Raw genomic sequence first — 126,642 nt, 5'->3', positions numbered from 1 at the left:
CAGGAGGCAGGGGGCCTTGTGCAGGGTTCTGAACGTGCAGAGGTCCTATGATACCCGGTCAGACTAACTCAGCAGCTTCTCTCCATTAGAGGTCACAGACTCCTCATTCTACTGGAACAGCCCTGTTACATACTACTCAGAGTCCTGTGGCCCCAGCAGCCTGGCAGGACCAGGGAGGCCCATGATGCTCCCTAGGAAGCTCTAAGGATGCTGGGAAAGAGCCTTTGGAATCTCCAGTCAGATTGGGAGATTCCTTCTGGCTCCTGGCCCCCTCAGTGCCTCCCATTCATATGCGTTGGTAGGGTGGGATATAAATGGAAGCGGGGGTTGGGGCAGTGAGGGGCTGTGGTGCAGGCTGGCAAAGTCAGGTAGCTGTGGCTTCCTGTGCCTACGGGCTGTGTAGTCCCAGGGCTGGCCAAATACAGGGAGGGAGGGGGTTAACAGTCACTAAGGCTTTATGGGGGAACAGCTGCTGTCTCCATACATGTGGGAGAGGAACATGTGGATCAAGCTGCCAAGGCTGCTCACAGTCTGCCCCCACCCTCATTCAGTCTGTAACGGCAGCACAGCAGCAGGGGAAGGCGCCCAGGGCAGACCTGTCTGGGTCCTGTCATAGAAACTGGGTGAGCCTAGGGGAAGTGGTGGGAAGGGACAGGAACTGGGCAGAGTGAGCAGAGTGACACTGAGCTCTGAGCTGCTATCTACGGTGTTGACCTCTGGGCAGCTGTCCCACAACCCACCTCCCTTCCTGCTCTGCCCTCAAGGTAGTAACACTCATTCCTGTCCCCCTTGAAGGGCAAATGTGGGGACTCCACTTGGCCTCGATGGCCTGTCTGCATAGCTTAAGGTCATGTGAGAAGCCCGTAAGGGACACTGTGGCACCCAGTAAGATCAAGGCAAGCTTTGGGAAATAACAGTCATAGCCACCAAAGGTCTAGGAAGGGGATTTCTCTCCATTTTCTGTTTGAGACATCTCACCCTCCCACCTCTCTCTATCCAATCACCTACTGTCAACTCCCACCCCAGAACCTTCCTAAATGCCTGCCCCAGACCTGATGATGCTGGGGCATAGACCCAGACCACATACCTATCCTTCTCTGGAACCTCAGGGTGGCCACCAAAGCATACCAGGCAGGCAGACAGGGCAGCAGGGAACTAGCTTGTGCAGACTGGATCTCTCCTGGCATGCATACATAGGCTACTGGAGGATGAAGTCGGTAGCGGGTCCTGAGGCTGGGCAGGAGCCATCACAGGACAAGGCAGAACATTTCTAGAGTGGAGTCTACAGAGTGCTCTCGGTGCCCTAGAAGGAACGAGAGGGTATAGTGGGTCTAGGTAGACAGAGATGAAGACAGACAAGACAGGTAGAGTGAGGGACAGAGACAAGGAGACATAGAAAGAGTCAGTGGGACACAGATCAGGAGGGAGGGATGGGTGGGGAAAGTAAAGTGTATCCGAGTCTGGTCCTCAGGGTAGGGGCCTCGATGATAAGGGCTGGAGTAGAGGGGTCCCCTTTGCTCCATCTCTCTATCTCTCTATATCTATCTATCTATCTATCTATCTATCTATCTATCTATCTATCTATCTATCTATCTATCTATCTATCAAGATAGTGTTTCTCTGTGTAGCCCTGGCTGTCCTGGAATTCACTCTGTAGACCAAGTTGGCCTCGAACTCAGAAATCCACCTGCCTCTGCCTCCCAAGTGCTGGGATTAAAGACGTGTGCTACCACTGCTCCGCTTTTTTGTAGGCCTTTTCCCCATCAAATTATCTTTGGTCCAGAGCCAGGGAAATAGATATCCTCCACAAGATGCCCTGTGGCACCCTACCAAGGATCTTCAAGGATCCTTTCCTGGATCCTGTCTTAGAGTCCAAGGCTGGCACATGCCCTGAGCTCACAATAGGAACAGGGAATCATACTCACTCCTGAAGCAGGCAAGTGTTGTATTGTTGATGGGTTAGGACAATACTCACAGTCTTATAGAGGCTGATGTCAGGCACAGGGGTTGCTCATTGTGCCTCAGTTTCCCCTCTAAGAACGTCTCTGAACAGGATGGCGGCTACAGAGAAAATTATTGGTTCCCTGGGTATGTGTGTCTATAGTCAAGAAAGGAGGCATGAGGAGAGGGCTGAATAAAGAGATGAGGAGCTTCAGTCTACCCTGTCTCCTCCCACATCCCCCATAACTCTCTGAATCTTTCCATTCAGCATCCTGTCTACATGATTGAACAGAGAGAGACAGGCAATGGATGGACAGAAGGATGGATGGATGGATGGATGGATGGATGGATAATTGGATGGTCAGAGGAATGGATTAATGGAAGGATAAATGAACAGATATATGGTCAGAGGGATGGATGGATGGATGGATGGATAAGTGGATAGATGTATGGACACCTGCAGTCATAGATTGGGTGATGATAGACCACAGAGGTGGGTGGGTGGGTGGGTGGAGGGATGCATGGAAGGATGAGTGGGTGGAAAGATGGTGTGATAACTAATTTTGGCTTGTCAACTATCAAGATCTGGGAAGAGGGACCCTCAGTTGAAGAATGCCTCCATCAGATTGGTCTGTGGACATGTCTGGCATTTTCTTGATTGCTGATCAATGTAGGAGGGCCCAGGCCACCATGAGTGGTACCTGGTAACAAAGGTAGCTGAGCGTGGCCCTGGAAGTAAGTAATCCACTCAGCATCTCTTCCCCATCGGCTCTGTTTCAAGCTTTGCCTTGAGTTCCTGCCTTGGTTTTCCTCGCAGGTTGACTGTAGCCTGAACTCTGATATTAAACTCTTTCCTATCTACCTTTGGTCATGTTTTTTTTTTTCTTGAAGATTTGTTTATTATTATATGTAAGTACACTGTAACTTTCTTCAGACACACCAGAAGAAGGTGTCAGATGCCATTATGGTTGTGAGCCACCATGTGGCTGCTGGGATGTGAACTCAGGACCTTTGGAAGAGCAGTCAGTTCTCTTAACTGTTGAGCCATCTCTCCAGTCCCATGGTCATGTGTTTATCACAGCCACAGAATGCAAATGAGAACAGATGAGTGGATGGACAGACGGATGGCCCCTGGGCTTACTCCTTGTCAGTCCATTCAGAAGAGGCTGGGTGTTACACTCTGGGTTATAGCACCCAGCTATAGATATAGATAGATAGATAGATAGATAGATAGATAGATAGATAGATAGATAGATAGATAGATAGATTGATAGATCATAGATAGATACATACATACATACATACATGTATACATACATACATACATACATATAGATGATCTAGCAGAGGTCAGGACTTAGACTCCTCAAACGTCTAAGAAACCTCAGTCTCTAGGAGTGTCAAGCTGTGTGACCCAGAACATGAACATTGAACTCGTTGATATGGAAATATCAGGATAGGGATCTGGAGAGATGGCTCAGTGGTTAAGCGCACCTTCTGCTCTTGCAGAGGACCAGGGTTCAATTCCCAGCACCCACATAGTGGCTGGCTCACAATTGTCTGTAACTCTTGTTCCAGAGGCTATGATGCCCTCTTCTGGCCTCCACAGGCATCAAGCATGTGTAGTACACAGGAATACAGGCAGGTAAAACATTTGTGCACATAAAAATAAATAAATCTAAAAAAAAAAAAAAAAAAAAAAAGGCTACTAAGACTTCCTCCAAGCCACAGAGAACCCAGAAAGCTGAAAGGTGGTTGGGGGAGGGGAAGGGGGGCGTCTCTGAGCTGAAAACAGTCCTCAAACCTCTTCGTGCTGTGCCCCTGTCAGAGGGTGGAGGCCTGACTAGCTAGCCATGTGAGGAAGCCAAGCCTTCAGGCTCACCTCCAGATAAATAAGCCCTGCAGAGCCCAGGGTCTCCTCGCCTGTCTGTCCCCTGCCTGCCTGGCACAGATACAAGGACACACAAGTGCAGATGTCTTTCTCTGAACACAGACTCTTGCTGGCTGTAGATATCTCTCCACTCTGCTCCACCTCTGACCTGTGACCTCGGCCATACACTGCCCCTTCCTGGACTCTGTGTCCTGCTATGGCGTTGAGAGCTTGAATCCCTCATCGACCAAAGATGGAGGAACTGGGTTGGTTGTGCGAGGGCTGTGGGGTTGGGTGTGGACCAGGTCCTCCTGAGCCAATTTGGCCCCTGCTCCTGTGTCTGACCCCCACACTTCCTCCCTGTACCCCCTCTGGGGAGGGACCTTAATTAACATCTTCCTGTTCAGTTTCCAAAAACATATTTGGGAGGATTATTTTGCAAAGGAAATGTTTTTGAAAGAATCTTGTGTCCCGTTGTTCCAACCCAGGGAAGTGGGGGCAACGGTCAGAGCAGGGACACTGAGTGAGGCTTTGGGGGACCCTGATGTTTAGGTGAGCAAATCTGATAGACTCCAGCCTTGAGCCCCTCTCAGAGCAACCATCCACCTCCCAAGAGAACCTGGGGTGACAGTGAGAAGGCTGGAAGCCAAAGATGGGAGGCAGACCGTGTGTGTGTGTGTGTGTGTGTGTGTGTGTGTGTGTGTGTGTGTGTATGTGAGTGTGTGTATGTGTGAGTGTGTGTGTTTGTGTGTGTGTGTGAGTGTGTGTATGTGTATGTGGAGTGAGTGTGTGTGAGAGTGTGTGTATGTGAGTGTGTGTATGTGTATGTGGAGTGAGTGTGTGTGAGAGTATGTGTGTTGTGTGTATGTGTATGTGTGAGTAAGTGTATGTATGGGACACACCCTTCACAATCAACCACGGCAAGCCCCAGGTGCATCTCAGGCCCTGTGTCTAAACCACTTATTTTCTTTCTCCTAGGCAAATACTTGAACACTCTCCCACCGTGGCTCTCAGACCTATCTTCCTCTTCTCTCTCCTGCCCCTAGAAAATGCCTTTGGGATCTGGGTCCAACCCGCTTTAACCATGACCTCTGACCTCTGACAGATGTCCTCCGGGACCTTGGGGACTTTTTCCTGTGTGAAACCTGTGTCTGTCTCTTCAGCAGCGGGGACACCTTAAGTTCATGTTATCTTGCCCTTGAACTTGGTCCTTGGAAGATCCTTTGTTTACTGTTTAAATTTCTTATACATTTCCATCCTTCCTGCCTCCTCCCTCCCTTCTTTCCTCTTTTCCTCCTTTGCTTTCTCTCTATACATACGTGCACATGTGTACATGTGGATACTTGCAGAAGCCAGAGGAGGGCCCTGCAGCTGCAGTTGCCCACCTGATGGGGGTGCTGGGCACAGAACTTAGGTCCTTTGCAAGAGCCACAAGAGTTGAGAACCACTGAGCCATCTCTCCAGCCTGCCTTCTTTTCTTCCTTTTCATGGGGGTCTCATGTATGTGGTTCTGAGGATCGAACTCAGGGCCTTGTGTGTGCTGGACCAGCACGCTACCCACTGAGCTGCATCCCCAGCTCCTCCCCTCTCACCTGCTACTTGCTTTGCCCTGCTCCTTCTTATCCTGCTTCCTTTTAATTATTTCTATCAAGGGCTGGAATTACAGACACAAGCTGACTACTTCTTCCCTTCCTCTTCCTCCTCCTCTTCTTCCTCCTCTTCCTCTTCCTCCTCCTCCTCTTCCTCTTCCTCCTCCTCCTCTTCCTCTTCCTCCTCCTCCTCTTCCTCTTCCTCCTCCTCCTTCTTCCCCCTTCTCCTTCCTTTATTTTTGTTTTTTTCAAGACAGGGTTTCTCTGTGTAGCCCTGGCTGTCCTGGAACTCACTCTGTAGACCAGGCTGGCCTCGAACTCACAAAGACCACCAGCCTCTGCCTCCCAAATGCTGGAATTAAGGGTATGAGCCACCACCGCCCAGCTACCCCCTCCCCTCATGTAGCCCAGGCTGGCCTCAAGAAAGATCACCTCCACCTCCCAGATACTGGGGTTTTAAGCATGTACCACCATACTTGGTGTTGTGTGTTATTGGGGGTTGACCTTGGGCCCTGGTGTGTGTTAAGCTAGCACTCTCCCCACTGAGCCCCAACCCCAGTACCCTGTGCTCTTAGTTCCTATCCTGAGAATCATTCACACTGAACCATGCCTGCTGCCACAAACATAGCAGGCTGTTGGCATGTGGGAGGCACCTGCCAAAAACATGAAAGAAATGACTGTCTCCCTTGTGAGAGGGTTCAGGAGACCCCGTGGACCCCGCTGGGACACTGATCCATGAAGTCTGCAGACCATCCCTTGGCTGTCACCTTTCAGTTCTACACCCTCACCCCCACCCCATGATTGTGTGTAGTTTTTTGCTCACTTAAAGCTTCCATCTCAACCTGTCACCTACAGGCCCTTCTTGTCCACTGTGAACCCTCCCACCAGGTCCCGGTCCAAAAGGTGTGTTCCATAAATAAAGAATGTTTCATAAATGTTTGTTGAATGATTAAATGTTGACTCTGTCATGGACCTAGTAGGGTCTAGGAGTAGGGTCTCTTAACAAAAATCCTTTAGCTCAAAATGCATCCCTCATTTCCCGGGAACTTGGCTTAAGTTGGTGAAGTGTTTGCCTAGCATGCCTGAAGCCCTGAGTTCCATCCCAGAGCCTCAGAAACAGAATATGGTGGCCAGTGTCTATGATCCCAGCACTTGGGATGTGGCGACAGGAGGAACAGAAGCTCAAGGGAATCCTTAGCTACGTGGTGAGTTCCAGGCCAGCCTTGACTACATCAGACCTTCTCTCAACAAGAAGCACCCTTCAGTCCCTGATTCCTGTATACCCATGCTCCTTTGCTCCAGCTTCTCCCTAAGCCTCAGTTTCTACCCCATCCTGCCTTCTGAGCCGTAAGCCAGTCTCAGCTCTCCTCTGGCCTCTGGCCCCCTCGAGCTGGGGGAAATTCCACAAGCTTCATCCAGTGCTGGCTACGAAGAGGACATTTCTCAACCCCCTAGGGATTCTCTGAGGCAGGGGTGGGACAGTGGGTCAGAGTCTGCAGCCAGCTGGGGTAGACAAGTGTGAAGGGCATGAGGCTGGAGTTCTTCTGGCAACTTCCCGGGCCTATCTGGGCCTCAGTTTCCCCTTTGAGAACGGAGAGGGGCGGGGGTTGCCCAGCCTGAGGCATGCGCTTCCTGGTCTTTTCTCTTCTGTTCTCTTTTATTTTTGCCTGACTTTGCTTCTTCAAGAGTTTCTAGCTGGGCTGGAGAGATGGCTCAGTGTGGTTAAGAGCACTGACTGCTCTTCTGGAGGTCCTGAGTTCAAATCCCAGCAGCCACTTGGTGACTCACAACCATCTGTAATGAGACCGGATGCCCTCTTGTGTGTCTGAAGACAGCGACAGTGTACTCATATACATGAGATAAATAAATAAATCTTTTATAAAAAAAGGAGTTTCTACCTATCTTTGTTAGTATTGTTTTCTGCTACTTCCCCACCCCCACCCTGCACCCTCCCTCACCCCCATTCCTAGGATTGATCCTAAGGGCGCATGCGCACCACAAAGGCACATTCACAGTGCTTCATCCTCAGCCTTCTGTTTACTCTGTTTACAGAGTCTCACCATAAGTTCCCCAGGCTGGTATCGAACTCACGATCCTCCTGCTTCAGCCTCCCATTACGCTGGGATGACTGGCTACTAACATCAGGCCCTGCCATGTCTACTTTTCTCTGTTGCCTCCTCTTTGTCTCTGCTCGGCCCGCCGGTCCCCATTTCCAGCCCTAGCCATCTCTTCAGTGTTCCTTGGGGCTCACAACTCCTCCCCATCCCACAGATGTCCTGGAACTGGTGTGAGGTTATTTTAGGAGCTGGTGGCTCCCCTGGGTCTTTCCCAAGCGCCTTGGCAGGGATGGAACACATTGGAAGCCAGTCGGCTCTGTCGGGGCAGGCGGCCTGTGCTGCCTGAGGCTGATGGGAGTGTGGTTCAGGGACGCAGCACAGACTTCCTGGTGACAGAGGCTTAGGCAGTGGCCACAGCCTGTCCCTAAGGATTCCCGGGAAGGGCTCATTCCCAACCACAGGGACAATATAAAATGTCTCTCTCTTTATCTCTTTGTTATGTTTTATTTTTGAGTCGGGATCTTACGCATCCTCGAGTAGCCTCCAATTTGCCATGTAACCAAGGATGATCTTGAATTTCAAATTTTCTTCTTCTACCTCTCTGGTGCAGAGACGATGGGTGACCACCAATCATGTCCAGTTTATGCATTTTCGTGCATGTTGGGCAAGCAATCTACCAACAAAGCCGCAGCCCCAACCCCCTTCCCCCCCTTTTTTTTGACAAAAAAATGACCGTACCCTAGGGAGCCATGGAACTCACAGTCCCTCCTGCCTCCGTCTCCTGCCTGCTGAGACTACAGATGTGAACTATCTCAACTGTCACAGAGATTTTTCTATTGCTTATCTTTAAAAAAAATAAAAAGAGCCAGGTTATAGTGGCCATGCCTTTAATCCCAGCACTTGAAGGCAGAGGCAGGTGGAGTTTGAGGCCAGTCCAGTCTCAGAGTGAGTTCTAGGACAGCCAGGGCTACTCAGTGAAACTCTGTCTTGAAAAGAATATTAATAAAGATCGGTGGGGTGCTGGGAAGACGGCTCTGTGGGTGAAGGGCTTGCTGTGCAAGCCTGTGGACCTGGGTTCAATTCCCTAGTGATTATATAGAATCTCAGTGTGGCATGCCTATAACCCCAGAGCTGGGGGGTGAGGGGTGCTGACAGGTTCATGGAGCTTGCCTGCTAACCATTCTAGCCAGATTGGCGAGCTCCAGGTTCCGTAAGAGACCCTGCCTCAAATACAAGACAAAAGCAAGTAGAAGCACTAGTAAGGTAGAGAGTGACAAAAAAAGACAGCTGATATTGGCAACATATCATATGTATATGGGCACACACACATGCATATACCACACACACGTGGACACACACACACTTTTTAATTTTTTTTTTTTTAATTTTATTTTGAGTGCATAAGTGTTTTGCCTGTGCATCACATGCATGACTGGTCCCTGATCAGAAGAGGGCGTCAGATTCCCTGGAACTGCAGTCATAGATGGTGGGAGGTGCCACGTGGGTGCTGGGAATTGCACTGGTCTTCTCTGGAAAAGGCGCCTGGTGCTCTAAACTGCTGAGCCATCTCCACAGCTCTCTGCTCTGACATTTTCTGAGTGCGCAGGGTAAAACTTAATTATATGCTTCACCTAACTCAGCGCGTCAAAACTTATCATTTAAACATGGAATCAATATGAAAATCATTACAGGGATAATTACCAGCAGATAGTAAGTGCAGAAACCAGTGGGCGTTGCTGGGTCATTGCGGCTCATGTATGTGTCATGGGTCGATCTCACCTACCCCCTTTCCTACCCACTTCCTGTCCCCACCCCAGCTCCCACCATCTCTAATGCACCCCCTCCATCTTTATGCTTTTTGGTCTTTATGTTTTTTGAGGTTTCCATATTTGAAAAAAAAAACACGTAACACTTTTTTTTTTTTTTTTTAGTTTTTCAAGACAGGGTTTCTCTGTGTAGCCCTGGCTGTCCTGGAACTCACTCTGTAGACCAGGCTGGCCTCGAACTCAGAAATCTACCTGCCTCTGCCTCCCAAGTGCTGGGATTAAAGGCATGTGCCACCACTGCCCGGCTAACACTTTTTTTTTTAATTTAAATATTTTTTTACACAAGGTTTCATATAGCTGAGGCTGCCCTTGAACTTCTGATTCTCAGGTCTTATATAATAATAAATAGGCATAGTGATGCAGGATTGTAGGCTCAGCACTTGAGAGGCTAAGGCACCCAGGTCTCAGGGAACTCAAGGCTACCTTGGACTAAAGAATGAGACCAACCATGTCTCAAAAAGGGAGGAGAGGGCTGGCCATGTAGCACAGGGGAGAAAGCACTTGTCTAGCATGCATGAAGTCCTGGGTGCCATCCCCAGTACCCCATAACCATGTGCAGTGGTGCTCACCTGAAATCTCACATTCTGGAGGTGGAGGAATGGGGATCAAGAGAGCAAGAGTATCCTTGGGCTACATAGTGAGTTTGAGGGCAGCCTGGGCTACATAAGACTCAGTCTTTGAAGGAAGAAAGGAAGGGATTATGAGCATGCCTTTTGTCCTGATTGGGGAATCTAGTCTGTGTTATAGACTCATATCTCCATGGAATATTCCAGAAGCTCAGTGGGTGCATTCTGTCAGTCTCTCTGTCTACAAGACAAACTACATGAATACAGCCTTCCCAGTGTCTGCTGTGCATGACTGCACTGGTGGTCTATAAATGCCCCTGAAAGGCTGAGTGAGGTAGTGCACATGTGCCACTCAAAAGTGTGAATCTCAGCCGGGCGTGGTGGCACACACCTTTAATCCCAGCACTTGGGAGGCAGAGGCAGGTGGATTTCTGAGTTCGAGGCCAGCCTGGTCTACAGAGTGAGTTCCAAGACAGCCAGGGCTACACAGAGAAACCCTGTCTCGAAAAATCAAAAAAAAAAAAAAGCAGGGCTTGGCTGTGCCCACCTGTCACTCAGGAGCTGGGGGATGGGGTATAGATAGGAATGTCACTGGGGCTTAGGGTTAGCATCTTAGCTCCAGGCTCAGTTAGAGATCCTGTCTCAAAGGATAAGGCAGAGAGAGACAGAGCAGGATACCTGATTCCTCTTCTGGCCTACCTAAGCATGCGCGCGCACACACACACACACACACACACACACACACACACACACACACACATCTTTAAAATAGCCGGGCAGTGGTGGCGCACGCCTTTAATCCCAGCACTTGGGAGGCAGAGGCAGGTGGATTTCTGAGTTCAAGGCCAGCCTGGTCTACAGAGTGAGTTCCAGGACAGCCAGGGCTACACAGAGAAACCCTGTCTCGAAAAACCAAAGCCAAAAATAAATAAATAAATAAATAAATAAATAAATAAATAAATAAATAAATAAATAAATAAAATAATGCTCTTGTTTGGTGAGCTGTGTCCCCTCCCTGGTTCTGGGGCTCAGAATTTCTGCACCTACACCTTCAGCACAGCGTGAAGGGGATCCTCCAGACACTTTATTGTCTGATTGTGTTTACAGCTCTTCCTTCCTCCAATCCAGTCCCAGGGTCTGTTTATAGTGCTGGCGCTTCGGCAGTGTCCCTGGAGCCCAGCATGCATCTGGAGAAAATATCTGGCTCCGTCAAGGTCAGATGTGAGTGGGCAGGCATGCTCTTGCCTGCACAGCTGGCCCTAACCCTGTCTGCCTCAGTGGCCTCCTCAAATTGTTGTTTCTGTGTGCCATACTTCAAAGATGGCTTCACATTGGCTCCTTTCCTATTGGCATTGAGTCAGTTTGGATGGTTGGGAGGGAATCCCTTCAACACCCTCCCCACCCCCCACCTGCCACACACCTCCCAGCACTATCCTCTCTTACAATGTGCCACAACTATCCGGGCATTTTTTTCTTTGACTTGGCTCCTTACTGCCCCCTGGAGGCTGCTCACAGCAATGCACCACCAGGGAAACAGCCCAAAAGGGAAAAGGAAGGTTCTTGTCCAACAGGGTTGTGAACAGATAGGAACACTCTTGATGGTTGCAAAATTAATGGGATACTGGGAAATACTGACTGAGGAGTTTGGCCCAGAAACTGACAGATGTAACCGAGAAAAGATGATTCCCCTTCATCCTGACCAGGAGCCTCCAACTTTCAATCCTCCTGCCTCAGTGCTGAGATTATGGTTCTGTGCCACCACACCCAGATTGTTGTTGGTTTGGGTACCTCCCCATAACCTAACTCCTGTTCATTCTACAACACCCACCCGTAGTGCCTCCTCCTCCCGAAAGCCAACCCAGATGGACCTCCATCCCATGCTTCCAAGGGATGTTTTTAGAGTGGGGACTCGGGCAGGCATACTGCTGGCTTCAAACCTTGGCTCTGTGATGATCTAGCTGTGTGTGTCTGTGCTCCTACATCCTTTTCCAGAATATGGATCTCAGAACCAATCCCAAAGGCTGTCAGCTTCAGAGATGCATGTAAACTGGCCAGTAGGTATCTGACAGGGAGCAAGCCTGGGCTACGCGTAGTGACCACTTCTTAAAAGCAGCCTGGGTGTAGTGGCACAGGTCTATAATCTCAGCACTGAGGAGGCTGGGATAAAACTTGAAAGTCAGAGGCAAGCCTGGGCTAAGTAAGGACATTCTTAGAAACACATGAACAGGGGGGAAAATGGATGAGAGAAAAGGATGAGGTGGGGAGGAAGAAGAGAAGTGGAGGAGCCAGGGAAGAGGAGAGGGGGAGGAGAGTTGGCACTCAGCACTGGCCAGGGTCTGGCCAAGATGTCCGCCTACACCGCCCCCTCCCCCATCCCCATCCTGGTGTAGCTCCTCTCCTAAGCTGGGTGGAGACCAGCTCCTGCTTCAGAACCTTCAAAGTCAACAGCTCCAGGCAAAACCACACATCCGGGTGGAGGTAGGAGGTGTGGGTGCTGCCTAAACGGCAGGTCTGTTAGTCTCAGCCCTGAGTCACCTCACCTGGCAGCTGGCCCACCGGACAGCACAGCATAGAGGACTGCTGCCCGCCACACCATCGAATCTCACAAAGTCCAACCAGGCCAGGGCAGAGGCAGCCAAGGAAGGATCTGGGCTCCCTGACATTGGTGTGGGGGCAAAGTGCATCTTGGGTCTCTCCTTGGCTCATTCTGTCCCCTGGGCTGTAGCTGCCTGGGTCATTGGGAGTTGTCACGGCCTCCTGCTCCAACCCTACCAGACCCAAGTCCCAGCCACTTAGAGGGATGCAAGCACAGGTCTGTGCGACACCATGGGGCAGAGTCCAGTTGTGGGAGCACGTCCAGCCTCCATCAGAATGGCCTGGGGTTCCAACACTTCCCAGAGCTGTAGAGACTAGGCTGGGTAGGGGACGGCCTCCAGCTTTCCTACCACACAGACCTCATAAGCCAGAAGGGGGAGGTTAAGGCTCACAGGGGATGGAGACCGTTAGAAGCAGGCATCTTTGACCTCTCTGCCCCTGGCAGCAAAATCTGGGCCTCATGTCTCAACAGGTATGGGGCTCCCCCGCCATCCCCAGGCTCCCAATTCCAAGCTATGGCCTCTAGGCTGCAAGAGCCCGAGAACAAGGTGCCCACGTCGATGCTCCTCTCATCCTAGGAAAGATGGAGGTGGAGTGGGCTGACCCAGTTCCCCTGCTCAGCCACATCTGTCTTGTTTACCTTCCTTTATCAAGGAGACAGGCGCGCTGGGGGGTGGTGGGGGTGCACTAGGGGGAGGAGGTGGCAGAGGTCAGCATTAGCAACTCCAGCATGTGGCTGCGAAGCACAGAAGGCCACTGGTTCAAGGTAGCCAGGGGGTTAGTACCTGTTCACACTCCTGACTTGTGGGCTTTGACCCCAGCCCTGAGTTCTGGCACCAACCAGCACTGTATTGCACATCCAGAAAATTTAATATGGACATCTCGTCCCAGCAGCATCCCTACATAGGGGAAAGGAGAAGGGGGAAGCCATGAAGCCAGCCTGCACTCTCCTAGTGGGCCCTGCAGCCCAGGGCTTTAGTGTGTGTGGTTTTGAGAGTCTCTCACAGGGACCTGGGACTTGCCAGGGTCTCCTGACTGGCTGGAGACCCCAGCACAGACCACTATGTTCTGTGCCTTGCACAAGTGCTGGGCATCAAACTCAGATCCCCCTACAAAATCAGATCCCCCTACATACTGATGGTACTTCCCACAGGGAGCTTCCCCATGGCCCTCCAGGGAGGTGAGTGTGTGGGGTCTGCACACTCTGCACCCCTAGCAGCCAGCCAGGCAGGTCCAGCAGGCTCACCCCAGGAAATCTCTGTTGCTCTGGGCTGCCCCCTGCAGGCACAGCCAACCCTGCCATGCTAGTGAGCCATCTCTGTGTCCTGCTTGACCTTGGTACCCATCTCTCCCTGCCAGACTGCATCCGTGCAGCGGTACCTGGGAATAGGCAAAGCAGGCCAGAGGCTCAGCCCTGCCAGGGCCTGGAGAGAAAAACGGTGGCAGAGGGGACCCACGGGGACAGGAGAAAAAGAGACGCATGCTTGTTACACACTCATCTACAGGCTTTACCCCAAGGCTCTGGGCTCCCACCACAGCTACACTGTGACCCAACTTCCCCCTTCAGAGAGTCCCAGAGGCCCCCATAACCGCCCCCACAGACTTGGGCTTCTCTCCTCCATCCTTGAGGTGGCCTCGAGGGCCCCAGTGGATCCTTCTCATTGGCTCAGCCCAAGAGGCAGCCGGCCAGGAGAGGCGTGGGGGTGTGGGAAAGGCCCTCCCCATCTGTAGACTGGACACTGGAATGTGCTGAGCAGAGCCAGGCCTAATCCCCATTCATCCCCTTGAGGCCACTGAGCCACTGCAGCGGGGCAGCCCTGGGATGGAAGGGGACTGGATCAGGGACACATTCCCAGTATGGTAGACAGTTGATGGATGGTCAGACAGAGATCATAAGGTCAGCCAGGGTTCCATAGGAGGACACACCTTCTTCACTCTTTGAGACCGATGGGGTCAGTGTGAGGCTCTGGAGTATGGGAGTTGGGGGGGGGACCCTGGTTACACCCTCCCTACAAAGATGGGTGATGTATCCCCAGATGTGCGCAAGACCCTGAATAGTGCTGGTGGCAGAGCCAGATAGACCTGGGGAAGTATGTTGAAAGGACCAGTGTATTCACTGATGAACCCAGGGCAAGAGCGCTGCCACTAAGCCATGTACCCAGCCCCCTCTCCAGCAGGGTTAGCCTGAGGGGGGAGGAAAAATGGGGCACAGAGGTCCATGTGACCCAGACAAGGCCCCTAGAGGTGGGGCCCCTGTGCCCCGCCCCAGCGGGCTCTGCTATATCTCCAGCTGCCTCATCCCCACACCCAGTGGCTGAGGGCAATGACACTGCAGGTGGGTAAGATCCACAGCCCAGGGAGGTTGCAAATGCTGGAGAAGGAAGTGGAGTGGGGGTCGCCTGGTGGGCCACCTACTCCACTATAGAGCTGGGAATGTTTATAGCTTCTCTTCAGCCCCCAAGCAGAGAGGCTGTGGGGGTAAGGTTGGACCACCACACCCAGAGCAACATGGAAGTAGAGGCTTGGGCTTGGTGGGAGCGGGTGTCCCTGAATAAACAGCACACTTGATGGGGAGGAAGGAGGTTGCAGCCCTCTGGGGCTCTGTCCCCTGTGTTTTGCCTTCAGTTTGAAGCCTTCTGTGCAGGGGGTCTGGCCCCTGGCTGGAGCCTGACTGTACAGGGACATGCAGATGCTGGAGAAGACAAGTAAGAGCCTCCCTCACTGGGGTCGGGACCCTCCAGCCACGCTCCTGACCCTAATCACACTCTCCACCCATAGGTTCGAGATCAACTTCTTAACAGACGCAGGAGACATCGCCTTCCACGTCAAACCTCGATTCTCCAGCGCCACGGTGGTGGGCAATGCTTTCCAGGGAGGACGGTGGGGGCAGGAGGAGGTGTCCAGTGTATTCCCGCTGACTCTGGGAGAGCCCTTTGAGGTGATGGGGTCTGCGGGAGGAAGGAGAGGTGGGGTGGGACACCTAGGACCCGTGAAGACAGGGACTGCGGAGGATAAATGCATGGACTGGTGCACCCTGGGAGTTTGTTCACAGGGTGTCTCTCTCTCTCTCTCTCTGGCTACTAACCACCCTCTCTTGGTGAAAAGAGGAATCCCCAGCTAGGAACTCAGGATCAGGTGGCCCACACCATGCTTTGCCAAGTAGCCAGTGTTGTGTTTTATAAAACCTGGCAGGAGGGAGCACCTTGGTGGGCCCGGCCAATGTGTTACCCTGAGGAATCACCACCATGCAACAGGCCTAGCACAAAATGAAGTTTATTGGAGGGAAAGGAAGGCAACGTGGAAAGGGGGCAGAGAAGGACAGAAAGACAGAGGAGAGAAGACAGAAAGACAGAGGAGAGAAGACAGAAAGAGGAAGAAAGGTAGAGGCTGGCTGAGAACCCGTGGAGAAGAGAGAGAGGAGAGGGAGAGAGGGGGAGACAGAGACAGAGACAGAGACAGAGACAGTGACAGAGACAGAGACAGAGACAGAGACAGAGACAGAGACAGAGACAGAGACAGAGACAGAGACAGAGAGACAGAGAGGAGCCAAGCGGAATGAATAGTCCTGGCTCACACTTGGCAGACAGAGCGAAGCTGCTGCTGTTGGGTGGAGCCTGGAGAGATTGCTGACAGCCAAGAAGGCCTCTGTGGTTGGGGCCCAGAGACACCCCCACACACACTTTCCCTTCCCCTCAGATGGAGGTGAGTGCAGACGCAGAACACTTCCACATTTACGCCCAGGAACAAAAGGTGCTCCAGTTCCCACATCGGCACCGACCGCTGGCCACCATCACCAGAGTGCGAGTGCTCAGTGAGCATCGGCTGGCCCAGGTGGAGCTGGCCAAGCGGAGCCTGAGCTGGGGGTAAGGTGCCCGCCATGTCCTCACACAACTAGCCCAGGTGGAACTGGCCAAGTGGAGCCTGAGCTGAGGGTAAGGTGCCCGCCATGTCCTCACACACCGCATTCGGGATTCCTATCTGCCCGATCCCTGGTTGGCTGCCGTATGTCACTTTCTTCTGGCCTTGCACAGCTGTTTCCCTCCCTCACCCACCAGTTGTCCACATCTGGTTAGAACAAGCAGAGCTAAAACCAGAACCTTGGATTCTTGCAGGGATGGGGGCTACTGAGCAGACTGGACCACACAGCCTACAAGAGCCAGCCTTGGCCATCCTGCATCCCCTGCCACCTGGAGCCACGCGACACACCCATGCGACACACACTACACACGTTATAGATGCTGGGAAGCTGAGGCTCTGTGTGAACCCCGAGTTTTACCTTCAATAAAATATGAGCAGGTTACAGTCTTGGCTGCTGTGGAGGTGGGGCTGTTCTGTGGGTCTGTGACAGCCACAGATGTGCCTGCCAGGGAAAGGGGCTTCCTGAGACCAATGCCCCAGGCGCTGGGCAGTCCCTCCCCTTGTCCCCAAGACCCTGGCTGGAGTCTGAGGCTCTATTTCAAAGGGTACTCACTCACTCTCTTACACTCACATGACCCTATCATGGGGTGGAACACGGTGGACAGGAGACTTCAGTCCCTTTTGGCACAGGGTTCAGTCTGGTCCCGTCTAAGACATTCAGAAGCACCGAGCGCTTCCTAGAAGCTTCCTCCTCCCCCTGCTTCCCATTGGAGTCCTTCCTGTTTCCTCTGGCCCCACCTGGACGGGAGACGTGCTCCTGTCCCTGTAGTCTTCTATGTGTGTGCGTGTGTGTATACAGACAGGCACAGGGCAGTGGGAGAGAGGGAGGGAGGACCCTGAGGACCACTGACAGGAACTGGGCTCAGTCTTCAGCTTCCTGGCTCTACTTCCACAAATCCTCCCTCCAGGCGACCAGGGAGGAAAGCTCTCCTGCCCTGGAAGAGCCAAGCCTTCCAACCACCGCCCAGGTGCTCCCTGGGTCAGGCCAGGCAGCCACAGAGGCTCACGGATAGTTAGTTTCCTATGAGCGCAGGTGCATGCACCAGGACAGGACCTAGGTCTTCCTCAAGCACTCTCTGACTTACTGCTCTAAGAAAGGATTTCTCACTGAACTGGAAGCTTGCTGTTTTGGCTAAGCTCCCTTATCAGTGAGCTCTGGGGGTCCATCTGTCTCTGCCCTGCTGCACTGGGATTATAGTCATGGACAGCTTTTTATGTTGGTGCTGGGATTTGAACTCAGGTCTTCATGCTTGCAGAGCAATCACTCTTAACCACAGAGTCATCCCGCAGATTATGTGTCTTTGTTCTTTTTAAGTGTCTGTCTGTCTGTCATCTACCCATTTAATCATCTAGCTGTCATCTCTGTGTATATAACAGCTATTATCTCTGTCTTTCTCTTTTTTCTTTTTCTTTTCTTCCTTTCTTCCTTCCTTTCTTTCTTTCTTTTTTTTAAGATTTTGTTTGTTTGTTTATTTATTTATTTATTCATTATATGTAAGTACACTGTCGCTGTCTTCAGACACTCCAGAAGAGGGAGTCAGATTTCATTACAGATGGTTGTGAGCCACCATGTGGTTGCTGGGATTTGAACTTTGGACCTTTGGAAGAGTAGTCGGGTGCTCTTACCCACTGAGCCATCTCACCAGCCCCCTCTTTTTTCTTTTTTGAGACAGGGTTTCTCTGTGTAGTCCCTGCTGTCCTGGAAGACCAGGCTGGTCTTGAACTCACAGAGAGATCCTCCTGCCTCTGGCTCCCAAGTGCTGCATGCCACCCCTGCCTGGCTTATTTATCTAGCATGTTTTTATCTCCGATTATTTATCATCTATATCTATTGTCTATATCTGTCATCTTCCTATAAGTCTATAGTCTATTTTATGTTTATCTATCGACCTGTCTGTCTGTCTACCTATCTACATATTTAGCTATACTTCCTTTCCATCAGGGAACACACTGAGCCCCGCTTTGCCCCAGGGCCTCCTCACAGCCTCAGGGAACACTGGGTTGGAATGTGACCTTTGCAGGTGAGTTCATGTGAAGAAAGTACTTGGTCAGTACTGACCCAGGCAGGGAGCAGAGAGTGAAGCCACTTTGGAATGGTAGTCCAGGTTGAGTCCGAGCCCTGGTTCATTCTACAGGCAACTCCGGGCCTCTGTCAGAGTGAGACTGCAGAGCCCAAGACCCACAGAGTGCTGTAAACCTGAACTGGGTCAATTCAGGTCCTGAGAGGGACAGCTACCCCCAAGTTCTCTCTAAGGCAGTGGTTCTCAAGCTGTGAGTGGAGACCGTACTAGGGGGCTGAAAGACCCTTTCGCAGGGGTCACATATCTGATACTTACATTACGGCTCATAACAGTAGCAAAATTACAGTTATGAAGTAATATGAACAAAATAATTTTGTGGTTGGGGGGTCAGCACAACATGAAGAACTGTATTAAAGGGTTGCAGCCTTAGGAAGGTTGGGAACCACTGCTCTAAGTTCATAGAGGGGAAACTGAGGCTGAGACAGGAAGCCAGCAGGAGCAAGGAGGGACCATGCCTCTGGAGCCAGGGAGGCACCTGGAGTCCACAGCTGGGCAGGGTTTAGAGAGCTGCTGGCGCCAACCCCCAGGTGGGACAATGGCAGCCCAGAGCCCAGCTGTGCAGCTTCCTGTCTCTGCTCACTTCCCTCCCCTATGTCCTGGCCCAGCTGGCCTGGGGCCCCTTCCTGCCTCCCTTTAGGAGTCCTGGCCTTTGTGTCAGCCACAAGGGGTTGGGGGCTGTCTACAATGTGTCCCGGACAGTCTTTGGCTTTGGTAGCTATGGGGAGGGTGGAGGAGCTAGCTCCTATAGGGGGAGGTATGTGAGGTCGTCAGGCTGCCTGGCTCCTGAAGCTCTGACTGCCCCACTCATTTCAAGAGACAGAGCTGGCTGCTTGCTCAATGTCCCTGGTTCTCAGTTTCCCCACAATGTAAAGCACTGCCACTTCAACAACATGATGCGGTGTGAGCATGGAAAAGCATCAGCAGAAACTTGCATCTTACAAGGTGGAGAAGCCTGGGAACAGGCTCACAGTAGGACAGCACTGATCCCCCCAAAACCCAAGTAAAAGTTGGGTGCTTGACACATATCTTTCATCATGGCACTAGTGAGGTGGAAACAGACCTTTAATGCTCGATGGCTGGCCAGATTAGCCTGTCTGGTGAGTTATTCCCAGAACTCTAAAAGAAGGTAGAAGATATCCCACAGCACAGCACCTGAAGCTTTGGTCTCCATGTGTATGTGAACACATATGTGCATACCTGCACACGCATGTGCACTGTATACACATGATGAGGTGGAGATGCCAAAATCCACATTTAGATATGCATCTTCTTGCTTGTGGGACAGATCCACGAGGGGTTCCAAAGACTCAGTAACATATCCAGAGGTTAGTTCATGTGCTCAAGGTTGCTCAGAAGTGAGAAGAAATCCAGACCCGATACACATACCTGTGCAAACGCTCACACACATCTTTGCTCAATGGAGTGTGAATACACGCATCTATGTGCACCCATATGCACGCGCACACACCTGAGTGTACATGCGTAAACATATTCACGCACACATGACTATGTGCATGCATATCCCTCCCTGGGCCTCCACCCTGGGCCTCAGTTATAGGCAGCTGTGCATGGAAGAGTTCAGAAGGGTTAATCCCACTACAAGGGAGGGAGGCCACTGAGTGTCTCTGCCTTTAGAATGAAGTGCAGGGAGCTAGGATCCCAAAGCACCCCCCCCAAACACACACACACCCCGCTACATGCCCTTGCTCTCACATCTACTATGGATGCCTTCAGCACACAGCATGAACTCAGCATGCAGCCAGGCCAGCTGAGTAACCCATTTCCTTGGCTGGAATGACACCTCATCCAGGAAGCCTCCCCTGATTTCCAGCCAGCTCCTGCAGCCCGAGCTTTCTCCAAGTTTCATCCTCATCCCCATCCCAGCACCGCGTCTACAGGCAGAGGCCAGGTCTACAGGCAGAGGCCAGGTCTACAGGCAGAGGCCAGGTCTACAGGCAGAGGCCAGATCTACAGGCAGAGGCCAGGTCTACAGGCAGAGGCCAGATCTACAGGCAGAGGCCAGGTCTTAGTCCAGCCACAGCCCAACTGCACTGAACTCTGGAAATGTTTGATCAATGAGAAAGTCAATAAACTGAAGACTTCCCTGGAGGAAATCATTTTCTTTTCTTTTATTTTTTTAAGATGTATTTATTTATTTAATGTATATGCATACACTGTGGGTGTGTTCAGACACAACAGAAGAGGGCGTCAGATCCCATTACAAATGGTTGTGAGCCACCATGTTGTTGCTGGGAATTGAACTTAGGACCTCTGGAAGAGCAGTCAGTACTCTTAACCATTGAGCCATCTCTCCAGCCACCTCTGGAGGAAATCATTAAGCTTTGAACAATCTATAATCCTCTACTGCCCAGTTTCTAGGTCACAGGTCTAGAAATGTCTATTGCAGACAACAGGAAGGTATCTGGTGTCTTTCCCCTGTGGCTCTGTGGCCCTGTGGCTCTGTGGCCCTGTGGCTCTGTGGCTCTGTGGCCTTGTGGCTCTGTGGCTCTAGGGCTCTGGGGCTCTGGGGCTCTGGGACTCTGGGACTCTGGGGCTCTGGCTGTCTCTTTCCCCAGCTGTGCCCCAGGACCTTTGCACCAGCTATTCCCTGCACTTTCCTTTGTATCTCAGTCTGGCTGGCTTCCCTCACACCATCACAACCTTTTTAGAGACACATCTAGGATAGTGCAAGCCCTCCTGAGCCCTCTCCCTGTATTTCAGCCCCTTTCTCAAGCCCTGAGGCAAATGAGTAACAGACTGACCAGCAGAGAAGATGCAAACTGGGGCCTGTCTCACCTTCTAAGTCAGGTTGCAAAGATGCATGTTTGGCTTCCAGCCGGGTGAGACAGTGGTGGCACACTCACTGATTCCAGCTCTCAGGGAGGATAGAGGTGAACAAATCTCTGAGTTGGAGGCCAGCCTGCTCTACAGAGTGAGTTCCAGGACTCTCAGGGCTACAACAGAGAAACCCTGTCTCAAAACACCAAAACCAACTAAAAAAAAAAAAAAAAAGATGGCCTTCCAATACTAGGACAGAGCCGAGCTGAGTTCCTGGGCCCATGGGATTTGTTCCCACAAAAAGTGACCTGGGCCCTAGGCCTGTGGTGCAGATAGCACAGACTAGTGAAGCTGAAGGGGGAGGCTGACCCCACCTGTTCTAACCACCATTAGGACACACCTGGCGGGAGCCTCAGCTTCCGTATTTATTTGCCTACTTGGAGCCACAGTCTCATTCCATAGTCCAAGCTGGCCCTAAACTCAGAGCCATCCTCCTGCTGCTGCTTCTTGAGTTGTGGGAGGATTTCCAAGTAGCACCACTCCTGGCTCAGTTCTTTAAAACACGCTGCTTGCAAGGACGGGCGTGGACAGTGCCCAGCAAGTGCAGGGGGCACAGACTGCATGCATCCTCTGCCTCCACCCACCATGACAGCCAGAGGTTAGGCCAGCTGTGCCCTTTCAGGTCTGAGGTCACCAGACCCCCACAGGGCCTGGAGTTCCCATTTCAGGCTCTGTAGTAGTTAGTTGTCCTGCCTCTGCTTACAGCTCCCTGTGGAACTTCGCCTCTGTCTGCATTTAACTGGATCAGCAGGCACTGCAGGAATAAGCTTGAGGACCGCTTAAAGACCATGGGGAGCCTCCCAGCATGGAGCGGAAAGAAGACCAGAGCTGTGGCCTAGGTCAATGCCATGCAGTGGCCCTCCTTGCCTGTCCTCTCTGGTGGCCTTGGATGCCTCCCTGGAGCTTGGTGAGTGATCAGAGCCTGGGGAAGGTATAGCAAATCAAACACGCAAGACGGACAGGCGAGATGGCTCAGCAGCTAAAGATAAGTGCTGCCTAGCCTAACAACAACGACCCGAGTTCAGTCCTGGAGTCCCGCATGGTAGAAGAACCACTTCTCACAGATTGTCCTCTGACCTCCATACATTATGGAATGAGCCCCTCAGACATTTACAATACATGAGCACACAAAAAATAAAGGTTAAGGTTAATATGAAGAAAGGCAGTTGTCAGAGAAAGAAGGGAAACACTTCCCCCTCTTAGATTCATCTAACAGCATGAGTGAGAAAAGCCCCTATATGTGTAAAAAACAAATAAAAGTGGAGGATGCCTTACACGGATCACACATGCACCTGGGACCCAGCGTTTTGGGGGCTTTTTGCTCAGCTCAGTAGCCCACTCCTGTTCTCAGGAGCTCTCTCTCTCTTCTCTCTCTCTCTCTCTCTCTCTCTCTCTCTCTCTCTCTCTCTCTCTCTCTCTCGTGATACACAGAGATCCACCTGTCTCTGTCTCCTAAGTTCTGGGATTAAAGGTACGTGCTGCCACCACCTTTTTTCTTTTTTCTTTTTTCTTTTTTTTTTTTTAAGATTTATTTATTTTATATGAGTACACTGTAGCTGTCTTTAGACACCCCAAAAGAGGGCATTGGATCCCATTACAGATGGTTGTGAGCCACCATGTGGTTGCTGGGATTTGAACTCGAGACCTCTGAAAGGGCAGTCAGTACTCTTAACCACTGAGCCACCTCTCTAGCTCCCTTTTTTTCTTAATAAACTCTTTATTTTTACTTCTAACCATGAGTCCTTGGTACAATTCATTGCCCTTGGTCACAAAAATCTGGTTATCTCCTTTTTTCTTCTATTTATTTATCTGTTTATTTAGTAGTGAGGTGGAACAGGATGCATGCATGGTGCTGCATATGGAGGTCAGAGGACATCTTGTAGGAGTGGTTCCCTCTCTCCACCCTGTGGGTGCCAGGGATATTTATTAAAACAAAAAAAAAAAAGTTTGGGTATGTGGTATATGTCTTTAATCCCAGCACTCTGGAGGCAGAGCACCCGAATATCTGAGTTCAAGCCCAGCCTGGTCTACATAGTAAGTTCCAGGAATACACAGAGAAACCTGGTCTCAAAACAAAGTAATATTTAGGACAGGCCACCATAGCTTGTCAGGGTTTCTGGAGCTGGGGCAGACAGCTTCAAAAGCAGAAGGTCTCATGTGGGAAACTCAACACTGGAGTAAAGTCCAAGCATAGCTCCTGTTTTGGGAGGAATGTGAGTCCTGACAGAGCCTGTAGGAGTGTTCCACATATGGAATGTTCTGCAGAAGGGACAAAGAAGCTGGCAAGCAAAGCCTGAAATAACCTTAATATCCATGAAGAGGGGATCTAATAAATAAGCCACCTCTGTGGGGTGTGGCTCAGTGGTAGAGCCCCTGCCTAGAATCCCCCAGTGAGGGGCTGGGGGCATGGCTCAGTGGTAGAGCCCCTGCCTAGAATCCCCCAATGAGGGGCTGGGAGTGTGGCTCAGTGGTAGAGCCCCTGCCTAGGATTCCCCAGTGAGGGCCTGGAGGCGTGGCTCAGTGATAGAGCCCCTGCATAGAATCCCCCAGTGAGGGGCTGGGGGCATGGCTCAGTGGTAGAGCCCCTGCCTAGAATCCCCAAGTGAAGGGCTGGGCGTGGCTCAGTGGTAGAGCTCCTGCCTAGAATCCCCTAGTGAGGGGCTGGGAGTGTGGCTCAATGGTAGAGCCCCTGCCTAGAATCCCCCAGTGAGGGGCTGGGAGTGTGGCTCAGTGGTAGAGCCCCTGCCTAGAATCCCCCAGTGAGGGACTGGGGCATGGCTCAGTGGTAGAGTTCCTGCCTAGAATCCCCCAACAAGGACATGGTACAGCCTGTAATCTCCACACAGTTCAAAATAATCCCTGGCTACAAACAGGGAGTCAAAGGCCAGCTCCACCTACTTAAAACTGTCTCAAAAAAAAATAGAGAACTGGCCGGGCGTGGTGGCGCACGCCTTTAATCCCAGCACTCAGGAGGCAGAGGCAGGCGGATTACTGAGTTCGAGGCCAGCCTGGTCTACAAAGTGAGTGCCAGGACAGCCAGGGCTACACAGAGAAACCCTGTCTCGAAAAACCAAAAAAAAAAAAAAAAAAAAAAAAAGAGAGAAAATAAAGTAAATATACTCATTAGGACAACAGTTGCCAGGGTTCCAGGAGGGAGCACCAGTGGACGGACGATGAGGAGCCCCAATGGCTCCTCTGCAGCTCTGAGGCCGGAAGCAGTGCTCCTGACAGTTGCCAAAACCATTGAACTCCACAGCACAAAGGGGCACCTTCACTGTATGCAAATTTTTAAAAACATTAGCCAGGAAGCCAGGGGAGCCGGAATGGAATGCAGCCTGCACAAGGGATGCTAATTGAATTACAAACGTGTGACATCATTCTTGAACAGGGACAGGGTGACAAAGGGGCTGATCTAAGCAATTTGGGACACTATTCTGTCCAAAGACTGTAAGACTGGGGAGGGAACTAACCGTGTACCAACACTGGGTTTGGGCGGGTGTAGGGGTTTTTCTCACAGGAGTATTGTGGCTTGGCAGTTCTAAAACCTATGGTCTAGGATGGAACGAAGAGAAAAATAGATTGGAGATGGGGGGGGGGAGCACTCCACTTCCCATGCCAGAGAAAGAAACAAGGCTCAGACAGATTAACAAGGAATGCTGGGACAACAGGACAGCCGCAGGCAGAGGCTGGACTCCTGCCTTACTCCGTAGGCAGAAATTAATGCAAGCGCCATCAGAACACTGAATAGCCAGGAGTGGCTAAAACTGTTAAATTCTTTGGGGGGAAAATGTGGGATAGAGGGCGAACTTCCTGGGTTTGGATTAAACAATGGCTTGATGAATAGAATCCCAAAAGTCCGGGCAACACAGGAAACACTAGAAGGTGGACCTGATCGCTATTTAAATGGATGGGTCAGGAATTCTAGCAGGAGCATGATGAGGCAGTCCACACGATGGGGAAGGTATTTGGAAGTCAGGTGTAGAAGGGTGCTAGGTGTGATGGTATGTGGCTGAGGTGGCATTTATGGAGAGGCTGAGGCAGGAGGATTTTTGTTGCTGTTTGTTTTGATTTTGGATATAGGGTTTCTCTATGTAGCCCTGGCTGTCCTGGGACTGGCTCTGTAGACCAGGCTGGCCTCGAACTCAGAGATTTCCCTCCCTCCCTCGTGCTTCTGGGAGCTGGGATTAAGGAGTGTTCCACGCCGCCGCCCAGATGAAGCAGAAGGAGTTCCAGGCCAGCTAGGACTAATGAATGGTGAGACCCTATTTCACAAACAAAACAAAAGAATATAAGTAAGAGTTGTATATTGAATGTACAAAGAAGTCGGTAGCAACAGCCAACAGTCTGATTTAGAGATGAGTAAAGAAAAAGGTGGGAGGGGTGTGTGCAGGGAGACACCTGAATGCACTCATCAGTGCACACACAAGAACACACACACAGCACATGCGTGTACACAGCACAGAGTAGCTTTTCTGTCCTAATATATATATTAGGGAGGAGGATAGGAGGGAGGGAGGGAGGGAGGGAGAGGATTGGCTGCTCTGAAACTTGATCAAACTCTCTCAACTCACTCTGCCTCCAAGTGTGGGGATTGGAGTCCGGTACCATTGTGCCTGTCCTTTCTGTTCTATCTTACCACGTGGACGCACTCTGCATGGATGGAGCGATGGCTCAGCAGTTAAGAACACTTGCTGCTCTTGCAGTGGGCCTGAGTTCCGTTCTCACCCCCAACATTCAGAGATTCACTACTTCCTGGAACTCCAGCTCCAAGGGATCTGACACCTTCTTCTGGCCTCTGCAGGTTCCTGGACACACATGGCAGATGTGTGCACACGTGCACGCCCGCGAGTGCACACACACACACACACACATACCAATAAATTTTTAAAAAAATGTTAAGGGGCTGAGGAGATGGCTTAGTGGTTGGGAGCACCAACTGCTCTTCCAGGGGTCCTGAGTTCAGTTCCCAGCAACCACATGGTGGCTAACAACCATCTGTAATAGGATCTGCTGCCCTCTTCTGGTGTGTCTGAAGAGAGCAATGGTGTACTCATATGCATAAAGTAAATAAATAAATCTTTTAAAAAATGTTAAAAGCACACAGTCATTTGAGATGGCAGCTTTTGTACATTGGGATCTGAGGTTGAATGTTGAAATCCAGAGCTCAAGGACATCTGGTGAACCCCTGGGGACACTGGAACAGTCTGTGACATTAACAATAGAATTATTTTAAAAAATATTTTATTTAGCTGGGCTGTGGTGGCACACACCTTTAACACCAGCACTAAGAAGGCAGAGGCAGGTAGATCTCTGAATTCAAGGCCAGCCTGGTCTCCAGAGTGAGTTCCAGGACAGCCAGGGCTATACAGAGAAAACCTGTTTTGAAAAATAAGAATATTTAAAAAATATTTATTTATTTTATGTATGTGAGTACACTGTAGCTGTCTTCAGACACACCAGAAGAGGACATCATATCCCACTACAGATGGTTGTGAGCACCATGTGGTTGCTGGGAATTGAACTCAGGACCTCTGGAAGAGCAGTCAGTACTCTTAACCACTGAGCCATCTCTCCAGCCCCCAAAAGAAATCATATTTATTGCAGGCACTGCCGTCTCCAGGCCTGATAAGTTTGATCCCTAGAACCCACATTGGAAGGAGAGAAATGGGTTCCACACAAGCCACAGCATGTGGATAAAACACATATCTTCATGATTATGTGTGTACACCTGCACATATGTGTGCCCCCATACACACATGGAGAGGCAGAGATGCCAAGGTCCACATATGAGTACACATCTTTTATTTTCTTTTTTTTTCCAGAAAATTTTAACAGATTTATTTATAATTGTTATATAGCTGAACTGCTCAAATGTGTTCACTGAAACATTTTGCTTGCATTAATGCTTTACATCTTGCATTTATATTAACAATTCACACACAAATGAACGTGGAGAAACTGCCAATGCCTGATTCTGTCCCCTGTGTTTCCACTCGCAATCATATACTTAGGTACCTTTGACCTCATGGAAAAAATATCTAGCATTCAGAACTACTGATAACAGGAAAAAGAGAAAAAAAAAACTTTGAGAATGAAATGTTTCCCCTCATAGTGGACTCTTAAGCACGTTCTCCGCGTGTGCGGTGTGCTAGCTGGAGATCTTTTGGCATAATTGTTACACGTTTGGCATGGATAGCACACACGTTGGTATCTTCAAAATGGCCAACCAGATAGGCCTCACTTGCCTCCTGCAAAGCACCAATAGCTGCACTCTGGAAGCGCAGATCTGTTTTGACGTCCTGAGCAATTTGTCGCACCAGATACTAAAAGGGGAGTTTGCGAATCAGAAGATCAGTGGACTTATGATAGCGTCTGACTTCACGGGAGTGCCACAGTACCAGGCCTGTAACGATGAGGTGTCTTCACCCCTCCAGTAGAGGGCGCACTCTTGCGCGCGGCTTATGTAGCCAGCTGTTTCCTGGGTGCTTTACCACCGGCGGATTCGCGGGCTATGGTACTGACACCGCCCTACTTACCCGCTTCTCCTTCGGCTGGAGCTCGGCAATTGAGAGGCAGCGTTGGCAGAGTAAGCATCTTCTTGCTTGCAGTGGGCCAGATGGGTGTCCAGAAGCCAAGACGCAAGCATCCCTACACAGGAGAGAGAGCATAATCACGCCTGGAGTCTGTTCCTTCCCGGAACTGGGATGAAAAGCATCTTTATAAGGCTGGAGTTTGTGGGGAGACGCGGGGCTGTGTAAGAGAGGACACTCCCTGTGGGGCACACTGTAGCAGAGCCAGATGTGGTGTTGTCCCCTGTGCACCTGGATGCTGAGACCAGATCCCTCTTCTGCTGGGCCCCACTGTCCTTTGTCCATCTCATTAGACTGATCACCTGCAGTGGCAGACACCTGCTGGCCGGAGCTGTTTTTTCAGCACCAAAGTGGCCTCCATTTTACCTGCGTATCCAAGGCACGACAGGACCTGAGATCAACCTGGCCCATTTGGCTATCCATAGAGGTCCCCAGGACCCCAATGGACAGGAGCCAGGATGCTGGGGGACCATGAGTGCTCACAGGCAGGAGGGATCTGCTGGAATTAGGAGCCTGGGTATGGCTGAGGCTTCCATGTGCATGCCTGGAACAGAGAGAGGCTGTAGCAGGAGCAAGAACAACAGGAATTGGAGCCTAGGGTGGGGGGGGGTGAGTCATAGCACTTAGGGGGACTGTTCTTGTGTTGGTTGTATTCAGAGGATACTGGGAGTCTGCCCAGGACCCTCTCCTTTGGTATTACCCTGCTTGTGACATTCTAAGCCTTCCCTCTTCTCCCTTAACTCCATGATTGATAGAGATAAGGGATGGGGGGCAGAAAGTCCCAACCAGCACCCCAGATCTCCACAGGAAGCCGTAGAACACTACAGCTACTTGTGATGGTTTGTATATGCTCGGCCCAGGAAGAGGCACTATTTGGAAGTGTGGCCCTGTTGGGGTAGGTGTGTCACCGTGGGTGTGAGCTTTAAGACCCTCATCCTACCTGCATGGAAGCCAGTATTCTGCTAGCAGCCTTCAGATGAAGATGTAGAATTGTCAGTTCCTCCTGCGCCATACCTGCCTGGATGCTGCCATGTCCCTGCCTTGATGGTAACAGACTGAACCTCTGGACCTGTAAGCCAGCCTTGATCATGGTGTCTGTTCACAGCAGTAAAACCCTAACTAAGACACTACTGCTCAAAGAAGCCCAGGGTACCACTGGATGACCCTCAGCAAATGGGACAGGAAGGAATGTGTCTACCAACCTCACACCCATCCAACCACCCACTTCTGCTCAGTGACGTGTTCCTGCAGTCCCTGGTTATGGCTGGTCCATGCAGGGATGCTCCTTTAGAGAGATGGCATCCATGTGGCCTCTCTGAATCACTGTGGGAAAGGGTTGTGTTTGCAGGTAACGGGGGCGGGACTCCTCCAACTGCCTTCTGTGTTTTGGCCCCGTGTTCCTTAGACTCTCATCTCCAGAAAAGACCCAAGAACTATTTTTCAGCTTACTGGAAAAAGAATGTGTTTTGGTTTATGGTTTCCAAACTTCCAGGCCATGTGAAGCTGCTTCTGTGTGTCTGGGTCGTGGTGGGGCAGAGCATCATGGTGGACGGACATGGTGGAGAGGGGCAAGTGGAAGAGAGGGGGAGGATAGAAAGAAAGAGTAGTAATAGGGGCCAGCGAGATGGCTCAGTAGGAAAAGGAGCTTGCCACCCGTCCTGAATATCTGAGTTCAATCCCTGGGACCCAGGTAGTGGAAGGACTCCCTGGCTCCTAAAAGTTATCCTTTTTGATTCAACCATGGATAACAAGCTCCATGCATGCGTGGACTTCCTCAGATAGGAAGGCTCGCACTGTGGCCCTGGCAGGGTCTGTTTTGTCAGAATCACGGCAGCCTGTTTCCTGTACATTCTCAGATATTTCAGTGACTTTAATTGGAAAAATACATATTTTAGAGAGTTTTTTTCTTTGTGTGTGTGTGTGTGTGAGAGAGAGAGAGAGAGAGAGAGAGAAGTTTTGTGTATGAGCACAGGGGCATAAATATCCTGGCCCATGTGACAGTCAGAGGGCAGCCTCAGGTCTCTGAACTTGCCCTTCACCTTGCTTGTGACAGGGTCTCAGGTTTTCTGCTGCACACACAGCAGAATAGGTGGCTTGTAAACTTCTAAGGATTCGCCTATCTCTGTCTCTCTTGTCCCTTCACCCCCATCCACCGGGTGTGTTGGATTATGCATGGAATCACAGCCAATTTTCTGTGGGTGGCTGCTGGGGATTTGAATTCAGTTCTTCAAGTTTGTGCAGCCGGCAGTTACTCACTGAGCCATCTCCTTGGCCCACTTTTCTTTCATTTCGGAGACAGGACCTTTGCTGACATCAGCAGCCTTTGCTGACATCAACAATCATAGGTAGCATGGAATGGCCTTGTATTTCTAAACTTTCTGTCTCGGCTACCGCTCCACGCCGTTGGCGTGGGTCCTCTACCAACTGAGTCCCATCCTAAGCCCCTACTTAAAAAAGATTTATTCATTGTTATTTTATGTGTATGAGTGCTTTGTTTACACCTATGTCTGTGCATTCCTTGTGTGCCCAAAGAGACCAGAGACCAGTGTCAGATCCCCTGAAACTGGAGTTAGAGATGGTTGTGAGCCACCATGTGGATTCTGGGAGCTAAACCCCAGTCTCTGCAACAGCAGCCAGTTTTCTTAACTACTGAGCCTCTCTACAGCTTCCTCTTAACCTGTCCTCTTATAAATGGACAGTTATAAAGAGGTTTTGCAAATATTCTGGGGAGGACACTGAGACCCTCCACTGGGAATGGGTTGCCACTCTGTGTTCTAGCTGAGTTCCTGCCAATCTTGGGGAGAGGTAGGGAGTGGGAAGTGGGCACAGCCAGTGGCCGGATGGAGCAGAATCCAGACCTTGACAGTTCAGGGGAGGCCGGAGGGACCCATTGTGCTCTGGCCAATTGCCTAGAACATCCCGGAACTTGGAAATGGGGGCCACGTCCTCCTGAGAGCACACTAGGCTCTGTCTTTACAGAGGGGCAGAATTAGGGGTGGGGGTGGGGAATCGGCAGGCAGAACCATGATGTGTCAGGAGGTGGAGGGTACACTGACAGTCAGTGACCCAGGCTGGATGCCCCTGTCTGTGTTTGTGCCTTGAAGACCCCTGAAAAGCTGTTCAATTCTTCTCCCTCCAGCCAGCATCTCTGCAGCCAAGAGCCCCTTCCTTCTCTGTGAACTCTGCCATGCTGACAGCCAGCCATTCAGAGCCTGTCATGGGCTCAGGTCCAGCTTAGGAGACAAAGCTGTCCCCAGGGCCACAGCCTGGCTGACCCTGGATGGGTAGTTGGCACTGTTGCTTGGGCAGCCCCTCACCATGGATACTACCACCCACATTCAGCTCAGAGGTGGCCATTGTCTCCCTGCCAGTGTGTGGCAAGCACCCAAGAGCCCAGGCTGGCATTGTCTCAGGCCACGGGATGGAAGGGAGTATTTTCCCACGCACTAGGATCCAGTGGTCCTGAAACAGTGACCTGGTAGATGGGTGTCTTATTTAGGGTCTGTATCCCTGCACAAAACATCATGACCAAGAAGCAAGTTGGGGAGGAAAGGGTTTATTCGGCTTACACTTCCATACTGCTGTTCATCACCAAAGGAAGTCAGGACTGGAACTCAAGCAGGTCAGGAAGCAGGAGCTGATGCAGAGGCCATGGAGGGATGTTACTTACTGGCTTGCTTCCCCTGGCTTGCTTAGCTTGCTCTCTTATAGAACCCAAGACTACCAGCCCAGGGATGGCCCCACCCACAATGGGCCCTCCTCCTTGATCACTAATTGAGAAAATGCCTTTCAGCTGGATCTCATGGAGGCATTTCCTCAAGGGAGGCTCCTTTCTCTGTGATAACTCCAACTCGTGTCAAGGTGACACACAAACCAGCCAGCACAATGAGGAAACTGAGGCCTGGGGAAGAAAGGTGTTCGCCCTGAGTGCCAGCAGGAACTGGACAGAGGCTGCCTTAAGTGAAAGCCCACCTGTGGCTTCCCCTTGTCCTCGTTACTTGATTGGCACTCTTCCCAGTCCCTCCCCATCCATCCAGACAGGCCACAGATCCTATTGCTCTTGTCTTCCTCCTAACTCACCCAGGTTTCTCTTGGGAGGCCTCCCTGGGCCATGTATGCATAGAATGCTATGGGGTCTGGCCCTGTATGGCTCAGACTGAATGGTCCCTGAGGAATCTTCCAGGCCCTCTGTCTCTTCACTGGTTGAATCTCAACCAGGCAGCTTGACTGCATTGGCTGGGACCTGGGTCTCAGATGAAGGATGCCAGGGTAGTCCATGGCTCTCTCTGCTGACTCACACCAGCATCAAGACCAGGCAGGTGGAGACTGTTCCACAGAGCATCCTGGCCAAGCAGGGTGAAGTGGAGGAGTCCGGGAAGAGGTGACAGATGGATAACTCTTCAAGTCTGTCCCTACCCTTTCCAGCAAGACAGTTATATGATTCATGTTATACATACATATGTGTGTGTATGTATATATGTATATTATTTATTTCATGTATGAGTGCCCTCTCTGCATGTACAACTGCATGCCAGAAAAAGGCACCAGATCCCATTACAGATGGTTGTGAACTATCATGTGGTTGCTGGGAATTGAACTCAGGACCTCTGGAAGAGCAGATAGTACTCTTAACTGCTGAGCCATCTCTACAGTACAACGTTGTATATATTTTACTCTTTAAACTTTCATCAGTGTGTTTTGTGTGTGCGTGTGCATGTGTGAGTGTGTGTGGGTACACCTGTCTACCACTGTATGTGTGGAGGTCGGAGGATAACTTTCAGGAAATCATTCTTTCCTTCAACGTTAAAATCTAAGGGCTCTTTCCCTGAAGCAGGCACTTAGCCGTGGCTTCTGTGAGACCTTGGGCAGGCCATAATCCCTCTCTCTGAAACTCAGTTTCCCCATCTGTACTGGGTTAAGATCATTTCAATATAGTGGCCACAGATAGGCTGTGAGGGTAAATATAGATTGGCTTTTGAAGGCCGACTATCCATCTCTAAAAACCAGAAAGGAATGGAAAGAGGGAGAAGAGAGGAGAAGGAGAGGGAGGGGACAGGAGGGGAGGGGAAGGACAGGAAGGGTAGTGGAGGTAAGGAGAAGAGAAGAGAGGAAAGGGGAGGGGAAGTGACAGGGTGGGTAGGGAGAAGAAAGGAAGAGAGGAAAAGGGAAGGGGGTCTGGTAGGCCAGTAGATGATAGCCCATTCCTGCATCGGCTTCTGGAGCCTCTCTCTCTCTCTCTCTCTCTCTCTCTCTCTCTCTCTCTCTCTGTTTTTTTTTTTTCCGAGACATGGTTTCTCTGTGTAGCCCTGGCTGTCCTGGAGCTCACTCTGTAGACCAGGCTGGCCTCAAACTCAGAAATCCGCCTGCCTCTGCCTCCCAAGTGCCCAGCCCCCGGAGCCTCTCTTGATGAAGCAATACATTCAGGCCAGGGAGCTGGAGAGATGGCTCAGCGGTTAGGAGCACTGACTGCTCTTCCAGAGGTCTTGAGTTCAAATCTCAGCAAACACATGGTGGCTCACAACCATCTGTAATGAAATCAGATTCCCTCTTCTGGTGTGTCTGAAGACAGCTGCAGTGTACTCACATATAATAAATGAATACGTCTGTGTGGGCTGGAGCGAGAAGAAAAAAGAAGATTTAAAAAAAAAAAAAACTACATTCAGGCCAGTGGCAAACATCACCCTGGCCTCAGGATTCAGAATGCAAGGACCCCAGTTTGGCTGCAGGGGATTGTCTGTTGAGGAATCCAGCGGTGTGAGCTGCAAGCACCTGTGCCAGTGGTGGCTTGTCTGGATCCCACAGCTCGCCAGACACTGCCTCTTAGGCAGGAGAAGGTGGCTTCAGGACTGTGCCTAGTTAAAGCTTACCTTACCTGCAGCCAAGCAGATAAGCTGAAAGGTGGCCAGGCTCATTTCTCAGTCGAGGCTGCCCCCTACTGGACAGTGTTGGTTACACAGTCCTGAACGAAGGTTCCATCCTGGGATCCACTAATCTACAGGTTGGACCCGCCCCTTAAGGACCCGGTCCTGAGAAGGAGGAGTTACTTCTTTGCACAGGCCTTTCAGGTCTCAGGAAAGGGGACTGACATGTTCCTTATCTGTGATAGGGAGATTCTGGGGGTCACTCCCAGGGCATCAGGGACCCCTACGGGCTCTTTCCCTGAAGCAGGCACTTAGCCATGGCTTCTGTGAGACCTTGGGCAGTCCATAGCCTCTCTCTCTCTCTGAAACTCAGTTTCCCCATCTGTACTGGGTTAAGATCATTTCAGTACAGTGGCCACAGATAAGCTGTGAGGGTAAATATAGATTGGCTTTTGAAGGCCGACTATCCATCTCTAAAAACCAGAAAGGAATGGAAAGAGGGAGGAGCGAGGAGAAGGAGAGGGGAAGGGAGAGGAGGGAAAGGGCAGGAAGGGAAGTGGAGATAAGGAGAAGAGAGGAGAGGAAAGGGGAGGGGAGGGTGAGGAAGTGACAGTTTGGGGGATATCATGACTTGGATCGATTCAGACAAGACACAGTATAATTTGGGCTGCTGCATGCAGTTGGAACACATGCTCTGCTCCTGCAGGCATCCCGTAGGGTACCACTGAATCCGGGAGGTGGGTCACAGCTTTAAAGAGGTAGGTCAAGTGAGTGAGTGATGCTCACAGCTTTGCTAGGGCCCCCGATTCCCCACTCCTGAAAGTCAGCACTGAAAGTCAGCCCCCAGGGAGATCAGGAGTCCAGGGTTTTATCTTCAGCTATAAATAAGTGTGGGGCAAGCCTCGGCTATGTCAGACCTCACACAAACAACAAACAAACATATTGATACATTTAAAACATCAGAAAAACCCACCTGTGGCTCAGATCTCTTCAAGGGACGCAATGAAAACCACCAGGCTGTCACATGCTCAGCAATGAAGCCTGGCTGAGTGTGACAGGGGGACATAGACTCAATCATGCTCATCTGCATGCTTCCTCAGACAAGGCAAGGTGACACAGGATATTTGGGGGTCACTCTTTTGACTGAGTTACCATGGTCATCCTGAATAATGAGACCCCTCTTGGTTAAAAACGGCAAGCCTGGCAGCAGGAGTCCCAAGATCCATGTCCTCCTTAGGGTGACAGTGGTGATCCTCTTCTGGTGTGTCTGAAGTCAGCAGTACAATAATAAACCTTTTTAAAAAGATTTATTTATTTATTTTATGTATGTGAGTACACTGTAGCTGTACAGATGGTTGTGAGCCTTCATGTGGTTGTTGGGAACTGAATTTTAGGAACTCTGCTCACTCCGGTGGGCCCTGCTCGCTCAGGCCCAAAGATTTATTTATTATTATACATAAGTACAGTGTAGCTGTCTTCACACACACCAAAAGAGGGTGTCAGATCTCATTATGGGTGGTTGTGAGCCACCATATGGTTCCTGGAATTTGAACTCAGGACCTTCGGAAAAGCAGTCAGTGCTCTTACCCGCTGAGCCATCTCACCAGCTTGATAAATCTTTTTTTTTTTTTTTAAAGACATTTTACAAGCATGAGGATGTAAGTTCGAATCCCTAGCACCTACATAAAAAGCCAAGGTCTTGGTGATGTTGAGGAGGCCCAGGAGGCTGAGGGTTCCAACTGAGGCCGCACAGAGCAGAGAGACTGTGCAACCAAAGGAAGATGTTTGAGGTGTGTGTGTCTCAGCACTTATATCAGGATACCATGCTGGAGAGGCACCAGAAGGCAGAAGAAGCCCAGGGCGCTTCCTAGAAGAGATGGGGTCTACCAAGAAAGGGCTGGGCTAGAAATGGTGGTGTTCCTATCTATGCGTATGACGAAGGCTTCCTTCCAGTCTGCAGGGGACGGTGGCTCTGGGGAAGCATGCTGAGCTGCTGGTGCAGAAGAAACTGGCTCGCGCCACATCTGGGTCATGGCACATCTGGAGCCCATGTGTCCGTCTGGCTGTACTTCTCATTCTGAGGGGTAGCACACCCCTGCCCAGTCCAGCAAAGGACTCGTGCCTGCCTGGAAGTCGTGATAACTAAGACGAATTCATCCTGTGGCTCACCAGAGGTCATCTCTTTTCTCTAGACCTTGCTCCCCAGACAGGCACGGAAGTCCCGCTCAAGCAAAGGCTCAGGGAGTGTAGGTACAGAGCCCTAGGATCCAGCCCCATCACTACAGAGATGCATGCTTACAATCAGGAGATCAAATCCATCCTCTGCTATGCAGTGAGTTTGAGGCCAGCCTAGGCTACATGAAACTTTGTCTCTAAAACAGAGGGGAAAGGAGGCTCAGGCGATGGGTCCGTGGGTAAGAGTACTTACTGTGCTAGTTTATGGACCTGAGTTGAAGTCCCAGAACCCGCATAAAAAGCCAGGCACGAGCCGGGCATGGTAGGGCATGCCTTTAATTCCAGAACTCAGGAGGCAGAGGCAGGCGGATTTCTGAATCCGAGACCAGCCTGGTCTATAAAGTGAGTTCCAGGACAGCCAGGGCTATACAGAGAAACCCTGTCTTGAAAAACCAAAAATAAATAAAATAAATAAATAAAATTTAAAAATTAAAAAAGCCAGGCACGGTGCCGCTATGACCCTCCCATTTCCCATTCCTTCTAACTCTGCCACCAGGGGTCAGATGCCTCTGGCCTCTTCCAGCATTGGCAGTCATTGATACATGTAGGCATTCTCACACACCTACACAGAATTCAAAATAAAAAAGAAGGGTCCCGGGGCTGGAGTGTTGGCTCAGCGGGTAAGAGCACCAACTGCTCTTCCAGAGGTCCTGAGTTCAATTCCCAGCAACCACATGGTGGCTCACAACCATCTGTAATGGGATCTGATGCCTTCTTCTGGTGTGTCTGAAGACAGCTACAGTGTACTCATATAAATAAAATAAATAAAAACAACAACAAAAAAAGAAGGGTCCTGGATCAGCTCTCTATCATCCTGGCAAGTTCTGTCCCCCAAAGTGAGGGCTCCTAGGCTGTTGAAGTGGTCAGCATAGATAGCTCTGGGGGACTGGTAGGCAACAGGAGGGAGGGAGGGAGAGAGGGAGGGAGGGAGGGAGGGAGGCTGGATGGGCTCCAGGGACAGCAGCAATTACAGCCTAGTGGGTGTGCACCCACCTTCAGAGACCCACATCCAGCCCCATGGGAAAGCCATCCTCCTTCATGCCGCACATGTGCACATGTACTTGTGTGTGCACATGCATGTTTGTGTACATGTGCCCGTGTGTACAGGAATGGTTGCCTATATGACTACGACCCAGGTTGCCAGGCTTGGCAGTAAGCGTCTTTACCCACTGAGCCATCTCACTGACCCTGGTCCTCAAGCTTACATAACAAGTATTTTACTCACTCCCTCTCCCCTGCCTAGTTTATAGCTTTCTACCTTAACCTTTTCCCATTACTAATGCCTCATCTCCACAGCTGAGTTACTGAGGGGCGGCTCAGTCCTACAGGACCTAAGTCCTACCAGCAGGGGGCAATGGAGACTCCAGCTCCAAAGCTGCTCTGTAGAATCCCCGCCTCCATCCAACTTCTCACATACTTAAGCGAGTAGATAGATGTGTTGTTAAGGCCCTTGCCAGGACTTTCTTTTGGTTGTGATTTAGAAGTCTGTCCCTGGGAAGTGCATTAGAATCTACGTCCACGGCTCTGAGAAACGACTGTTCTCAGGAGATAGCAGAGCCCCAGGCATCTTAGAAGATAAAGGGGGTGGCAATCCAGATGTAGGCACCCCCAGATCTTTTTTACTGTTGCCTACACGCCCTCGCAGTCCCCACTCCAGGGTATGGGGAATGCTTCAGGAAGTGTCTCTTCACAATTTCAAGAGCCCTGCTTGCTGCCCAGGGTGGGGCTGTGCCCTGTGCTGTGCTGGGGTCAAAGCCAGGGACACTCCCTGGGCTGGGGATGTTTTTCCTAAGTGGCTGGTGTTTTCCTGTCTCCTCCCTCTGGCTCCAAGCCTCTCCACCAAGTTTGCCAACACCATGGGGCCCATTACTCCCTCCCAAGCATGAGGCCACTTTCAACTACTTGGCCTCTCTACCAGCTCCTCACTTGGCCATCAGCCACACCGGTGGCCTGAGGCTGAGCCTGTGTGCAGCGTCTTTGCCCTGCCTTGTCCTATCCTGGCTCTTCTAAAGGTGGGGCTGGGAGCCCAGGGCCGGCTGGGAACAAACTGGCCAGTACAGTGTGGTCAGATGCTTGGTGGTGGGTGGGGCTTCTGGTGGTGGGTGGGGCTTCTGTGGTGGGTGGGGCTTCTGGTGCTATGTCTTCAGAACGTCTTGATTCAGAGCAGCAGTGTGGACTCGTTTTCCGCAGCTAGAGCTCAAGGCAGAAATCCATAGGATTCCTTCTGGCTCATCCAGAATTTTCAAATAACCTTCAATAAGCCCTGGTGTTTTTATCACACATCAGGCATCCGTTCTTGTATGGTCAGCTTCCTCTTGGGAGAACAATGTCCATTGATGAGGCCACATGAGAGGGGCATCCTTTCTGGAATGGGGAACAATGTGCACACAAATGTTTTTATTTTATTCTGTGTGTGTGTGTGTGTATGTGTGTGTGTGTGTGTGTGTGTGTGTGTCAGGGGACAGTTTTCAGAAACGATTTTCTCCTTCTACTATGTGGGTCCCAGGGTCTGAACTCAGGTAATCTGCCTTGGCCACAAATGCCTTCTCTCACTGAACGCCTTTGGGAACAACTATCTTCCTTTCCTCCCTTTCCCTTTCCCTTTCCCTTTCCCTTTCCCTTTTTCTTTCCCTCTTTCTTTCTTTCTTTCTTTCTTTCTTTCTTTCTTTCTTTCTTTCTTTCTTTCCTTCTTCTCTTTCTTTCTTTCTTTCTTTCTTTCTTTCTTTCTTTCTTTCTTTCTTTCTTTCTTTCTTTCTTTCTTTCTGGATAGGGTTTTTCTGTATAGCCCTGGCTGTCCTGGAACTCTGTAGACCAGGCTAGGCTCAAACAGACAGGACTCTGCTTGCCTCTGCTTCTCAAGTGCTGGGACCACTGGATGGAAATGTGTTTCTAGAGACACACCAAGCAGGGCAAACCAGGCTTCTTGCCACTGAACACACCCTGTGGAAACACTGTGTCCCCTTCCACCTCAAGTCCACCTGTCAGCCTCCCTCCCTAATCAATGTTGGAGCTCTGGGCTCTGGAAGACGTTTCTGGAACATATTAGAACCAAAACATATCTTGGCTCGCAAACAAACCTTTTAAGGACCCAGGTTGTTTTCATAGGTGGCCCAGAGCAGAACCTGACTCTTTAAAAGTTAAACTTTGCAATTCTACACCTCAAGTTTCAAACTCCGGATTTTTCAGCCAACCAACTACAGGCAAGGTGCCATGGAAGGAAAGCCATAGAGATGGCAAGTACTTCAATCATTGGGAGGCTTCTCGAGCCCCACCCCCACCCCATGTTTGCACACTGCTCTGAAACAGGTGTGCTTTAATCCAACCAAGTTCCCATGGCTGGAAAGGGCTTGACCAATTTCTTGCACCATGAGGACACTCACAGAGCCATCAGAATCTGGAAACCCTGGCCTTCTTGCCACGCGTACGTCTCTCACAGATTGTCCCCTCAACCATCTCTCCCCAGGCATGTCATCGAAGGCAGGAGAATCTGTTCTAAAACCAGACACAACAGAGCCAGACAGACAGATAGCCTGGGAATATGAGGATCCACATCTGATCCCCAGAATACCGTAAGAAAGCTAACTGGCCAGCCAGCCTCATCAGAGGGTCTAAGGCTAGGGAGAGACAACCTCTGTCTCATTAAACGAGGTGGGGCTGGGAGATGGCTCAGTGCATAAGTGTTCACCACACAAGCACGAGGACCAGATTCTCAATGCCCAGCACCCATGCAAATGCCTGTGATTCCAGCCTTGGAAAGTGGAAGCTGTAGCTCCTTAGAGAAAGCTGGCTGGTGAGGCAGACTAACCAGAGCTGCCAGACTGGGGTTTATCTGAGAGACCCTGCGGCAATGAATAAGACAGAAGGGTGATGCAGGGCAATTCTTCACATCAACCTTGGACATCCAAATTCACACACACACATGCACCCGTGGATGCACACACAAGTGTGCAAAAATATGTACGCACACATACATGCACACTGTTGTGGATGTCCCTGGTGCTGTTGTATTTTGATGTTAATTCTGCTTTCCCAGGAGGGGTTGTCTGGACCGAGGAATAAGTCACATACTCGGGTGACTTCTTGTGAACCATCCCCTAATGAATAAAGGAGCCAATCACTGGGCTAGTAGGTGGGACTTCTAGGTTGATGGAGGAAGAGAGGAAGCAGGAGAGAGTTAGGGGCTTTTGGACAGGGATAGCATAAAGACAAGATGTCGCTACTAGTGCCTCCTGGTTTCAATGGCAGAATTCACCAGCAAAAGATTTATATTTAACAAGGTTATTAGGATTCTAGTTGTCGCGCCCAGCAATTGAGCTACCATTGTTTTTGAATTAAGTTTGTGTGTTATTTTCCTTCACATGGTGGCTCAACTAGGTTCCAGAGAGAAAGATATGGTGGCGAAGCATGGGTTTGCCTGATATTTATCCCACATAAAGCTGTGGGAGTTTTGAAGTATGAAACTGGCGTGGTAGCGACCCACCAGTGGGAACTTAGAGAGCTGGGTGGAGATGTTTCAGGAGCTCCAGACCAGAGAGTCTGCCCAGAAGAGAACACCCTGTTGGTACCATGTGACTTGCTGGTGCCTGGTGTAGTTCAGGAGATTGGTGATCTTTTTAATATTTCCCGCAACACCACACACACAGACATAAAAATAGAAATCAAAAAAGTACACAGGAGTCCCCTCTTTCTCAACAGGGCCTCATGTATTCCAGGGTAGCCTCAAGCCCAATAGAAGCTAAGGGTGACCCTGAACTCCTGATCCTCCTGCCTCTACCACTGGAGTTCAAGGATTACAGACAGGCATTGCCATGTTGGTTTATGCAGTGCTAGGGGTGGAGCCTGGGATTCCTGTTATGTCAATCAAGAGCTCTATTGACTAAGCCATGGCCTGGTCCAGATGCTGTTTTGCTGTGGTGCCTTTGGTGTGAGCACTGAACACATGCTCCTCTCTGCTGGTACCCTGTGTTCGGGAAGGCTGAGGTGCTAGGTGCCCTGACCTAGAACTGCCATTACCCACGTTGAGACACCACGCAGAGGATTCTTCAAGGGTGGTATCTCTCCAACCAGGAGCAGAGGTGTCGTTTCCCGTCAAGGAGACCCATAGCTGGTGACTAACACAGAACAGGTGCCCTCCCCTTGCAGGTGAGAGCCAGGTCTTGGGTAAGGTGCTGCACTGATTTGCCCATCTACATGCCACTCAGTGGCACATGGTGTGGGGTCCAAGACAACAGGAGGCTGTAAGAGCAGCCATTCAGCTGGGAAGCAGTGGATACACTGTATCCCAGGAAGTGGTGGATACACTGTATCCCAGGTCTCTGTGTTAATGAAGAGTCAAGTGGCCAGTGCAGTGGCTTGGTCTATCGGAGGTTGCTGTGCAAAGTAAGGAGCAGAGCTCAGATTCCCAGTGCCGGTGGAAACATTGAAACAAACAGGTTTGGCAGTGTGCAACAGTCACCCCAGCATTAGGGGGCAGAGACCAGAGCACCAGCCCCACACTCCCATGAATTCCACCATGTCTATCTTGCTACAATGGACTGATCTGTCTCAGCCGTGAATCTAAATAAATCCTCCCCTCTGGGCTGACAAGACTGCTCAGCAGGTAAAGTGCTTGCAGCCAAGTCTAACATGAGTCCACTCCCTGGAGCTCACATGGTAGAAACAAAGACTCCTCCTACAAGCTGGTCTCTGAATCCACATGGGGGTATGCATGCATGTACACACACACACACACACACACAAATAAGTAAATGTAATTTAAAGCCCAATCTTTCCTTCTGATGTTTGTCCACAATAATCAATAAGTAACTGGCTATCTCCCTGGTGGTTTGATTTAGACTCTCCAGTAGAAATCCTTGATCTCAATGACTTAGTGTTGGCAGAAGAAGGAGGTGGTCATGAATATTCATTACTCTTCATGAATATTAATGTCACTGTGACTATTTTATAATGCTAAAAAATAACCAGTGCCTGCCTATACAAACACCACCTCTGAAGGCCTTGTGGCATCTCTTTCTTTCTTTTTTTTTTTCTTGGTTTTTCAAGACAGGGTTTCTCTGTGTAGCCTGGGCTGTCCTGAAACTCACTTTGTAGACCAGGCTGGCCTCAAACTCAGAAATCTGCCTGCCTCTGCCTCCCAAGTGCTGGGATTAAAGGTGTGCGCCACCACTGCCCGGCGCATCTCTTTTTCTTAATGGGACATCTTCAATTATAGTTTGTCAAATACCAACATATTCAATAGCATAGTCAGGACCCTGTGTGTTAAATTAAATACCACATATCTAATTTTTCACTGGGGACTCTATATAGGGGCTCTATCATTGACCCACACTCCAGCCCCTCACTGGGGGATTCTAGGCAGGGGCTCTACCACTGAGCCACGCCCCTAGCCCCTCACTGGGGGATTCTAGGCAGGGGCTCTACCACTGAGCCACGCCCCCAGCCCCTCCCTGGGGGATTCTAGGCAGGGGCTCTACCACTGAGCCACACACCCTAGCCCATCATTGGAGGCAAGCACTCTACCACCTAAGCCCTCTTTTAAGTTTTGAGATAGGATCTCACTAAGTTGTCTTGAACTCACGCTGTACCCAGGCAGGCCTTAAACTTTGATCCTCCTGCCTCAGCATCCCAAGTAACAGGATAATAGAGTTTTATCATTAGGCTTGGACACTTGGGTTAAAGGAAGTGCTAGAGTGGACAGCTGGCTTTTGCTCGAAGGCTCTAACCTGAAAACAATTTATTTCTAACGTTATATCATTAGGGAGCCCTGAAGATTTATCTCTGCTTCCCCTTCTCAAATGCATCGCATTATAATAGGGCGCTGGGGCCAGAGAGATGGCTCAGTGGTTAGGGGCACTAGCTGTTCTTCCAGAGGATTTGGGTTCAGTTCCCAGCACCCACGTCAGGCAGCTCACATGAATTCCAACACTCTCTTCCGATCTCCTCAGACACCTGCGCTGAGATGGGTTTTCACACTCAAAGGATGCACCTGCCTCTCCTTACAAATAGAGGCAAAGGGGCTAGAGAGATGATGTCTCCGTGGTAACAAGCACTGCCTGCTTCCCGGAGGACCTGACACTCCCATGGTGGCTCACAACCCCCTGAAACCCAATCCCTTGGGACCCAGTGCTCTCCTCTGGCCTCTGTTGGTATTCCATACACCTGGTGCCCAGCCATACAGGCAGGCAAACACACCGTACATATAAATATTTTTAAAAAAAAAATAATTATTTAAAACAAATACTATTTTAAAAATAATTTTTTTAAAGCCCGTGATGGCTGGGCTGGGTAGTTTGGGTTCTCGGGGGACTAGGGGAGTTTGAAGCTGAAGGAGCCGGAGCTCTCAGAAGCAGGTGATGTGTGAGACTCGGGCGCACTGCTTCCTGTATGGTGAGATCACTCCCCCCCACCCCCCAATCGGGGCTGCTGCCTCCTGTGAAGGCCTCACAGAAGCTGACATGAGTCAGGTCCTCAACAGTTACTGAGCCTCAGGGGTTTTGTTTACAGTAACCACCCGCTATTCACCCCCCACCCCCAAAACAAAACCCAGCCAGCTTCAAATTTAGGCTCTTCACCAGTGAAGACACTTTTGAGATGTTCCACCTCCGGGTGAGGTGTGAGACTTGGCTATCCCATGAGCCCCTGGCTCCCTTCCTGTGTACCATTCTTGCCTGACCCAAAGAACCACAGGAATGCCAGGGTGCGGGCGCCACACTTTACTCCAGCTTCCTCCCACTTTCGTATTAAATATATCTGAAATATATTAATCTTAGAAAACAGTATTTAACACAGTGTTCCATGAATACAGGCCGTGGAGTAAACAAATCCAGATTGCAAAAGGGCGGGGGTGGGGAGCGCAAAACTCTGGAGAGTGAGGTGCTTGGGTCTTGGCTGTACCACGGTCTCCAGATGGAAGAGGCGTGGCATCCTCTGCCTGTCACACCAGGAAGCAAAGGAAGCCAGGAGAGAACCCAGGAGGCCACAGGGTCCCATCCTCAAAGGACAGCCTCATGGGACAGCCATTCAATTTGTTGGGGGCAGCGTGAGGGCTTCTGGGGGCTCAGTCCCTGAGCAGGTTTTCTGGCTTGGGGTAGCCAAAGAGAACAAAGTCGGCCTCGTAGAGTTTATAGAGCTGTTGCCTCCATGCCAGGGGGATGTTGGCAAACCAGTCTTCCTCCCAGCTGCTGGCCGTCCTGTTCCGATAACTGGGGGGGAAGTGGAGCTGGGAGTCTACCTTGAGGAACCTCAGGAGCTGGGCAGCGTCCTCATCCAGCGTCTCCAGCTTCCCCACGAAGTCATAGTCTATCTGGCACGGGTGGCAGAGGCGGTACACCTGTCGCCAGTGCTCGTTGAAGGGCGCCAGCTTCTCCGTGTGTGGGTCCAGGAGGTACTGGATGAAGTTGGCGAAGGAGACCTTGAGCCCGGCGCTGAAAGCCTCACTCACCGAGGCGGGCAGGCTGGTGTGGTTGGCGTACAGTCGGAGCATGGGCACCGCGAATTTGCGGTAAAACTCTTCGTTCTCCAGCTCGAACTTGCTGCGGAAGGCTGAGATGAGGCGCACAAAGGGGTCGCGCACGAACAGGAACTTGGTGTACTTCTTCAGCTTGACCTTCATGAGGTGACGGGAGAACTTTCCGTAGCGGCGCCAGAACTTGTTGAAGGTGAGGTGCGTGCTGGTGTTGTGCACGTGTTCCCGGGGGATGTCCAGGGGGTCTCGGTAGGGGCTGCCCCGGTCCAGCAGGCTCTCGCTCAGCACAATCATCACTCGCTTCCAGTTGGTGCAGGCCACCTTGGGCACGTAGCAGTAGATGACCCCGTGGCGGTCGTCCACGATCAGGTGGTTCAGTTCGTAGTTGGGGATGTCGTCAAAAGAGCGGTCCTTGGTGGGGAATGCCAGGCTGGCGTTGGCACAGAAGTCTCTCAGCAGGCTCCTCCTCTCGGCCTGCTGCCTGTCCCGGTCAGGGTTCTGATGGGCATCATGGGTGGACCAGTCGTAACCTCTCACGTTCTCCTCCATGTGGCTCAAGACTGGCTTGCTGGGGGCGGGCGCCGGGGGCTGCTCAGTTTTTCTCCTGGAAAGGTCGTTGTGCTTCGCGTCAGAACTAAGGAGAGTATCCAAAAACTCATCCACGTCGGATGTGAACACGTTCTCCTCCACCAATCCCTGGGTGGGAAGGGGTTCTAGGATGTGTGGCCTGGAGAGAGACGTGTGCAGATAGAAGTGGGCGGTGCCCACGTTGTCCCAATATACAATGATCAAAAGGATCATGAGAGCCGACCCTAGTACCAGCCACAGCCGGAAGAGCCGCGGCTTGGTCATGCTGCCCTGGGCTGGGCCCACTCCTGGCCCTTCACTTCAGCCTTGTGCACAGCTGGGACATGGTCCCTGGGAGACGGACCTGGAGAGGCCAGAACACACCAGGTTAGAGGTTCAGAACAACATGGACTCTTCTCCCACACGCAGGGCCTTGGGTGAGTGGCGGGGTCCCCCTCCCCCACTTCTCACCAACCAGCCCACTTGCTTGTCTGTCTCTAGCCTCCCTGTGTAAATTCCGGTTGGGGCTTCAGTTACTCCATCTTGGGGAGTCACCAAAGTAAGTAGAGAAAGGTTAGGGGCTAGGCAGATGGCCCAAGGGACAGAGAGCTTATTGTGCAAACATGAGAACCCAAGTTAGATCCTTAGAATTCAATTCATCCAGGTGTGGCCAGGCACATTGGTGACACCCTTAATCCCAACACCAGAGAGGCAGAAGCAGGCAGATCTCTGCAAATTGGAGGCCAGCCTGGTCTACATAGTAAGTTCCAAGACAGCCAGGACTGTGTAGAGAGACCCTGTCACAAAAAACAGAAAATCGTGGTGTGGTGGCACACCCTTTTAACCCCAGCTCTTAGGAGGCAGAAGCAGGAGGGTCTCTGAATTTGAGGCCAGCCTGATCTCTACAGTGAGTTTCAGGATAGCTAGGGCTAAACAGAGAAAACCTATCTACAAACCACCCCTACCCCACCCCACTCCAAACAAACAAACAAAAGCCAGATGTGGAGGTATGCTCTTGTAATCTCAGCACTGGGGATGCAGAGACAGACAGGAGGATTCCTCGGCCATGCTGGCTAGCCTGGCTAGCCTACTGGGCTAGCCTCATGTCCCAGAGAGAGACTGTTTCAAAGGAGAAGGTGCATGGTCCCAAGGGGATGATGCCTGCGGCTGACCTCTGACCTACACATACATACAACCTACACACATGTGCACCTGCACATATACACACTCACATACACCCACATGGAAACCCCAAACCCCACATACAAGCCCCAAGACGGATGGTTCTGAAGATGATACCTGCGGTTGACCTATGGCTTCTCGCCTTCGTACACCGCCCCCGTCTTTCACATACACACACAGACATATAAAATAAATCTTAAAATAAAAAAAAAATAAAACAGATCACAACCACCCGTAGTGAGGTCTGACGCTCTCTTCTGGTGTGTCTGAAGACAGCTACAGTGTACTTACATATAACAATAAATAAATCTTTGGGCATGAGGGAGCAGGACCGGAGTGAGTGGTGCAGGAGTGAGCAGAGGTCCTGAGTTCAATTCCCAGCAACCACATGATGGCTCACAACCATCTGCACAGCTACAGTGTACATATATATATATATAACATAAATACATAAATCTTTAAAAAAAAAACAGAAAGGAAAGAAAAAGATTTCCCAGAAAATAACCATGCAAGGAGGTGCTAAGGCTGAGAGAGGAGATTGCTATGAACCTCCCTCACAAGGAGGTTAAAGCAGCCCAAGCCACCCTTCTCCTAAAACCCTGCCACTGTGCATTCTCAGACTGAGCAAGCGCAGCTGAGCCAGGCCCTACACAGCATGCAGTGGGACATTAGTCAGAGCGCACAGATGGCATGAGCCTAAAGCCCAGGTCAGGGTGAGGGGTCTGGTTCCCAGGTTCCAAAGCATGATCAGCGGTCCCCAAGGAAGTGCAGCTGTCCCATGAGAGACCAAGGTCATGCTCACAGTAGCTTGGTGACAGATCTAGTAACACCCATTCCACTTAAGCTCAGCAGCAAAGGGAAAGCGTATCAGGGTCTCCTGGGAGATCACCCCTCACAGTGGCAAAGTGAATACTACATTCCCACTTGTGTCCAAGTTCCAGGTGGCAACCATGGGGTCCAAGCAGAAAGCTGATCTCCAACCCCCATCCACAGGGGCCAGAGGTACTGTGTCCTCAGCCTGATGGTATGGTAGCCCGGGCCTTGACCCTACCTGGAGTCACCTGCTAGGAGGAGCTGGTTAGATGGAACGGAGTGGGACAGCCAAACTGACTCCCTGCCAGTCTCACAGCAAGACCCAGAGGGGTCTGAACCCACCAGCGCCACTCGGGGAGTAGGGCAGACAGAGGAGACCAAGGCAGAGCTGACTGTCACTCTACTTTCCCCATTCCTTTCCAACAGGACAGAAAATATTAGTCATACAGGCACTAACCAAAAGCAAGCAGAAGCAGTTATATTAGTAGCAGATGAAGAAAACTTCAGAACTCAAGGACAGCAAAGATGTTGTGTCATCACAGAAAACTCAACCCACAAAGAAGACAGAATAAGCACAAACACACAACATATCTTCACACACAACATAGCTTCAAAATACATAAAGCAAAAAAAAATCAGACTGGGGATGTAGCTCAGCTGGCAGATACTGAGCCTTGGATGCTGTCCCCAGAACTGCATAAAACTAGTTGTGGTGGCACATGCCTGTAATCAGAGTACTCAGGAGGTGGAAGCAGGAGGATCAGGAATTTGGGGTCATCCTGGGCTACATAGTGAGTTTGAAGATAACGTGGGCTACATAAGACCCTCTCTCCAAAAAAAATGTTGTTTTTTTTTTTTAATATATTTTTAAGGTGTACTTGGGAGGAAGGGTCCACAGCTGTAGTTGGAGACTTGAACACTCCCTTCTTTTCTTTACATTTGATTTTGTTTGATTACATGAATTTGCCTGTTTATCTGTCTGTCTGTGTGGGTATCTGCATTTGAGTGCAGATGACTTCAGAGTTCCTGGAGCTGGAGTCACAGGTGGATGTGAGGATTGATGGGGTCGCTGGGAATCAAACGAGGGTCCTGTGTGAGATCAGCACACCCTGACTGCTGAGCCATCTCTCCAGTCCTCACTAGGGTCCTCTGTGAGATCAGCACACCCTGACTGCTAAGCCATCTCTCCAGTCCTCACCAAACATTCCAGTCTTGATAACAGAGAGAACCACAGGCCAGGATGGAGCTGACAGATGAATGCTTCCTAATACAATTGAATTCGCCCTTTTCCCTTCGGAACAACAAAGCATTCAATGCAGTAGGCTGAGCATAGACATAGTTAACAGAACTCTTCAAATACTTGGGAATCAAATGGCCCTCTTCTAAATAACCTGTGGGCTAAAGAATTTTTGTTATTGATTGTTCTTTGAGATATTGCTTCACCACATAGGCTAGACTAGTTTCAATTTGCCAGCCATCCTCCTTAGCACCCCATGTACAGGCCTTGGCTTGGCCTCGAAAGAATGTTTTAAGCGCGTGCATGGGCATGCATGCGCACGCCAGAACACACAGGTGGAGGTCAAAGGACAACTTGTCTGGAGTAGGCCCTCCCCTCCCTCGTGTTTTGAGGCAGCATCTCGTGCTTATTACCCACTTGCGGCCAACTCTTCCCTCCGTGCCTCTTGTTTTGCCTTAGGAATGCTGTATTAGACACACAGCACTGTATCTGGCTTTCTATGTGGGTTCAAACTCGAGGCATCACACCTACACCTCCGGAGGAGCCTCTTCAGCCCCTTAAAGGAAAGACTTAAAAGGACATCATGTCGGACTGAATGAAAACCGAGAACCTAACGCACTGAGAAACCCACGGACTCTAGGCTAGCAGGGCCTGCCAGAGGCACTGGAACGGGGGAGACTACAGATCAGTGGTCTAAACTCTGCCAGGTGTGGTGGCTCATGCCTGCAATTCCAGCAGAGGTGAGAGGATCTCCATGAGTTCAAATTCAGGCTGATGCATATAGTGAGACCTTGTCTAACCAGCAAGCGAACAAAAACAAGTAATTATCTATTTATATAGATAAGTGGATAATAACTTATAATATCTAGTATCTACTTATATAATTTATATAAATAAATAGATAATATTTATAAACGGTATATATCTATTTATATGGATTGAAAACACCCACCTCTCACAACTGGGAAAGAGTGAGATAAACCAAAATTCTGCAGGGAGAAACAACAAGGGCTAGAACAGAAATCAGTAAACCAGACTACAGGTGAAATAAAGAAATCCATGAGACAAAACCCTAGCTTTTAGGCAAGGATGGTGATGCCCCATGTGTGCCCCACTGTGGTGAGTAAGATAAAAGGACTGTGAGCTCAGGCTTGACAGGACTCTACAGTCACACCCTGTCCATAAACACTTCAAGCATCGGGCTAGCTATAGCGCCGAGTGGGAGAGGGAACTGAGTGGACTGTGGGGGCCGCAGCTCACCTGCTTATTTAAAATGTGGAATGGCAGCCGGGCAGTGGTGGCACACGCCTTTAATCCCAGCACTTTGGAGGCAGGCAGAGGCAGGTGGATTTATGAGTTCGAGGCCAGCCTGGTCTACAGAGTGAGTTCCAGGACAGCCAGGGCTACACGGAGAAACCCTGTCTCTAAATAAAACAAAACAAAACAACCCAAAAAATGTGGAATGGCGGGCTGGAGACAGCTCAGTGGTTAAGAGCATTTGCTGCTCTTGCACAGAACCAGAGTTTGTTTCCCAGAACCCACAGGACAGCTCACAACTGCCTTGGAACTCCAGTTCTGGCCTCTGTGGTCATCAGGCACACATATGGTTCCCAGACATACATGCACGCAAAATTCTCATATATGTCAAATAAGTAAGTCTTTAAAACAAACAAACAAACAAAATGTGGACTGAAGGTATGCATGGAAATAGGTCCGTCAATAAGTCCCATCTGGGTTTTTATAGGAAGCAGGACATAGGACATAGTACTAAATCCAGTTTTCCTCTAATGCCACACTGTGGATGAAACTCGGTTTCACACACAACAGGCAATCACTCTCAGGCTGAGCCACACCCCAGCCCCTCACTGGGGGATTCCAGGCAGGGGCTCTACCACTGAGCCACGCCCCCAGCCCCTCCCTGGGGGATTCTAGGCAGGGGCTCTACCACTGAGCCACACCCCAGCCCCTCACTGGGGGATTCCAGGCAGGGGCTCTACCACTGAGCCACGCCCCCAGTCCCTCACTGGGGGATTCTAGGCAGGGGCTCTACCACTGAGCCACGCCCCCAGTCCCTCCCTGGGGGATTCTAGGCAGGGGCTCTACCACTGAGCCACGCCCCCAGGCCCTCACTGGGGGATTCTAGGCAGGGGCTCTACCACTGAGCCACACCCCAGCCCTTCACTGGGGGAATCTAGGCAGATCTAGGGGGCTCTACCACTGAGCTATATTCCCTATCTAAAGATTCCCTTTGGACAGCCAAACCCCATTGTTCCCTCATCCTGCTTTGGAGTTGTCCTGGTGGAACAGCCAGACTTGGGCCAGCTGCAGTCCCTCTCAAAGGTGACAAACCCGTGGGCCCTGTCCACTAAGACACACCCACCTTCTAGTCTGAGAGGCCAGGGTTCATTTTCAACATCAAGGAGGCCTCTCTTAGCATGTCTGACCTCAGACAAGCCACATAAACAGCAGTTCCAGAACTGAGTCAGGAAAGCATTCTGTGTCGGCGGCCCTTTGAAGGGGCCCACTCTGCCACTTTAAAGTCGCAACTCCCAGGACTGCAGGAACAGTAGCAAAGGACAGAAAAAGCCTGCCAGGTCAGTACCACCACCAACCAGCTTTATTTTCTTTTGTTTTTAAGGAGTTTGCGATCTAGGAATGTCTAGCCTTGTTTCCAGACACGTGGGGGGATGCTATGCTGCCTCCTGCGAGGGTTGGGGAGTCAGCGGAGAGTGGTGAGGCAGAGAACCACAGCCATCATCCCTGCTGGCCTCAAAAACAGTCAGGGACCACAAATGACCTCAGAGAGTAATTTTCCATTTAAAAAATAAGGGTGTTATTTTCAAGTCCAAAATCTCCAACTCTCAAAACAGCAGTCAACAAAGGGCCCCGTGTGCTCTGAAGCAACGGGAGGAGCGGGGTGGGGTGGCTCAGCAAAAGGACCCCCGTCAGGTAGACTTGCCACAGCTATGGGACCAGGGCTCTGCCGTCAGCGGAACACCTCAGACGCCGGGTCTCATGGAGACGCACAACCTGGAGACTTTTCACAGGTCTGGGTCCCCTGTGCTTCTAAGTGTTCTGATAATCAGGGCAGGTTCACCACCCAACATAACAGCCAGGCAGGTGCCTGTGACGTGGCTACCAGACACTTCTCTCACCCACCACATACAATGCTACAGACAAGCCAGGCAGCCAGTAGGTAGGCGCCATGTTGGTGCCTGACTATTTCAAACCACCCTCACATCTACATGAGAAGCTGGGCCCATCCAGATAGCCAGGGCACAAATATGCAGTGACCTCGGCCACATTATGTCTAGTCACCCTAGCTAGGAGTGAGGGCGCAGGGCAGAACCACACTCCTATAAAGGGCTGGATCTTTTCTGACCATCAGGCAAGAAAGTCAAATAACATGGGAGGTTTCTTTTTTGTGTCAACAGGATCAGGCCACTGGAAGCCCAGATATTTAGCCAAAGGTTATTCTGGGGCTGCGGAGATAACTTGGTGGGTAAAGTGTATCAACCCAAAAACACAACTCTCATCTCATAGGGGACAAGATAGTTTATTCTGGGCCCAAATGAGTGACCAGGCCCCCGCACAGATTTAGGTTACCCCAGATTCCATGTTCCAATGTGGTAACAGCTTGAAGTCGTTAATAGTAACAGAGCGAAGAAAGTCACGAATCAAGATGTTTTTCAAATACACTGGCGGAAGTGTCACAAAGGCAGTCACAGCAAATTGAAGTGATCTCTGTCATAGGCCTCAGATGCTGAGGAGTGTCAGCTTTCTGGTTGCGGGGGGGGGGGGGGGGGTGGGGTGGGGTGGGGTGGGGTGGGGTGGGGTCTGGGTGTCTGTTTGTACAAAAGATTTGCCTGCTAGTCAAGAGGATGTCAGGCCAGACAGGGATAAGCAACAAATAGCTACTAACACAGTCAAAGACTGTAATTGGGCTCTGGACCGGCAACATCCCAACCTCCCCCGTCACTAACACACTTATACACAGACACAGCACACATGGTTGTTCTGAGTGTGTGTGTGAAGGTGGACGAGATGAACATTCAAATGGGGAAACTGAGACTGCAGCTGGGACCGGTGGACACACCTGTCACCCTAGCAGTGGCATAAAGAGGAGGAGGCAGGAGGATTGTAAGTTGGAGGTGTAGCTTGGGTGACATAGAGAGATCCTGTTTCAAAACAAAAAGAAAAAAGAAAGACAGACAGACAGAGAGGGGAAGGAGAGCTAAAAGGGCTGGGAATGGCTAGGTGCTCACCTAGCATGCAAAATGCTCTAGGTTCAATTTCATTACATGTGTGCGTGTGTGTACATGCACACAAAATAGAACAGTAATGTCAGTAATATCAACCAAAATTCCAACGGGCTTGTTATAAAAATTGACATATTTGTAAAAAAAAAATTATTGTGAAATGCCAAGAACTGACAGAGGTCAAAGCAAGATGACTTGTTCTCATGTGGCTGTCTTTAAGCTGGGACACTTATCTGGGCCTGCACTTCTTGGCCTTTATCATCACTGAGACAATCTCAATCTACACCCCTCTCCCATTCTGTCTCCTTTTCTCTTTGTTCCAGCTTCTTTGTAGCATTGGGGACAGAACCCATTGCTTCATGAGTGCGAAAAGCACCCTACCACCGAGCCACACCTCAGCCCTTCACTGGGGGATTCTTGGCAGGGGCTCTACCACTGAGCCACGCCCCCAGCCCCTCACTGGGTGATTCTAGGCAGGGGCTCTACCACTGAGCCACGCCCCCAGCCCCTCACTGGGGGATTCTAGGCAGGGGCTCTACCACTGAGCCACGCCCCCAGCCCCTCACTGGGGGATTCTAGGCAGGGGCTCTACCACTGAGCCACGCCCCAGCCCCTCACTGGGGGATTCTAGGCAGGGGCTCTACCACTGAGCCACACCCCAGCCCCTCACTGGGGGATTCTAGGCAGGGGCTCTACCACTGAGCCATGCCCCCAGCCCCTCACTGGGTGATTCTAGGCAGGGGCTCTACCACTGAGCCACGCCCCAGCCCCTCACTGGGGGATTCTAGGCAGGGGCTCTACCACTGAGCCACACCCCAGCCCCTCCCTGGGGGATTCTAGGCAGGGGCTCTACCACTGAGCCACACCCCAGCCCCTCCCTGGGGGATTCTAGGCAGGGGCTCTACCACTGAGCCACACCCCAGCCCCTCCCTGGGGGATTCTAGGCAGGGGCTCTACCACTGAGCCACACCCCAGCCCCTCCCTGGGGGATTCTAGGCAGGGGCTCTACCACTGAGCCACACCCCAGCCCCTCACTGGGGTATTCTAGGCAGGAGCTCTACCACTGAGCCACACCCCAGCCCCTCCCTGGGGGGATTCTAGGCAGGAGCTCTACCGCTGAACTCTTCCCCTGTTTTCTTTTCATTCTGATACAAGGTCTGGTAAATTGCTTTGGACTTGATAAGTAGCCAGGCAGTCCTGGAATGTGCCATCCTCGAGCCTCAGGCTCTCAAGTATCTGAGATCACTGGCGTGCGTACCAGGCTGGGCTTACATTAGCCAGGTCTGCACACTCATTCCCCTTGTACACACATGCTCCTTGCACAGGCTGTTTCTCCGCAGAATGCTACCTAACCACCAACATTTGCACGTGGACTGGGGAGTTTGCTCCTTTGTCTAATCATACAGTCAGAAACTTCAAGGGAAATGCATAGGAAGTGTGAAGGGACAGACAGCAATGTGCTTTGCTGGGAGGGAGGGAGGGAGGGAGGGAGGGAGGGAGGGAGGGAGGGAGGGAGGGAGGGAGGGAGGGAAGGACGGAGGCCCAACCAGCCACTGTCTGACACAGGTATATGAGAAGACAGCCCTCACTCACAGCCCCTGGGGCTACAGAAGCCCTGCGGGAAGGAATTCCTTCCCAACTGAGTCACTCCAGCTCCTCTGAGCTTTCTTAACAGGCTTATAGACAAGTGACTGACACGCAATAAAACACCCTCTTCTTGTTTAATGTGTAGCTCAATATGTAATTGAATGGGGTTTGGCACATGTATACTACAATTAATATTTCCTGCTGGGTGTGGTGCTACATGTCTGTCCTCCCAGCCCTAGGAAGCTTGCGTTACACGAGACCCTGCCTTAAAAACCATAAGATGCTTCCAACACTCACCCTCTGATGCTCAGCCATGGCAATCTGCACTGTTTTCTAGATGGCAGATGGAGTCATATGGTACAGAGGCCTTGTTGTAGGCTTCTCTTGGTAAAATGGTTCTGAGGTTGGTTTGTTTCTATGTGCATTGATGCTCCTCTGCCTGCGTGAATGTCATGTATGTCTGTTTGAGGGTGTCAGATCCTGCAGTTACAGACAGTTGTGAGCTGCCATGTGGGTGCTGGAACTTGAACCCTGGTCCTATGGAATAGCAGTCAATGCTCTTAACCGCTGAGCCACCTCTTCAGTGCCTTTTATTAGTGGTGTTGGCATGGGCCCTCTGCAGGCAGCAAGATGTTCAGTTCTGCTGTTAATACCACGGTTGCACTACAAGTCCCACTGTGAGGCAAGCCACCTGGAACCAGCAGGGCTTGGGCTCACTGATTTAGCAAAATCCTTCATTTAGGAGGATGCAGAGATGGCTCAGTGGGCCGAGGACTTGCCACAGGAGCATGGGGACCTGAGGAGAGCACATGAAGCGCCAGACACAGTAGCACAAGCCCTCCTCGGACAAATGGGAAGTGAGAAGAGGAGGCAACCGGAGGTCAAAGGTCAGTCACCTTACAGACCGAAACCACAATGACACCCTGCTTAAAACTGGCGGAAGGCTGGGTCTAGAGCCAGCTCAGTGGAGCGCTGGCAGCTCCTTCAGAGGACCCAGGTTCAGTTCCCAGAGCCCACATGGCAGTTCACAAGCATCTGTAACTCCAGTATCTGGGGGTCTCACACTCTCATCTGGCCTCCCTGGACACTATGTGCACAGATGTGGTGCCTAGACATGAATGCAGGCAAAATACCCATACACATAAATTAAAAAAAAAAATTAAGGTATAAGGAGAGGAGAGACATGCAACACTACCTTGTAATCTTGACATCACTGCTAGGGCCCGCAAAGCCGCGCTCACACGAATCCATGTGAACGCATAACAAATCCTTCGTTTTCAGTTAATCCCACACACTAAGTCAGACAGCATGGGCGAATAAAATTATGCAACAAACATTCACACTGATAATTAATTTATGCTGCCAAGAAAATGGGGAGCAAATCGGGTGTGGTGGTGACGCCTGCTCACAACACTAAGGCTGAGGCAGGGGCAACAGGAATTCAAAGGCAGCCTGGGTTACAGAGTCCACCTCAAAAGAGATGGGGCAGACTGAGGAAAAGCCTTAACGGACAGCATGCATGCGGACCCCAGTCCGAGCCTTAACATCCATATAAAAGACTACTCCTATGCCCCCAGCCCCTCACTGGGGGAGTCTAGGCAGGGGCTCAACTAAGCTACATTTCTGGCCCTCCTTTTTTGGAGATATGGACTTACTATGTAACCTTGGTTGTAACCTTCTAGTTCAAGAACAGCCTGAGTAACATATAAAAGGCTAGGAGGTGTGGTGGTGACGGTTTGTAGTCCCATCTCGGGAGAGCTGAACCAGGAGGACCAGGGGCTCTATGACAGCCAGCCTATCTGACTGAATCCATGACCTCAGGCTAGTGATACAGAAAATGACCTGTAGCAAAAACGAGGAGGACAGCACCTAAGGAGAGATATCTGAGATTGTCATCTGGTTGTCCCTCAGGTGCTCGCACATGCACACACGTGTGCACACACACGTGCAGGTACATACACCCGCATGCATGTACACATGCACACACTTGCATGCATGCACACACACACATGGGGGAGTGTGTACATCAAGCTCTGATCCAGTCTTTGACCTCAAAAGGCTTCTGCAGAGCTGGGCCTCGGGTGCATGGGCTATGAGCCCTCATTATCTTTCTCTCTCCTGAATCCTCAGTCTACAGCTTTCAAATACACAGGACATGAATGCAGCCTGAGTTCAAGAACAGCCTGAGTAACTTGGCCAAGTTTTTATTTTGTCTCAAAATAAAAAGTTTAAAGGGGGGCTGGGAGCCAGGGCACAGTAGTGTATACCTTTAATCTCAGCAGAGGCAGAAAGATCTCTATGAGTTCAAGGACAGAGTAATCTACATAGCCAGTTCCAGGCCAACCAAGGTTACATAGTAAGTCCATGTCTCCAAAAAAGGAGGGCCAGAAATGTAGCTTAGTAGAGCCCCTGCCTAGAATCCCCAAGTAAGGGGCTGGGGGTGTGACTCAGTGGTAGAGCCCCTGCCTAGACTCCCCCAGGGAGGGGCTGGGGGCGTGGCTCAGTGGTAGAGCCCCTGCCTAGAAACCCCCAGTGAGGGGCTGGGGGCGTGGCTCAGTGGTAGAGCCCCTGCCTAGAAACCCCCAGTGAGGGGCTGGGGGCGTGGCTCAGTGGTAGAGCCCCTGCCTAGAATCCCCCAGTGAGGGGCTGGGGGCGTGGCTCAGTGGTAGAGTCCCTGCCTAGAATCCCCCAGTGAGGGGCTGGGGGCGTGGCTCAGTGGTAGAGCCCCTGCCTAGAATCCCCCAGTGAGGGGCTGGGGGCGTGGCTCAGTGGTAGAGCCCCTGCCTAGAATCCCCCAGTGAGGGGCTGGGGGCGTGGCTCAGTGGTAGAGCCCTTGCCTAGAATCCCCCAGGGAGGGGCTGGGGGCGTGGCTCAGTGGTAGAGCCCCTGCCTAGAATCCCCCAGTGAGGGACTGGGGGCGTGGCTTAGTGGTAGAGCCCCTGCCTAGAATCCCCCAGGGAGGGGCTGAGGTGTGGCTCAGTGGTAGAATATGTGTGAGAGTCAAGGTTCTATCTCCAGAACAGAAAACAGCAGTAGACCATGCCAACTTTATTTGCAAGGTCTCTCCATACCCCCTGCCCCAGGCTCCTGTACCCATCCAGGCCTCTCTCAGCTCTCACTGCATTCCTCAATGCCCCGACCCCTCTTCTCACTTCTACCTTCCTCCCTTTCTGCCACATTGCTGTGGTGAAAGCCAATTAGGACACATCTCTGTCCCTAGTCCTTTGGTCCATGGTGTCCTCCGGCTTCTAATTCTAACCCTTTCCGTGGTAGTGACCAGGCCCGTTCATCTCTCCTCTTGGTCACTTCAGTATAGCCAAAGAGGTTCCCTGCCATTCATCAGTGGCCCGGTGGGGCAGGCTCTTGCTTCACCGACGTCCCTCTGCTGGGCCATTCTCAGAGGCACTCCACAGCTCACTCTGTGCTAAGGCCATCCTGATAATGCTGGGACCCACAATCCCACAGCTACGTGGCTCTGCTCACTAGGTAACCACCGGCCATATTCGACCTCCTCTCTACCGGACCTGTCGCATCTCAGACCCATCACTGTGGAGACTGGCAGAACTTGCACTAAGCAACGCTGGGAAGGAGGATCCATCTTATTTGCCACAGCACGTCCTCAAGGCTCAGGGCAGCAGCCCACGCGAGGTAGGCATCAGGAAGACTGCCACCATTCTCTGCCATCTTAATTCTGAAGGTGGGGAAGGGTCACTGCTGCTCTCTCCACTTGTAAATACTTTTAGAAGTCCCTTTGCAGGAACTGAGAGGGCTCAGTGGGTAAGAGCCCTTGCTGCATGAGGGTGTGACTCAGAATCCTCACATCCGTATAAAAAGCTGGACGTGTCCACACATGTACCTGTACCCTCAGCTCTTGGGGTGAGTGGGAGACAAGAGGGTCTGAGGCCTTGCTGGCCAGCCAAGCCCAAACAGCAAGCTCCAGCAAGACTCTGTCTGCCTCAGAAAACAGGGTTGTGAGGGCTGGAGAGATGGCCCAGCAGTTAAGTTGGGTGGGGGTGCGGGTGGGGGTGGGGGCTCTTCCAGAGGACCTGGGGTCCATACTCAGCACCCACACGAAGTAGCGTACAACCGCCTGTAGCTCCAGGCCCAGGCAGTGCAATGGCGCCTTCCAACTTCTGTGAGCACTTGGACACACACACACACACACACACACACACACACACACACGGATAAAAGTACATGTTAACAAACAGAAACAAAAAGAAACAAAGATGGCGCTAAGGGGCAGCGTGGAGTCTTTGACAAAGGACCCAGTGACCAGAGCTGAGACAGGATACAGAAAACAATAGGCATAATAAGGTTAAATGCGTCCAGGAAACCCAAAGCACTGCACACAAGCCAGCCAAGTAGGGGAAGTCTCTTGCCCAAGACATCGATGCCAACGGAGACTGCTTCTGTCTATAATGAGAACGGAGACCACCAAGTTCCTTAGCAACCAGTATCCCTTCCCTCTTTCCCATCCTCACAGCTGCTTCTGCCTCAGTTTTCTTCCCCCCACCTCCCACCCTGCAGATAGGGTCTCACTATGTAGCCCAGGCTGGCCTTGAACTCAGAAACCCATTCACCTCCCGAGTTTTGGCTCATATTCGGCTTTGATTACCGGTTCTTTCTGTTGCACCTGCTAGCACTCAGTAGCTGCCACTGGGTCCTTGGCTTTAGCTCTGATGTCCAGCTCAGCAGGTGACATCGCAGTGTGTCCCCTCCCCTGCCACCCCTCTCAGGCATGTCACGACTCCAATTAGAGCAGCAGCCCGTGTTTACATACACTGCCACGCAATGGAGAGACTCTTCGCAGCTGGGACTACCAGGACGCCGTAATTATTTTTCCTCTCCCCTCCCGCACAACAGTTTATTTTCCCGGGAACTAATAACAGTCTCGTGTTTTCGTTTGCTTTGTTTTCTGTGTTCTTAGGACTAATCCAGCCTCAGCTCTGCCAACTGTGTCAAGTCCTCTGCAGCTGTTCCAGTGCAGCGTCTGTGAGTCTGTCCCCTCCCATAGCCCTGGGCGCTGCTGAGGTCAGGAGCACCTGTGGCCATGGTCCCTGCCGGTGGCCATGGTCCCTGCCGGTCCCCTGGTCCCCTCTGCCTGCACAGCTCTTCTCCCCCATCTCCAGGGCCCACCCTGTCCTGTCGCCCTCCCCCCACCCCCTCGACTGTCTTTCTTTTTTCAGGCTCAACACCTTATATAGGGATACAAGCTGGCCAGTCACCCTCACGTCCAGGAGAGATAAATTTGGACAGCATATTAAGTGTCTAGCCTATGCTCTCTTGCCTGAGGATGGAGTTCAAGGGGGATAAGGGTTTCCCTCAGGAATTTTCTATTTACGCATTTACTTTTGTTTTGGCATGTGACGCTGTATTTTTTTGAGACAATTTCTCACTGATTCTGTCAGAATGGCTGGCCAGTGAGCCCCAGGACCCTCGTGGTCTTACTCCCTCTTTCCGCCAGCACTGAGCCTGGAGGGATGCATGGCCACACTTGGCTTTACGTGGATGCAGGGGATACAAACTCAAGTCCCTGTGCTTGCACAGCCTCTTAGTCACTGAGCTATCTACTAAATCTTTCCTTAAGTTTTTCTTTTTTGAGACAGGTTCTCATGTAGCTCTGGTTAACCCCAAACTACTTGATACCAAGCAGCTGACCCGGAACTTCTGGTCCTCCTATATTCACACTCCTATATTCATATAGGTCCTCCTATATTCACACTCCCCTCTCACCAATCAGCCAGCCCAGTGTCGGGATCACGTGTGTAAGCCACCAGGCTCTTTCAAACTATTGAGACAGGGCTGTAACAGAGGCTGGCTCTCACGCCCTGCCTCCTCCCTCAGAAGTCAGCTCGTGCCACCATGCCCCACCTCATCCTGGAAAGGGTTATTAATTATTTATGAGGTTTGTGTTTTGTTTGTTTTTGTTTTTGTTTTTGTTTTTAAGACAGGGTTTCTCTGTGTTGCCCTGGCTCTTCTGGAACTTACTCTGTAGACCGGTCTGGCCTCAAACTCAGAGCGATCCCCCTGCCTCTGCCTCCGGAGTGTCACCACTGCCTGCCTCATTTATGAGTTTCTTTAGAAACTCGCCAATTGAGTGTTTCAACTGGGGACTGGCCACTGTGACTCGTGGGTCTTTTCTCTCCGGCTACTCCAGCTCTGAGAAGACCATGCATCCTCTTGGCCAAAGGGAAAGGCCGGCAGCAGTATGGGTGGGCTGCTCAGGCTGGGGAGCTCAAGGCTTGAGGGCAGCCCTTCCCCCACTGGCAACTGGGTCTGCTGTTTCCCATTTGGAAAGTCTCAGAGTTTCTAAATAGTTTTTGCAACCTCACTGGCTAACAGCAGGAAGTATTATGTGAGAGGGCGGGCTATTTCCAGCCACATCTGTGGGCCAGCAACAGCCATCAGCAGGGGCTTACACACTAAAGGGGTGTGAAACTCACAGCTAGCCCCTCGGCTCCAGTTCCTCCTTCTCCAGCTCCTCCTTCTACCTCCTCCTCCTCCTCTTCCTCCTCCAGCTCTTCCATCTCTTTCTCCTCCTCTAGCTCCTCCTGCCTCCACCTCTCCAGTACAGGGATTACAGGCACACACCATGTTCTGGCTACGTTTAATAACGGGACAGTGAAGACCTAAGCGGTTGAAAATGGTAGTCCAGGGCTGAGGGTGCGGCTCAGCTGGCAAGGTGCTCACCTAGCACATGCAAAGCCCTGGGTTCTACCTCTAGCACACACAGACCAGTACAGAGCGGCTCGTGCCAGTAACCCCCGGACTTGGGAGGCACAGGCAGTAGAATCAGGAAGGAGGGCAGGGTCAACCTCAGCTACAGAGGAAAATGAAGCCAGCCTGGGTTACATGAGACCCTGTTTTAAAAACTATATAGTGGTCCAGGCATGGTGGTACACATCTTCAACCCCAGCACTTGGGAAGCAGAGACAGGCTGATATCTGAGTTCAAAGCCAGCCTGGACTATAGAGCAAGCTCCTAGACAGACAAACAAAAATGTGTGTGAGTGTGTGAGTGTGGATGTGTGTGTGCATGTGTGTATGAATGTGTATGTGTGTGTGCATGTGTGTGTGTGCATGTGAATGTGTATGTGTGTATGAATGTGTATGTGTGTGTGCATGTGAATGTGTATGTGTGTATATGGGTGTGTGCATGCGTGTGTGGTGTTTTCCCACCTGATTTATTTCAGTCTTCTGAGTAACCAGGCTGTTTTCCTTCACAGTACTTTCTGGCCTGGCCTTCCTAGAACAGAATCACTGCCCCACCCAGCCCCGGTGATCACGTGGTACTGATCATGAACTGAGTCCACAGGCATCTACATGTGAGCATCCCTTCTGCCTGCCCCTCTTCTCTTCTCTTCTCTCGAGTTTTCCCAGACTCTGAGCACGGGTGCCTTGTGCTGGAGGTCCGCAATGTCACAGATTCTTAGCGTCTACAAACCACACACTTTCCCACGCCTCCTCCACCACCCAGCGAGGTGGGGGTGGGGACCAGCAGGACCCTGGCTGCTGCTCCCAGACTTGCATTGCTTCTTTCTTCTGTCCAGTTCTTACTGAATCGTATAGAGAGCTTCACTGCCCAGAGAAGCCCTGGGGGAACTCTGGCTCTGCACCACCTCCCCTAACCACTGAGCCACACCCACAATGTCATGCACTGCATCTCCCTACACCCCAAGCTTCCCTGCCCTTCCCTCTAGCATCACGAGTTTACCTCTGACAGACCTGGTCCTGGTTCCCATCAAACCTCAACTGCAATCTCCAGCCATGGAATCTGGGCTCCAGCAGGGCATGAGGCTCTTCTCAAGCAGAAATCCTGTCCTCCCAGAGCTGGGAGAACGGCCGAGTCGGTTCAGTGCTCGCCACGCAAGCACACGGACCTCAGTCCAGATCCCCAGAACCAAGTAAGTGCTGTGTGCCTGAAACCCCAGGCCAGCCAGCCTTGCCAATTGGTGAGCTCTAGGCCAGTCTGTCTCAGAGCAAGGACATGGCATTCCTGAGGACGACACCCAGCGTTATCCGTTATCCTCTGGCCTCCAATGCACCTGCATACACACATGGACAAGCACACAACTCCTTGCCCGCCCCTCCAGAAACTAGTCTTTCCCCCACAGGCCCCACCCCTCATGAGCACAGCAACTCAACATCTCCTGAATTAGCTGCTTCCAGTCTTCAATGCTAAGGGGTTTCTTTTGTTTGGTTCGTTTCTTTGAGACAGGGTTTTATGTAGCCCAGGCTAGCCTTCACCTCTTGGGTGCCAGGATCACAGGTACGCGGCACCTTTCCTGGCATTCTCTTTGCATACCGCAAACGTCTTTCATACACTTGGCCACTCAAGTGGCCCTGAACCAGGACGACCTGAGCTACCCAGGGCCCATGGTTCCCAGCATTCCACCCAATATGGTGGTTTGCCCTTACAGCAGGAAACTGAAGATGCAGACCCACGAATGCGACATGACAATAAACAGCGACCACCCGCGTGCAAGCAAGCTCAGCCCCAGATCCTAGCAAGGAAATTAACACATGAAGGTGCAGACAGGCCCTTTTGTGATTTTTGTTTTGTTTTGTTTTGTTTTAAGTCCGAGTCTTATCCTGTAGCCCAGGCTGGCCTGAACCTCACTATGCGGCCCAGGCTGCCCTCAAACTCACAGCAATCTTCTTGCCTAAGCTCACAAGAACTGGCACCACGCTCCACCTTAGGCAACTCGCGAAGTTGCAGTATCATACCCAGCACTTAGCAGTTTCCCAACAATCTTTTTTCTCTCCTTCACACCCGGAAACAGGGCCCTAACTCATGTTACCTAGGCTGGAGCCACACGGTGCTGTCCCAGCAATGGAAGGCTCACAGCCCCGTTCTCCCCCGAGGGTCACATTCCCATTCAACTCCAGGGCTCCCAGCGCAGCGTGGGATTATAAAATAAATAATTTAAGAAGGGTGCAAACATTACAGCTCTCTGTGCGACAGCCAGGCGGATGTGCGGAGCCCAAGGTCTGCCAGCGATGTCTTCGTGGCCAGAAGCCCAAAGAGAAGATAGGTCCTACTGTTAGCCACTAATGCGCGGCTTCCTGTGGTCCACCAGGCATGAGGCTGCTGCTGGGGGCACCCGCAGCAATGCACAGGGCAGGAGGATGCTCAGTAGACTGGGGTGAGATGTGGGGCCAGTGCTTGCTCGGTGCAAAACCTGGCTTCGGAGACAGCCTCCTGCAAGGTCTGGCCCGGACACTGCAGCACAACAGTCTCTAAACAATTGCTTTCTCGCCTGGACACCCAAACAGCCAGAGGCAAAATTGAGAAGGTGTCCCCCCCACCTCCGAGCCAGCCGCTACTACTGCAAAGGAGATCGGCCAAGTGGCCACACCTTCCTTCACGCATTCTGCAGGGCTGCACAAGAAGATGGCTCAGAGAAGGTGCGCACTTGCCTAAGGTCACACAGCAAGCTGGACAGAACTGGGATTCGAACCCGGGACCACGTGGGAGCTGCCTAAGCCAGGCAGAAGGAGGTACCAATCTGCATCGCCAAACCATGGACCATCGCCCCACCCTAGGACTCGGGACTCCCACTCACCCCTCGCTCCGCTCGAGCCTGCGCTCCTCACCTAGCGCCCGCCACAGTCACCGCCGCTGCTGCTGTTGCTGGTGATGCTGATTCTGCAGCCGAAATCGCCTCCTCCCGCTAGCAGCCCCGCCCGAGGCGCGGCCCCGCCCCCAGGCAGACCCCCCTCCATCCTCTCGCGAGAGCTAGCGAGCGGGACTACGCCCGTTCTTGATGCGCTTGCGCACTTCTCCCCATTCCTGCCCTCGCCAGCCAGTGCCATGTGGCACCTTATTTACGGCCAGAGATTGGTCCCACCCAACCATCCCTTAGAGTCCCGCCCCTTCCGCAGCAACCAATCCGGGGTGGGGGCGTGGCTGATCTAAAGGGGCGTTGCCTGTCTCCCAGTTTGAACTTGCAGCGTGGGCTGTGCAAGCTGACAATCTGTCAGAGTTTATGGGGCTTAACAGGGACCATGCAGGTAAAGCTCTTAGTGAGAGCCAGGCATGGTGCAGGCTGTCACCGCAGCTACTTGGCAGGGGGGAGGGAGGAACGGGAGGGGCTGAGGCAGTAGGATAGGAAGTTCCAGGTTAGCTGTACTTAATGAGATCCTGTCTCAAAAAAACAAACAAACAAGGTATAGGGAGAGGATTCAGTGGGTAAATGAGGTGCTCGCCTCACAATGAGAACCTGTGATCAGATCCGCAGAACCTGTGAACAGCCCATGCTGGTGAGTCAGACTCCGAGATGGAGCCTGGAGCTTGCTGGCTCCCTAGCCCTCTCTATATGGTGAAGTTTCAGACCAATGAGAAGCTCTGTCTCAAACAGAAGTTGGAAGGTGCCTGAGGTTGTCCTCTGAGTTCCACATATCACACATGAGGTGCACACATGCACCTGCAAAAGAAAGCTAGCATGGTGACGCACACTTAGCATCCCAGCACTGAGCTGCCTTCCCAAAGCAGGAGACTGGTTCCGTGCCAACGGGCTCTCCCAGTGCCTAGGGTTAGAAGCCTCTTTCTGTAGCAATATGACACAGGATGGCAGAGTGCAGAACCTAGGAAGATTTATTATATTCCGGTGGCACATGATCCCATCTTACTAACTAGGATTCAAAACTTACAGCTGAATCCCCTGGGTTGCCATGTGTGCGTGTGACCTGCTCAGGCTGCTCTAACTGTAAGACAGACCCAGCCTCGACTATGGACAGCTCTTTTCCTAGGGTTCTGCAGGCCAGATGCCAGGAGTTGAGGTAGCAAGCAGGCTGGTTCTTGCAGAGCCCTGCAGGAGCATCTTCCAGCCCTTCTCTTTATCTCCCTTCTGTGTACTTCAGCCTAGATTTCCATTTTCATAAGGGCACAGCCAGACAAGATCAGGACTATCCCATGACCTCATTTCATTACCATTCTCCTAGCTCTGTTTCCAAATAAGGTCACCTCTAAGGCACTAGGAGCTAGAGCACCAACATCTCTTTCCTTTCGGGGCTGGAAGATAGAACACAATTCGATCTATAACTGTAAGATCAAGGGCTCAGGTGTGGTTGGGGGGGGTAGAATGCTTGCTCTGCCCTGGACTCCATCTCTATCAATGTATAAACAAGGCATGATGCCACACATCTGCAACCCCAGCATTCAGGAATTGGAGGCAGGAGGATCAGAAGTTCAAAATCATCTGTGAGCCGGGTGTGGTGGCACACACCTTTAATCCCAACACTCGGGAGGCAGAAGCAGGCGGATTTCTGAGTTCGAGGCCAGCCTGGTCTACAAAATGAGCTCCAGGACAGCCAGGGCTATACAGAGAAACCCTGTCTCGAAAAACCAAAAAACAAAGAAACAAACAAAAAACAAAAATCATCTGTGGATGTACAGTGAGCTTGAAGGTAGCCTGGGCTACATGAGACAGTGTCTCCAACAAAACAAATGAACAAATAAAGCATAAATATTATATACTACATTTTTTAAGACAGGGTCTCTTTATATAGCTGGGGCTGTCCTGGAACCAGACTGGTCTAGAATTTACAGAGATCCACCTGCGTCTGCCTCCACCATGGCCTCTGCCTGCCTCTGCCTCCCAGGTGTTGGGGTTAAAGGCATGCACCACTATGTCTGGCCAATGAACTCTATTTCGTTCTGTTTAGGCAGGTGTGCTGCTCACCTGTAACACTGACACTTGGACAGTGGAGGCAGGATTGCAAGTCTGAGGGCATCCTGGGCTAACTAGATGTTATTCTCTGTTACATACCTGCTGGGATGGCTCAGGCCGATGTAATAATCACTGACAACGCCAAAGTCGACAAGCTTCCGAGCAACCGGGTGTTCTCCATGGCAGGTGGAACTGCAGCAGCATCGTACTGCCTCCTTAAGAAGCCACCTGACATGCCATATAAAGCAAGCCCTTTCCTGGGCTGGGCAGATGGCCCAGTGGGGAAGAATGCTTGCTGAGAAAGCATCAGGACCTGAGACTGAACCCTCCCTGCCCCCAGTGACCATGTAAAAGGCTGGACCCAGCCCCGTGCATGCCTATGTCATCACTGCTGAGGAGCCGGGAGGAGCAGACACGGGAGGCCTGATGCAGCTCTCTGGTCAACAGCCGGGTTCCAACTTCAGATGGAGAGCCCTTTCTCAAAGGACTTAGACAGAGTGTGACAGAGCAGAGTGTGACACTCGGGGCCCTTGCCTGTATTGGAGTGGCCACATGCACTTCTGCACAGCACACAGGTGCTGTGCTAGCTTGCTTTCTGTTGCTGGGATAAACAAGGACCAAAAGCGGTCTGGCGGCAGAGGAGGAGAGTGCTTCAGCGTGCGGGTTACAGTCAGCGTATGGGTACAGGGAGATCAAGGCAGCAGCTTGAAGGCAGGAACTGAAGCACTGAAGCTGAACAAGAGAGGAAGTAACTGACTGAGCCACATCAGGCTGGACCCTCACAAGCCTGTCAATCAAGACAATGCCCACTCCCCCACCCCCTATATTCTCACAGGCCAATCTCTCAGTTGAGGTTCCCTCTTCCCAAGTGTGTCTTGGGGTATGTCTCACACACACACACACACACACACACACACACACACCATCACACACCTTCCTGATGATCCTATGAACCTTCGCCTGCCTGAGGCGAGTCTGTAAATTAGCACCCTCATGCTTTTGTTCATCGGATACCCAAAGCCAGTCTTCATAGTCTAGTGACCACACTTGTCTAACACAAAGGCGACTCAAACAGAAAACAACCAGAATGATCTGTTCCTTTGAAAATGTGTGTGTGTGTGTGTGTGTTCTGCATATGGAGGACAGAGGACAATTTGCTGGAGCTGGCTTGTCCACAATGTGGGGTCTAGGCATGGAACTGAGGTCCTCAGGCTTGGCAGGGAGTGCCTTTAACTGCAAGCCATCTTTGTGGCTCCTGAAATACTTAATTCATGTTCTGTTCATTTCTCCTCTGTTTCCTATAGTAACAACATGCAGAAACATTCTTTCTCTGTGAAACAGCCACATAGTATCCAGCCATTTACAGATAAAGAAGCAGCAGTCAGAATGTGCCTAGCTAAAGGAAGGCACACAGTCCTGTAAGCGACAGAATTTTATCCCAATCCAAACTCTGGGCTCCAGAGCATGAGCTACACAGCTGTCCAGTGGTTTCTTGATACAGAAGGGGCTGGCTGTGCCCTGGATCATGAAATCATAATACAGGTTACCTTTTTCATATGTTTTGTGTGTTTGTGTTGGGTGGGAGGTATTTAGTGTCAGTGATATGGATGAATGGTTCTGGGTTAGGATATAGCTAGTAAGTGCTCCGCCACAGAGCCACGCCCCCAGCCCCTCACTGGGGGATTCTAGGCAGGGGCTCTACCACTGAGCCATGCCCCAGCTCCTCCCTGGGGGATTCTAGGCAGGGGCTCTACCACTGAGCCATGCCCCAGCCCCTCACTGGGGGATTCTAGGCAGGGGCTCTACCACTGAGCCACACCCCAGCCCCTCACTGGGGGGATTCTAGGCAGGGGCTCTACCACTGAGCCACACCTCCAGCCCCTCACTGGGGGGATTCTAGGCAGGGGCTCTACCACTGAGCCACGCCTCCAGCCCCTCACTGGGGGGATTCTAGGCAGGGGCTCTACCACTGAGCCACGCCTCCAGCCCCTCCCTGGGGGGATTCTAGGCAGGGTCTCTACCACTGAGCCACACCCCCAGCCCCTCCCTGGGGGGATTCTAGGCAGGGGCTCTACCACTAAGCCACAGCCCAGCCCCTCATTGGGGAATTCTAGGCAGGGGCTCTATCACCAGGTCATGACCCCAGCCCCATGTCATGGGGTTTTCCTAGACTTCAAGCTCCTTCTCATAGGTGGGCCTCCCAGCCTATTCTTCTGCTGGCCTCACTCAAGGGCTTTGAGCGCCCTAGGACCTAGAGTGTGTCTTAGACAGAGGACATGTGCCCTACTGGTTTCATAATGAGGGTTGCAACAGAAGATAAACATAAGTAACTGTGGGTCTTGCAAGAGTGAACCAGTCAATATCAGTTGGCAGCAAAGAGGGCACTGGGAGGTTCTGACACACCTTGGGTACTATGAAGATCCAGAGAACAAGAAATAAAACATCAGGCGGCTCAGTGGTGACATGAAGATCCAGAGAACGAGAAACAAACCATCAGGCAGCTCAGTGGTGGTACACATCTTTAATCCCAGCACTTGGAAGACAAAGGTAGGCAGACTGTTGTATGTTCAAGGGCAGCCTGGTCTACAGAATGACTTCCAGTCAAAGCTACAAAGAGAAACCCTATCTTAATAGAAAACAGGCAAATAAATAAGTATTAAAAAGAAAGAAAATGAACTATCAATAGATGGGATCATGTGAAATTAAAGTTTCTGCCCAGCTAAAGAACAGCAGGACGCACAAATAATGGGAGGTCTGCAGCTATGCCTCACACAGGGGACTAATAACTAAAAATTACACAGAACTGCAGAGATTAAGTACTAAGGAAATACAGTTGCCTATTAGGACATAGTCTGATGAAGAGGAAGTGTTCAGGAGAAAAACATAAATAATTAGTAACTATTTTTAAAATGGCTCTACATGCTTTCCCGGCCTGGAACTACTAATTAACACGACTCTGAGAAACTGACTCACTCTAGTCAGAATGGCTGTCATTAAGTAATCTGAACTGGGGCCAGGTATGGTAGCACAAACCTTTAATCCTAGCACCCGGGAGGCAGAGACAGGTGAATCTCTGTGAGTTCAAGGCCAGCCTGGTCTACAGAACAAGTTCCAGGACAGCCAGAGATACACAGAGCTCCCCCCCCCCCACCATCTGAAAACAGAGGAGGAAGAAGAAGAGAAATCTGATAACATGGTCCTAGAAAGATGGCTCAGGAGTTAAGAGCACTGGCTGTTCTTGCAGAAGACCCAGACTTGGTCCCAGGAACCCAAATAGCAGCATACACTCTCAGTTTCAGGAGATCTGAAACCTTTGTCTGGCCTCTGTGGGCACCACATGCTCACATGGTATATACATAGGCATACATGCAGGCAAAATGCTCATAAATGTGTTTTGGAAATTTTATTTTTTTTAATTTTATGTGTACAGGTGTTTTGCCTGCATGTATGTCTATGAATTAGGTATGCACAGAGCCTTTGGAGGCCAGAAGAGGACACTAGATCCCCAAGGACTGGAGGTACAGAAGGTTGTGAGCCACCACGTGGTTGCTAGGAACTGATCCCAGGTCCTCTGGAAGTGCAGTCAGTGTTCTTAACTGCCAAGCTCAATGCCCATGAATTAAATTAAATCAAATCTTAAAGAAAAGAACTGGCAACAAATGCTGAGGAGAACTGGGGGAAGGGGGACTGGTGAGGTTTGGTCTGTTGCTCTGTACAGTAATGCTAAATCCTGTACCTGAAGGTCTAAACCTATGAGTGAATTCTCACAGTTACACCCTTTTGTTATGCAAACCTTGTTTCTTGATTGAAAACTCTTGGCTAAGGCCTGGAGAGAAGGCTCAGAAGTTAAAAGTACTGACTGCTCTTCCAGAGGTCCTGAGTTCAAATCCCAGCAACCACATGGTGGCTCACAACCATCTGCAATGGGATCTGATGCCCTTTTCTGGTGTGTCTGAAGACAGCTACAATGGACTCATATACAGAAAAGTAATGTCTTTCTAAAGCATTGGTTGAATAAAATTGGTAACTGGAGGGATTAGAGGTCGGTGGGTTTTGAGTTACCTGGTTGGGGGTGGAGAAGACTGAGGAGTGAGGAGAGACCAGGAGGAAGAGGAGGGAGATGGGTCATGAGCACGTGGCCAGGAGAAACAGCAAGTATCTGGGGTATACCGCTGGGGAGGTAGCCTGGCCAGCAGTTAGAAGAGATCAGGGGTTACCCCCCAGTAATTGTCAAAGCCAAATAAAATAACCATAGTCTGACTCCACTTATCTGTAAGCTAGTCAGGGATAAGCGTAAAGTGGTTCCCTTGTTTATTGCTCTGGGAGGTGATGCGGTCGTGAGGGTGCAGCCCTTGTGAATGATATCAGTGCCCTCATAAACAGACTCTCAAACCCTCCTTCCACAACAAAAAGTCCTGAGCGTCTGCAACCCAGACACAAGTCTCACGGGAACACATCTGCATCTCAGCCCTGACCTTTTCTCCGCAGCCTCCCGGAACTGCCCACCGTCTTTATCGTTTTATTTATATTTATATTTATTTTATGTGCATTGGTGTCTTGCCTGCATGCATGTCTGTGTGAGGCCATCAGATAATGGAGTTACAGACAGCTGTGAGCTACCACGTATGAAGTGGAAACTTCTCGTTCCTTGGATAGTCGGTTATATCAAATGATGTTTTGCTGGGGCACACAGGTGAAAGGATGTCTTGCTAAAATAGACCCGTGAAAGGACGCTTGATGAAGGAGTATAGATATGACCCCACAGACAGTGAGACAGTGAGAGGCGAGCACTGAGCACGGGTTTGGTTTGCTCTGCCTCACTATTCTTTGCTAAGGACACACATGTATTGGTTCACCTTACATAGCCTTGTTGAGCTCAACTTGTGGTAATGCAGCCATTGAGAAAAGTTTGCCTAAGAACTGCTTGTGAGGTTCCTGTGGTGGCTTGCCACTTCTGTGGCCTCGCTCACCTCAGGAGAGTTGTTGAGCCTAAGAGTTCCTTCAGAATTGCAGCTGGTTCAAGCCTGGGGTCTGCCTGCCTCCAGGCCTGGTCTGCAGCTGCTGAGTCACATTTGGTGTTTGTTACAGGACTGAAGTGCTGACAATGATGGCGGAGCTTGCCCCCAAAGAACTACTGCTGAACAGGTACACTCCTCGCATATCCTGAGAACTTCTCTCCCACTACCTCTGCTGGGTGGTGGACTAGAGGAGAGGCTGAGCCCCCATTAAAAGTAGATTGCTGCCGGGCGTGGTGGCATACACCTTTAATCCCAGCACTCAGGAGGCAGAGGCAGGCAGATTTCTGAGTTCGAGGCCAGCCTGGTCTACAGAGTGAGTTCCAGGACAGCCAGGGCTACACAGAGAAACCATGTCTTGGGGGAAAAAAAGTAGATTGCTGAAAATTTTATGCCTACAATGTAGGTACTAGGGATGGAATCCCAGTCCTCTGGAAGAGCAGTCAGTGCTCTGAACCACCGAGGCATCTCTCCAGGCCCACTGTCATTGTTCTTATTTGGAGATGCTGCTCTACCAGCTGAGCCAACATTCCAATACCACCTTCTTCTTCTTCTTCTTCTTCTTCTTCTTCTTCTTCTTCTTCTTCTTCTTCTTCTTCTTCTTCTTCTTCTTCTTCTTCCTTCTTTCTTCTTCTTCTTCTTCTTCTTCTTCTTCTTCTTCTTCTTCTTCTTCTTCTACTACTACTACTACTATTATATTACTATTATTATTATTACTATCATTTTGGTATTTTGAGACAGCGTTTCTCTGTATAGCCCAGGCTGGCCTGGAACTCAAGGGTCCACCTGCCTCTGCCTCCTGAATACTAGGATCAAAGGTGTGCACCATCATGCTGGACCATTTATTGCTTTTATAGCTTCATGCGTGTATAGTGTAGATACACATGTGCCACAGCACATGTGGAGGTCAGAGGTCAACCTCCAGTGTCAGTCCTTGCCCTTTTACTTTGTTTGAAGCAGGGTTTCTGGTTCGCTTCTGTGTATGCCAGCCAATTGGCCTACAATTTCCAGAAATTCTGTCTCCACCTTGTAGCCTCGTAGTTGGAGCACTGAGATCATGGACATACGTTATCTCATGTTTCCAGCTTTTACATGTGCTCTGGGGATCTGAACTCAGGTCCTCACAATTGAACGGCAAGCACTTTACGCACTGAGCCGTATCTCCCCGCCGTGGTCCTTTGGAGTTCAGCCATGACTGATGAGCCCAAGCCTCCCATGGACTAAGGACATAGTTCCCTATTGCACATTAGGAAAGATCTTCACAAACAAAAAGTATGCTGGAGCCAAGCGGTGGTGGACGCACCTTTAATCCCAGCACTTGGGAGGCAGAGGCAGGTGGATCTCTGAGTTCAAGGCCAGCCTGGTCTACAGAGTTCTAGGACACTCAGGGCTACACAGAGAAACCCTGTCACAAACAAACAAACAAACAAACAAATAAACTAGTTTTCCCGTGACCATAACGTTCTAAAGTCATCTTACACCCTGTGTAAAGGGTTCTTAGTGTAGCACTTGGGACCCAAGGGCCCGAGGAGCTAGAGATTCCAGATGACTTCAAAGACCACACACCTCCAGCCACCTCACCACCATCGAGGTAAACATCAACAGAGCTCACAGAAGTCACAGCAAAGCCCTCAGGTATAGAAACTACCACTGAGGCACCTTGTGAAGTCCAATGGGCAATGGCTTCAAGGAAGCCCTGAGCTGGCCTCCCTGGCAGTATGTGTCACGGCACAGATCAGGGGAAGGGGTGACCCCAGCGTCTGATTATAGCTCCTGCCCAATATTTGAAGGCCGGGTGCACATGGGTCCAAAGCCTACTTCCTAGTCAGTGAAAGGACTGCCACCCATCTCCCTGTCTCAACCCTAAGGAGGCAAAGCCACAATCCACCCAGCTTGTCTCCCTGAAAGTTCCCAACACATAAAGGGAGATGCCCTACTCTGCTTTCCGGAGCTGGGATAAACACCATGGAAAAAGCAGCTTAGAGAGGAGACGGTTTATTTTAGCTTCTCGCTGTCAGTCCATCGCTGAAGGAAGCCAGGGTAGGAACTCAAGCAGGAGATGAGGCAGGAGCCATGGAGGAAAACTAGTCAGTGCCTTGCTCAGCTTGGTTGCCCCGCCCCTAGTCCTTACCCCTCATACCCCCATCTCAGAAATCAAACACAAACCAGACAAGGCAATGTCTTGTTGAACATGGAACTCAATTTTGTGTCCTCTTTCCCCACACCCCTCAGTGAAGAAGAAGAAGAAGAAGAAGAAGAAGAAGAAGAAGAAGAAGAAGAAGAAGAAGACAGAGCCCTGGTGGTAGTAGGGCATGCCTTTAATCCCAGCACTCAGGAGGCAGAGGCAAGCAGATTTCTGTAAGTTCGAGGCCAGCCTGATCTATACAGTGAGTTTCAGGACAGCCAGAGCTACACAGAGAGACCCTGTCTTGAGGAAACAGGAAAAGAACAGACAAAGGGCCTTGGGAATGTGGCAGGTGTCAGGATGCTGGCCTAGCATGCCCCAGGCCCTGACTTCCATCCCCAGCACCACATGACAGGTGTGGTGGTCCGTGCCTATAATCTCAGAAGTTAAGAGAGGAAGGTAGCAGGATCAAGAGTTTAAGGTCATCCTCAGCTCCATTGCAAGTTCAAGGCCAGCCTGAGCTACATGAGACCCTGTGTCAAATAAATAAATAAATAAATAAATAAATAAATAAATAAGCCCAAATTCCTAAGTCCCTGAGTCCTCCCCATGCAGGTCCCAGTGAAAGCTAAGCACACATTTCTCACTGGCCTGGCTGGTTCCTCCCGCCTCTCATCAGCATGGCTGGGGGCTTGGGAAGCTTGTAGGGGAAGACAGGTATCAGGGAAAAGAGCAATCATGCCTCCCCCAGTGCTGGCTTCCCCAGATGACCACTTGCAGACTGTTCAGAGATTAGTGGCAATGGGGACACGTTCTCCCACCCTTTCTGAGGCTGCTCAGACCTCAGGGACCTCTACAACTGGAGTGTGAGCCATGGACTGTCAATCATCGGAATCCAGAGATGTGGAGCCATCCCAGGAGCATCCTCAGCAACCGTAATGACCCAGGAAAGGCCCAACATGGAGTCTTGGACAGGTCCTCAGCCATGTGAGGTGTCTTCTCCAACTCTCATTGGGTGTTGGGGTTCACTGGACTCTCAGTCTTCCAGGTGGCTGTCTTCTGCTGCCATCTACTTAGGACGCCTTGGCCTCTTGGCACTGCCACCCTGGAGCTTGGAGGGATTGTTGGGGGGCAGTGGGCTTTGACGCCGGCCTCTGCTGTCTGTAGACCCTGGGGTGGATGGGAGGCTTTAGTTTGAGGCCAAGTCAACTCAAGAAGAGCCAGCACTCACCAGACATTGTGACTTTAGCTCCATCTGTGGCCACACAGCTCAACACTCACAGAACCTGAACTCCCCCTACACACACACACACACACACACACACACACATATATACACATACACACACATATAACATATATATAATGTATATATATATATACACACAAACACACACATATAGTATATATATATACACACACACATACACATGCACACACACACACACACACATATATATATATATATATATACATACACACACATATAACATATATATATATATGTATATATATACACACATATACACACAAACACACACATATAGTATATATATATATATATACACACACACACATACACATGCACACACACACACACATATATATATATATATATACACACACACTCACACAGGCACATACACACATACACACACACACACACACACATTTGGGACAGGCAGCTGACTTCACCAATACCAACATTCTCCTCCAGCTAGCATGTGTGATCAGGGATGCTTCATCCAATGGCTTTTCCTCCTCAACCTTCAGGCTGATTTGGTCTCTTATGCTCCCGGGTCTCTCAGAACCCTCTGTTTGATAACATGCCCAGCACCTCTGGCCAAATGCAACAAAGATGGGCACCTGTATGGCCCCTTGCCTATTCCTCATACTCAAAGATACAGTATTAAATAGGCTATCATTCAGCATGCTTAGCTGACCAATCAGCACCTGGAAGACCCCTTCCCCCCAGAGCCCTTTAATCTTTTCCCCCAGAACAGCAGCATGGGGGAAGGTAAGATGCAGCATCAGGAACTGAGGTCAGACAGCAGGAAGGACCTCCCACTTGCTCCCTACCCCTCAAAATCCTGATAGTTGGACAGCCCAGGGATGCTTGACTTCAATGACTTGGTGGTCAGGTGGTTCATTAGGTGACAAGATCGTCCTAAGGATGCCAGAGGGAGGTTGCTGTCCCCAGGAGGGGTTTGGGGGAGTTCTGGTTTCTCTGTGTGAGATGAAGATAGCACAAGCACGCTCACTAACATGGCCGGCCTCATAGCTGGGATTCAGTGATGCACAGGACACTACACTGGGTTTCTTTGATTGGATTTCAGGGTCTGTGTCAGGTGCAAAGCAAGCAGGTACTGAGCTAAGTACATGCCCAGCCCTGTGAGGACAGTTTTAAAAAAGAATTTGGGCGATCCATACGCAGAGGGTAGGGAATGGACTCACCTAGGTGCCCACCTGTCCACCAGACACCTAATCCCTGTCATTAGTCCCCTGGTGCCACCTCCCCAGGACAGAGCCCCAAGACCCCATTCTCCTCATCCTGACCCTGCCCCCTGCTCCCCTACCCACCCACACTGACTCCACTGAGCTGGGTACCGGTTCTATCAGAATCCCACCCCCAGCTACAGCTCCTATAACCTTGAAGCCTGCTGACCTTCCCCCTCCCAGCCTTACCCAGCCCTCACCTGCCCACCTTGACCCTTGACCCTCAGCTTCCAGCCAGCCACTCTGGACCAGACATCTCAGTCAAAGTTAAGGGACATTAAAATGTTTGAGAGGGAAGTGGAATGTTCCATCAGGAGTGTCAGGGAGCCTCTGCTGGGACAAGGACAGCTTGGAAAGTCAATGCTCCTCAATGTCTCCTCCCAACCAGAACAAGCTGGGTGAGAAAGAAAGGGGGCTCTCTGTCAAGTCCTGGCTGTCCACTCACTGCCCAGGTCATCCCGTACCCCGACTTCCGAGAGCATTGCCGTCCCCAAATGGGCTAAGTTCATAGTTCACAAGCGGCAGAGTCCTGGAGAGTGGGAGGCTGCTGGCCCTCTACTGAGTCTCCCACAGAGAGGACCAGGTGTCCAAGATGACAGTGGAGTGGGGACAGGAGGACACGAGGTCAGACACTGACCTCGGATGTCACGGGGCAGGAGGGGAGGCCGGCTTGGGGCTGCTGCATTGCTCTGCCACACGGCGCTGGGGAAGGTGAAGCTGACCTCTGGCACTTGGAGGATGTTTTCATCTGAAGGAGACAATGGGAGGTGTTATTTAGCTACCAGGCTGAGAGATCAAACCAAGGCTGGGGAAAGAGATGAGGCTCCTCCCTCCCTATGACTCCACAGGAGGCTGAGAAGGAGAGAGAGGAGGGGAGGGGAGGGGAGGGGAGGGGAGGGGAGGGGAGGGAGAGGAACAGGGAGTGATGAAGAGGCCAGAAAGGGGGGAGGAGGATGAGGTCTATTTAGAGAAAGTATTTTGCTAAGTAGTCTGGGTTGGCTTCAAATTCTCAATCTTCCTACCTCAGCCTTCTAAGAGTTGGCAGTACAGGCATACAGTGATTGCTTGCTGGGGAGACAGGGTCTCAGTATGTAACCCAGGCTAGCCTGCCACTCCCAATCCTAGCCTGTGAACCTCCTGAGTGCTGGGATCACAGGCTTAGAGTTTAATCCCTGAAGGACTACCCAGTGCTAATGTGCTTTGTCCTGTGCGCGCATGCGGGTTTGCATGGGTGCAGAGGTCAGAGGTTGATATTAGATGTCACTTTCAGGTCTCTCGGTCATGGCTTTGGCTAGAAGCTTTGTGTCTCTGCCCCATGACTGGAGCAGCAGATGCACACTATAGTGCTAGGCTGCGCTGCGGTGGCCCATGGTTATGTGAAACTTTACAGACTAATTGTGATTGAAGGAACCCATTTCTATAAACACAACCATGGTGCTTGTGATCCCAGACCTCAGAAAGCTGAGGCAGGAGGATGACAATTGGAAGAACAGTCTAGGCTACATACCAAAATGTTTATCAAAACAAATGAAGAAGAAGGAGAAGAAGGAGGAGGAGAAAGAGAAGGAGAAGGAAAAAAAGAAAAAGAAAAAAAGAAAAAGAAAAAGAGAAAAAGAAAAAGAAAAAGAAAAAGAAAAAGAAAAAGAAAAAGAAAAAGAAAAAGAAAAAGAAAAAGAAAAAGAAAAAGAAAAAGAAAAAGAAAAAGAAAAAGAAAAAGAAAAAGAAAAAGAAAAAGAAAAAAGAAAAAGAAAAAGAAAAAGAAAAAGAGTTTTGGGCTGGGCATGGTAGTGCATGCTTTATTCCCAGCACTCAGGAGGCAGAGGCTAGTGGGTCTCTGTGAGTTCAAGTCCAACCTGGTCTACAAAGCAAGTTACACAGTATCTCACAGCTAGGTTATACCTGTCTCCAAAAAAAAAGTTTCTGTTTTATTTAAGCCAGGGTCTCACATAACCCAGGCTAGCTTCAAATTCACCATATAGCTGAGGATAACCTTGAACCTCTGATCCATCTCTACTTCCCAAGTGCTGGGATCACAGGCACGCACCACCACACACCTCCGTGGTGCTGGGGATGGAACCCAGGGCTCCACACATGCTAGGCAGACATTCTGCCAGTTCAAATCCTTCCCAACTGGCTTCTATCTAGACAGATGTAAACTCGGCATCCAGGTATGAGGAGCTGGTCAGAGGGACCTTAACTTTCCTGCCCACTGGTCCATCCACCCAACAATCAATTAAGCAAACTAGGAAAAACAAAAGCCAAAACTCAAACCAAAGCCCACAGACAGCAGGTGGTTACTGTCGCCAGCCTCTGGTTTGCCTGGCCTGAAAGAAGGAAATATTATTCCTCTTTCTTTGACCCATTACCCGTGTGAGCACTGAGGCTGGGTTTCGTCTTGGAGGCCACAGAGACAGCAGGGAAGAGGCCCTTCCCTGCCGGCTTCGGTGGCTGGAGGAGTGCCGGGGACAGCTGGCTCTCGGAGGGATGGTCCACAGACGGCTGATGTTTCTCCAGTGTCTGCAACACAGAAAAACACCTACTGTGTGCCAGAGTAACAGAAGCACTGAACAGGCCTGAGAAAAAGAGCAAATGACTCAAGAGTCTGACCCCCCCCCCCTTTCCCTTATGGAGGGTGTAATGGCTTAAACAGGTGGGGCTCCCATAGACTCGGGTGTTTGAATGCTTGGCTCATGGGGAATGGCCTTGTTGGGGTAGGTGTGGCCTTATTGGAGAAAGTGTGTCACTGTGGTGGAGGGCTTTGAGGTCTCCTATGCTCCAGCTGGGCCTAGTGTGGCACACGGTCTCCTTCTGCTGGCTGCAGATCAAGATGTTGAGGTCGCAGTAGCTTCTGCAGTATCATATCTGCCTGCATGCTGCCATGTTTCCCACCATGGTGAAAATGGCCTGGCCCTCTGAACTGTAAGCCAGCCCAACTACATGCTTTCCTTCATAAAAGTTGTCCAGTTGTACAGTATCCCAATATGTAGTCCAGGATGGCCTTGAACTCACAATACTCCAGCCACAGCTTTCTAAATGCTGGTATTAGAGGCCTGGTATTACAATGTCCAGCCTTCATATTACTCTCAAGCCAGTAAATACCCTGCGTTCAGCAGAGGTTGGGGCTTTGGCCACCAGAGGCAGGAGAGAGGCTGGCCAGGCCCTCAGTTACTAGCTAATACCAAACACTGGAAGCACAGAAACAGATGGTAGTGGTAGACACAATGAATTCACTCTCTCATGCTACTTAGGGTGCTTGCTCTGGAGCCAACCAATGACCCTTTCCTTAAGTTAAAATGTAAGTACTGACTGGAGACGTGACTTAGTAGTAGAGCCCCTGCCTAGAATCCCCCAGTAAGAGGCTGGGGGCGTGGCTCAGTGGTAGAGCCCCTGCCTAGAATCCCCCAGGGAGGAGCTGGGGGCGTGGCTCAGTGGTAGAGCCCCTGCCTAGAATCCCCCAGTGAGGGGCTGGGGGCGTGGCTCAGTGGTAGAGCCCCTGCCTAGACTCTCCCAGTGAGGGGCTAGTGTGGCTCAGTGGTAGAGCCCCTGCTTAGAATCCCCCAGGGAGGGGCTAGTGTGGCTCAGTGGTAGAGCCCCTGCCTAGAATCCTCCAGTAAGGGGCTGGGGGCGTGGCTCAGTGGTAGAGCCCCTGCCTAGAATCCCCCAGTGAGGGGCTGGGGTGTGGCTCAGTGGTAGAGCCCCTGCCTAGAATCCCCGAGTGAGGGGCTGGGGGCGTGGCTCAGTGGTAGAGCCCCTGCCTGGAATCCCCCAGTGAGGGGCTGGGGGCGTGGCTCAGTGGTAGAGCCCCTGCCTAGAATCCCCCAGTGAGGGGCTGGGGGCATGGCTCAGTGGTAGAGCCCCTGCCCAGAATTCCTCAGTGAGGGGCTGGGGTGTGGCTCAGAGGCAGGGTTCTTGCCTAATTCATGTAAGGCCCTGGGTTCTATCATGAGTACCACAAAAGGAAGAAAGGAAAAAGGAAGGGAGATATGATTGGTCACAGAACTGCACAAAACACAAGTTGGCACTGTGGGTCTGGGTCATGTAACGGGCTCAGGCACCGTGAAGGATTGATTTGAGGTGAATATACTTTTCTTCTATCTCAACTGCAGGGATCCCAACCACATGTGGCATGTGGGTGGCCATCTGCCCTCCCTGCCTTCTGCTGCTGTCCCAGTCATACCCCAGCAGACAGACAGACAGCTACGTACTTGTTGCAGGCTCCAGGTGAACGAGGGTGATCGCTTCCTCCCTGCCTTCCTGTCTAGAGAGCGGTCCCTGCTGGGGCTGGCATGGGGCCACCTCCAGTCTGCAGGGCTGGGGTCCCTGGAGTCCAGACAGCCGCCCTCCCTGTCGTACACCTTGCAGCGCCGGCTGGCTGCTATGAGAGCGATGCTCTTGGTACCCAGGGCCATCTCCTTGAGGGCCTGGGCACTCAGCAGAGGGCTCATCTCTCCTGGTGGCTGTTGGGTCCTCAGCTCCAAGGCAGCCGTGGGCTGCAGCCTAGAGATCAGGCTCTTGGTGCCTGGGGCATTTGGCTTCTGTGAAAGAAGAGCAGAGGCCACCCTCAGCCATGATGGGACCCCAGAAGCAGTCCCTCCTCGTGCAGTCTAGCTGGGATGGGGCTTCCCGTGTCACTAGCACCCTGAATACCAACCTCAAGCATAGGGGGTGTCAGCAAGATGCGGAGGGCTGGTGGAGGGAGAAGAGAGTCTTGCTTTCCAAGCCTCCGCAAGGGAGTGCTTTTTGAGGACCTGTTCCCATCACTGTGGATAAAACGGGAGACATTCTAAAGCCTGGCTCCTTTGACATAGCTTGGCCAGCTAGGATCCAGTCTCAGCTGCTGTTTCAGCCCAGAGCACTGTGATCCACGCATTTCTGGGCAAGGTGTTATGTGGTTGGGGATGGGGCCAAGCTGGCTCACCCATGCTGGTCACCTGCTATGGGTAACCAGGGTCCCAGTGTGCTGGGCTCTGCCCTCTATTAAGATGGATATATATGCAGCTAAGTTGTTCAGTTGTGGAGGTCAAGATAATAGGATGCAGAATGACCATGTAAATGAATGTCTAGGCATATCTGTTATGGGTTATCTAGATTGGGTTAACTGAAATAGGGAGATCCCTCCTAAATCTGAGTGATACCATTCTACAGGGGGCCTGGACTAAATAAAAAGGAGGATATAAGCTGACTATCAGCTTCCAGCGTTCTCTGCCTCTTAATGGCAGAAGTCATGTTTTCTCCATCTTGAGGACAAGACGTCTTATACCCTCAAACTGGGCCTCGGCAGGAAGGCCTGCCTAGAATCCCCCAGTGAGGGACTGGGCCATGGCTCAGTGGCATGGCCTTTGTCAGGAGTCCTCCAGTGTAGCACTAGAGCCCCTAATTAGTGCAAGGGAAGAAAGGCAGGGGATGTAGCCCACTTAGTATAGTGCTAGCCCAGCATGCACGAAGCCCTGGGCTCCATCGGCATAAACCGGACATGAAGGTGCATGCCTATGATCTTAGCACTGGGGAGGTGGAGGCAGAAGGTTTCCAAGTTCAAGGTCATCCTCAGCCACACGTGAGCTGAAGGCCAGCCTAGGCTACATGAGAGCTGTCTCAAAAAAAAAAAAAAGTCAATAAACAAAAACAAATGTAAAAAAGATGTTGAAGAACAGGCAAGGTAGCACAAGCCTTTAATCCCAGCACTAAGGAGGCAGAGGCAGGTGGATCTCCATGAGTTTGAAGCCAGAATAGTCTACAGAGTGAGTTCTAGGACAGCCGGGGATACACAGAGAAACCCTGTCTCAGAGAGAAAGAAAGAAAGAAAGAAAGAAAGAAAGAAAGAAAGAAAGAAAGAAAGAAAGAAAGAAAGAAAGAAAGAAAGGAAGGAAGAAAGAAAGAGGAAGGGGAAGGGGAAGGGAAAGGGGAAGAGAAGAGAAGAGAAGAGAAGAGAAGAGAAGAGAAGAGAAGAGAAGAGAAGAGAAGAGAAGAGAAGAGAAGAGAAGAGAAAAAAAATAAAGATATTGATGATGACCCCCTAGTCCATCTGTCTCCCTTTCCTGCCCAGCACTTATGGACACAGCAAGAAGGCAGCTATCTCGTGGCCAGGCACACGAGCTCCCCCACACAGCTCCAGCAGGCTGACCTTGAACCTCCAGTCCACAACTGTGAGACAGTTCATGTTGTTCAGGCTGAGAAGATGGCGACCTGAGCGACAGGACACTCACGTAGATCAGTCAGATGGGAACTATTAAAAATCCACAGACAGAGCCTGGTGTCTGTTGGAAAGTGCTGCAGGAAAAGAACAGAACAGAAAGGGAGGGGAAAGAGGAGGCAGGAAGAGGAGGGAGAAGAAGAGGATGAGGGAGAGGCAGAAGAGGAGGGAGAGAAAGGAGAGGAAGGGGAGGGGGAAGACAGAGGATGGGAGGAGGAGGAGGAGGAGGAAGAAAAGGTGAGGAGAGACAGGAGGGGAGGAGGGAGAGAAGGGGGAGCAGGGGAGGAGGGAGAAGGGGAAGAGGGAGAGGAGGGAGAGAGGGGAAGGAGGAAGAGAGGGGGAAGAGGGAGAGGAGGGGAGGAGGGAGTAAAGTGGGAGGAGGGGGAGGAGGACAGGGGAAAATGGCACTGGACATGATCAGGAGAGAAAGTCCCAGGAAGTGAAAAGGCCAGCTCCAGCTTCAGGCTCTTCACACTCCTGAGCCTCACCTCTGTTCCATGCAGCAGGGACCTCCTGTGGTAGGTTTATTCATCTTTAATGATGTATATATGTGTGCACATGTCTGTGCACATGCATGGGGCGGAGGAACATGTGTGTGCTCTGGCATGTGAAGCTCAGGACAAGCTCCACTGTCCTCCATATACTGTGCACCCTGCCTTTTTGAAATGGAGCTCGGAACTTGCCAAGCAGGTGGGGCTGTCTGGGCCAGCAAGCTCCAAGACGTCTGCCCACCTCCACCTCCTCAGCAGCAGGACGATCATATGCACATGCTGCCCTGCCACTTATCTTATCCAGGTTCAAGGACTGAACTCAGGCCACTACACTCACAAGGCGAGCACTTTCCCCACTGAGCGAGCTATCTCCTCAGTAGCTCGTTCATTTGAGACAAGCTCAGGAGGAGACTGAGTCAGGGCCCTGGAGCAGAGATCTGGGCTCTGAGGCGAGCCCCCGGGTGGACAGACGTGTGTCAGCCCCGCCTGGGACCTGTCCCATGGCTCTAGCGTAGGAGCCATGCCCACCTGTCTCTCTCTAGGAGCATCTGAGGCAGCTCAAACGTGGCACCCCACGGGAGATCTTTTCTGTCACCCAGAGGCTCTCCGCTGCTCTCCTCAGTCGGTGGGGGTGACACGTTCATAATGGGGCCATCCTGGAAGGGAAAGAACAGAGTCAGGGTGTGGCAGCACTGGAGATTGTCACCAAGCAGAAGGTCTCTGAGGGACCATGGAAAAGCTGGTGCACTCTCTCTGCTGAGGCTCAGAAGAAGCCATGCGCCAGGGAGCCCCAGCTGGGGCTACTTAACCTGTTTCCATCAAAGGAGCAGGGGAAGCCCTCTTCTCATTCACCGGTGGTTTCTAGAACCCTCAGGCTGCACACCACTGTATGACAATGTCCTGGGGCTGGGGAGGGAAGAGGAACTGGTGTTCAGTAAGAGTAAGTTCTGATTTGGGAAGAAGAAAAGGTTCTAGAAGATGGAAAAGGCCTCCCAGTGCTGTGATGTTTGGTGGCATGGAAGTCCTAGTAACACACACCTTGACTCCCAGCCCTCAGGAGCCAGAGGCAGGCAGATCTCTGTAAGTTCAAGGCCAGCCTGGTTTACAGGGTGAGTTTCAGGAGAGCCAGGGCAACATAGTGACACCCTGGCTCAAAACAGACCAAAGTACATAAAATAAGAATAGTCAGAAGGGTAGTAGAATACTTGCCAAGAGTATTCAAGGCTCCGAGTTCACCCCTCAGTACTGCCCTGTCTCAAAAACAATGATAAAATTTATGCATGGTCCCGTCTCCTGCCCCCCCCCCCAAAAAAAGAAGATACAGAAGAGAGTTACTGTAGTGGTTGCTTTGAATTGTCACAATTCAATTTGTGACACAATTTAGAATCATCTGGGCAGAGAGTATCGATGAGGGACTGTCCAGATGAGGGGGTCCTGTGGGCATGTCTGTGGGGTTTTCGTGATTACAATTCATCGATGTGGGAAGACCCAGCCTCAAAGTAGGCAGCACTGTTTCTCGGGTTTGGGCCCTGGACTATGAAAAGGGGACATGTGAGCTGAGTGCCAGGAAGCGCTCCCTCTCTGCCTGTGACTATGTATATGGTAGACAGCACCTGAAGAATCATGCCCATAAGGCTGTCCTCTGGTATTCGCATTCCACAACCAAAAAGGAAAGAAGAACTCTGTAGGTGCAGCTGGCGGCTTAGCCTGTCTGTGAGCCTTGAGTAATTCATTAGATGTGACACTGACACCCCCAGACGCTGACAACACACCTGTCACCAGAAAGGTCAAAGTATGTGATGTCACCGGAGAGTGGAGGAAAGGCTCACTCTAAGGAGTGTAACAAACGGTCTCCTCTCAGGTCCACTTAGCCACACTGGGGAGAACTCCAGAGGCTGCTCCCGTGAGCTGAGCATCTGCTCGAAGAAGCTGACACTAGAGATGTCCAGGAGTGTGAGGGGACCCTGCTGAGAACCAGAGCCCCAGCTGGGGCTTGCTGAGCAAAGATTTTTCACAGAAGCCAAATGTTTGTGTGGTCTCCATGTGCCAAAGATGGTTCTTTCAAAAGAACAGTAGGGCTGAGGGCAGGGCTTAATGGTAGAGCCACCCACAAGGCTCTGAGTTTCATCCTTGGCATCCTGAGACACGCATGCATGTATGCACGCACGCGCATACACACACACACACACACACAAACTTAGAGAGAGAGAGCATCAAGCACCACGGTAAACCAAACGTCAAGGTTGGCTTGGTGTTCTCTCTGCCCATCATGTGTAACCCTGACAACTCATCATGGGGACATGCCAGGCTAGCCCCAAGTAAGGGCCATTCTGCAGAGTAGCCCAGTAGCACCCTCAAGGGTCAGGCCGGGAGATAGAGAAGTTACAGACCCTTCCAGATGGAAAAGATTGAGGAGATGTGATGACTAAAGAAACACAGATTTCATTCCAGACTGCAAACTGGAAAAAGACATGGGTACAAAAATCAGATATGTGAGCTGGGCGGTGGTGGCGCACGCCTTTAATCCCAGCACTTGGGAGGCAGAGACAGGTGGATTTCTGAGTTCGAGGCCAGCCTGGGCTATACAAAGAAACTCTATCTCAAAAAAACAAACAAAAAACCCCAGATATGTGGGCCAGGAGGGTTAAAGCTGGAGAGATGGCTGGTAGGTTGGTTGCTCTTACAGAGGACCAAGTCTGGTTCACAACAGCTATGTCTGGAAGGTCACAATCCCCTGTACCTTCGGTGCCAGGGGCATACATACATACATACATACATACATACATACAATCTAAACAACAACAATATCAACAACAAAAACTACTGGGCATTAGGTCCATGACAAAGTTCCTGCCTAGAATCCCCCAGTGAGGAGCTGGGGCCGTGGCTCAGTGGTAGAGCCCCTGCCTGGAATCCCCCAGTGAGGGGCTGGGGGCGTGGCTCAGTGGTAGAGCCCCTGCCTAGAATCCCCCAGGGAGGGGCTAGGGGCGTGGCTCAGTGGTAGAGCCCCTGCCTGGAATCCCCCAGTGAGGGGCTGGGGGCGTGGCTCAGTGGTAGAGCTCCTGCCTAGAATCCCCCAGGGAGGGGCTGGGGGCGTGGCTCAGTGGTAGTGCACCTGCCTAGAATCCCCCAGGGAGGGGCTGGGGGTGTGGCTCAGTGGTAGAGCCCCTGCCTAGAATCCCCCAGTGAGGGGCTGGGAACATGGCCCAGTCGTAGGGTGCTTATCTAGCATTCACAAGGCCCTGGGTTTTATTTCCAGCATCGCAAAGCAACAAAAACAACAAGGAAAACCAGCAGAGCACTGGGATGCTTCGGGCAGGTATGCTGCCTAGTGTGGTTCTACAACAGTGAATTCTTGTCTTCTCTGTTGATGCAAACCCACAGAATTAGGAATCAAGGTGAAGTGAAACTGTGTCCCAAGGGGACACAATGGGCTAATACAGGCTCACTGACTGCAGCAAACAGACCCTCTCTGGAGAGGGATGTTGGCAATGGAGGAGTCATAGACTGAGGTAGGGGTCATTGGAAACTCTGATATGGTATGAGTTCAAAACTACTGTAAAACATCAGACCCAGGCATCACGGCTCACAGCAGCCTGGGCTATGTAACAAGACCCTATTACAATGCCCTTTCCAAAAATATTTTACTTAAAAAAACAAAATGAAACTTGAAATCATTCCTCCCAACAGGACCCACAAAGACCCTAGAGGAGGGGACGGAAATTCAAGTATTTCTCTAAGTTCCTGGAGGATGCATCCCAGAGAGCTGCTGATGCTCAGGATTCCCTTCACCAGCTTTAACCCACCTCTGACTCTTCAGGAATATCCAAGGACCAGAGTCATGACAGGAGAGGGAGCAGTGGTGGCCTCACCTAAGGGAGCAGCACCCACACCCGCTCAGAACCCCAGTGGACCCTGCTCACTGGACAGGCTATGGTCTTTAGACTTGCCAGACTCCCCTAGTTAGAGTATTAGTGTGTGTGTGTGTGTGTGTGTGTGTGTGTGTGTACATGTGTGCACTATGAATTTTGTTCCGTATACATGCACATGTGGGAGAACAGCCTATGTAGAGATCAGAAGTAGACTTTGAGTGCTTTGTTTTGTGTTGAGACAGGGTCTCTCACTGAACCTGGAACTCATCGATTCAGCAAGGATGGCTGCTCACTAAGCCCTAGGGACTCACCTATTTCTGCCTTTCCAGCACTGGGATGACAGACAGACACATCCTGCCTGGAATGACAGACAGACACATCCTGCCTGGGATGACAGACAGATACATCCTGCCTCGCTCAGCTTTTGTCAGTGCGTCCAGGAACTGGGTCCTTACAGTGACACAGTGAGCGCTTTACCAGCTGAGCCATCTCCCCAGCTCATCCCTTGGTCCTGGACCCAGTCTGTCTGTGCAGCCTGAGGCTTATCACGCACTCCACGTGCAACTGACCAGTGTACCGGATTCGAGGATGTCTTGGTTTCCTTCTCCATTCCCTCGGTGCCCGGCACAGCTCAACACAGGCTGGCCTAGAGCAGAGCATGCTGGGATGTCGTTGACCATGGCATTAGCCAGAGGTGGGGGAAGTGAGACTCACTTGGAGCGAGCTGGACATCACTGAGAGCTGCAGCAGCAGTCGGTCCAACGTGCCCTCGCCCAGCTCCCGGGAGTAGAGTCGGTACTGCTGTTCCAGAGGCTCCGGGGCTGAGATGCCATTGTCTGCGGAAGCAAAGAGAGCAGCCATCAGAATTCGCTAGAACACACCACCGCAGGCACATGAAAACCACTACAATGTGCCAAAAGGGCAACTCCCGGTCTGAAATGTCTAAAGGGCAGAGACTTCCTAGGCAGACCTTTCTTTGTTTCTCTAGTAAACTGTCTTTTAAATTTCCACCCATTTAAACTTATATTTTAAGTCAGGGTCTCATGTTGTTCAGGCTAGTCTCGAACTTACTATGTAGCTGAGGATAACCTTGAACCTCTGACCTTCCTACGTATACCCGCCAAGTGCTGGGATTATGGATGTGAGCCACCGTACTTGGTTTATGCAGTGCTGGGAATGGATCCAGAGTCTGATGAACGCTAGTCAAACACTGTACCAACTGGGTTGCATCCCCAGCCCTACGGTATATATGTGTACATGTGAATTTATGTATATATGTATTTGTTTTTTTTTTTGAGACAGGGTTTCTCTGTGTAGCCCTGGCTGTCCTGGAACTCCCAAGCCCTATTTTAATTTACTGTAATATTTGTGTGTGTGTGATATTAAAGATGGGAGTTCAGGGTCTTTTAGGGAATGGGTGGGTAGAGTCTCTCTGAGAAGCCTCAGCTGGCTCAGAACTTACTATGTAGATCAGGGTGGCCTTGATCCATGGGCCTCTGCCTCCTGACTACTGGGATTAAAGGCATACACCATGACACTTAGTAAGTCAGAATGTCGAACATGATAAGCCAACACTCTACCGCTGAGCAAGCCACACCTCAGCTGAAGTTTAAAAATGTTTTTCTGCTGTGCTGACATGCCACTTTCAGTTCTAACAGAATAGTATTGGGCTGGCCATGGAGAGCGCTTGCCTGGCACTGGTGATGCCCTGGTTTCTGCCTCCAGCATCACCAAAACAGGAGAGGAAGGGAAGGGAGGGAGAGAAGGCAGAAAATGATTCTAAAGTATAAATACAATTTTAGCTAAAAGTAAAAGACCAACTTCTGGAATGTATGCCCAAAAGAACTGAAAAAAAAAAAAAACAGTGTAGTGCACAGAACTGAATATAGCCAAGTGGTGGTGGTGCATAGCTTTAGTCCCAGGACTCAGGAGGCAGAGGAAGACAGATCTCTGAGTTTGAGGCCAGCCTGGTCTACAGAGCAAGTTCCAGAATAGCTAGGACAACACAGAGAAACCAAAAGGAAGAAAGAAAGAAAGAAAGAAAGAAAGAAAGAAAGAAAGAAAGAAAGAAAGAAAGAAAGAAAGAAAGAGAAAGAGAGAGAGAGAGAGAGGGAGGGAGGAAGCGAGGGAGGGAGGGAGGGAGGGGAGGGGAGGGGAGGGGAGGGGAGGGGAGGGGAGGGGAGGGGAGGGGAGGGGAGGGGAGGGGAGGGGAGGGGAGGGGAGGGGAGGAAAAGAAAATTAAGCAGGAATGTTTTCCAAAGTGTTATTCATACCATTCCCAGGTGGCAACACCACCAGCAGATGAGCTTATAGACACAGGCTGCCCATGGGATGGAATATAACTCAGCTACAAAACAGATGACATTGACATTGTGGTGTCTGCTGTGTCATGAGTGAGTCTAAAACGTGTTATGCTAAGTGAAGGAAGTCACCAGCGAAGGTCATGTAGTGTATGTTGTGTTCCCAGGAGCCATCCCACACAGGTGAAACCACAGTCAGGAAGGTGACTGGGCTCCCCTGCTCTTGAGAGGGATCTGAGGCTGGAGGATGGTGTGTCAGGACAGACTAAGTTACATAATGAGATCCAGTCTCAGAGAGAAAGAAAAGGCTGGAAAGATGGTTGTGTGGGTAAAGTGCTTGCTGCCCAAGCCTGAGGACCTCAGTTGGGTCCCTAGGACCCACATAAAAGAGAAGAACATGGCAGCGGTGGCTTTAAATCCAGCAAGGGACAGACAGAGACAGGAGGGTCCCTGGAGCTTGCTGGCCAGCTGGCCTCACCTACTTAGTGAGCTCCAGGTTCAGTGTGAGATCCTGTCTCAAAAACAAGGCAGTCTGTGGTACAAGAAGGCACCTGAGTGTAGACCTCTCACCTCCACACCTGCACCATATACACATATGCACACATACAAACACATACACACACATATATGCACACGTGCAAAATAAATAAAATATGTTTAAGAACTGAAGACAGGGCTGTGCAAGATGGTGCAAACCTTTAATGCCAGCATTCAGGAGAAAAGACACAGGCAGTTCTCTGTGTCTTTAAAGCCAGCCTGGGCCTGGAGAGATGGCTCAGTGGCTAAGAGCACTGACTGCTCTTCCAGAGGTCCTGAGTTCAATTCCCAGAAACCACATGGTGGCTCACAACTGTCTGTAATGGGATCTGATGCCCTCTTCTGGTGTGTCTGAAGACAGTGACAGTAGACTCACACACATAAAAATAAATAAATATTTAAAACAAACAGACAAACAAAATGCCAGCCTGGTTTACATGAGTCCCAGGTCAGCCTGGTCTACATGGTGAGACTCTGTCTCAAAACAACCTAAAGAAACAAACAAAAAGTCCAGGACTGGACCCTAAGGAGACTAAAGTAGGAGAGTTTGAAGACAGCCTGAGCTAAACAATGCATCCTGGGAAGAAGGAAGGGAAGATTAAAGAAGAGATGGAGGGTTGGGGAGGTGGGGGGATGGGAGGGGAGGAAGGGATTGAATGGGTGCAGGGTGCCAGCCACAATAAGCTTGTTGATGGCAGGCTAGTGTTTGTGCTTGGGGACTTAGGGACTGTCCTGTTTTCAGACCAAGTTTTGGTCTCTCTATTGTGCTAGGAACTGAATTCTGGGCTTTATGTTCACTAAGTATGCTCTCTAACAGTGAGCTGTGGCCCCCAAGGCCTTCTGTCTCGTGTGTGTGTGTGTGTGTGTGTGTGTGTGTGTGTGTGTGTGTGCCCGCGGCACTCGTGCCTACATGTGCTTAGCAATCAGAGGACAGCCTCAGGCATCATTCCTCAGGCACCATCTACCTTTTGTTTAAAACAAGGGCTCCAGCTCCTGGGGCTGGAGAGATGGCCCAGCAGTTAAGAGCGCTGTCTGCTCTTCCGGAGGTCCTGAGTTCAATTCCTAGCAACCACATGATGGCTCACAGCCATCTGTAATGGGATCTGACACCCTCTTGTGGTGCGTCTGAAGACAGCAACAGTTACTTACATAGAACAATAGATAAGTCCTTCGGCCAGAGTGAGTAGGACCAGAGTGAGCAGAGGTCCTGAGTTCAATTCCCAGCAACCACATGATGGCTCACAACCATCTGTACAGCTACAATGTATTCATATACATAAAATAAATACATAAATCATAAAATAAGACAGGGGCTCCCATTAGCCTGAGATTTTTGCCGTGTAAGCTAAGCTAGATGGCCAAGTAGCTCCATGGATCCACCTGTCCCCACTTCCCACCTGGCCATCAATGGGACTACAAGCATGTGCCACCACATTCAGCTTTTTAATGAGTTCTGGGGCTAGAACTTGGGTCCCCACACTTGTATAATAAACACTTTGCTGTCTGAGCCGTCTCCCCAGCCCTCGCCCTGTGGTTTCTCTTCCTAGACTGCAGAATCACTTGACCCTACACTGATGCTGGCCTCACCCTGCATCAGCTGCCGCTGCCCCTGGATGACCTGTTCACACAGCAGCCGGTGCTGGTGATAGCGCTGGATCACGAAGTCCTTCTGGCACAGCAAGTTCTTGCGGCATAGGTTGTCAGCCTGAAGCTCCGTGTTCTCCACTTCCAGCTCGTGAGCCCTGCACAGCAGCTGCAGGACCTCCCGCTGCTCCTCACTGGTCACCTGTCTGGGTAGCAGCTTTTCCATCTGTGAGGCCTTCTGCTTAGCATGGGCCAGGCGCTGCTCTAGCCCAGCCTGGGGAAGACAAGGAGAGCTCAGGGCTGTCACTGATGCCAGTTAGGCATCCTCATGAGACGCGGGGCAATCAGCCCTAGCGATAAGCCTAATACTGATGAGGTCCGTTTGACAGGACCTAGAATTATCTAGAAGACACACGTGAGCAATAATGCAAACTAGGTACCCTCTGGCCATGCTCATGATTATATTGATTAGGTTATTGGAGGTGGGATAACCCACCTTACACATGGGCCACACCCCACCCCCACTGGGGTTCTGTACTGAATGAAAAAGAGAAAGTGAGCTGAGCCCCGGCATCCATCTCTCTCTGCTTCCTGACTGTGGATACAATGTAACCAGCCATCTCCCGCTCCTTCTGCCATGTGGATACAATGTAACCAGCCATCTCCCGCTCCTTCTGCCATGTGGATACAATGTAACCAGCCATCTCCCGCTCCTTCTGCCATGCCTTCCCCATCTTGATAGATTGCTGCACCCTCAGACTGTGAGCAAAAACAAACCCTTGAAGTTGCTTTGTCAGGCATTTTATCCCAGCCACAAGAACAGTAACTTAGCTCCACCCCCAGGACCACATCCTCTGTCTTCAAAATCCTGCTATTTTAACCTATCTATGTACACCGACCCTGGAGGTACCAAGCCAGCTTCTAGATACAGTAAGCAACTCACCCGAGAGCTTGTTTTTCAAAGTGCAAACTCATCTGTGCAGAGCCCACTCCTCAGGGGCAGAGCCCACAACTCACAGCTACCACTCAGTGCCCTAATCGCCCTGAGCTAGTGCCGGGCATCCAAGAACAGCGCTGGGGCACCAGAACTCACAGTGCCAAACAGAACAATGAATGTACACTGGATCCTAGCCTGTAGCCCCATCCTGCAACAAGCAGATGCCTAGCTGTTCTTTGTGCCAACCTACAGCAAGACAAGCTGTGGATGGCCAGTATTTCCCATAGACCAGCAGAATCCCTGGTAAGGGCAAGGGCAGAGTACATACAAGCATGGAACCTTCCTAGAGCTGGCGTGTCTGTGCAGTGTGCTGTCAGAACCTATGGTCACCTCTGCTGCTTTGGCTAAGAACTAAGTGTACAGGAATTCTGCTATAATCTCAGAGCCATATGATACAGGAGATCTGGGGCTGGAGAGGTAGGTCAGCAGCTAAGAGCACATACTGCCCTTACAGAGTCCTCCTTACCCATACCCACTGACTCACCCGTAACTCTAGCTCTAGGGGATCTGATGCCCTCTGCTGGTCTCCTCAGAAACTGGCACTCACATGCCCATGCACCCTCCCACACACATATATATAGACATATAAATAAAAATAAAGAATTAAGTATTTTTTAAAGAAAATAAACTAGGAGCTTGGTAGACAGGGTGCTGGTAACTTTATAGAAAATATGGTCCTCTGAGTAGCACATCCCAGCCTGAACAACCCCGAATAAACTCTTACTGCTCAAGCTGAACTTAGATGAGTCTTTCTCCTCCCCTCCCCTTCTTTTTACCCAGAGACTCACATAGCCTAGGCTAGGCTTAAACTCACTATATAGCTGAGGATAGCCTTGAACCTCCAATTCTCCTGCCTCCAGAGTACTGGGATTACAGGTGTGCACCACCAAAATTGTAGTTGATACACTGCTGGAGATGGAACCTAGGGCCTTGTGCCAACTAGACCAGAGCTCTACCAAGTGAGCCACATCTGCAGCCCCTGAATGAGTCATGAGCTGTCAGGGCTGCTCCAGTTTGGGGACAACTGTTAAGTTCATATCTCCTCAGAAATACAAGCTAGCCGGGCGTGGTGGCGCACGCCTTTAATCCCAGCACTCGGGAGGCAGAGACAGGCGGATTTCTGAGTTCGAGGCCAGCCTGGTCTACAAAGTGAGTTCCAGGACAGCCAGGGCTATGCAGAGAAACCCTGTCTCGAAAAAGCAAACAAAACAAAACAAAACAAACCCAACAACAAAACAAAACAAAAAAAAACAAAAAAGATGTTTTCTGCCACCGTTCCTATGATCTGGGATGGATTCTACTCCCTTCCTCCCAACCCCTCTCCAGGCATCCTTCCTAAAGTCCTCTCCATCTCCCCTTCCTCAGGCCTCCCTCAGGTCCTCCCTGCTCCACTGACATCTAGCAACCACTGAAGTCCTTCCTAACTCCCCTTTATCCTGCCTCCCCTCAGCCCTCCCCAACTGTCTGGACTCCCCTGAGGCACTCTTCCATTCCCCTCCCTACTGCCTCCTCTGCCCACTTACATCTGTTCCAGTGACTGTAGCTCCCCTGCCCCAACTGCTGTGGGCAGATGTGACACCATGAAGGGCCGCTTGCTTAGGTTACATAGACTTTAAGAGACCTCAACACCTGCTTTTAACAACCTGACATTTCGGGACACTTCTCCTGCTTCCTGAAGACACACCTACCAGCACTTAGCTAAGGAGCTGCCCAGTTCCTCCATCACTGCCCTTTCCCCAAAGCCTCCTCAACCAAGAGTTTTGTAAGTTTCCTAAAATGAGTTTACTCACTACCCAGCTATTGTATAAACAGCTCATATAAAGATCCAGCTCCCCCCTCCCGCCCCAAAAACAGTGCCGCATGCATCCAGGCTGACCAAGAATGACCTTGAACTTCTAACCCTCCTGCCTCTACTTCCCAAGTGTCTGGCACCACACCTGTGGCTGGGGATGGAACCCTGCACCTCGTGTTTGCTAAGCAAACCTCTATCGACTGAGCTTCGTCTCAGCCCTGGACAATGTCTCTGAGTCCAGGTCCTCTCAAGGGTTGGCTCAGATCATAAGTGCCATTCCCGTGACTGTGCGCTGAGCACCCTCCTTTCCCTCACCTTGAGGGCTGCTGTTTTCTGCTGTTCAGCCAAGAGCAAGTTCACCTCCTCTCTGGCCAGAGCCACCTCCGGGGGCTCGGAAGCCCCGACTTCCTCTCCATCAGCATCCACTGGCTCCTTGTCCCTCTCACCGCTGTCCACGTCCACACGCTGGTGGGTCTTCCCCCGCTCCCAGCTGCAGCCAGGACACAGGTTTCAGAGCTCAATTGTACGTGAACTGAGAGTTCTACACGTCGCACCTAGAGCACTACAGGCCTACAAGCCTCCCCACAGGCACAAAATAATGAAAGAGGGGAGTCGGGTCTCCTTCATGCTCTTCCCACATATATTTCCCTGCCAGAGTCAGGAAGGGAGAGAAAGAAGATGAGAGTGCTGATGATAAAGTGCAGTGATGAACTCTTGTCATCCCAGCACTCAGGAGGCTGAAGCAGGAAGATCACAGTGCGAAGCTGGCTAGCCTGAGTTATATAGCAAGACTGTTCCAAGCAAAGAGAGGGAAGGGGGAAGGGGGAAGGGAGAAGGGAGAAGGGAGAAGGGGAGGACACAAGAAGAGGAGGGGATGGGAGGAGGGGAGGGAGGAGGAGAGGGGACGGGAGGAGGGGAAGAGGGGAATTGTGGGAGAAGCAAGGGAAAGGGTGAGGGAAAGCCAGGGTCTAAGTGACAGTGCTGTCTGAAGTCACCCCTAAGTGAATGGCCTGTGTCCAGGTTTTTCCAGGACTTCAGAGGACACCTGCTGCCCTAGTATAATAATTGCCAGTGCCCCTTTCACCTCTAGGTGCACCCCAGCTATTCCCTGCATGGGGTCACTCTGCCTTCAGAGCAGGGGCACATCTGGGTAAGTCCACAGTGGGAGAGAGATTGTGTTCATATTTACTGAGCCCATGAGCTGGCTCTGGACTCTGTCCATAAGCAGTCCAAAGGATCTAGAAGTGTCTCACACTTGGCCCAGCTTACCAATAGGGTCATGGCAGGGGAGGCCATGCCTTCTTGGGGACCTGCCTTCTTGGGGATGGGAAGATGGTAGCAACCAGTGGCCACTCTGTTTCTTGGCTTCCCTTCCGGGCTGTGCGGTGCCCTGCAGCATGACACTCACTCTGCAATGGTCAGTAGGTGGCGAGACATGTCTATGTGCAGCTCAATGTTGGTATTCTCCAGCTCCACCAGGCTGCGCCGCATCTCCATCTGCTCCTTGAAAGCCCCGATAAGCTGTGCCCGGATCCTGTTCATCTGTAGGCGACTGTCCTCCTCTGCATCATGGGGGATTGTGACTGCAGGTGGGAAGAGGAATGGCTTGACTAGGAGCATTACCAGTCATGCAAGCATGAACTCCATGCTCACCCAGCAAAATGAGCCATGGGGCCATGGCATGTGTGAAGGATGGATGGAGGATGGGAAGGGTGGGTGTCTGGATGAGAGGATGAATAGATGGGTGGATGGATAGATATGTAAGTGTTGGTGTATAGATTGATAAATGGATGAACTTTTGTGAGGAGAAGTGGAGATGTAGATGGATGGATGGATGGATGGATGGATGGATGGATGCATGGATGCATGGATGCATGGATGCATGGATGAATGGATGCATATATGGGTGGATGATTGCATGGACAGATGGATGGATGGATGGATGGATGGATGGATGGATGGATGGATAGATAAGTGGGCAGAGGGATGAATGAATGAGGAGATGGGTGGGTGGATGAATGTGTATTTGGGCAGATGGATGGATGGGGGCTAGGTGGGTGAATAAATGGATTGTGAGTGGATAAGTAGATGACGGATGTATATGAGAGTGAATAGATGGATGGATAGGTATGGGTAGGTGGATGGAGAGAAGGCATGTGGGTGAGTAGTTGGATGGGTGAACTATATAGATGAGTACGTGGAATGCAGAGATGGGTACGTAATGGTCTCACTTCTCCTTGAAAAGGCTTCATTTTTTTTTTTTTTGTCCAACTGATATGTTACCCACTTAATACAGATCTCAAACCCCTCAGCATTATCCTTTTAGTTAGTCCAAGAAGGGAAAGCAATTTCAGCTGACATCCATGTTTCCTAAAGTCTTAGAGATTTCTCATCTCTTTAGCATCACTAAGAATTCTGTACAACTGCCGGGCGTGGTGGCGCACGCCTTTAATCCCAGCACTCGGGAGGCAGAGGCAGGCGGATTTCTGAGTTCGAGGCCAGCCTGGTCTACAAAGTGAGTTCCAGGACAGCCAGAGCTATACAGAGAAACCCTGTCTTGAAAAAAAAAAAAAAGAATTCTGTACAACTGACAGGATGGCTCAGTGGGTAAAGGTGCCTGCAGCTAAGTCTCACATCCTGAGTTCCCTCCCCAGAACCCATGACGGAAGGAGTGAACTAATTCCTACAACTTGTCCTATGACTTACACACACACACACACACACCAATAACAAAATAAGATGAACATACAATCAATTCTTCTGTAAACTGTCTATTAAGCATCTTACCCACTCTTCATCATTGGGCTGCTTGCTTATTTTTATTGATTTTAGAAGTCCTTTGTAAATTATGGCAAAACTTATCTCCATAAACCAAGAGTGTGTGTGTGTGTGGTATGTGTGTGTGTGCCTAACGGACTTGACTTTGGGACTTAGGTCCCTTGGGGGTGGAAGGTTATGGGTGTATGGTCTGTGTACATGTTGCTGTGGGTCTGTGTGTGCATGCATGCAGCCACATGTGCCCACCTTTGTGGAGGCCAGAGGTCAATGTTAGGTGTCTTTCCTAGTCTCCCCCACCTTGATTTGAGACAGTGTCTCTTACTGATCCTGCAGCTCATCAACTGGAGACTAGATGGCTGTCACACCCCAGGAATCCTCCAGACTCTTCCTCTACCCAGAGCTGGGGTTAGAGACACCCAGTGTTTTGTTTTGTTTTATAAGACAAGATTTCTCTGTGTAGCCCTGGCTTTCCTGGAACTCACTCTGTAGACCAGGCTGGCCTCAAACACACAGAGATCTGCCTGCCTCTGCCTCCCAAGTGCTGGGATTAAAGTTATGAGCCACCATGACTGGCCTGCTGTGCCTGGCTTTTATGTGAGCATTGAGGATCCTAAGAGGCCCTCATGTCTTCACAGTGGACATCATGTCTTCACTGGGTCACCTCCCAGCTTCACACAGATATCCCTAGCGTCTATTTTTGCAAATTTTATCTTTCTTTTTCTTTATTTCTTTTTGAGAGAGAGGGAGGGAGGGAGGGAGGGAGGGAAGGAGGGAGGGAGAGAGGGAGAGAGAGAGAGAAAGAAAGAGAGAGAGAGTTATTCCTCCTTGTCTGGTCTCAAGCTCTCTATAACCTGAATTTAGTCCCTAGAACCCACATAAAAGCCAAGTATGATAGTGCTCAATCTATAATCCTAGCACTGGAACATGGGAGAGGCAAGGATAGGCGATTCCCTAGGGCACACTGGCCAGCCAGCATAGCCCTGTCCAAGTCTAGAATGAGACCCCATCTCAAAAAAGCAGTCTGGGGACAGGAGAGAGGTCTCAATGTTTAAGATCTCTGGCTCTTCTTCAGAGGGAATCAGATTTGACTTCCAGCACTCCAGGTGGTTCATAACAATCGATCACTCCGGTCCTAGGTATCTGTCACCCTCTTGTGGCCACCTCAGATATTGCACACATGTGGGGCACAGACATACATGCAGATACAATACCATATACATAAAATAAATTTTAAAAAATTAAGGTCAATTGAAAAATAAAAGACAATCCGGGCAGTGGTATCGCATGACTTTAATCCCAGCACTTGGGAGACAGAGGCAGGTGGATTTCTGAGTTCAAGGCCAGCCTGGTCTACAGAGTGAATTCTAGGACAGCCAGGGCTACACAGAGAAACCCTGTCTTGAAAAACCAGAGAGAGAGAGAGAGAGAGAGAGAGAGAGAGAGAGAGATATGGGGGGCACACACCTTTAATTTCAGCACTCAGGAAGCAGAAGCAGGAGGATTTCTGTGAGTTCAAAGCCAGCCTGATCTACACAGTGAATTCTGGACCACCCAAGATCACACAGTGAATCCCTGTCTCAAAAACAACAACAACAACAACAACTAGTGTAGTTTCCAAATCTTGTAGCCAAGTAACTGGAGTCAGCTTGAGGCCCCTAGGGAAACAAGAACAAAGTCCTTGGCAGGGCCACGCATTCACTGTGAATGTAGATAATCAGAGTGGCCAAGGCCAGGCCCTTGGGCCAGGAGAAGCAATGGGCCCATGGAACCTGGATGTCAGGCATGGAGTTCTAGGGAGGAGAGGGTACTGAGACATTGCTCGAGTTACAGGCCTGGGCCTGCACTTAGCTACCTTGGATATCCAGGACACCGGGGTCACTTTTCTTCTCCTTATCCTGCTTCTCAATCTTTGACTTGAGGTGCCCAATTTCCCTGCGCAGGTCAGAAATGACATCAGTGTACTGCGCGATGCGGTAGGAGACGTTCAGCAAGTTGCGCTTGACCTGATGGTGAGGACATGGGCCCAAGGTCAGGCGTGGCAAGAAGTGTCCTGAAGGACAGACTTGAGGGACGATATGGTACTTCAAGACTATCAGGGGTCATTAGCTTTGTCAACTGGACACACCTTATAATCACCCTGGGAAGACAGTCTCAAAGAGGGATTGTGTACATTGGGCTGGGCTATGGGTATGTCTGTGGGGGATTGTCTTAATTAAGTTAACTGATGGTACCCAGAGTGGGTGGCACCATTCCCTAGGTTGGGGAGGGGGACTGAACTGTATAAGATTGGGAAACTGAGCTGAGCATAGCAAGCCAGCAAGTGAGGATGCATGCATCTATTTCTCTCTTTGCCTTGCTCTTCCCGCAATGATGGATGCTGACTTGGAACTGTGAGTGAAGATGAGCCCCCTTTCCCTCTAAACTGCTTGTGTCAGGGTATTTCATCACAGCAACAGAAATGAAATGAGAACACAGGGGTGGGGCACCCGGTGTCATTGCTGTCTCCGGAATGTGTTGGGCCACATCCTGGGATGTGTGTGTGGCCCATGGTGGGGGAGGGGGCAGGTTAGACACATGCCAGCGCTATCCATCCTCAAGAAGGGAAGGGTATTCTGACACCTGCCACAGCACAGGGGAGCTTTGAGAACACGAGGCTCAGTTCATCCAATGTGACACAAAAGAAATATCCTGTGTCATTGGTCTCTATGCGACCTCCAGGGGAGTCAGAATCTTAGAAGTAAAAAACCAGAGTGGTAGAGGCAGGGCCTGGCGAGAGGCAGGGAGTCGGTATTTAATGGAGACAGAGTTTGGGCTTGGTGAGGCATGTAAGTTCTGCCGGTGAGCAGTGGTTCTGATAGCCACACACTATGGCTATACCAAGGCTACTATGCTGCGGACTCTCGGTGATTAAAATGGAATTTGGGTGGCCAAAGGGATGGCTCTGTGGGTAAAGGTGATTGCTACCAAACCTGTTGACCCAGAACTGCTGGTGGAAGAAGAGCTGACTCCCACATGTTGTTCTCTGACAGCCATGTGTTTGCTGTGACATGCATCTATGCACACATGTGCATGCAGTACATGAAGATGGAATAAAGGAATTACTAAATGAAAAGTTTGGTTCCATGTATAGCTTTTTATTTTTTTTTATTTTTTTATTTTTTTTGGTTTTTCGAGACAGGGTTTCTCTGTGTAGCCCTGGCTGTGCTGGAACTCACTTTGTAGACCAGGCTGGCCTCGAACTCAGAAATCCGCCTGCCTCTGCCTCCCAAGTGCTGGGATTAAAGGAGTGCGCCACCACGCCCGGCTTTTTTTTTTTTTTTTTTTGTATAGCTTTTTAAAGGTGTATAGATATGAGCGCTCTGTTTGCATGTTTGATGACTCCGTGACAGAAGAAAGCATCAGACAGAAGAGGGCATCAGATCCCATTACAGATGGTAGTCAGTCACCATGTGGGTGCTGGGAATCGAACTCAAGACCTCTGGAAGAGCAGCCAGTGCTCTTAACCACTGAGCCATCTCTCCAGCCCCATCCCATGTATATCTTACCATAATAAAAGATTTCAAAATAATTTATCAGATTTTTTTAAAATAAATCTTCCCACCAGTAACTATCACTCCCATTGATTGTGTGTGAGGGAGAGAGCCATGTTCATATGGTTGTACTTGTATGTTCTCGTGCATCTAGAGATCAGAAATCAGCTTCCGGTGCCCTTCTTCAGGCTCCATCTACCTTGTTTTTACATTTCAGTTAATTAATTAGTTAATTAATTAGTTAATTTTGAGGCAGGGTCTCGCCATGTATCCCTGGCTGGCCTGAATCTCCCCAGTGTAGATCAGTCCAGCCTTGAGCTCACAGAGATCCACTTGCCTCTGCCTACACCATGAGGCCCAGCTCAGCCTGTCCTTCTGAGGTGGGGTCTCTCAATGGCTCAGGTGGCTGACCAGCCTGCCTCAGGGATCTGTCTGTGTCCTTCTATCCAGCGCAAGTGTCCCAGATGCACATTGCCACACCTGGCTTTTTTAACGGATGTGGGTCTGGGGACCACTCAGACCACCTCCTGCTCACTTACTCTTGTCTTGATGTTCTTTGCCCTGTAGGCGTACAGCAGTGTGGTTCTAGACTCCTCAAAGCTGGTGCTGGCCGGGCTGATGTGGGCGATCATCACTGTGCGGCTGTTACCTCCCAGGGCATCCTGCTCAGTGAGAGCCATGGAATTGTGTTGATGGGAACCACGTGGCCCCAGCCCCTCCCCCCAGCACCACCAGAGGTCCGGGAAGGGTAGCTGATAGTAGGAACCAGAGTGGGGTTGGTCCCTGAGAAGGGGACACTCAGGGTACAGTGCAATCTACTCCAGCCTCCCCCTAACTGTTGCTTTGATGAGATCAGATGGAGGGACATTTGCTTACTGCTTGGTTATTTGTTATTTCAGCAGCATTCAGTTCAGCATAAAGAAGAGTTCTCACAGGTCACAGCTACCCACGTCAGGATTGGCAGCCTTGAGAAGTAGCTAGGGACTACTTCTACTACTGTTACTAGGGGCATGAGGGTGAGGATGGACTGTACCCAGAAGGGTGACAGGGAGTCAGGCAGTGGCCACATACAGCTGCTACAGACTAATGCCTTCAGGGCCCTGAGGCTCTGTGCTGACAGTTAATTCCTAGATGGTATTGTCAGCTATGGTAGCCCTTCTCAGTTCCAGCTGGGGTCCTACCTTCAGCAGGCGCGTGAGCTTGCTGTCCCGGAAGTTCACATATTGAGCGCGGCTTCCACCCTTCTCGCTGAGTGCATTGATGCAGTTGCCCAGGGCCAGCAGTGAGCGGTTGATGTGTGCACCCTCCTTCATCCTCTTGCCCCGGTTCTGGGTCTGAGCAGGGAGAGGCCAGGCTGAGCAGAGCTGGAGCCCCTTCCCACCGATACCCTCCCTTCCCCACTGCCAGGGAGGAGACTGAAGCCCAGAGTGGCGGGGAATGGCCCTGCCCGCCCCGATACCGAGGTCCTAAGTCCTAAGAACTGAAGGAAGCCTCCCCCCACCTACAGAACATCACTAGTAGTATATTAAGCGACCATCCTTGGGGGATATAGAGCTGAATGACATGGGAACAAGTAACTGAAATAAACAGATCACACTGTTTATAACAAAATGTAAGGGAGCGAGCGGGTTTTGCCTAGGAAGTACCCCGCCGCTACCCTGAGACTTACCATATATCTTACAGGTGCCCCTGATGGCTCTCTCAGAGTCAACAGTCACTGCACCTGTTCTCCCCAATGCCACCCCAAGTATTTCCTCTAACTCACAGACTCTCAGGCAGTCACCTGCCTCCACACGTGACCAGGCTTGTTTGGTTGCTGCCCCATGGGATGGATGCAAGCTCTGGAAAGTCACACCTGTCACTGTAGACCATACGTCTAGACACCTGCAGGCAGCTGGCCACAGCGAGTGCTCAATGACAGGAGCTAAACAGGCTAGTGAAAATGTGTGCAGAAGCCAGCAAACACATCTGAGCCCAGCATCCATGTGGTGGCTCACAACCATCTGAAATTCTACTTCCAGAGCATCAGACATCCTCTTCTGGCCTCCACAGCACCAGGCATGCAACTGGTGCAAGAACATAGATGCAGGTAAAACACCTATATATGGGCTGGAGAGATGGCTTAGCAGTTAAGGGCATTGACTGCTCTGCCGAAGGTCCTGAGTTCAAATCCCAGCAACCACATGGTGGCTCACAACCATCTGTAATAGGATCTGATGCCCTCTTCTGGTGTGTCTGAAGACAACATGTAATAAATAAATAAATCTTAAAAACAAAAAACCTTATATACATAAAACAAAATAGAATGATCTGACTGAACAGGCTCTGCTGGCTTTAGCAGTTTGTGCTCCAAGGGCTCCAGGCCCAGAGGGATAAGCAAATGAATAAGAGCAAATAACTGTGAGCACTAGCCAAACCAGAAGACAGGCCACAAGGCAGGGAGAACAGAGTTTAGAGCCAGACCTCCTGGGTTTAAAGTTCAGATTGGATCTAAGGTTGCTGGCTCACGATGTGTAGCTGAGGATGGCTTCGAACTTCTGATTCTCCTACCTCCACCTCCAGAGTGGAGTACCATTCTTCTTCTATACAGTGATGAAGACAGAACCCAAGGCTTCATGTGTGCTGGGTAAATGCTTTACCAACTAAGCTATATCCCTAGCTCCTCCTTTTGTTTCCAAATGGAGTCTTGCCAGCCTGAACCTCATGGCCCTCCTGCCTTTCAAATGCTGGGATGACAGGTGCTCACCACTACACCAGGCTCCAAGTCTGTATTGTAAAGCAGACACAGTACCAAGCTTGAACTGGCCATGGAGGGCTATGGGGTATGGAGACTACCCATTTCACTGCCTGGTGTGTATGCTAGCAGGGCAGGGCAACGTCCCTTGCTGGTAACACTGGGTCTGACAAGGTCTAAATCAACTCCTTCCATAGTCCAACCCTGAGCCGGGTCCCGGGTCTGAAGGGCTACGTGGGCCACAGGGGAAGCATCCCAGGATCACAGCAGCAAAAGCAAGGAAGTCACAAGTGGGACAGGGCCCTAGCAATGCAGCCTTTCTGCTATGGTCCCCAGGCACCCACCTACCTGCGCACAGTAAGACTCCTGCCACAGCCTCTGTAGACTCTGAAGGCACCAGCCTCCCTGGGCACTGCTAATTACATATGCCATCTTAACATGTAGAACTATCCAAGGCCCAGGATGAGGCCAGGCAGCAAGCAGACACCTTCAGTAGGTACAGAATGATCCTCCTGCCACAAGGGGATGCCTCTGAAAGCGTTGGCTCCCTGCCCTCCTATAAATGCTTGCAAGATTACCTCAGTCACCTTTTCTGGTTTTTGAAGCACAACTAAATAAGGCCAGAGGAGGCCCCAGTCAGACTCAGGATGACAGACTCCAAGTGAAAGGTAGTAGTGACATCTGAAGTGGGTGCACTTCAGGGAGGCCACTACCTGGGCTGCGCGCTCCGAGCCTGCCAGGTCCACCATGAAGAGCCTTCCGAGGCGCACCTCCTCTGCCAGGTCTCCTCCTCGGCTTCTCTGGTGCACAGTGACCTGCAGCACTGCGTGGGAGCGGGATGAGGTCTTGTTGGTAGCTGTGGGCTCCTGCGTGCGCTGCCGGTTGCCTTTGGTGAGCAGCTGCATGATCTGAGGACAGAGTAAGAGGAAGGCAAGTCACAGACCAGAGTGGCCACATATCCATTCTGGAAAGATCCAAGGAAAAGGAGAGGGGAGGCTCTGGGACACAGACTCAGAGCAGCAACTTCCAATTTCTGGTTTGGGACAGAAAGTAATTAGTTAATCAACTAGTGGACCTGAAGATTCTTTTTTTTTTTTTTTTTTAAAGATTTATTTATTTATTATATGTAAGTACACTGTAGCTGTCTTCAGACACTCCAGAAGAGGGCGCCAGATCTCGTTACGGATGGTTGTGAGCCACCATGTGGTTGCTGGGATTTGAACTCTGGACCTTCGGAAGAGCAGTCGGGTGCTCTTACCCACTGAGCCATCTCACCAGCCCCGGACCTGAAGATTCTTGATGTGTACCCCATCTGCCCTTCCCTACCTGTGACAGACATTACTAACAAATTACCTATCTCTCTTATCCTTTCCTTTCCTTTTTCTTCTTTCTTTCTTTCTTTCTTTCTTTCTTTCTTTCTTTCTTTCTTTCTTTCTTTCTTTCTTTTTTGAGATAAGGTTTGCTTGTGTAGTCCTGCCTGTCCTAGAACTTGTTTGTAGACCAGGCTGCCCTTGAACTCACAAAGACTGGCCTGCCTCTGCCTCTTGAGTGCTAGGATTAAAGGCATGTGCCATATCTGCCCCTATCTCTTTTGAAAGACAAAATCTTACATCATCCAGGCTAACGCAAACTCACTATGTAACCAAGGATAACCTTGGATTTCTGATCCTCCTGCCTACAACTCCCAAATGCTGGGATTTTAAATGTGTGCCACCATGCCCAGTTTATGCAGTACTGGGGTACTGGGGACTGGAACCTATGGACTCATGCATGCTAGGCAAGCACTCTACCAACTGAGCTACATTCGCCACCAGGCCAGCTCACCCCTTTCCCACAGTGCCTAGAGAAGCCCCTGATGCTTTCCAGGTCACAGCTCCAGGCAGCTGTAGGTGTGTTGGGGTTAGCAGTGGGCATGAACTCCGCTGCCATGGGAACAGCCACAGATCTGCAGCAGCAAGGCTCTGCGGAGTACCTGCTGTGTAGAGACCCAGGCTAGGATACACAGTGTGTATGAGGCAGGAGACTGATGCTCACTGCCATTCAGGCCATGACAATGCTTATCTGTCATCCTGACATTTGAGAGGCTGAGGCAGAAGGACTGCTCTGAGTGTAAGCCCAGCCTGGACTACATAGTGAATGACAGGCTGATGTAAGCTACAGTGTGAGATCGTGTCACAAAAACAAAATCCAGGGCTAGAGAAACAGCTCAGCCAGTAAAGGGCTTACTGCACAGCCTGAGTACAGATGCCCAGAATCCAAGCCGGATGTAGAGGCACGCGTTTGTAGTCCCAGTGCCTGGAACCGAGACAGCTCACAGTTATCTACAACTCGAGGTGCGGGAGAGCTGATGCTCTCCTCCAGGCTCTGTAGGTCGTGCACATGGTACACAGACATCCATGCAGGTAAAACACCCATACACACAAAATAAAAACAAATCTTTTTAGCTGGGCGTGGTGGCGCACGCCTTTAATCCCAGCACTCGGGAGGCAGAGGCAGGCGGATTTCTGAGTTCGAGGCCAGCCTGGTCTACAAAGTGAGTTCCAGGACAGCCAGGGCTATACAGAGAAACCCTGTCTCAAAAAAAAAAATCTTTTTAAAGAAATTGTCCTCTGACACACACACTATAAATAAATAATTTTTTTTTTAAAAAGAAAGCTAGGCATAGTGATACACACCTTAAATCCCAGCATTCGAGAGGTACAGACAGGCATAGCTCTGTAACTTTAAAATCAGCTTGGTCTATATATTGATTTCTAGGCCAGCTAGGGCTACAAATGAGACCCTGTCTTTAAAGGAGAGAAAGTGTCAGGTGGTGGTGGCACACACCTTTAATCCTAGCACTCAGGAGACAGAGGCAGGTGGATCTCTGAATTCTGCAGCCAGCCTGGTCTACAGAGTGAGCTTCTGGACAGAGAAACCCTGTCTTAAAACAAAACCATGTGATGGTGAACTCCATTAATCACACACACACACACACACACACACACACACACACACCCGCCGGGCGGCAGAGGTCGTGAGTTCAAGGCCAACCTGTTCTAATAGCAAGTTCCAAGCCAGCTAGGACTACATAAAGAGAAGCTGTCTCAAAAAAAGAAAGATAAGGACAGGGGGTGGGAAGGGGAGGGGAGGGGAGAGAGAAAGGGAGAGGAGAGGAGACAGGGCAGGGAAGTGTGCTGCCTACCCTTGAGAGGAGCAATCATCAGGTTGGTCAGCGGATGTGAAGCCTAGGCAGCTCGGGGTAGGGGTGGGGGGCTATGCTCACCGAGTGGACTGTGCTGAGAAGGGCCTGAGTTTGCCCCTGGAGGCTAAGGGCAGCATGTGGGATCAATAGGTGATGTCTGCCTGGATCACTGGCAAGGAGGCAGAGCTGACTGCCAAGACCCGAGATCCCAGATCAAGTCCAGATGCTGGCAAACAGCTCAGCTTGGACCTACCTGCGGCTCTCTGCTCCACAAACTTGAACAAGAATAGTTTTGTGGGCTTCGCTGGGCCTCTCACCTCTTGAGCATTTGAAGTGGATACTTCCGTGATGCCTGCGATCTGGATGCTGCCTCTAGAATCTTCTCTCAGCTCCAGAAACCCAGAGGATGGATTTAGGAGGTCACGGATCACTTCGTTATAGATCTGAGCAAAACAGAAAGGTTGGGACAAAGTAACAAAGAATCACAAAGAAAGGACCACAGAGATGGCTCAGAGGTTAAGAGCACTGGCTACTCTTGCAAAAGACCCCACAGAGTGGATTATAACAATCTGTAACTCTATTCCAGAGGCTCCAACACCCTCTTCTGGCCTCTGTGGCTACCTACCAGTCATGCATACGGTTCACAGGCACAAGTGCAGGGCAAAACATAATGAAAGAAAATTAAATTCAAGGTCCATGACTCATGCGGCTTGCTATTTAGGAGGGCTTTTGGGGCCAAGGGCAAAGAACAAAGGCTGTTGCTGTTAAGTCGTTCCAGGAACTGGCTGGCCATTAAGATAGAGGCATACAGAGACATCTGGACTATCTCAGCAGGGTCATCCAGACTATCTCAGCCAAGTTAAGCACCTGCCCCTCAGAATGGCTGTTATTTCACTCTGCACATACAATTTGCTGATGTTTAAACTGTCCAGTTGTGTGTAGCCACGCCAATTCTTCCCCTGCCCTCAACTTTTTTATATATTAACCCCTAGCTTCTGAGCCTCGTGGTCGACTCCTCTGTCTCCTGCGTGAGATACTTGTCAGCCTGGAGCTCTGTCATTAAACTACCTCATGTGTTTACATCAAGACAGTCTCTCGTGATTCCTTGGGTGTGCGCACCATCTCAAGACTTTTGAGTGGGGGTGGGGGTCTCCCCACTGAGGTCTTTCAATACCTATATACATAAAATAAAATTTTTTCTTTCTTTCTTTTTCTTTTTTTCTTTCTTTCTTTTTTTTTTTTTTTTTTTGAGACATGGTTTCTCTGTGTAGCCCTATCTGTCTTGGAACTCACCCAGTAGACCAGGTTGGACTCAAACTCAGAGATCCTCCTGCCTCTGCCTCCTGAGTGCTGCAAAAGCCTCTATGTAAAATCACTATGCCTGGCTTAAATAATTTTTAAATGATTTTATTAGTATCGGTCCTTTGCCTGCATCTGTGTGTGTGTGTGTGTGTGTGTGTGTGTGTGCATCACTTGCATGTAGTGCCTTCATAGGCCAGAAGAGGGCGTCAAATCCCCTAGAACTGGAGTTACAGTTGTGTGCTGCCATGTGGGTGCTGGGAATTGAACCTAGGTCCTCTGGAAAAGCAGCCAAAGCTCCTAACTGCTGAGCCATCTCTCCATTCCTCTCAAATATAGTTGAAAGAACCAATTAGAAGCCTCAGCTGCTGGAGAACTCACACCCTGAGAATAAGTTCTGCACAGGCGATCGGTGCTGTACCCATTCTGCAGTTGATGCAACTGAGACAGGAAAGCTGGCTCACCTCCAGGTAAGACATAGACACACTATACTCCATGTTGTCCTGGGTCTCCTCGATGGCCTGGAAGAGGTCGGTGAGGGTCTGCAGGTAGATGCCAGGCTCCGCATCCACGCCCAGCATGGTGTGAGTCTTCCCAGCACCTGTGGAGGGTGGGGCGCAAGTGTGCAGTGCAAGAAGAGGCATGACACACTGCAGGGTTTGGGGGTACTCTATAAGGGCATTTCATGGGTCCCATCCCCATTTGCCCCCAAGAAGGATAACGGGGGCTCATCCTTTCCCTTAAGCCCATCACATCACTGACGGGTGACTGAATGAAGCAGCCCTGTCCCCGCACACAGACAGGGCTCCAGTCCCCACACAAGGAGAAGAGAACTGGCTTCACTCTGTAGACCCAGGACGAGGCAAGCAATTATTTCTCAGCTAGATTCCTGCCCCCCACTTTCCTTTTCTATTCTTATTTATTTTGAGACAAAGTCTTGTTATATAGCCAAGGCTGGCCTGGAACTTGTAAGTTTCCTGCCTTAGTTTCTCAAAGAACTGGGGTGACAGACAAGGCTGCGCCACGCCACCTGTTTGCCACCACTGACTGAGTTTTATTCAGAGCCTCTGAGAAGGAATCTGTGCCCCTCACCCCCCGAGCAGAAAACACAGGGGTTGAATCTCCCCTGATGGCTTTGTGGTCTGGGGCAGTTGTCTCATTCCCAAGACTCTTTTCTGTGGCTGGGGATTACTCTCACATTTCAGGGCTCTGTGGATGACAAAGCCCAGTGAATAGGCCCCTGGTGTCTCTAAGGAAGCTGGGGATGTAGCTCAGTGCTAGAGTGCATGAGGCCCTGGGTTTGATCCCTGATGCTACCAAAAATATATAAATATAGGGCTAGAGAGATGGCTCAGCAGTTAAGAGAACCAGCTGCTCTTCCAGAGGTCCTGAGTTCAACACCCAGCACCCACATGGTGGCTCACAACCATCAATAATGGGATCTGATGCCCTCTTCTGGTGTGTCTGAAGAAAGCAATGATGTACTAATATAAGTAAGATAAATAAATCTTTAGTGTGTGTGTGTGTGTGTGTGTGTGTGTGTGTGGTGTGTGTGTGGTGTGTGGTGTGGTGTGTGTGTGTGTGTGTGTGGTGTGGTGTGTGTGTGTGTGTGGTGTGTGTGTGTGTGTGTGTATGTGTATGTGTGTGTGTGTATATGTGTGTGTGTGGTGTGTGTGTGTGTGGGGGTGTGGTGTGTGTGTGTGTGTATGTGTATGTGTGTGTGTGTGGTGTGTGTGTGTGTGGTGTGTGTGTGTGTGTGTGTGTGTGTGTGGTGTGTGTGTGTGTGTGTGTGTGTGTGTGGTGTGTGGTGTGTGGTGTGGTGTGTGTGTGTATGTGTGTGGTGTGTGGTGTGGTGTGTGTGCGTGTGTGTATGTGTGGTGTGTGTGTGGTGTGGTGTGTGTGTGTGTGTGTGGTGTGGTGTGTGTGTGGTGTGTGGTGTGGTGTGTGTGTGTGTGTGTGTGTGGTGTGTGTGTGTGTGTGGTGTGGTGTGTGTGTGTGTGTGTGTGGTGTGGTGTGTGTGTGGTGTGTGGTGTGGTGTGTGTGTGTGTGTGGTGTGTGGTGTGTGTGTGTGTGTGTATGTGTATGTGTGTGTGTGGTGTGTGTGTGTGTGTGTGGTGTGTGTGTGTGTGTGTGCGGTGTGTGTGTGTGTGTGTGGTGTGTGGTGTGGTGTGTGTGTGTGTATGTGTGTGTGTGGTGTGTGTGTGTGTGTGTGTGTGTGTGTGTGTGGTGTGTGGTGTGGTGTGTGTGTGTGTGTGTGTGGTGTGTGTGTGTGTGTGTGTGTGTGGTGTGGTGTGTGTGTGTGTGTGTGGGGTGTGTGTGTGTGTGTGTGTGTGTGGTGTGTGTGTGTGTGTGTGTGTGGTGTGTGTGTGTGTGTGTGTGTGTATGTGTGTGTGTGGTGTGTGTGTGTGTGTGTGTGTGTGTGTGTGTGGTGTGTGTGTGTGTGTGTGTGTGTGTATGTGTGTGTGTGGTGTGTGTGTGTGTGTGTGTGTGTGTGTGTGTGTGGTGGGGGGTTGCAAATGAGTTGGTAGTGCGCTCACCTAGCATACACAGATGCCTGGGTTCCATCTCTAGCTCAGCATAAACCAGGTGTAGCGGCACACACTTATAACAACCCTGACACTTGGGAGGTGGAAGCAGAAGGGCCAGGGGTTCAAGGTCATCCTTGACTACATAGTGAGTTTAAGGCCAGCCTGAGACCTTATCTCTAAAAAGGGGGCATGGGGCCTCTGCTGGCACCTTGCACATACCCTCTTGGGGACAATGCCCAACCCAGTACCTGAGGGTCCATAGGCAAAAATGGTCGTGTTGTATCCAGAGATGACGCCTTCCACTAAATGCTGGATGGTGGCACAGTATACAGTTTCCTGCAGACAGACAGGACGACAGACAGTTAGGGGATAGTACAGCCCTAATTAGAGGACCTATTGTTTAGAAATGGCAGCACCCAGGAGACAGAGGCAGTTGGAGCTCTGTGAGTCCAAGGCCAGCTTGGTTTATATAGTGAGTTCCTGGTCAGCCAGAGCTACATTAGAGGAACACTTTCTTGAAAAAAAACAAAAAGAACCAGCAAGAACAGAGAAGACAGGGAACAGCCCTTGGGAGGCAGAGGCAGGTGGATCTCTGTGAGTTTGTGGCCAGCCTGGTCTACACAGCGAGTTCCAGGACAGCAAGGGCTATAAAGTGAGAGTATATATCATAATTAAGCAAACAAGCATTTGGGAGTTTCCCGATGGAGGCCTGACACGTGCTAGGACCTAGCCATTCCTGAGGCATCTGCAGGAACTGAGAGATTGAGGATGGGCTTAGAATCCCACAACATCATCAGGACCCCTTTTCATGGTATGAAGCTGGGCAAGGAGCGGAGCCTTGTGAAAGAACGGCAGCAATGTCCAGCAAGGGATGTGCACATGAAAGCCCAAGGAGAGACACCTGGCACTAGTGAGCGAGGCACAGGCTTATCTACCTGGACCACCAGCACCCCGAGTGTCCACTCTGGTGCAGCCCGGACCACTCATGGCTTCCTCAAGCTGGGCTGAAAGCCACCAAACCCAACCTGTCTTTTCACTGTGGCTACAGACAGGCACAGGATAGTCTGGATTTGGGCTCTTCTGTATGAGGTGTGACCTCAGACAAATGCCTCACATGTAGAACAAGGAAGTGTGTGTTTGCGTTTGTGTGTGTGTGTAAATAGGGTTCCATGTAGTCCAGGCTAGCCAAACTTGCAATGTAGCTAAGAATGACTTTATTATTATTATTTTTTTTTTTTTTGGTTTTGGTTTTTCGAGACAGGGTTTTTCTGTGTAGCCCTGGCTGTCCTGGCACTCACTTTGTAGACCAGGCTGGCCTCGAACTCAGAAATCCGCCTGCCTCTGCCTCCCCAGTGCTGGAAGAATGACTTTAAACTCCTTATCTTCTTGCCTCTACCTCTTGATGGCTGGCTGTCACAGGTACATGTCTTCACACCCAGCTAGGGGGCGGAAATATTTCTGAGCATTCTATAAGGATGTCGTGAGGCTTGGGAGGGACACTGGAGCTCTGAGTGTAGCATGAAGTAGCTCGCTGATGGCTGTCAGTAACCAGGCCCCTCTGTGGAATGCCGTCACGGCCTCTGCTCAAGGTAGCTGGGAAGCCACTCTGCTTTACAGTGATGGCTTAGTCCTGAACTGAGGGCGATTGCGGCACTGCCAAACGTAGCCAGATGGGCCTGGTAGCATAGGTCTTTAATCCCAGCACTTGGGAGACAGGCAGATCTCTGTGAGTTCAAAGCCAGCTGGGTCTACATATAAAGTTCCAGGGCAGCTAAGAATACATAGTCAGACCCTGTCTACAAAAATATAAATAAATAAATAAATAAATAAATAAATAGCCAGCATCCATCCCGGCAGGCCATTCTGGGTTAAGCAGCCTCATTGAGGTGCTGTCCCCATCCCTTTGTCTCCTGTGGCAGACATAGGACGCAGCCTAGCATAAGTACACCCTCCGGAGGATGACCCTGGACACTGAGCTACTTAACTAAGGCGCTGGATCCACTCCCTACCCCAACACGAATCAGCCTCGGTGTCGTGTTTAAACAGCCAGGACAGAAGCATGGGGCTGTGCCTGCTGTTTGCCAGGTATTGTAAGCCCAAGGGCTCCCACCGACCCTGCTGAAGCTCTGAGGAGTGCATGCTGAATGAAGCCAGTGTCCTAGGGAGAAGGCCCAGCTGGAGGCTCCAGCAGAGCCTCAAGCCACTGTCAGAATCCAATGAGGACCAGGCAGGGACAAGGCGGCACAACCAGGGACATGCAGCTCAACAGAATCTCCGAGAACCACAGCCCATTGAGTGTCTTAATCTTAATATGTGTGCCCCTCACAGAGCCATGGGCAGTGGCAGTGTAGCCACTTGGTACAGGAGTGGCGTCCTGCAGCAGCTGGAAGCTAGGAGATAGTTCACATGTCTGGGGACAAGCCTCTTAGAAGCAAAAGGGCTTCTAGGCAGAGTGGTGCACATCTGCAGTGGCACACCTGTAATCAGGCTGTGGGATGTTAAAGCCAAGAGAGGGGAGTTTAAGGCCATTCTAAACTACAACGTGAGTTTGTGCCAACCTGGTCTACAGAGTGAATTCAAAGCTAGCCTGGGCTATATAATGAGACTCTGTTGGGGAGAGAGAGAGAGAGAGAGAGAGAGAGAGAGAGAGAGAGAGAGAGAGAGAAGGAAAGAAAGGAAGGAAGGAAGGAAGGAAAGAAGGAAGGAAGGAGGAAGAAGGAAGGAAGGAAGGAAGGACGGAAGAAAGGAAGAAAGAAAGAGAGAGAGAGAGAGAGAGAGAAGGAAGTGAGGAGCAGGGTGGGTGGCTCAATGGTGAAGAACACTGGTTGCTCTTACAGAGGATCTGAGTTCAGTACTCAGCACCTATCTGGTGACTCACAACTGTCTGTAACTCCAGTTCCAGAGAAGCTGATATCCTCTTTTAGCCTCTGTAAGTACCAGGGCATATACACAGTACATATGTATACATGCAAGCAAACATTTATGCACATAAGAAATTTTTTTTTTTTTTTTTTGGTTTTTCGAGACAGGGTTTCTCTGTATAGCCCTGGCTGTCCTGGAACTCACTTTGTAGACCAGGCTGGCCTCGAACTCAGAAATCCGCCTGCCTCTGCCTCCCGAGTGCTGGGATTAAAGGCGTGCGCCACCACACCCGGCTCAAGAAATTTTTTTGATTAAAAAAAAAAATTAAAAAAAAAAAAGGCAGGTGCATCTCTGAGTTCGAGGCCAGTCTGGTCTACAGAGTGAGTTCTTAGCTACACAGAGAAACCCTGTCTCAAAAATAAATAAATAAATAAATAAATAAATAAAGCACTTGGAAAAATATTGTGGCATGTTGGCGCATGTCTTTAATGCAAACACTTGGGATGCAGAGACAGGTGGATCTCTGAGTTTGAGACCAGCTTGGTCTACCAAGCAAGTTCCTGGACAGCCAGGGCTACACAGAGAAATCTTGTCTTGAAAAACCTAAACAAACAAACAAACAAACAAACAAACAAACGAATGAATGATCTCCCCCAGATGCTGCTAGCCTGTGGCTGTGACATTCAATTTCTGGGTCCTTTCTTCAAATTCTGCCTTCATTGCTACCCCTGATGAGCCCTGGCTCCCCTCTGTGAGGTTAGGTTGCCTGTGGTAACCTCTGTCCTTACAGATGGTGGCAGTGATATACACGATGCATGAGAAAGAAGAGATCAAAGCCTTTCTGGGTGAGCTCCTTGTCACTCCCTGTCTGTGAGATGCTCATGCTACGAACTCCTCTCACTAGACCCCTGCCCATCTTCATGACAGGTCCCAGCCTCTATGTACTGCCTCTATGTCCCTTCTTGGAGAGGGCCCTGCTGGCCACCCGTGTTGCAATGAGCAGTACACCCGTGCTCAGCTTTCCCCTGACCAACATTAGTGTGTCCCTACAGCATGTGCAGGGAAGGAACAGATGAACAAACTTAGGAGAAGCCCCCAGAGCAGGCAGCAGGACCCCTGTGTCCACAGGTGGACCACATTTGCTTGGTCCCTGGGATGGGTTTTTTCCCCACGACCTCCTTTGTTTTCAGGGAAGCTTGAGGAAGACAGAGATGAGACATCCCAGCGCCTGGGCCCAGGGCGCTCCTGGGATTAGAGGCAGGGGGCGTGGTATGCACCTGAGATGCATGCTGGGATTAGAGGCAGGGGGCGTGGTATGCACCTGAGATGCATGCTGGGATTAGAGGCAGGGGGCGTGGTATGCACCTGAGATGCATGCTGGGATTAGAGGCAGGGGGCGTGGTATGCACCTGAGATGCATGCTGGTCAAACACGGTGTCAAATATAAAGGTCCGCTCCCGAGACCGATGTGCTCGCAGAGTGTCCTCCGGGTCTTCGCCTGGGTCCATGAGCACAACCACCTGGACACAGTAAAACAGAAGGGTCAGGGAAGGGCCAGTCAGACCCTGGTAAGCATCCCAGACCTGTAGCTTCATCCAGAAGCAAGGCCAGAAATGGCTGTAAGTCTATACAGTCTTTTTTCTCCCTCTCTTCCCTTCTCTCCCTCTCTTTATGTGTATTCATATACAGAGGCTAAGGTTAGAATGTCTTTTTTTTTTTTTTTTTTTTTTTTCAGACAGGGTCTAACTCTGTAGCTCTGGCTAACCTGGAGCTCACTGTGTAGACCAGGCTGACCTCAGACTCAGAGATCTGCCTGCCTCTGCCTCCCGAGTGCCTGGTTTAAGGTGTGCACTGCCTCTGCAGGCCTCCGGTTGTCTTTCTCATTTGCGCCTCCATTTTTTTGAGGCAGGGCTTCATTGAGCCTGCAGTTTGCCATTTCAGCTCGACTGGCTGGCCTGCCAGCTCCTGGGGTCTTCCTGTCTCTGTTATCTAGTTCTAGAGTTACAGGCTCACACAGCTGCATCTGGCTTTTGTGTGGGTTCTGGGGATCCGACCTCAGGTCCTTGTGCCTCCTTAGTGAGTACCTTACCCTGTCTCACTCACTCACTGGGGGACGGTGTCACCTGACGTCACTCACCCAAGGCATGACCATACAACCCCGCCTCAGCCAGTGGGCTCCATAGTCACATAAATGGCCAGACAACCCCAAGGCAAGGGAAAGCAGCCTGTCATGCTTCGACAACCCTACCCAACACACCACACCTCCACCCACCCACTCTGGCCCCATACTGATGGGCCGTCTTATAAACTAATGCCTTAGAGAAGGCAGGAGGCTGTGGAAACTGTAGAGTGCTGGACAGGCCACTTTACTACTGCGTTCACCTCACAGGACAGGGAAGGCAAAGCGCCTGTCCCAAAGCCTCCACCCACATGCTCCATTCTCTGAGAGCCTGGCAGTCCCCAGAGCCCCTCAGTCCCTATAAACATTATTATCAGGCAAGCCAGTTAAGATCCTTGGGGGCAAAGGGATTAAAGGAGTCTGCCCCAGGGACAACAGGGGGCAGGGAAATGGGTAGAGGCCAACTGTAACCTGGCTGATAGCAACATGAGGCTCAGCATCAGAGAGGAACTGAGAAGTGGGGAGCGAGCTGGGTGGTTCTGGGGTCCTGTCACATGACCACTATTTGCCCCTCCTGTGTTCTTAGCTTTGGAAACTGCAGTTCTGGGAGGCCAGGCTCTGCCAGGGCTTCTCCTGGCTTCTGGCCAGCACTTGCTCGGTGACATAAGCTGAATCTCTTTGCTTTCTTTCCTCCTGGGGGATGCCTGTGTCACAGCGGCCAGGACAGGGCTGCAGGAGGACTTAGATGGGTCTCCAGCTGGGACCCTCTGAACAACAGGGCCTGAGAGGGGACTTTAGAGTTGTGAGTCAGTGATGTTCAAGGGTAGGGGTGTGCATGCCATGGTGGGGACAACTTTTGGGAGTTGGGGCCCTCCTGCACTCCCATGGGAGCTTGGGATCTCAAGTTAGATCATCAGGCTTACCCAAAAACACCTCTCCTTACAGCCTCTCTGAGGCTGTCTTGTTGGCCTCAGCAAAATATTTTGTTGTTATAATGAGCATTAGTGAACATTACACACAGAGAAAATATTTATATATGTATAAATACACATATATACAATATATGTAATATAAATATATACTGCATATTATATTACATATGTATAATATAAATATATAGTGCATATTATATATTATACATGCATAATATAAATGTATATTGCATATTATATACATATGTATAATATAAATATATACTGCATATTATATATTACATATGTATAGTAGCTGAGGTCAATGGGTCAGTGGAATGGCTCAGCAGGTGAAGGAGCTTACCATGCAAGTTTGCTGGCCTGAGTGTCATTCCCAGGACCCATGGGTGGTTGTGTGAGTGAAATGTCCTGCATAGGCTCAGATATTTGAATACATGGTCCCGGGTTGGTGCTGCTGTTTGGGAAGGATTAGGAGGTGTGGCCTTGCTGGAGGAAGTACGTCCTGGAGGGCTGGCTTGGAGGTTTCAAAGCCATGCACCAGCACCAATGTATTCTCTCCGCTTCCTGTTTGCAGTTTAAGATATGAGCTCTCAGCTTCCAGCTCCATTGTCATGACTCCACTCTGTCACATGGACTCTGTCCTGGCTAGTTTTATGTCAATTTGACTCAAGCTAAAGTCATCTGAGAGGAGGGAACCTCAATTGGAAAAAAAAAAAATGTCTCCATAAGATCAGGCTGTAAGCAAGCTAAGTAGGACGTTTTCTTAACTAGTGATCAAGTAAGGAGGGCCCAGCCTGTTGTGGGCAGTGCCAGCCCCTGGGTTAGTGATCCTGGGTGATGTAAGAAAGCAGGCTGAGCAAAACAGTAAGCAGCACCCTCCATAGCCTCTGCATCAGCTCCTGCCTCCAATTTGAGTTCCTGTACCGACTTCCTTTAATGACGAACAATGCTGTGGAAGTGTAAGCAAAATAAGCCCTTTCCTCCCCAACTCGCTTTTGACCATGTTTTATCACAGCAATAGTAATCCTGACCCAGACAGACTCTTATCTCTTTAGAATCATAAGCCCAAGTAGACTTTTCAAGTTGCCTTGGTCATGGTAGCAGCAGACAAGTAACTGATATTACTTGTAAAGATATAAGGAGAGAACTGAGTCCACAGACTTGTCCACTTCTATGCTGTGGCATGCAAACCTATATATCTCACACACACACAAAACCACCCTCCAATAATAATAATAATAATAATAATAATAATAATAATAATAATAATAATGTCTTTCTGCCATCTTGGCACCTGTGGAGGCCTTCTAGGAATAGAACTTCTAAAAGCAGCAAGTATGTTTAGAAGGCTGTGGTGCAAGATGAGTTTTGCTGGCTACAAGCAAGGTTCCCAGAACAAAAGAGAGCATACAGGTCTTAAGATTGTAGGTATTTGGGGCTGGAGAGATGGCTCAGCGGTTAAGAGTACTGACTGCTCTTCCAGAGGTCCTGAGTTCAATTCCCAGCAACCACATGGAGGCTCACAGCCATCTGTAATGGAATACAATGCCTCTTCTGGTGTGTCTGAAGACAGCTACAGCGTACTCATATACATACAATAAATAAATAAATAAATGTCTTTTAAAAAAAATTGAAGATGAGCCGGGTGTGGTGGCACACACATTTAATCCCAGCACTCGGGAGGCAGAGGCAGGCAGATTTCTGAGTTCGAGGCCAGCCTGGTCTACAGAGTGAGTTCCAGGACAGCCAGGGCTACACAGAGAAACCCTGTCTCGAAAAACAAAACAAAAAAAAACCCAAAAAACAAAAAAAAAAAAATTGAAGATGTTTATGCCCAAGATGAAACTGTGATCTAGTTAGGTAAGAGATGTGCTTATGTGTATGTATCAAAAAACAATACGGTCATTCCTGGAGGCAAACCAAACAAAACCAGAGGGATCTGGGGTAAAGTAACTTGGGCCCATGGAAACAGCATCATGGTTCATGCCAAATTCTGAAGCAACCTGGATTTAAACTAATGGAAAGTAAATTTTAAAAAGTGGATTTGTAGCCGGATGTGGTGGTGCATGCCTTTAATCCCAGCAGTCGGGAGGCAAGGCAGGTGGATTTCTGAGTTCGAGGCTAGGTTGGTCTACAAAGTGAGTTCCAGGACAGCCAGGGCTACACAGAGAAACCCTGTCTTGAGAAACAAACGAAGAAGAAAGAAGAAAGAAGAAAGAAGAAAGAAGAAAGAAGAAAGAAGAAGGAGAAGGAGAAGGAGAAGGAGGAGAAGGAGAAGGAGAAGAAGGAAGAAGAAGAAGAAGAAGAAGAAGAAGAAGAAGAAGAAGAAGAAGAAGAAGAAGAAGAAGAAGAAGAAGAAGAAGAAGAAAGTGGATTTGTATTCTTATAAAAAATAAAATAACAATAATAAATAAGTACCCTTTTTTAAAAACTTTATTTATTGTATGAGTGCCCTGCTGTATATACATCCACATGTCAGTAGAGGGCATCGGATGGATCCCTTTATAGATGGTTGTGAACCACCATATGGTTGCTGGCAATTGAACACAGGACCTCCGGAAGAACAACCAGGGCTCATAACGGCTGAGCCATCTCTCCAGCCTAATAAGTAGCCTTTTCATTTACCAGTGTTTTTCAACCTGTGGGTCGCAACCGTCTCGGTTGAACGAACCTTTCATAGGGAATTTCGGTTGCCTAAGGCCATCAGAAGTATCATATATTTATGTTACTATTAATAGCAGTAGCAAAATTATAGTTATGAGGAAGCAACAAAAATAATTTTACAGCTGGAGGTCACCACATGAGGAACTGTATTAAAGGGTTGCAGCAATAGGAAGGCTGAGGACCACTCTTATATACCAATGACAAACACCTAAGGAAGAAATTACACGTGCTCCCGTTCACAACTGCTTCAGGGGGGAAAAAAAAACAACTTTCAATAGACCTAACCAAGGAGTGAATTGTCTCTATAACAAGAACTTTAAAACCCTTGAGAGAAACTGAAGACTCTAGAAGATCGACCAATCTCCTATACTCTCAGACCACACCCATGAAGACTGAAAATGGCCCTCCTACAGAAAGCAGTCTACAGATCCAATGCAATCCCCATCAAAATGCTAACACTTCTTCACAGAAGAAACAATCTGAAAATTCATTTAGGAAAAAAAAAAAAAAGACCTTGGATAGTCAAAGCCAACCTGATTACAGAGAATACCACTGGGGGATGGCCATGTACCACAGAGACATCATAAACCCAATGGCTCTGCACTGGCACAAAGTTAGACACATAGGTCATTCATTCAATTTTTGAGACAATGTTTCTCTGAGTAACCCTGCCTGTCCTGGAATTTTGTAGGCCAGACTGGCCTTAAACTCAGAGATCTGCCTGCCTCTGCCTCCCAATAATTGCTCTTGCAAAGGACCTGAATTTGGTCCCCATCACCCATGTTGGGTAGTTCAAAACCACTTGTGACTCCAGTTCCAGGGGATTCGATGCCATCTTCTGGCTTCTATGGGCAGCTGGCATGAATGTGGTGCACAGACATACATGCAGGCAAAACACTCATACCTGTTTTTTAAAAAAGTGTTCACCATCCTTAGCCATGGTAGAAATGCAAATTAAATCTACTTCAAGATGCCACCTCACCCCTGTCAAATGGCTACCATGAACCAACAGTAATGTTTATGTTGGTGGGAACGCACACCGGAAGGGGCGTTCTGGTAACCAGTGTGGAGGTTTCTCAAGAAGCTAAAACCAGGACTGGAGAGATGGCACAGCAGTTAAGAGCACTGGCTGCTCTTCCAGATGCCACAATGTGTCGGGAGCAAGCAAAGTCCTGAGTGAATGTGTCTTGTTGACTTGGGCACTGCCAGCCAGGTCAAGGACCCCAGCAAGTCCTTGGGAGTGGCAAAGGCTTCTCTGGGTGAGGCTCAGAGCGATTATAAAGCCTTCCTCTGGTCCAAATATAAATGCTGGCAGTGTGTGCAGCCAATGCCTAGCCTTCAAAGGCTGGCAGACAAACCTATCATAGGTTTCCCTGCCTGGACACTCATGGCCTGAAGACTTCTCCTACAGAGGCTGTTCCTCTGGCTTCCTTCTTTATTGGTAAGCAATAACTCCACCTCCCTGTTCTGCAGCATAAAATGAGCACTCTGAGCTTCTGCATCCAAGAGCTGTTCTGTGGTTTTTTTCATCCCCCCAATGTCCTAGTTGTTTGTTTTGTTTTGTTTTGTTTTGTTTCCAGAGACAGGGTTTCTCTGTGTAGCCCTAGCTGTCTTAGAACTCTGTAGACCAGGCTGGCCTGGAACTCACAGACCCGCCTGCCTCTGCTTCCTAGGTGGGATTAAAGACGTCCACCACCATTACCTGCCTTTTTTTTTTTTTTTAATGTACAGTGGTGTGTGGTGTAAGCCCATAGATAAGGACCTCAGGTGCCCTGCTTTGTCTGCCCTATTCCCTTGAGACAGGGTCTCTCCCTGTCTAACCCTGGGTTTACCAGCAGTCCCAGCAAACCTGTCCCTACCTACAGCACTTGGGTTACAGATGTGCCAGTACGGCCATGCCCACCTTTCTACATGGGTGCTGGGGGTTCCAACCAAGACCCTCTGACAGTCTCCCTAGCCCTCGTTTTTTTTTTTTTTTTTTTTTTTTTTTGAGAAAGGGTCTAGCTATGTAGCCCAGGCTGGCTTGCCTTGCCTTAGCCAGCCAGTGACAGAATTACAGACATGAGCCACCACACCCGGAAGGGAAGGTCTCTTGTTTTAAAGAGGCATATGATGGAAGGTTTGGGTGGGGAGGGGTGTTGTGTCCCAATTGACTCCAAGTGCTCCAGAGAAAAGGAGTCAGTGCTCAGGGGAGAGGGCAGAGTGAGGCACATATGTGAGTGGGGGGAACCCTGGCTTCCTGGCACCCCTACCACCTCTCGGTTGGTTTGAAATTATTTCAGAATTAAAAGAACAGTAACTGGGCTTGGTGGTGCACACCTTGAATCCCAGCGCTTGGGAACAAGTGGAAGTCTCTGAGTTTGAGGCCAGCCTGATCTGTATATAGTCAGCCTGAAGCAGAAGGGGAGGAAGATGGGAGGAAGGAAGAAGAGAATTGAACTTATCACAGCACAGATGAACCTGAAAAACACTGAGCCACACATAGACAGTCACACATGAAATGCCCAGAAACCAGACTCAAAAGCGGGGTAGTAGCTGACAGGAGTGGGGGTGCCTTCCATGGGGAGAAAAAAACCTCTGGATATATATGCTGATTGTATAGCTGTGAAAGGACTAAACGCCCTTCAATTGCTTGCTTGAAAAGGAGGAGTTAGGGCTGGTGAGATGGCTCAGTGGGTAAGAACACCCGACTGCTCTTCCGAAGGACCGAAGTTCAAATCCCAGCAACCACATGGTGGCTCACAACCATCCGTAATGAGATCTGACTCCCTCTTCTGGAGTATCTGAAGACAGCTACAGTGTACTTATATATATATAATAAAAATAAATAAATCTTTAAAAAAAAAAAAGAAAAGAAAAGGAGGAGTTAGGGGGACATGACAGGAGTTTGAGAGAAGAAATGGGAAGGGGGAAGTGATGTAATTATATTTTAATTAAGGAAAAAAACAAACAGGTGAGTCTCAGGTTGGGCCAGTTATTGGTTGGCCGTTCCCTCAGTCTCTGCTCCATGTACCCTGTCCCTGCATTTCTTATAGACAAGGAATAATTTTAGGTCAGAAGTTTTGTGGGTGGGTTGGTGTCCCTATCACTCTATTGGGGATCCTGCCTGGCTATAAAAGCTGGCCTCTTCAGGTTCCATATCCCGATACTGTGTACAGTTAAGGACATCCCCACTGATTCTTAAGTGCCTCCCTTATACCTGGTCTCTATCTCTTCCTGGAGATGCCCCCACCTCCCCACCTCCCCACCCCCCCACCCCCATCAGTTTCAGATTTCCTTTAACTCTCATGGCTATCCCATGGGCAAGTACCAATCCCTGATACATTAATGATCTGTTATGCTTGCACACAGGAGACTAGCATGGCTGTTCTCTGAGAGGCTCCATCCAGCTGCTGACTCAGACAGATGCAGATACGCACAGCCAAACAGGGATGGAGCTTGGGGACTCTAATGGAAGAACAGGCGGAAGGATTGTGGCCCCTAAGGGGACAGGAACTCCACAGGAAGACCAACAGAATCAACTACCCTGGACCCTTGGGGCTCTGAGTCAGAACCACCAACCAAACAACATACAAGTGCTGGACCTAGGCTTCTCTGCTCATATATAGCAGATGTGCAGCTTGGTTTTCCTGTGGGTCCCAAGCAACTGTAGTGGGGGCTGTCCCTAAAGCTTTTGCCTGTCCATGGGATATGTTCTTGTAGCTGGGCTGCCTTGTCTGGACTTAATGGCAGAGGATGAGCCTAGCTTCACAGAGACTTGATGTGCCAGGGTGGGGGATATCCAAGGACGCCCCTACCTGCTCAGAAGAGAAGGGGGTAGGGGAAAGGATTGTGGGAGGGCAGTGAGTGGGACGTAAAGTGAGTAAGTAAATAATAATAATAAACCCATGCACAGAAAAAGATGAAATTTGAACCAGGTATTGGTATACCTCTGCCATTGAAGCACTTAGGAGCTGAGGCCGGAGGAGTTCAAGACTAGCCTTGGTTACATGGGGAGTCACTGTCTCAAGAAGGAGAAGAAAAAAAAATTTCTGTGGTGTGTTAATTTCACCTTAATATTTTGTGTGTGCATAGTTGTGTATGCACTCATGTGTGTGTGCACACATGCATAGAAAGACCAGAGGTTGGCATCTTCTCAGCTGTTCTCCATCTGTTTTTGTTGTTTGGTTTTTTGAGACAGGGCTTCCCTGGATAGCCCTGGCTGTCCTGGAACTCCCTCTGTAGATCCAGGCTGGCCTAGAAATCTGCCTGTCTCTGCCTCCTGTGCCCCGAGATTACTAGAGATCTCACCCAAGCACACCCAGTCCCTCCACCTTATTTTTTAAAAACATGCGTTCTCACTGATTCTTGGGCTCCTGAGAATTTGGCTAGATTAGCTAACCATGGAACCTCAAGGATGCTCCTGTCCCCACTACTGGAGTGCTAGGATTGCCACCACACCCAGCTTTCCCCATGAGCTGGGTTTATAGTTCAGGTCTTCATTGCATGCACATCAAACATTAGCCAGGCTGCCCCTGGAGCCCTTTGCCTTGGCGTTGTCGTAACACGGGCTGTCCTGGAAGACTTTATGTATGAGTATCTTGCCGCTTCTCTGCAAGAGCAGCCGGGGCTCGTACTCCTGAGCTGTCTCTCTGGCTCCACACACTGTCTTCTCTACTGTGCTCAGTCACACATCCACACTTAGGAAGCACTGCCTTCCCCACGCAGCCCTCGTTCCCACCTGACTTGTGTCCTTATTGTTGGGCCTGAACCCTGGGCCCAGGTGTGCGCTGTTTAGCGGTCCATGACCTCAGTGCTGACTCACCCCATGGTAGGCAGCGCTGCCAATGTGCCCCTCCCCTGGGTGCCCCGAGCCCCACCGGGCAGCCTTTGGCAGGGATCTTTATCTATCCACCATTTGGGTTGTCGGTTCAAGTACAAACACTCTGCCTGAGCATTGTCTCACGAAGCACTGCAGTAACCTCCCTGGTGACCAACAGGGACGCACTGTGTGTCTCACAGAGCCTGGCTTGAGATTCTAAGTGACAGAATCTCACAAAACGACAAAAGCTTCTGAGGTGTGGGCAGCTGAGTATTGAGTCTTTCTTTGAAAGAGAGTCCTTGGCAGTGGCAGCCAGCAATCACCTCGTTCCTGAAATCAGACCTGGCATGCTAACCCTGCCCGCCAAGCCTCCTGCCCCTGCCCCATGCCCTCACTTTGGCGTCCCAGCAGAGACCTTTTTTTGGAGCTGACAGCCCCCAAAGAACTCCCTCTAATGCATTTTCTGTTAACAAAGAGAATTTGGGAGGCTGAAGCAGGAGGATTGCTGTAACTGCAAGACTAGTTAGCCTGGGATACATAGTAAAGTACTAGGTGAACCTGGGGGAGATACACACAAACACACACACACACATCTATCTATCTATCTATCTATCTATCTATCTATATCTATCTATCTATCTAGATAAATTCAAAAGAAAAACAGGAAAAAAAAAGAGAAAAAGAAAAAGAGAGGCAGAGTTAGTAAAGTGCTTGCCATTCAAGCTTGAGGACGTGGGTTCAAACCCACCCAAAGGACTGGGCATGGCGGCACACACTTGTAGTCCCACTGCTTGGGAAGCAGAAGCAAGAAAAACCCTAACTGCCTATCCAGCCCAACCTCACCAGTGCGTCCCAGGTCCCAGGGAAAATCTATCAAATACCGAACAGGACTGGAGAGATGGCTCAGCAGTGGGTAAAATTACCTGCTGTCAAATCCAAGGAACACACAGACAAACACTCACATACTCACACACACACTCACATACTCTTTCTCTCTCACACACACACACACACACACACTCACATACACATACTTTTTCACACACACACTCACTCTCTCTCTCTCTCTTTCTCTCTCTCTCACACACACACACACACTGAAATGCTGTGTATGAAATGCACTTGTCAGCTCAGCTCTGCCCCAGCCACCAGGTGCCTCTGTTAAGAGAGAACGAATGCCTCTAGTGTCCTCTAGCCTTACCTGGTCCCCCACTTTGTGGGCGATGACAGTGGCTCCTTCCTCCAGTTCTGTACTGTTGAGTGGACGGATCCGAAGCGCCACCTGTGGACAGGGCAGCACCAAGACCCTCAGCTAGACGCCCACTTCCCATCTGCCTGTGCTCAGTGAGGCAGTGAGCCCCTCCCCTCCATTCACCCCTAGACTCTACTTGCATGGAGCTGTTCATGCTTCCTAGAGAGGCTCTGAGGACCCAGTGGTGACATCACTCCCGTGGAATACAGAGACGAGGAACAACTTGCCCAAGGTCACTTAAGTGCCACTGTTAGCTATGATCAGAAACACAAGCTGCCCTCTCTGAGCATTCAGGAGAGGGAGCCTGAATGTTGCATGTCCCTCAGCTCTGCCAGCCTATGTGTATCCTCTTTGATGGTACCACGGAAGGCCAGCTCGCTCTTTACCAGTCACAGGTAGCCAGCAGGCTCTATGTGAAGTTCACCCCAAGGCCAAATGAGCTGAGGGTTCAGGTAGCCTGAATGAAACCTACCCCACGGCTGGGGTTGTAGTTCAGACCCTGGGCTAACGACAGAGGTTCAGAAAGGGGGGTACAGGTGTCTAGAGACCCACAGTGAGAAAGTATAATAGTATCACTGGGTCCCAGGAGAGGAAAATGGAGACCAGAACCACAACACTGTTCCTTAAAGGCTAAGAAGACCTGATCTATGAGTATAGGGTCTGGGGTTTCTACCCAGGCATAGAGGATGGAGTTAGCAGAGGCCATTAGAGAAGGGACTCACCATGAGCTGCTGGTCCTTGGGTTCCATCTCCCTCAGGGTTGGGCTGCCCCGGGCGGGAGAGGGGTCTGTGGTCTGTTGGGAGGGCATCCTCCAAGTCAGAACTAGAGGGGCTCCAGCTAACCAAGCTGAATCCGGGAGGCAAGGAGATCCTCCCAGCTCAGCCCCGCCTTGTTCCCCAGGCTCACTCTGATGACATCAGCTGGGTCCCCAGAGGTGGGGCTGGGCCAGCATTCAGCTCCTCTACTAACCTGGTGTCACCCCTACCAGTCTCTGGCCAGGACAGCCCTTGTGGTTTGAGTAGTCCGAAAGCAGCCAAGCAGATCTCAGAGATGCCATCATGATTGGGAGCCAACAAGAACTGTTCAGCCTGTCTCTAAGCTAAGCTCCCCTTGTGTCACAGGAGGCTCTGGTCTAGAGCTGAACCCACCCTACAGAACCCTGCAGTGTGGAGTCCAAGAGCAATGGTCACCCACCCAGGGGCCACCTCAGAACAGCAGGTCAGCGTGCTTGTGGCTTCTCACTTGAGGGAACTAAACAGCAACAGCTGAAGCCAAAGGAGACAATTTCAGCCATCAGTGACCTTGCCAGGTTCTTTCATAGACAACCAAGTGTCTGGTGGCCTTTCCAGCCTTCGGTGTCCATTTGTACACCCGGAGTGGGATTTAGGGTGGATCTGGTAGACTTACTTCCTCCACAGGGTCCCTGGGGGACAGTCCTGCTCTGTGACCGTGCCAGCCCAGCCAAGAAGACTGCACAGGCAGTGCCATTCAAGTACTTGGGGTGACAGGAGCTACTAAGAGCCAGGCTTAGGGGCCAGAGAGATGATTCAGCAGGTAAAAAAGGACTGACTACTCTTCCAGCACCCACAGAGCAGGTAACAAATGGCTGTTAACTCCAATTCCTGGGAATTCTGGCCTAGGGGGCACTGTACACAGGGTACATAGACACACAAGACAGACACACCCATTAGGGGGAAAAAAGCTTACTGGGTAGTAGTGACCACACCTTGTTTTTCTAAAACAGTTTCTGTGTAGTCCTGCCTGACCTGGAACTTGCTCTGTAGAGCAGGCTGACCTCCAACTCAGAAACCCACTTGCTTCTGCCTCCTGAGTACTGGGATAAAGGCCTGGCCTACAAAGCTGGTCCAGGACAGTGAGGACAACCAACGAAACCTTGTCTTGAAAATCAAAAGAAGCTAGGAGATGGTGTCACAACCCAGTACTTGGGAGGCAGAGGCAGGCAAATCTGAGTTCTGGGCCATCCTGGTCTACAGAGTAAGTTCCAGGCTACATATGGGAAACTCAAGTCTTGAAAAAACAAAAGCAAGCTACAGATTGATGCTATGAAACCCAAGCTTGGACTAAGGCCTGTGCCTAGAGCTGGAGCTAGTGACCCTTGGGTTGTGGGAAGCTTCCAGGCTCCCCAGAAGCAAGCCCCACCCTCTCTCTCAGAAATCAAACTAATTCAGCTGTGTGAGGCCAGAGAGACCACTCCTTAGATAACATTCCTCCCAGACAAACGTGGAGGCCAGGAAATGCCTGAGGACACAGGGCAAGAAAACACTGGCTGGGATTAGGGCCCAGGGGAACACCCTCCACCACACCCCCTCCTGGAGCCAAGGTGTGGAGATGAAGCCTGTGGCACCACCATAAACGCACCCAAACAGCTCTGAACACAGCTGTCCTGAGGCAGGAGGACTCCCTAAATTCCAGCTGCATCACACAAATGCTTTTACTTACAAATCACAGAAACCGAAATCACAATCAAGTTTCAAAGTGAAGAGCTTAGAGCTATGCAAATGTGCTGAAAGCTGTGCCTTTCTCTCACTGCTGTGAAACTATAAAAAACGTGTTTAAAGAACATGAGAGTAGCCAGTACTGTGGGGTAAAACTGCTGAAGAGGCCTGCAACCATGATCTAACTTCAGAGAGGTCAAAGGAATAAGGAACCGAAGGCACAGGAGGACTGGTGAGCCACCGCCCAGTGAAGCATGAAGGCCCAGATCTCTTCTGCTCCACATGCTAACCAGTCAGTCCTCTGCTAGAGGTACAGATGTAGCATGGCTGCAGGCCATGCTGGGGGGCTACCT

The 126,642-nt window shown here is 50.5% G+C and overlaps 3 protein-coding genes and 1 pseudogene across 6 annotated transcripts; 1 reads left to right on the top strand and 3 right to left on the bottom strand.

Moving 5' to 3' along the window:
- The first annotated feature begins 14,446 nt into the window (after positions 1-14,446).
- Grifin (galectin-related inter-fiber protein) lies at positions 14,447-16,311 on the top strand. The gene is made up of 4 exons (XM_021163957.2): positions 14,447-14,779; positions 15,070-15,149; positions 15,223-15,382; positions 16,141-16,311. The coding sequence occupies exons 1-4, from the start codon at positions 14,768-14,770 to the stop codon at positions 16,309-16,311; spliced, it is 423 nt and encodes a 140-aa protein (XP_021019616.2). The 5' UTR covers positions 14,447-14,767.
- Positions 16,312-27,400: 11,089 nt separating this feature from the next.
- On the bottom strand, positions 27,401-31,228 carry LOC110294987 (histone H3.3A-like; annotated as a pseudogene).
- Positions 31,229-43,649: 12,421 nt separating this feature from the next.
- Chst12 (carbohydrate sulfotransferase 12) lies at positions 43,650-63,780 on the bottom strand. Of its 4 annotated transcripts, none has more exons than XM_021162972.3 (2): positions 63,645-63,746; positions 43,650-45,362 (listed from the first exon to the last, which is right to left on the bottom strand). In XM_021162972.3, exon 2 carries the CDS (start codon positions 45,281-45,283, stop codon positions 44,024-44,026), a length of 1,260 nt encoding a protein of 419 aa, XP_021018631.1. In that variant the 5' UTR covers positions 45,284-45,362; positions 63,645-63,746; the 3' UTR covers positions 43,650-44,023. The 4 variants fall into 4 exon arrangements, with proteins under 4 accessions (XP_021018631.1, XP_085693516.1, XP_085693515.1 ...); XM_085837390.1 differs by lacking the exon at positions 63,645-63,746 and adding an exon at positions 61,804-61,901; XM_085837389.1 differs by lacking the exon at positions 63,645-63,746 and adding an exon at positions 61,793-61,846.
- Positions 63,781-73,221: 9,441 nt separating this feature from the next.
- LOC110294986 (kinesin-like protein KIF19) lies at positions 73,222-124,641 on the bottom strand. Its single transcript, XM_085836338.1, has 20 exons — positions 124,555-124,641; positions 123,782-123,862; positions 113,474-113,584; positions 109,451-109,538; positions 107,139-107,275; positions 105,693-105,818; positions 102,905-103,099; positions 100,639-100,791; positions 99,997-100,119; positions 97,780-97,930; positions 94,558-94,732; positions 93,465-93,639; positions 90,364-90,634; positions 86,654-86,775; positions 82,596-82,723; positions 80,038-80,146; positions 79,592-79,921; positions 77,753-77,903; positions 76,024-76,134; positions 73,222-74,060 (listed from the first exon to the last, which is right to left on the bottom strand). Exons 1-20 carry the CDS (start codon positions 124,639-124,641, stop codon positions 73,960-73,962), a joined length of 2,925 nt encoding a protein of 974 aa, XP_085692464.1. The 3' UTR covers positions 73,222-73,959.
- Positions 124,642-126,642: the final 2,001 nt, after the last annotated feature.

Source organism: Mus caroli, unplaced genomic scaffold (assembly GCF_978045245.1).
Source record: "Mus caroli unplaced genomic scaffold, Mus_caroli_1 scaffold_4, whole genome shotgun sequence".
Taxonomy (NCBI): Eukaryota; Metazoa; Chordata; class Mammalia; order Rodentia; family Muridae; genus Mus; species Mus caroli.
This window is presented reverse-complemented; position numbering and strand designations above follow the sequence as displayed.

Excerpts from the sequence above, each read along its gene's own strand:
- Grifin (XM_021163957.2), top strand. Across the intron at positions 15,150-15,222 it reads GCAGATGCTGGAGAAGACAA|GTTCGAGATCAACTTCTTAA; the intron begins GTAAGAGCCTCC and ends CTCCACCCATAG. Across the intron at positions 15,383-16,140 it reads CTCTGGGAGAGCCCTTTGAG|ATGGAGGTGAGTGCAGACGC; the intron begins GTGATGGGGTCT and ends CCTTCCCCTCAG.
- Chst12 (XM_021162973.2), bottom strand. The coding sequence starts at position 45,283 with ATGACCAAGCCGCGGCTCTTCCGGCTGTGGCTGGTACTAGGGTCGGCT.
- LOC110294986 (XM_085836338.1), bottom strand. The coding sequence starts at position 124,641 with ATGCCCTCCCAACAGACCACAGACCCCTCTCCCGCCCGGGGCAGCCCA. Across the intron at positions 123,863-124,554 it reads CCAAGGACCAGCAGCTCATG|GTGGCGCTTCGGATCCGTCC; the intron begins GTGAGTCCCTTC and ends CCCTGTCCACAG. Across the intron at positions 100,792-102,904 it reads GCTCGGAGCGCGCAGCCCAG|ACCCAGAACCGGGGCAAGAG; the intron begins GTAGTGGCCTCC and ends CTCCCTGCTCAG.